The sequence below is a fragment of the Colossoma macropomum genome, unplaced genomic scaffold (assembly GCF_904425465.1).
Source record: "Colossoma macropomum unplaced genomic scaffold, Colossoma_macropomum, whole genome shotgun sequence".
NCBI lineage: Eukaryota > Metazoa > Chordata > Actinopteri > Characiformes > Serrasalmidae > Colossoma > Colossoma macropomum.
The window spans coordinates 1,132,285-1,257,500 of NW_023496043.1; the positions used below are offsets into that span (position 1 = coordinate 1,132,285).

Consider the following 125,216-nt stretch of genomic DNA (forward strand, 5'->3'; position numbering starts at 1 on the left):
AGCGTGTGATTCATCTTCTAACAGAAAACAAGGTGCGAAATAGGTGTGTCCAAAAAAAATAGGCGTTTCTTCTCCTGCCCTTATTTGCCGTCCTTAGTCTTCTCCACACGTCTGTCTCGGTTTACTCTAACAGAGAAAGGGAGGGTAAAGGTGTGTTTCTAAGTTAATTTAATTTAATTTATTTTTTTCCCCTCTCTTTAATGAGGCGGCGCCTCCAGGTTTGTAGGCAGCTCCAGTACGAGTGACGTGTGGAAGCGTAAACCTCTCTCTCCCTCTCTCTCTCTCACAGACACACACTCGCACACAAAGTGATTTACAAGTTGATGCCGGGGAGGAGGGGGGGCCTTGAACCGGATTGTTGCTTTTCTTTTTTTTTCTTTCTTTCTTTCTTTCTTTACATCCTTTATTTTGTTGTTGGTATTTGCTCACGCGAGCACGTTGTCATAGCAGCTAGTGGAAAGTTCGTTCTAACGGTGAAGAGGCTGCCGACCGTTAGACATTTCGGGTTTTTGTCCATTTCACATTTTTACGTTTGTTTATTTTTTTTTCCTCTGTAATCATTTCGTGCCTTGGTGGATCATGAACAAGCTTTACGTTGGGAACTTGAGTCCCTCGGTCACCGTGGAAGACCTGAAACGGCTCTTCGGGGAAAGAGAGCTGCCTGTGACCGACCAAGTCTTACTCAAGTCCGGCTACGCCTTCGTTGATTTCCCCGATCAGAAGTGGGCCATAAAAGCTATAGAGACGCTGTCAGGTAGGAGGGTTTTTTCCGCTAATTGCTCTTCATGTCACTCTTTATGTGTAGGTAACGTTGGGTCGGCGTTGGGACTGACCTGCCTTTTGCTATGAAGGCTAATGCACTAAGCAAAAACTCTGCTCGGATGAAGCAGCAGCAGCCAGTACAGTGAGTAGCAGCTCGAATAAGGTGGACCAGCCTAGCCTTTCTATCAGCGCTGTTATCACTTAGGTAAAAAACATGATGCAACCACCCCATCTCCACCACACAAGGTCCAACTTCATGCCATGTTCTCCTAATGTTTGTGCCCCCCAAGAGCCGAGGAAGAAGCAAAAGCAAGCGCAGTTTAGGATGACTGGGTGGTCCCCCCAGTGCCTCGGGATTGGCATAATTATATTTTTCGCTCATTTTTTGTCGCGAATTTTTTGGAGGGACCTCGCACATGCCCAGGCCAAGACAGTGGCACGAAACCGTAGTCCAAAGGCCAGGCTAGGTTACTACGAGGTGGTCTGCTCGTAGGTGATGTGCAGCTCGAGTAAAGCGAGGAGAAATGGACGGTGGGGGTTTTCAGGGCACAGAGACGAGAGAAGGAAGGTGAGGGTCAAAGTGAAAACGGCGCTGGTGCTGCTGTCTAGGCCCGTGCTGTGAACTCAAGAGTGTGTGGTGGGGAAAAAAGAGGAAAAGAAAAGAAAATACAAGATTTAGTCGCCCACAGTTTACGCTTCACGAGCCACAACAACACCACCCTCCCTCGCCAGCACTTAAAAAGGAGAAAAAACACCTGAGGTCATCACAGATAAAGTCACCTCGTTAGAGCTTTTGGTTTCGCTGTGGACTTCAGGCGTTCCTTCACCCAGTCAGGGAAAATTATATACGGTCGATTATGGACAGAAAATGGCCCAATTTGTCACTTTTACGACACTTTTCTCCTCACACGTTGGCAATCTCGTTTGTTTTGGCGCCTCTTTTTCCCCCCTTCTTCTAGAAACATCAGTCACCTTGGCTAGGAAGGGTCTGCAAAACGCTACCCCTTCACCTGTAGGTTATTAAAGCCTCGTAGAAACCCCAAATGTCAAGTTTAACTCTTTTAAAAATGCGTATACCTTTTAAAGCTAGTCGTCAAATCACTGTAAGAGGCTAAATTTCAAAACAGTGGTCTATACGTTCCTGTATTTGGTCCCTGTGCTTCTGAAAAAGGCGTCATTTTTCCAAATAAAAGTCCCAAACTTGGTCCACACGTTCCTGTACTTTGTCTCCCTCCTTCTAAAAAGGATTCATTTTACAAAAAAAATAAAAATAAATAAATAAACAATAGTCCATACGTTCCTGTGTTTACTCTCCTTCCTTACTCAGAAAAACGTTTTATTTTTCCAAATATAAATAATAATAATAATTAACAGAAGTGAATACGTTCCTATCTTTTGTTTTGTCTCTCCTAAATTGGCTCATTGTTTTTCTTGTAGGGAAAGCCGAGTTACACGGAAAGGTGATCGAGGTTGACTACTCTGTTCCCAAAAAGCTAAGGTAAATAAATATGTCTTGGTCATGTTTTGTCACGCTGAAGTGCATTATTATATGTTGCTGCTGGAAGTTGGGCCTGCTCGGTGTCAGGCACGTTGGGTTTTTTTTTCTTTCTTTCTTTCTTTCTTTCTTGTTTTTTTTTTTGTATGTGTGTCCAAAAGCTCTCATTATGTAACGGAAAATGTTGTTTACGAACAACTTTTTGTTTGATGTTTGGAGGTTAAGAAGGTGCCAGATCGTAAAAAGAGCACTAAGTGACTACCTTGAATAAGGTCTCATGTTTAGGCAACTGGAGTCTTTGTGGGTTAGAAATTCACATACTGTGCTTCATAAGGGTAGTTCAAGTGGCTCGACACTTCCTGTTGCTTTATGTGGCCTGAAGTCCACAGACTAGTGACTTGGTGCTGAGAGGTGGGAGACCCTGTTGGCTTCATGGTGTCTTGGGAGGGCCTTCGTTTGCGCTTCATCCTCAAACCGTGTTTATATGGCTGTTTAGAAACGCGTGAGGATTTCTACGTGTACCATAGACTTATATTATGTGCGGTTTGTCTGTCTGTTTTGACTGGCGAAGACTTCACCTTCACCTTCGCGTAGCTCACAGATACATGTCTGTATACGTGTGAGGGAGAATAAGGAGAGCAACAAATAAATAAGTAAATAAAAAATATAAAAGTATGTGGCTAAAAAAAGTCATAACCCCCTCTTCACGTAGCTCGTAGGGTCGTGCTTGAGACACATTCCAGTAAATAAATAAATAAATAAATAAACAAACAAAGTGTATAGCTAGGTAAGCAAATAGGTAGGCTAGAAAAAAAAAACATGGCCATATTTGCTTGTGAATGTATTTTTTAGTTTGTCTCACTGACGCCTCATTTTGACCTCTCTTCAATTTGGTTGTTATTATTTTTTTTTTTGTTACGCTCTTTCGCTCCGTAGCTTCCCTTTTAAACAAAGTGACCCTTTCCTGTGCTGTCTAAAGTGGATCTGTACGCAGATAAATGTGAGCATTAACACGCACAGACAGGAGGTGGACTGCCATTTTCATAGTGTGGTCAGAGGAAAATCATTAAGGCCCCTAAAGCTCAGAGGCTTCGCTGAAGCTTTGCCAAATCAGCTCTGAGGGAACCTAGCATTGCAAGCTAACGTATGAGGCGGTTGGTTAAGCGCCTTTTCATTAAAACACCACTGTTCAGACTGCATGAACAAGGCGAGCAGTGACCATAATGTGCCACCGTTTCATAACATGGCGTTTCTAGCCTTGTTGAGGGTACTTTAGAGGGGGGCAAACATGGGAAACACGGAGTGAAATGCTGGCCTTGGCAAACGACGACGTGCTTTACGTAGCTATATGGCTCTCCATATGGGGGCTACGCCAAGTGAGTTAAAGGAATACGTGCCTGCGTAAGGTTTGTTGCGGAGCTCTGATCTGTTTAGGTTCTTGTTTATTAGGCTGTCATTAACGTGAAGTTACAACCTGACATATTTAACGTCACCAGGCTTTCAGAGCAAGCATAAATACAAATTTGTCTTTTTATATGGACAGATATGAAACCGTCTGCACGGATTTATGTTCACAGTTTGTTAAGGAAGCAGAAACAAGCTTAAGGGTTCTCAATATTTTTTATTGTTCAAAAAAAAATAGATTGAAATTTATATTGAAAGGTTATTAAATCGTTTTTAGTGCTACTCTGGTCCTTATTATGTTTGATAAAAAGCAGTAGGCCAGTTTCAGTGCTGTGATTCTGTATATTTTTGACTGATATACATAGTAAAACACTTGACAAGGTACACGATTTTATCCTTTAGGTTTTACTTAAAATATAACTTTAAACATTTTAAAAACATTCCCAGGTAATTACTGAAATGTACAGATAGCCAGTATTTGGGGAAAATCACTTTGAGGATGCAGTAGATATTTAGTTTAAAGGCACTGAGAGTGAAATGTCTTATAAATGCCCTTTAAATAGTAACAGAATAAAATTTAAAGTATTAATAAAGATGTATAAAATCTTTTGATTTGCCAAAAGCTCAATCAGCTGATGTTTCTGTGCATGAAACATTTGTTTTACTCCTTAGAGTCCTGCTTACAGTTTTATAGTGAGGCAATATAACGTTGGTCAGTGTTCTCACACATATGATTTCAGTGTTATCCTCTAAAGTACATTTATTTTCACCCCTGTTTAATTACTCAGGCGTTCATAATCATGCTCAAAAAATGGAATAAAATAAAATAATTAAAAAATGAAAGGAAGCGTATATATTATGTCAGTTTCCCTGTAATTAGATGCTGATAAATGATGTATTTTGCATTCTTTTGTCTCTTTTGAAGCATCATGGTTAGTGGGTTCTGCTCTACTTTAATTAAATGATTGGCTTTAAAGCATCTGCCTACATTTGAAAAACAGAGCTTAAACAAAAAGACAGTAATGAAATGGAAAGAAATATTTATCATTCATATTGTTTAGGTGGCATTGACATCAGACAGTGGTCTTTTTGTTTCCATCTCATTTCAAAGGGCGTGCAATAACATTTTTGCTAATAGTTCGTGCAGACATTAGAGATTTTGTTTTTATTGAAATTATAAATTATAAATGGAACAAAACAGTCCTAAATTACCATATTTGGTTTGTGTTATGATCGTTATCAGTAACAGTTGAATCTCATTGTTATAAGCTTATAATCTCATAGAAGAAACTGTTTTGTAATGTTTGGTTTTGTAGGTTTGCTACTGGATTTTATTTAATTCATTTTATAAATTTTATTAATACTATTATATTGACTGCTTTTAATTTACAGAGGTAATATAATCTGTCTACTTAGACACCAGCTATTTTGCTTTAGTAATTTAAATGTGTCTCTGGTTTGTTTGAGCCTTAATTAACAGCATTCATTTAAAACCAGTATCAGTATGAGAAACAGAATCAGTTCATGCAATTATATTCTTCATTATCATCTTTCTTTACAGGATTTCTGAGGCTGTTCTCATCCTAATCTGTATTATTCCTTATAATTTCCCTATTTGTTCTCTGGGATAAATCATTACTTTAAGCATGGAGGTTTGGATGACTCTGCTTCTGTCACAGTCAGTCAAGAAATGAATGTTTTGCACACATTAAAATTAATTGTGTGTTTTCAGGATGTTATGAAAGGGTAAAATTGGCAGCTGAGCAGACGAAATACAACAAGAAAGAGTTGAATTGGTAGAAGGAGAGAAAGACCTTTTATATGATAGTGAGAGAGAGAGAGAGAGAGACTATTTTAATGATAAATAAACTGTTACATGAAACAGTAAAATTCAAGACAAAGAAAGTTGTGTTGTTATAAACTGTAGGCTTATTATTCAGTTATCAATGTTATATATTTCAGTGTTATTCAGTATTTTTCAGTTACCTTGAAACGAACATGTGAATTATGCAGATACACAGTGAGGAACTGACCCGTCGTTAAAGACTGACCAGTCTTTACGGTTTAAGGTTTAGGCGTGGGGTGATATGAAAATTTCCCACCGTGATATCAGCCACCAAAATAATCAGGATTATTGTAGTATTGTTAAAACATACAGCACTAAAATATACAGCACTTCAAAACATACTAATACACAATGATATCATTTCACTACAGGCAATATAGTTTAGGCTTATATTAGATTATTATTAGATTATATTAGATCATATCAGATTTAGGCTTATATATATATGTTATACTGGACTTTTATAGGTTTGATACTACATGTACAGACCTTTCTTTGAGCCCTGTGTATTCCTTTTTAACACCAAAATGTCAGCTATAATTTAAGCAAATCTGACATTTTTCGTCCTCTATAAATAGCAGTGCTCTTGTTCTTTTACATGGGTGAAAAAATCCTATAGTAGAACATGTAGAACACCACCAGTTCTCTCTGCTATGGCTTTCACAGCCTAACAAGTTGCCAAACAGTTATCAATGGGTTGTATTCTACGGTATATCATTGAAAACGGTACCCGTCCCATCTCTACTGAAAGGTTAATGGAACAGTAAGATCGATAGAGAGAGAGAGAAGCTGTTTTTATTTGGGGGCGTTTGGTGCCGCTGCTGTGTTCAGTGGACTCAGTCCAGGCGACTCTACTCCGTCTGAACGTGTGCCGTTTACTCCAGCAGCAGGTTGCCAGATCCACACGTGGTGTGTGGTGCACCTAGAGCCTATCGGTTGCTCTTTTGGCTCTGTGTGTGCGTATCCGTGTTTGTGTGTTTGTTTTTGTGAGTTTTGAGGACATAAAATATCCCAATTTTTGTAGAAAATCCAGAGAAACACAGTACTAACTTGCAGAACCAACAAAATGATCTTGACTTTGTAAACTGCTTTTTATAGAAGCTTTCATTTTGTAAAACTGAAAGAGCAAAACCATTTCTTTTTGGCTACTGAGGTTGAGATTAGAGTCAGCTGTAGGGTCAGGCTTTGAAAATCCTTATTACATATAGACACATAGAGAAGCTGGTGTTTTTAAATGGTGAAAAAAATTGCAAAAGCAAAAACATGGAGTTTTGATGTTTTCTTAAGACAACAGTACATCTTGCCCACATCTTGGCAAGATGTATAAATGTGTGTGTGTGTGTTTTAGTATAAGGTCTAAACACTTGAGCATCCCTATATATGCGCATGAGACTGATACTGTAAGGTATAGTATAGTGCAAAGGCAGAAACTACCATTCGTTTATTTAATTTCCAGTCTAAACAGCCATTAAGTACACGTTCTTCGTTTTTCAAATGAAAAGAAATCAAGCGAAAAGAAAGCAGAAAACATACACTTAACAGAAAATAGCTAAATATACTATCAAATCTGTCAGTATTTAGTGATTCCCCTCTTTGTGTTTATTGCAGCTTCCATTCTTTTCAGGAGACTTGCTTTCAGTTTCTCAGTGAAATCCGCAGGGATATTTTTCCACACTTCCAAAGTTCAGTCTTAGAAGTCGGTTGTATTTTCACAATCCAAGTAATCAAACACATTCAATGATGTTGAGGTCTGGACTCTGGGGTGGTCAGTCTGTTGTCCTGAGAGCACCAGCAGCTTCTTTGTTTGATTCGAAAATGTTTTTTTTGTCTATTTCCTTTTCTCAGTAAGAGCTTCCTGACAGCTACACATCCTTTCAGACTCATAGTGTTGAGTTGTCTTCTCACAGTGGAAGGATGGACAGAAACACCTGTGGATTTATTCAGATCTGAAGCAAGATCTCTCTCAAAGATGAAAGCTTAAAGTGCTGTTTATCTGATGGGGACAGTTTTGGTGGCCTGTCAGTTCTTGCACGGTTGTTAGGAGTTAATTTTCTCTGTATCTTTTAATAATCTTTTTAACCCCAATTTTGGAAACTCCTGTTTTCTTTCACTTATCTTCCTTTGACTTTTATCTTCATTATGCAAGGGAATTATCTTATGTCTACTCCTCAGAAATATCTTCTAAAAAAGGAATGACTTGTACTTCATGGCCATTTTGACTGGAAATTACGTAAATTGAAGGGTGGCTCTTGAGTTTTGCACAGTACTGTGCATAGCAGCAGCTGTCACACTATACTCAAATGATTTCAGACTGGAGAGAGCAGCTAGAGGGGTTATGGAGTGTGTAATAAAGGTGCTCTGTGGTTAAGAGTCAAAAAGTGCAAAAGAATAATAATAGTCCATTAAAGTTCTGGAATTTAAAAAAGCCCATATTAAATTACAGCTATGAACAGAGGGCTAACACTTTGAATTTGGGAGCAATTGCTTTAATCCTGCAATACTATTTATAGTATATTTGTACTGTATTATTTATACTACTTGCTATATGTAATTATGAAACGAGTTACACATAGTTGCTGTGGTACCAAGACCTCATATCTCTGAGATGGAAGCTTTAAAGCAGAAATTTAAAAATGTCCTTAACTTAGAATGCATATGAATGTAACGTGATTTTATTGCAGGTGATTTTGGATCAGTTCTGTTGCTCTGTTGTTTGGTCACACAATGTAAAGTACAGCTGGTGTTAAATTATGTTTAAGAAGTGGTTTGAGATTTGTATGTGACATCAAAGCTATTTAGTTAAGTAGTAAGCTAAACAGTGAGTTTACATTCACACGCTGTAGCCTATAGATAGGTTTGAGTCTGCTGCCTCTTTGTTTTGATCTCAAACAATGACAAACATGACAAAAATGTAAAAGAAGTTTTTTCATGCTGCAAAACAAGACGGTATGCACAACAATAACTTTTCATGAAATCCAAATCATAAAAAAATCTTCTCTTGTACTTAGAAACACTGGCATTGTTAGGATTGATAGTTCAGAGTCTATGCTTTCAGCAGAATTCATCTGCTTGTTTCAGTGAGCTGTGAATGAGTAATAATTCAAATAAATAATAAAATTACAGCCTGCTTTTGTTACACGGTCCATAATTGGTTTAAGTACATGCCAATGTGTTTTTTTGTACTGTCTGCAAGTGTGTTAGCTAACAAATTGAGGAAAAATACGAGCAGGAGAGATACAGGTCATATGTATGTGTGTGTGTGTGTGTGTCTGTGTGTGTGTGTGTGTGATATCAGACGCATGGTGTGAATGAGACTCCAGCTTCGTCATCTCGTGTCACCTGATTCCCTGAAATCCTGTCACTGTGCACATGGTGTATGTAGCACTGCCGATGAGAACAGCAGATGTGTGTTTGTTACACACACACACACACACACACACACACACACACACACACACACACATTCATACACATACTGTCTCTCACATTATGAGCTAAATTGTTAGATGTGCTCTGTACTGAGGCAGCAGAGCCTATTTTTACTCCTTATTAGTTACTTACAGTGATTGCTGTTTTGTGTAACTTTATTCCAGTCAGACTATTGTAAATGAGTATTATAAACTAGACAATTGTAAAAAAATATTGTAAACTAGACTATTATACAAGAGTGTAGTAAGCTATTGTAAATGAGTATTGTAAACTAGATTACTGTTATTAAATATTGTAAATGAATATTGTAAACTACACTACTGTAATTAATCGTTGTAAATGAGTATTATACATTAGATTATAATACATGAGTGTAGTAAACTAAACTGTTATAAATGAGTATAGTAAACTAGATTCGTAAATAAATATTGTTAACTATATTGTAAATGAATATGACAAACTTGACTGTTAAAAATGAGTATTGTAAACTAACCTGTTGTAAATGAGTATTGTAAACTAAATTATAGTATATAAGTATTGCAAACAAAATTATTTTTAATATGTATTATAAACTAGACTATTATGAAATGAGTATAGTTAGCTAGACTGTTATAAATGAGTATTGTAAAATAGACCATAGAAATTGAGTGTTGTAAACTAAACTATTAGAAATGAATAGTGTAAAGTAGACTATACCAAATAAGTATTGTAATTCAAACTATTGTGAATGAATATTATAAACTAGATTATTATGAATGAGTATAGTAAACTAGACTGTTATAAATGAGTATAGTAAACTATATTAGTAAATAAATATTGTTCACTAAACTATTGTAAATTAATATTACAAACTTGACTGTTATAAATGAGTATTGTAAAATAGATTATAGTATATAATTATTGCAAGCAAAACTATTTTTAATACGTATTATAAACTAGACTATTATGAATGAGTATAGTAAGCTAGACTGTTATAAATGGGGATTGTAAAATAGACTACAGAAATTTGAGTATTGTAAACTAAACTACTGTAATTAAGTATTGTAAATGAGTGTTGTAAACAAGACTATAGTAAATAAGTATTGTAAACAAAATTATAAAATTATAGTAAGCTAGACAAGGAAATAAGTAGTTTAAACTGAACTATTGTGAATGAAAATTGTAAACTAGACTGTTATAAATGAGTGTAGTAAACTATTCAGAGTATTGTAAAATAGACTATAGAATTCGAGTGTTGTAAACTAAACTACTGGAAATGAATACTGTAAAGTAGACTATACCAAATAAGTATTGTAAGTTAAACTATTGTGAATGAATATTATAAACCAGATTATTATGAATGAGTATAGTAAACTAGACTGTTATAAATGAGTACAGTACACTGGGCTACTGTAAATGAGTATTGTAAACTAGATTATGTTAAAGGAATATTGTACACCAGACTTTTGTGAATGAGTGTTGTAGACCAGAGTATAGTACATGAGTATAGAACACTAGACTATAGTAAATTCATACTGTCAACCAGATTATTGTTAATGTATGTTGTAAACTAGATTATAAATAACTACAGTCAAGTAGAATATTGTAAATCAGTATTATAAAGACTGGAACACACCAACCTAACAAACACCAACAGTGAAAAATAATTAATGCTCTAGAACAAGATAAATGTGAGAACATTCTAGAACAGTGTAAAAGGAGTAGATGGGGAACATCATCTTTGTGCCACAATGGCAAAGAACGTACTTCCAGGTGAATAGTGCCAGTATTGAGTACACTGGTAAAACAGGGTTTTGTACTAATCCTGTGAGTTATTTAGCTAAGATAATGGAAAAACCAGAAAGCTTTCAGTGGTTTTGAGATGAAATAGCAAAATAAAGAGCTGTTATAGTCCAAGGTGGCCACTGTTCTTACACTTTGATCTTCACAGGTAGATAACTTGACAGATTTGCGTGGTTAATTTTTTGTCATGTAATTCTAAACATGCTGTAGCCACACAATTACATTTTATTGCAGTATTTAATGAAGAAGTTCTCCGTTTATAAGGATGTGTTTACACTGCGCACTGGAAAACAAAAACTGACCCAAACAGAAACCGAAACTTGAGCATAACCGGTTGGCTGATATGAAACGATGCGCTGCACTGTTCTGCATACACACACACAAATGTCTACATAAACACAGAATCGTGCAGAATCAAGCAAAGCTTTTATTATATGAGCAAATACTCTCTTCCTGTGGAGGCTAGCATAAATGCTAATAGTGTTAGTGTTTGCTTCCTAACTAGCTTATATGAACTTACAGCAAACTCTTTCCAAAGTGGTAATCCTAAAATAGCAGTCAACATTACTGTTCTAGGTCACATTTTGGTGCTGATGTGGTGCTTGGTTATTTTATCCTTACCTGAAAGAGTGAATGATTGTTCTTGTTGGATTCAGCTGCCTTTGATAGTTCAGACACAATAAGATTTTACCATTATTGCCAATTTTTGTCTGTTCTGTTTGTATTTATTATTACTTAAACTGAGCTGCTTCCTTTCTGACTGGATGGAGGAGAATACTAGAACAGCATTAATAGGGTAGAACGTTGTAGAACAGTATGAATGGGGAGAGTTTTATAGAACAATGTGAATAGAGGAGAACAGTGTGAATGGGGGGAGTTTTCTAGAACAGTGTGAATAGGGGAGAACAGTGTGAATGGGGAGAGTTTTCTAGAACAGTGTGAATAGGGGAGAACAGTGTAGAACAGTGTGAATGGGGAGAGATTTCTAGAACTGTGTGAATGGGGGGAGTTTTCTAGAACACTGTGAATAGGGGAGAACAGCATAGAACTGTGAATGGGGAGAAGTTTTTAGAACTGTGTGAATAGGAGAGAACAGTATAGAACAGTGTGAATGGAGAGAGCTTTCTAGAACACTGTGAATAGGGGAGAACAGCATAGAACTGTGAATGGGGAGAAGTTTGTAGAACTGTGTGAATAGAGGAGAACAGTGTAGAACAGTGTGAATGGGGAGAACTTTCTAGAACAGTGTGAATGGGGAGAGATTTCTAGAACTGTGTGAATAGAGGAGAACAGTGTAGAACAGTGTGAATGGGGAGAGTTTTCTAGAACAGTGTGAATAGGGGAGAACAGCATAAAACTGTGAATGGAGAGAAGTTTGTAGAACTGTGTGAATAGGGGAGAACAGTGTGAATGGAGAGAGCTTTCTAGAACAGTGTGAATAGGGGAGAACAGTAGAACAGTGTGAATGGAGAGAGCTTTCTAGAACAGTGTGAATAGGGGAGAACAGTGTAGAACAGTGTGAATAGGAGAGAACTTTCTAGAACAGTGTGAATAGGGGAGAACAGTGTAGAACAGTGTGAATAGGAGAGAACTTTCTAGAACAGTGTGAATAGGGGAGAACAGTAGAACAGTGTGAATGGAGAGAGCTTTCTAGAACAGTGTGAATAGGGGAGAACAGTGTAGAACAGTGTGAATAGGAGAGAACTTTCTAGAACAGTGTGAATAGGGTAGAACAGTGTGAATAGGAGAGAACTTTCTAGAACAGTGTGAATGGGGAAGAACATTCTAGAACAGTGTGGATGGGGGACAGCTGAACACAGATATGGCACACCAGACAAACATTAGGGTTTGCTGGTGTTTGTTGGGTCGGTGTGTGTTGTAAATGTGTTTTGACAATGAAGATTGTGAACAAGACTTTTGAGTGTTATGAATTAGACTATCGTATATGAGTATTTTAAATCAGACTGTTGTAAATGACTTCTGTAAGTGTGCTTATAAACTATAGAAAATAAGTATTGTTAACTGGACTATGAGTTGTGTAATCTAGATTATTGTAAATGAGTGTTGTAAAACAGAATATAGTAAAAGAATGTTTTGTAAAATGGACTATTGTAAATAGGTTTTGTAAACTAGACTCTTGTAAATGAATGTTATAAACTAAACTATTCTAAATGAGTTTTGTAAACTAGGTTGTAGTAATGGAGTATTGTGAACAAGACTATTGTAAATGAAAGTTGTGAGCTAGACCATTCTGAAAAAGCGTTTGTCTGTGGTTTGCTTCAAAAGTGAAAGTAACTCTGTGTGTGTGTGTGTGTGTGTGTGTGTGTGTGTGTGTTTGTGTGTGGTGAATAATGAGACAGCTATTCATGTTCATTAATCTGTTTCAAATGTTTTAGTTTTTAAGGAGTTAAACATGCCCGTTATTACAAACATGACATTACACACATCTGAGTGTGTGTGTGAGTGGGTGAGTGTGTTTTAGGATGAATAATGACGCAGCTATTCAAGTTGATTTAAATTTGAAAAGTTTCTGTTTCAAAGGATTTAAACATGCCTGCTGAAGTTACACCCCAGTGTGTGTGTGTGAGTGTATAACTGTGTGTGTGTGTGTGTGTGTGTGTGTGTGTATGAGTGTGTGTGTGTTTGTGTGTGGAAAGTAGAGATATTTAAGTGTGTCTGTTTCAGTACCTTTCTCCAGCAGTTGTGCCATATGCATACACATGTGTGAAAGGAAATCTGTGTGGCACCAGTAGATGGGGTGTTAACACATGCTTGAATATACCCTCTCTCTGTCCCTTTAAACAGGTGGCCAGTCGCTCTCTCTCTCCCTCCCTCTATCTCTCCGTGTGTGCGTGTGCTGTATGAAGTCATACTTAAAGTCTCTCTGCTGTATGTTTAGGCTCTGTTTAGACTAGACTGCCCATCAAAATATGGTACCTTTATAACACTGAATGAATTGCTTCAGTATCTCCAAGTATTAACAACAATTTGTTATTTAATACCACAGTTTCCGTTGTCAGTCTTATTATTGTCAGTGAGCTGGTTAGCATGCTTGGTCCATGACCTGGACTGGTGATTCTGATATACACATATTAAGCATACAAAGTTGTAAAGTATAGCTTCATTTCACCAGAATTGATGCCGATGGACGAATACGGACAAAATACTCATGTACACTGAAGAACTTAAAAAAAAATCTAAATGAATAATCACATCTCGACATCCTCCATCAAATTAGATTAAATCTTGAGGTGACTAGAGATTCCAACTTTTATTGTCATTAATAATATATCATTTGTAATACAGCTTCAAAAGACTTTGAATATATTGACGTATTTGAGTGCATGAGATAAATAAAATGTTTAATTCTTCATTGGTACTATTTTTTTGTTTTTTTTTGAGCTATACAAAACTACTACTACTAATAATAATAATGTAAAAATAAATAAATAAAGACAAGTAGGTGTCAAGTAGTGTTTTGGTAAAACTAACTTGCACTGTGAAGATGTTTTGTATCAGTAAATGTCTTAAAAGGTAGTGATATAATGTATCATACAGGAATCTGTGTTGAGGGACTCGGCTCTGTATTTAGTCCTCCATCAGCATGTGCACTTGTGTGTTCCGTATATAAACACCACATGTCCATTACACTTCACACACGGCCACACCGTTTCACACCACATTAATGTTCACCCACCTGTCAGTGTTTTAAAGACCCCTACACACTGTCATTCTCTCACACACATTTTCATTCACTCATACATACATCGTCACTGTTATAAGAAAACATCACATGAATCATTCACTCAATGTAAAGGGCAGCTGAGGATTACAAAGAGTCTAAATAAAAATGAAAAAACTACAACAGTATCACTGTTGCTTGATTTTTATATATATATGTGTGTGTATATATATATATATATATATATATATATATATATATACACACACACACACACACACACACACATAATCACTGTCGTCCTGTAAATGGTGACTTTACAGAAGAAGGAAAAAACTACTTTACTTTTAATGTAAGTCAACATAACCAAACTTTTGTCCAAATAATTTTGTTCCATGTCTTTTGGTCCATTCATCATGAAATTTACACCCAATGTAAAGGGCAAGAGGCGTTTTCAAATTATGTCAAAAACTGATAAAAGACAAAAATGGAGATACGAGGATTTGTTCTGACAGCAGTGGTACACTCTAACCTTTGTATGAATTAAATAAAGTTTATTTCCACCAGCAGCAGCTGATTTAATTTAATAAAAGATTGATTAAACAAACTAAGTACTGGATGGTAACTATACATACCCCCTCACCGCATGTGTATGTGTGTGTGTGTGTGTGTGTGTAAAAACACCTATTCTGTGGGGGTCCTGACCATTGTTGAGTGAGGGTAAAGAGAGCTAAGAAATTATGCAGAGAAACACTACAGTTTGTAATTGTACAACTGCAAAGTGCACCTGCATGATAAGGGGACTTGACATGTACAATGATTGTAGATACAAGGTAGGTGAAATAAAGGTGTAATAAAGTGTCTGTGTGTGTGTGTGTGTGTGTGTGTGTGTGTGTGTGTAATGTACTTTAATCCTATAGACAACAAAATATATAATTCTATATTCTATTCTATTCTAATTCTGTAATTTTTTCTCTTTGGCTCTCACACACAGACTTATTAATATTCCACACGCATGTTCCTCCTATATGCCGCGTGGCGTACTTCAGCTTTATACCCCAGCGCCGTCGACTCAGGGATGGCTCGTGGTTGCTATGGCAACCCCATAGCGGGCGCTGTGCGTATAGGTGTGTGAACAGCAGGGAGTGTGTGTAAAGGGTGTGTTGACGTGTCGGACAGCGGATCAACAGGTTTTGCCGTACTCCCGAAAAATGTGAGAACAAAAAAAGAGTGAGAACAGAGAGAAAGAGTGAGACAGACTGAGAGAGAACAAGTGGAGGATTCAGCTGAAGCTGAGAGGTATCTGTGTGTGTGTAGATTTGCTTTGTTTTGCTGTATCGGTATGATATCTGTGTGTTTGGATTTGCTGTTGTGAACAGGTGTGTGTGTGTATGTGTGTTTGTGTGTTTGACAGAGAGAGAGAGAGAGAGTGTGCGAGAGATACTAATCCAGGGTGGTGCTCCTCATGCAGCCGTTGTAAACTGAGAATCAAGATTAACAAGTGTGTGTGTGTGTGTGTGTGTGTGTTTATGCCATTCTGAAATGCCAGCTCTCTTCAGACAACTGGGCTAAATGAGTGTCCGATATGTGCCAGCCATTAGCACTGCTTAGAAACAGTACTGTGCAACATTTCAGAGACCACCGTTCATTTAAAACAGAAAAACAAATATTCAAAGGAAAAGTGCACACAAACCTCAGTGACTAAGTGTAATATCAACTTCTTCAGTATTAGGTGTGTCCTTTTAGTACAGCTACTGTTGTTTTTGGGAGACTTTTAGTTCACTTGCTTTCAGTTTTTCAGAGAAATCTGCAGGGATATTTTTCCACACCTCTAAAGTTTAGTCCTAGAGGTTGGTTGCATTTTCTGCTTCTCACAATTCAAGTTATTAGGTCTATTGTTCTGAGAACACCAGAAGCTTCTTTGTTTGATTTGAAAGTGTTGTTCTTTTTTGTCTATTTCAGTTTCTCAGTAAGAGCTTCTTGACAGCTACACATCCTTTCAGTCTCATAGTGTTGAGTGTCGTCTCACAGTGGAAGGATGGACAGAAACTCCTGTGGATTTTTTCAGATCTGAATCAAGAGTGGAGGTTGATTTTTCTCCTCTCTCTCAAAGATGAAAGCTTAAAGTGCTGTTTATCTGATGGGGACGGTTTTGATGGTCTGCCAGGTCTGGCTTCATTGTTAGGGGTACCATTTTTTCTGTATCTTTTGATCATTTTCTGAATTCCAGTTTTGGAACCTCTTTTTCTAAGTGCATTATCATATATCTATCATATCTCCTCAGAAATGTCTCCTGAAAAATGAATAACCTGCACTTAAAGGATATGTTGACTCAAAATTAAATGAATGAAGAGTGGTCTCCGACTTTTGCACAGTACTTGTGTGCATTCATGTACATATGTGAGAGGGAGAACACCTCAAAGAATTCACCTTTCTCTCTTTATCTCTCTCTTACACACACATACACATACACGCACACACACACACACACACACACACACACACACACACACACACACACACACACACACACACAGACTGGTCAGCTCTTTAGATGCTTGAGCCAGATGATGCGGATCAGGCAGGGATGGAGATAATGCTGCTTCAGCTTCTTCAAAGTCACATGACATGCAGTGATCTAACAGAGGAGGCAGGGGGGGATTCAGTTATATAGGAGTGCCTCTGTTACTATGACAATAACAAGCAGGACACTGTACGGTCATCTCAAATTGAGACAACAACTGACCTCTTCATGGTCCACCCACAGTTGTGTAAATATAATGTAGCACTCAGTTCTGTCAAAAGTAAAGAAATTTGAAACACTTATTAATCATTAAATGTTTATTTTGTACACATGAAAATTCATTATCATTTCAAACCTGGCAAGTTTTCATTAGTCCATAGTCCAGCTCAGTAGCATAGCATTGTAAATTTAAAACTGATGTTATGTAGCAACTGTAAATTCCCACCTACTTTCATTAGCCTGAAAGACATTTTTGGCAACTAGGGTTGAAAGATTTGGGGAAAATATCTAATTAAGGTTTTTCTGACTAGTATTGCAGTTGTTATTTAAATGTGATTATTTTTTATTAATTGAACTCCAGGCCATATTTTACAAAGACCACCATATCATTTTTTTTCCGTCTTGCAGCTTAATTCCACCAGTTTTTAGAAAATTCCTGCATGATTAAATTCATTAAATGCATTAAATTCTTCAGACGTTTGGCTCCTATCACCACCACTGTGACCATTTCTGAATTAATAAATTTCTCTACAGTGGAGCGTTTCACATCACACCACTCTGAATGAATTTCAGCATTTTGAAAAATTAATGGAATTTCCCTTTAAACACTGAATAGTGTGCCACACTGCTAGTTCATGAGCTCTGTGGTTTTAGGGTAAATTTCCTTTCTTAAACTTCAGACAGTTTTGTTGTGGGCTATAATGAGGTGCTCACACTGCTGCTACACCTGTATCAAAACAGAGTAGCATAATTAAACGTAACACTAAGTAAACTGCTAAATAGACAGATTAGATGTAGCACTTTTCCTGATTTATGTTATCAAAATAGGCAAATGTTTTTTTGCAAGAAGTGTTATTTATATTGCAGGTACTGGAAATGTGTTTCATAGGTTTATTTGGCCCACACAGTGTGAATTTCAGGCTCATAAAAATTGGCCCAAAAATATGACCATAGGGCCAATTTTTCTGTAAACGAATTCGGAATGGGCCATTAAAATTCATGTGCCATTTGTCAAAATCTGTAAGCCTGTCAAAACAAGCATCTGGCTGGCGATCCGTTCTGAGAATTTGGAGAAGACCAGGGGAGATGCGGTGTGTGCCACAGTTGGCCAAAGTGAAATGTGTAAGCGTGTTGAATCAGGCGTTTCTGTATTCTACTGTGTTTTCTATCACAGTGTAAAAGATGCACAGGGTTGTCTTTTTATTGTTGGATGCACTGTGAATTTTTTCCCCCAGAGTGAGAATGCAAGCTCATTCGAGTTCATGCGAGCACAATTCAGATCAGTACAAGTGTATTATTGATTTACCTAGTAAGAGTAACTATAAAACACAGCTGATGCATGACTGAGGTGGTCGATGTGGCCAAAATTCTTCGAGGTTGTCACTTTGCATGATCACAATATTTATTTTTTCTGACATCTGATCAGTTGGAACAGACAAAGTACATGTAAGAAACAGTGTGGCGTCGCTCTGAAGAAGAGTCAGCTGAGGCCATAATTTCTGCTCAAAAATGCTCTTCATTAAAGTTTGTTCTTGAAAAGCAACTGAAAATGAGAGGCAGGTCACTCCTAGCCCGATTCTTTCTCTTCACACTTACTAACAGAAACCCACTCTAACTAGCCCCCAAACCCGGCATAGATTAACAAATAAACACATGCACACTTTCACCAAGGAACAACGACATGCAATGTGAATCAACAACATAAACAGTCCCTTTTCACTATGTGCACTTGTGTCCCATGAGTCTCTTCAAGCCACACGTGAGGCATTTTGCACAGCAAAGCTTCTGCGCTCATGAGAGGCAGCATCCCCTGTGACAGCTGCCACAATAATAAAAAAACTCTGAATCTATTTGTTTTCAGCAGTTTACTATCCATGCTACACTAAATTGAATAAACAGGACTAATTATGCTCTCTTTTTAAGTATTAACAATATCCATAATATACTTAGAAAATCAGTTTGTGACATTATCACAGTTACAGCAAATAGTCATAATAAATAAATAAATAGTTGCTTGTTTAACCCCTTAAAATCCCAGGCCTATTACATGCTAAGGCTTATTATTCAGTAACTACAGGGCCCTGGCCATTGAAGGGATAAAATAATTGTTGTGAGACAAACTGAATAAAAATGTATGAATTTTCAGCTTTAGAATTTTCTATTCATCAAATATATCATCGCTGTTGGAACCAAACATCATATCTCCAGGATGGTCTGGAAAAAATATTCTTAACTTATAATGGAAATTCATGTGACAAGATTTCAAGTGATTTTAGCCCATTTCTGTTGGTCAGTTCATGAAATTGTAACACAGTGCAAAGCAGGGGTGTAACAGTACGTGTATTAATCCCAGTACATACATTACGGTTCGGTGCTTGCACTCGTACCGAGAATACATGATAGCCTATGTGCGAAGAGTGATGAACATAATGCAGAACCAAATTTCACAAGCGTGAGTTCATAAGCTGTAAACCTTAAGCTGCAAGCTGTTAGCAAGTCAGCCGAAAACATTACTAAAACATTTGGCATTTACATTTCATCGGCTATGTCCCTCTATGCAGTGGTGTCCAACTGGAGCCCAAGGGGCCCAACTACGTATATTAGAGGTGCTCGAGCCTCGTTACAGTGTTCCATCCCATGCGCACATTAGCCAATCCGTGGTCCCTGCCCTTTACACGCGTTCAAAAGCGGTGATCGAGCGCAAGTTGTCCACTGCATCCACTGTTGCGCTAGTTGGCAAAATGCTACGTGGCTGTACCTGCCGTCCCTCTCTACTAGCTGCGGTTCAAATTTTGCTTAAGTGGAGCAAATTGAAGTACTCCATTACTCTTCCTAATAATTAAAATAAAGTATTATTTTTTATTATTCTATTTATTTTGTACTTTTATAACATAAGAAATGCTTTTCAGTGTTGCAGCCGATTGTGACCTGTTACCTTTTTTTTATCAGTCCTACATAAAATACGAGCTATGTGAGAGTTTATGTTCACTGTGTACATTTTACATTTGACTGCTTAATACACTACAGGCTGTATCAAACACTTCAGGGCGACTGTACAACACTAGGTTGAACAAACTGAAACTTGCAGTGCTGTCTGTTCCAAATAGATGAGAAGATACCTAGCCTTATGCGTTTGGGGGTTTTTGTTGCTTTTTTCCTGTTGTACTGAACTTGTGCTGAACTGTAATGTCAAAACTGTGGTGTGAACCAAACCGTGACTTCTGTGTACCATTACGTCTCTAATGCAAAGAGCAACTGGTGTATGCAGAAAAGTAAAAAACAACAAAAATGGAGTGCACACTTTTAAGAGGCATCTAAAACCATATCTCTTTAACTTAGCATTTAATTAACACTCTACATCTCTTGGTATTTATCTTTTAAATATTGATTTGATCTGTGTCTTTCTTATAATTCTCCATTAATATACAAAGTTTCTTTTATTACTGTTAAGCTTTATCACCTGTCTGTAAAGCACTTTGAGCTGCCACCGGCATGAAAAGTGCTATGTAAATAAAAAAATATTATTATTATTATTATTATTATTATTATAATACACATATTTTTGCGAGACAGGATGATACGCAACGCTAATGAGAAATCCCGTCATTAAATGACAGAAGTAGCTACGTTCTTGCATCGACCTTAAAGCGTTAACTATGTCACACCAAGCATTCAGCAGGTTATGTTGCAAGGCTTATAGCAGTTGCATTATAATTACACATATAAACAATGAAATTGCAATATGGCAATTTGTCTGCCCTGAAGCACATGTAGGTATTGCATAATTTTTTGCTAGGAAATTTGTTGGAACATACTTTCCATTTTTGTAATCTTGATGAGAAGTTCTTCCTTGTTTGTGGGCACGTATTGCAGCTTTGCATAGTTTTTTTGTTGTACATAGCAATTGTTGATTGAACTCATTTGACATTAGGGTGGAGGTTGCAGTGCCGTTCGTATGCTGCGTACGTGCAAGAGTAACTCTGATTAACCATGTTGGCATTAGGGTTTGGGCTGGGGAAGTAAGCAGCATGTGTGCAGGTAGGTGTGGAAGTCAAGGGGGGGTTAGCGTAGTGCAAGCGCCACTTAGCGAAGGCCCTGTTTGCTCCTATAATAATCCCAATCCCGTCAGATTAGAGGGATGATGAGGCCGTTGAAGCTTCACATAGTCTTCAGCCACTTGTAGTCTGCTCACCAGCCAAAGCCATTATAACACTGCACAACTTGCACTTTACAGCTGACTACCTACCTGTCTATGAAGCAAGCGTGGAATTTTCCTCTCTCTGGACTGGTTGTGCTGGCAGTTTTGAAGGCGTGGCCGTATCAGCTTGCATTTAGGTTTCTGTGCCTTTAGCACCTGGAGTGAACCCGTTTTTGACAACAGCAACACTGACCTGGCACAGAAGAACCAGTGGGATTTGTGGGTTTGTAGCTATTCACTGCTAACAAGGCCAATTACCTGAGGACATTTCTGACTCTTGATTCTTCTGCTGGGGCTGCATGATCTTCAACTGCCTACACAGCATAAACCAGGTATCTAATGTTCATGTCTTCATGTTAGCACAGTGGGTCAATCCTTTGGAGCATCTGTGGTGACATAGCAAGTGTCTTTATCTTAAATGCATTACTGCACTGTAAAATTATGTACTAACTGAAAATATAGCTAAAATCTGGCTGCTAAATTTTGAGTTCATTGAACCTTAAATAGTAATTTAACAGAACAAAGATCTGTGAATTCATTTGTGACGCTCAGTAAAATCCACATTTTAAAGCACCTTAACTTACTTAAATTTGAAGCAGCCATTTTTTACAGTGTGCAAAAGTATTAGGCCATTTGAGAAAGTGTAAGCAGAATTTCTGAATGAACTAGTGCAGAATGGAATGTATTACTACTAGGGGTGGTCGATATGGCAAAAATATGAATCATGATACTTGCAGACATTTTCATGATACACAATATGTGTCAAAGTAATTAGTTTGAAGTTTTGAAAAATTGAAACAGAAAAAAATACTATCAGAATAATGAATATGATGAATTTCGTTTAGCCTTTTTACGTATAGCACTGCACTACACCCAGTGAAACAGGACCAGTGATGCTCTCTTTATAATAAAGCATGCAGTCAGTCATTTTGCTTTAAGTACTGACGGTTTCCACAATAAGCTTAGAAAAATATTGACATATTGCCCATCCCTAAGTATAACTATGCAACTTGAAGGGCTCATATCCTGTATTTTCCTTGTTTTTTATTTTTTCAACTTTAAAACGTATAGAAATATATTTATACCAAAAGTAGTGATAATTTATTTTTCACATGACAATTTTCCAACTTATTCATATTCATTCATTTTAAACAGGTTGTTTTTGTTACTGTACTTTTATATGTAAATGAGCTCTGTTCAGACTGGCTGACCTCTATTGTGCTTCATTGAAAAAGCAGTCTGGAACTGAAACACTCCTTTATAACTTGATTGTTAATGGATAGAGCTAAACTACTGTAGGCTTTATGGGCAGATGTATGTAAATATACTGTTTTTGTGACATCACAAAAACAATGATTTCAAAGCAGGCTGTTTTGGACCTTAGTTTCCATATATAGACTGTATGGACTGGGGAGCAATTTTTAGAGATTTTGAGACTTGGGTACGTTTTGAGACTTTAACAGTGTTTATATGCTGCATCAAACTATTATTTTGAAAAGAAACGAGGAAAATGTGCTTTTCACTGATATTGGTCCTTTAATGATTGGCTGAAGCAAAAACTGAATGGTGGTTGTAAATACTGGACTTATTCGAGAAGAGGTTTGGAAGTGGTTAAACTAATAAAACAGTTTATTAAAATGATTAAAAATCAGTCATCAATTTATTATTATTTTATAGGAGGCTTCTTCTATTTTTATGAGCTTGACATCACAACAATAGCAGAACCATTTTTGGTGCTATATAGAGGCATTTTGAAAAAGGTCTTATATAGAGCCATATACAACACATTCTACATCAATCTGAAGAACCATGCAAAGAACCATGAATTGGTTCTTTATAGAACACATGGTTCTAAATAGAACCATTGCTTTTACTAAAGAACCCTTGAAGAACATTTTTTTTGAATGTATATACTAACTCTGCTTGGAATGGAAATGTATGTGATAATTTAGTTCAGACAATGAATTATTTTTGAATTATTTTATTAAGTTTGATGGTTTGAGTAAAACAGTATGTTTAAACTGTATTTATTGTTATTGGCGGGTAGCTTTTGTTCAGATGCTTTAAATTCAGTGGTAGAAACAGGTAACTATACTAGCCTAGTATATGGGCTGGCTGCTTCTTACCAAGTTTAAATGAGGTGACTTTTTTGATATTAGCCTGCAGCTATTATTAGAATCATTAGCCTGCTAAGATTTTAGGGGTAAATTTACATTTAGCGGAGAGAACCCTGTCCAGCTTTCTTCAGATAAAGGATGCTGTGAGCTAGCTGTTGCCACTAACATGAGTGTTATTTGATAATTAACAGGTTTTAAAGTAATTTGTTGATTTTTTTTTTTTAAAGTAGGTTTGTACTACCGCAGCTCAAGTAGGCTAATTAGCAAATTAGCTTCACTGACAGTGCTAGCAGTTCTCATCCTTTCAGCTCACATATAGTACACTCAAAATACATTAAATACATTACATTTACTTGATTCAAATATGTACCACTTTTCCACATGAATAAATAAAATCTATTATACCAGCACAGTTATTGGCAAAAATATGTATTATGTATGCATTATACACATTTTATATTCTTCTTTAATGAGCCATACAGTTTCGCAGTGGAGTCATCTTAAAGTAGCTGAATTAAATACTTTTCGTAACATGGTGCAAACTGTAAATATAAATTAGATTGGATTTTGAGAGTTTGGAATTAAGTGTAGGGAATTGTATTGGATATTAAATAAGAATATGACTGGCTTGTGTTGGAAAAACCCTCTTTCCCAGATCCCAGGGTATTGCTATCTGCCCAGGTGGTGTAGTAGCACAGAAATCAAGGCCATGAGGCAAATGAATTGGCACAACATCCTGAAACGTTTGTAGACACCTGCTCATCCAGCGTTTCTTCTGAGAAAGGGTGTTAATAGGGAGTAACAGCCTTTTCTGAGAAGGTTTTACACTAGATGTTGGAACATTGCTGTGAGGATTTGATTGCATTCAGCCACAAGAGTGTTAGTGAGGTCAAGGAACTGATGTTGGATGATTAGTTCTGAATCACTCCAGCTCACCCTAAAGGTACTGGTTAGAGCTTCATCACTCCAGAGAACACATTTCCACTGCTTTACAGCCCAATGCTGGGGGGCTTTATCCCCTCTAACAGACACTTGGCATTGGGCATCATAACCTTAGGCTCATGTGCAGTAGCCCCAGAGGGTCCCATTGAATTGATCAGTTCTTTTCTATGGAGATTATGCAGGCTGTCAAGAGTCAGCAATGGATGCACATTAAAGGAGCTGAATTAAATACTTTTGCACAAATAAAATGTAAATATAAATAAGTTGCTCAAAAGACTGTTGGCATAGAGGAGTGGGAGTGAAAATCAGGGCTTGAGATCTGTGTAGAATTTGGTAGAAATAAATACCTACATGTCATTGATTTTTAATATAGGCTAATATAAGTACTTACATAGAAACTCCTGAGCTACTTTCAGCCTCACAGCAAAGTTCATACTCATAGAGGACATGAGGGGGCAGAATTGACTCCCTTGTTTCTTCATAACCAATCAGTCTCACTCCAGTTCTACAGTGAACTTACAGAATTTACACAACATGGCAGAATTCATAGCAGCTAGCAGTTTTGCTGTCATAATCCTGAGCAGAATTTCACAAAATGTCTGCTCTGGATACACTGCAATGTGTAAACCAGGAATTTCTGCTTTTTCGAGTATAATTGAAGTGACATATTGCTTTAATTTATCTGTCTCTCTGTTTCTTTCTCTCTGTCTCCCTCGTTCTATCTGTCTCTGTGTGCCAGATTGATTGATGTGTCCCCTTGAACATATAGGATTTCAGTTGAATTTGTCAGTGCGTCTGAAGATGTTGCCCTGCACTTCCCACCCTGATCTAAGACCATAATGCTGTCATGATTAATTGATTAAATTCAATGACACAAATATTAGAAATGGACTGATGCTGATATTTCTCATGCACATATCCATAGATGCCGATATATAAACATATAGAAAATGTTCAGATTGGGACTAGAATCACTTGGATTAGCATTAATAGAAAATATGTTTTGTAGAGGGTTAGAAGTGCAGTTAAGTGTAGCTTTATGGCAAGGTCATGCCACAGTAAAGATTTTTTGCTGTTTTTAAGTATAAATGGCAAACAACATGACCTGTTACATTTGCTTTGACATACAACTTCAAATATATTCTAGTTTAACATGAACATTTTTATATATAATTCAAAACACATTATAGTAAGGATGTGTAAAACGCGTTTAGTCAAAAAAGGTGATATTTACTTTGTTTTTTTTGTGAATGCAGGGAGGCCTAGATTAGGTTTCCCACACTTTTGTTAATTTATCTTTACCTAACTTGTGTTTTCTTTGAAAGTAGATTTGTTTGACATTGAAAAAAATCTTATTTTAGGTCAATTGGTCAGTGCTGCAGTAAGGGTGTAAATGTGGGACAGACATATTTATTAAAAAGTGCATAAATGACTGATCAACTATTTAAATATGTTTTGATTTTAGATTTATATTAATTGAAACATGTATTTTTGTAAATCAGTAACTGCATGTTTTACAGTTGAAGACTGAAATCACAGGTGTGGGACATGAATGTATGGTATTTTGACCCAAAATATACATTATAAATTACATTCATGTTTAGCAAAATATATGTTCTACTTATAGGCTGTAGTCTATGTATAGGCTTTGCTAGTGCATGCGTCCAATCAAGTATTTAGCATTAGTGTTTATTATTGTTTGGTTAAGTCCATTTTTATTCTTTTGCCTTTCTTGAAAAGCCAATGAACAAAATAGTTGCTAGATTACTGAGTTACTAACATAATCCATAGTGACAGCCGTAAGGCCATTTATGCTGTTTGTTTTGCAATGAATCAGATTAGGCTTTTTTTTATAAGCAAACTGGTCTCAGATCAGTGTTAAAAGGCAGCTTCTACCCTCAGCTCAGTGAAGCACCTTCCCACTGTTTTATCAAGGCTTGACACGCTCCTCCCTAAGCACAGCATGCTACACAGCAAAAAAGCACATGCATTATGGATGACAGACTCATGCAGTACAGATGAGTCATACCATCCTACAGAGGCTCACACGCAGCAATAGTGTTCATCCGTATACAGAGTGTACAGCTAATGCACATTTTATACAAGGTCTGAGGTTAAGCAAATATCTGTCTTGTCCGTTTTGGTTGTGAATTACACCAACTGATTCAGTTAATATGCTCATGGGGTGAATTTTTATTAAGTGCATTTAATTTTAATTATTCTTTGTGGTACAGTTCCACGAATAGCGGCAGTAATTAGTGAAATAATACAAAGATTATAATGGAGCAAATAGCACGTACATGTTAATTGGTCCACATCAATTTATATTCATTTATATTCATCATATTAATTTATTTTAAAGTTTTGAAAATGGATTGACTTGTGTTCTGTAGGACTAGATGGTATAGCAAAAGAAAAAATTCATGATACATAAACTCTGAGTATGGTCATTTTTATTAAACATTTCACATGCAGTCCTTCAGTAGATTCAGTTAAAAACGAATAATTATGCTCTTGTTTTAATGAAGTGTGCAGTTGGTCAGTGTTCTTTAAGTACAGACGATATTTACAAACTGCTCACAAAAGCATACTTTTATTACAGTAACAAAGTTTATCTCGATAATTAGAAAATATCATCATATTACCCACCTTGAGTTTTTCCTCGCATTTGCTTTGTACCCTTAGGTTTTGCTCTGGGTCCGTTAAAAAAGTCTGCGTCCTGCATTTTTCTTGTGTTTCATTTGTTTGTTTGTGTGGGTTTATCTGCCAAAAACATTTTTGCATGACCATTTTCCAACCTCTCTTTATCCCTCTAGAATTAAACAAGCTATTTTATTACCTTTAAGGCTGATATATGTAAATGATCTCCGTTCTAATTTATGCCTCCCAACCTAAACCTGAAAAACTGTACAAGTTCAGTGTGAACGGGCGTGGCTAAACTGCTGTAGGCTGAATAAGTGGATATATGCAGGTTAGAGTTTTTGTGGCGTCACAGGGACAACAAATTCAAAACAGGCTGTTTTCGCAGTTTAATTTTCAGATATGAACTGGAGAATGAATGGTATATACTGAACCTGTAACAGTTTTACTGCTACATCAAACTCTGATTTCAAAAAAAGCAAGAGAAAATCCCTTCAATAGCAAATGTCAGGCTGTCTTGAGTTGGGGGTTAGTTTTACTGGTGTAAGTTGTCTTGCATGACTAGCCAATGCTAATGGATCTGTATTTAGAAAATGGTAATTCAGGATGCTTTTCTTCCCATGTGTACACTTATGTTCCTTGTATAAGTACTCATTTCATAATCCACCATTTCTGCTTCTGAGGGACGCTTGAAGAAAATGGAAGAGTCACTTGGGTCAAACAGATTCTCGCACACATGATAAACATTGTTAACAAAGCTAATACACAAAAGGCTGAGAGATGCAGAATGCTAATATTTGGAGTCCTGTGGGATGTTGCTCTATAAGCTACAAGATCGCAGAAGCATGTTAATGGGTTAGCTTGTGCTTTCAGAAGAACAGGCAGTCTACAGAAATATGCCAGGGCTTCATAGAAACTCCACACATCTTCCCCGAATGTTTTTTGGTGCAAATGTAATTGGTTAAAGGCGAACTGTTGGGCAATGTTTTTTATTATTTTTTAGTTGTTTGTTGACTTTTCTATGGGCATACACTCTGTATTTCTATATATGATTGCCTTGGCCATGGGAGGAAATCTTGTTCTTATTCCATGGGCGCTAGCGAAAGGTGGTGTTAAAATTCAAGCCCTGTCTATAGTCTTCGTCACACTCCTCCCTCTAACAGTGCATAGTAGATTAGGAGTGAAAAACGGCCTTGTCAGTCATAGAGAGAAATGCAGCGCCGGTTCACTTTCACAGTCAATACAGGATGGCAATACTCAGATGACTGGCTTTACATTCATATATATTAAACCTAAACATATAAATATTTTATGATTGTATTTTATTGCATGTAGTATTACCAATTATTAACCAACAATTAGCTATTAATCATTATTCAGAATGTAAGAAATAAGAATTACTTCTGGATAGAAAGACCTTTCTAATTGTTTTAGATGTGAGTTAGTTGTTGTTGCCTTTGGAAAACAGTCCTAAGGTTAGTGCAGTTTGGCTTGAAAAGAATAGTTTAAATCACATTTACACATTTTTCCACATAGCTATTTAAAGTATTATCTATGTAAACAAACATGAAAGCTAAAAACAGTAGTGGCAGATGTCAGTATGTCATACAGTGTCAGAAAGCACTGCTTGAGTCTGTTTGAGATAACTCAGTGGTTTCAGGCAAGTGTGCGATGCTTTAGGCATGCAGTTTGATAATAATTGGTAAGGTATAAGGTTCTCTTACTTCTGTTACTTAGCTACTTTAGCCTCATAGCAAAACTAGAAGTAAAATTCAGACATCAAACATGTCTTGGCTGATTAATGTGTGGTAAGGAAATTGTCTAAACTTGATTTTTCACTAAACGTTTCAGCTCTGCAGCTCCAGAGTAACTTAGCCAGCAAGAGCATTGCATCTACACTGTTGGGCTGAGCTTTCTCAAGTAATCCTACATTCACCAATCCATGGCCACGTACATTATGGATGCACCAATATGGGAATTGTCAGCCGATACAAAAATCAGTTATGTATGTCTGCGGATACATAAACATTTTAAAAATGTAGAAATTTGGACTGCATCTACCTGGATTGGCACCACGGAGAAATATAACATTTGTAAGGGGTTACAAATGCAGTAAAATTAATAAAGTGCACTTAGACTATGCATCCTGCATAGACTATATCGAATCACTATGTAAATAGTTCCTCTAGTCATATTTGTGTATTCACACTGAAAAAGTGTCGTTTGAATTTGCTTGTTTTAAGTATGAATTTCCACGTTTATGAAATATATGCTCTACATGGCCAAAAGTATGTTGACACTCCTACTTTATATTGAGTTCAGGTGTTTTAGCCACACTCATTGCTAACAGGTGTATGAAATCAAGCCATAGCCTTGCAGTCTCCATAGACAAACACTGGCAGTAGAATGGGTCGTAGTGTAGAGCTCAGGGACTTTAAACTTGGCGCTGTCATAGGATGCCACTTTTTCCACAATTTTGTGAAATTTGTACACTGCTAGATCTGCCCCTGTCAACTGTAAGCGCTATTATTGTGAAATGGAAGCAACCAGGAGAAACAAAGGCTGAGCCACAAAGCAGTACACCAGGCACAGTCACAGAGTGAGGCAACTAAAGAGCATAGTGTGTTAAAATCACCTATCCTCAGTTGGGACTGTGTGTTGGGACACAAAAGGCTAAGATCACTATGTTCAATGCCAACCGTCAGCTGGAGTGCTGCACACCGCCACTGAACTCTGGAGCAGTGGAAACATGTTCTCTGCAGTGATGAATCATTCTTCACTATCTGGCAGTTTGATAGATGAATCTGGATTTGGCAGATGCCAGGAAAACACTACCCACTGAAATTCATAGTGCTAACAGGAAAGTTTGGTGGAAGAGGGATGAGGGTCTCGGGCTGTTTTTTAGGCCCATTGGTTCCAGTGTTCCAAGAATAATGTCAGTATTACAGCATGCAAAGACATTTTAGACAAATCTGTGCTTCCAACTTTGTGGCAACAGTTTTGAGAAGGCCCTGTTCCATCATGGCTGTGCCCCTGTGCACAAAGTGAGGTCCATGAAGACATGGTTTGATGAGTTTGGTGTGGAGGATGTGGTAGTTGAATGTCCACATACTTTTGGCCATATAGTGTATATTACATGTATGGTTGGCTTGTTTGATTGGAGTTAAGCCTAGTCCTGGGCACAGCATTCTGAATGGAGAATCTCCATTGAAGGGAAGATTTAGTCTAGTGCTAGGTTTAATTACTATATAGGAAACCAGTTTTTTTTGCTAAAAAAGTGGAAATTGACAGACAAATTGTGTTCATGTGATATATTTCATATTAGAGAGTCAGGTATGTCAAATGTCTGATCACAGAATTCAGCCACTGCTCATTGGCTTATATTAATCTTTGAATTAAGTACTTTCACTGTGTTACTCACTGTGTGAATATTTTTGAACGTAATTTTGAATCATACCTGAATAGTTGAATTGAAACAACGTGACATTTGAGATATTATGATGCATCATAATTACACTGAATTGTTCTGATGTGACTGTGCTTTGAAAGAAGTTGTCTGCGCTAGCCTTCACTCCTCCCAGACTGGAGCTGCTGAACGGCACCTTGGCCTCGGTCCCTCTGGCAGCCAGTCGCGATTGTTATTGGCTGTGGGACATCACCACCTGTGCCCACTCCAGGGGGTCCACACTCACTTGAACTCGTTACGAGCAAGATTTCCACTTGGCTCGTTTCTTTATCAACATGGCCGCTGTGTTCAGGTGAGGGTTTCAGGTTGACAGTAGAGGCAGCCAAGATAGGCAGACAATTCCCTGCCTATTTTTACTAAGCTGTTTCCTGTAGCCTAAAGCGAAGTTAAAACTGTCGGAATTAGGCGCTTTGAGTTCACCTGTCATGTGTGTCTACGACTGCCAAGTTGATTAAGCAGTGATTTAAGTTGTTACTGAGTAAAGTTGTTATTGTCTGTCAGATGGACAGGCTGGAGTGAGGTCAGTGGAGGTGACGTGGTGAACTCACTGCAAGTTCATTGTTTACCAACAGGATGCATGGACTTCCTAGTGTAACCGTACTTGACCAAGCCAAGGCATGTTTGGTGTTTGAAATTTGCTTTCAGTGGAGAAACAGTCATATGTAAAAGTGTGGGTGCCCCAGCCAAGTACATGTTTTATTGATTTTCTGATAAGTTCATCTACACATCATCTACAGCAGGGGTGTCCTAAATCCAGCCCCAGGGCCAAATTTAGCCAACGGAAAGATTGTAATTGACCTGTGGCTTTTGTTTTAGAGAGTGTTGTAAGTGGCCGGCCAGCCAGTATGTTGCAGTTTTTCCTTTCACCTGATGATGACAGTAGTGCAGTAAAATTAGTGTAATGCTCTGCACTGAGGTGGGGTTGGTGGTTATGTGGCATCACGATGCTATCTCAACATTGTGATGATGGATTGATGGATATTGTTGTAGAGTTTTCAAAATACTTGAATTTTAAACTTCAATACAATACTTTGAGAAGCATCAGTATTCATTACTATCAGTGCCAAACAGCAGAGGGATCTCCAGTAATTGCCAGTGTCATGCTGACCTGTAGGTGGGTGAAAGAAAAGTGTACAGAATTAAATTTTTCTGAAGTTTGAAATGTTAAAAAAGTGTGGAATGAAAATTGTAATTGTAATTACAAACTGATTAAATTGTTTTTTGTTTTTTTTTGACATTTCACATACTGCACTGAAATAAAGATTTATTGTGCTCACTATTTAATGGCACATACAGTTGGTTAGTGTTCTTTAACTACTGACAAAATCCATGGTATGCTCAGAAAAGCACTTGGTGATGTAATTTATCTGACTGGCTACACCAAATGCAATTACTTGAAACAACAACCAACAAGCCAATTGCACACAAGCAACAGGGCTTTGAAAGTGACCAAATTCAAGTTAGCTTAGATTTAGAGCCTTTAGAGAACACCTGTTGGCCCACCAACACAAACTTTTTAATTTCATTTACAATGAGAACCAAATACAGTCTTGTTCTAAATGTGCAAGCTATGTACTGTCTTGAACATAAAAATCTTTTAATTCACTGAATGAAATGGTATGAATAGTATATATGGTAACTGATACTGCGGAAAATATGTATTGGTATCGTTTCTAATTTTGAGGATCGATATGTATTGATACAGTGATATTTTTGACATGAAGCCTGAATTTTGTTATAGATAATATACCTGTAATTGGTCAAGCACAGAAACCATGCTAGTTCAAGCTAGTCCATCACTGTCCTATAAGGCTCTAAACATTGTTTTTATCAAATGTCCAAAGTCAGGAAGTGGCTCTTTGAAGCTCTCCGAGCAGCCAGTCGTTCATTTGTAATTGCAGGGTGTCGACCAGTAGCCTGTTGGGAAAGTCATGAGCAGCCCATCAGTCCATCAGCCCATATCGCCATCAGGATTTGAAGGAATAATCCAGCATTTTTCCACCTAATCTTTATCTGCTCTATTTGCAGCATAGAGTCGATTATCACAAGCATTCATTTTCATGTGTTTGTCTCTACTCAGAAAAAAGAGACTCAAAAACGTTTGTAATAATTACCTCTGTAAACACTTGTATATGTGTATTTTTGTAGAACACTAATGAAGACTTCAATCAAATGTGTTTGTTGGTATGTAGATGTGTAGATTCATTCTAGATCAGTTTTCCAGAGGGAAGAATTGGTGGTATGTTACCAGCGCCATGGTGTGGGCGGAGTATTTGCAGGCTCCACCTAATCGCTCTTGGATGCCAGAAAAGCAAAGTATCCAAAACTTCTTTTTAACTATCTTACTGCAGTGTTTAAAGGTTGAAACTTCATAAGAACAGCTTTGGAAAGACATTCCATCTCGAGTATCGCATTGTTGGAGTGTAATGGTTGTAGTCTTAAATTTGTGTTATATAGACACGTATTTTTATATGTTTATTCACAAATTCAGAAACTGCTCACTGACTTCAGTTATAAGTACACTCTATCCGTTGTACAGTGTACTTCAGTCCCTCGTGGCCGCTGTTTAGATACTTTCTCTCTCTCTATCTCTGCCACTCTCGGCTCTGCTCAGACTTCCAGGTCCCTTATGCGCTTATGGGCTTAAGAGACGAAGCAGGAAACCGGGTTAATTCAGCTTAGAGGTGTCTCTGGAAGCGCGTGGTGGGGGTATGTGGGGGTGTGTCAGCTCCAGTTGAGTCCAGCCACAGCCCGGGAGGACCTCAGGGGCCAAGAGTTGGCCCAGAAATAGATCTGTGTGATGAAAGCTGCCTTAGATACTGAGCCAGCCTTGACAATCTCTCTGAGCAAACTGCCTGAGAAGTAATAAGAGGCATTACCTCAGACAGTCTGTAGCTGGTCAGGTCTTCTGTTTAGGAAATCTCCTCCATGTAGGAAGCTTCCTTTCATGTTGGAGAAGAGCTTTAAAATAGCAGAGAAAATAGACACTTGCTGGGTTTCTATCAGCTTATTTTTATTTGTTTTGGCACATCAAGTGAAAAAAAACATGGCGGAAACAACAAATTAGGGCTGGAAATATGACAATATTTGTTGTTATTGTGATCAGTTATGTCACAATGTGTTACATAATGCTTTTCTGAGCATATCGTGGATATCACCAGTGCTTAAACACTGAGCAACTACGTGTATGATTAGAGCGTCATTAGTCCTGTGTAATTGGAATTAGTGCAGTATAGTATGTTAAATATACATCATTGGATTCATAGTTTTTTGATATTTTTTTTTAAGTACAGCCCTTCTTCAATTCAAACTTATCAGTTGTTGTTGCATATTGTGTCATGAAAATCTCTTGTATTGTGATACTACATTTTTGCCATATTTCCCAGCTTATATATCAACATATATCAAATAAAATTGACAGTCTTTGCATAAAAGTTTGTATGAAGTGGATAAACTTTTTACCCTTAAAAAAGAAATTGGTTAATTACGATGGAAATGCATTCTTCAAAATAAATACTGTACATTCAAATAAAAGACGTTTGTGCCTGGCCATAGCTATAAAACATAATAGAAGGCAGCAGATACCAGTTTACTAATGTGTACATTAAATTAAACAAAACAGTAGGAAGTAGTTCATTTGTGTGTAAACACTCTGTATACTGAGCCTAACTTTATGAAAGTGGAGTAGAGTTTATTCTCTTGTACAGAGTTGATAGAAACAGCATTGTTCGACAGGCGGATGGAAACCAGGCTTTTGTAGTGACAGTTATGCATTCTCCTCCCCTGTGATTTCCATGATGTAGAGAACACGTGTGGAATCATGGAACTGAGACATAAAAACTAATTTCAGATATAAACACTGAAATGTGTGAAACTGGAAGATTTCTGAGCACATCTGGATAATATGTTCACATTTTTGGTTCTTTTAGCGAATGCTGTTCCCTACGTGCACAGCATCCAGGCCCTGTATATCAGTAAAGGCATGTGGGTTGGCCAGTTGGCTAATAATTAGGGAATTAACTGTTGATATTAAAACAAGAACGCTGAAGAGGAACATCACTGGTGCTTTTCTGAGTGTTTATAAAATAAGTAAACTTATGTGCTTCACAAGTTATTAGTCAAAGTCAAGTCAAAGTTTATTTCTATAGCGCTTTTTACAACAGGTGTTGTCACAAAGCAGCTTTACAAAAAAATCTGGGTCCAAGCCCCCATGAGCGTCGACGAGAAACTCCCTAAGAGCAAGAGGAAGAAACCTTGAGGGGAACCAAGACTCAAAAAGGAACCAATCCTCCTCTTAAACTGACTTAAAAAAAACGTGTTCACCAGCTGCTGCTGCTGGTGTGGGTTTCCTCTCTTTCAGTGATGCAGAAAAATTGTTTGTGTGCTAATAGCACAACCACATGGATGATCTTTAGCTTGATGAACGTGAGTAAGGAAATAAGTGAGTGTGCGCACTATAAAAATAAATTCAATCATAGATTTCATTTGTGGCCTGAACTTTTGCTGTCACTAAATATTGCTTTAGCAGTTTCATTAAAAAATGCAAAGTGACATTTCTCTGTTTTTCTTCACTTGTAATATTAAAAATTAGCAAAAATGTGAAAATCAAATTTAAATAAATCAGAAATAAATCAAAACCTGAAAATAGGGGAAAAACTCAAACAGATGTCTGGGGCTTTACATTCGTTTAGTAGAGTAATCTCTCGGTTAATCTATATTGTCTATAAGCTGGCTGTCATTTGAAATCTAAGCAAATTTGCTTCTCAACGGCCCAATTGGATTAGGATTGAAGAGGCCTCGTCAGCCTCGGCTCTCCTTTAGGATGCAGACGTGCATGCTCCATGCGCATGATAAGGTTGGACTTGCTTATGTGGTTTGTATTACATACTGTTACTTATAAATGTGACATACGTTTGCCAGTTTTTCATTTTGTCCTGATCCACCTTCTGTGTTTTTATTCTAATCCAGTAGAGGCATTAAGAAGCAAATTTGCTTAGATTTCAAATGACAGCCAGCTTATAGATGATATAGATTACTGGCTAAACTGTCGCTTTAATTAAGATTTTACCCTTCATGTGAAGCAGATGATTGAAAGAGTCTCAGAGCTCCAGTCTGATAGACACAGTGGTCATGTTTTTAGAGTTCATACTTTATTTAAATAAAACTTTTCATAAATTGTATTTTTAAATAAAATTTTATCCTTAAAGAAAATGCTTGGGCTGTTATCAAATATGAAAAATGGCTGTGTCGAGTTTATTTTTAAAAACAATTCCTTTTTTTTAGCCAGTGTAATCAAATATTACACTACTACTCAAACATGATTATTGTCATAGTCCTACGTTTTTGTTGTTTGTTTATTTAATTATTTATTTAAGCAATAGAACACTCGAGGTCGAGCCGAAGGCGAGTGCCGTAGATCATCACAGCCGTGATGTTATTCGCGATAACACACAACCTTGAGTGTTCTATTGCTTTTAGACAACAGTTAAACAAATAAAGTAAGAAATAAATAAACTGGGCCATGAACGTGGAATTTACTATGTTTTAACGTTTAATAATATGTTTTTCCTTCCGCCAAATTATAGTTCCTTAACAAGCAGCTTGTTGCTACGTCAGAGTAACGCACTCCGCTAACTCGCTGCACAGCCGGCAGTTCGTTCTTCAGCTCCTCACACAGACCAAGAGACAGTTTGGGAATTTAGTGTAGTCTCATCTTCAGAGTCTGACCAAAACAGCTGTCGGTCAAATGTGATCGTAAAAGTATCCATTTTCTGTTTGTGTAAAGTAAGAAGTAAAAATGTTCCAATGACTTGAGCATCTCCTACAGCTGTCAAAGTCTTTGCTTAGCAACAGCGTCTCAGCGGAGTGATACAGTGTGAAAAAACCCGTGATGTTATGGCGAAATAAAAGCACGGTTAGAACGCCTCTCAACCAACTGTGGCCGGACTAACTGTTGCATAATATGAGACAACTTCGATACCTACTTGCTTCAGTTCACTTACGACTAAAAGTCTAATTCTAAGTCTTTGGCTGTTTTAGTTCCAAGTACTGGTAGAAAATTAGGAGTTTTCAACCAAAAAAAGGGTCAAGATTATGCAAACTGCTGTCCGTTGTATGTAAGGAATGTATCTGAATGAAAAACAAATGTATCTATTTGTCTGAACCTTCCAATAAGAAAGTTCTTAAGACTCACATAGTTGCCAGCACCGGATTAACTCACTCCAGCCAACAGAAAGCGGGTTTTGTTTGCAGCAGTAAAAGCGGGTTGCCCCAGGTTTCTCTCTCTGCAGCTTTGCACTGATAGAGGAGCAGTAGCTGGCACGCGTCTGATCTCATTAGTGAAGGTGATGTAGCCCTGTGATCTCGTTACCAAATGATGTAATACGATACAGATGCAGTCTAGTGCTACCCAGGGTCAGCCTGTTTACATACGAACAAATACACTTACATACAAGTGTGAGACCATTTATTTGGCACTTGGTAAAACCAAATGTCCTCAGGGATAACAGAAAAGCGTTGAGCATTTTGAAATGGGGTAAACTGATGCAATTGAGGCCCAGCTCTGATATACAGTATTTTTCATGTGCGTATCTGCCAATGTCGAACTGCAACTGGATCCCCCTGCATTAATCTTACAGAGTAATATAACTTGTATTTGCAGAGGGTTACAAACGCAGTAAAATTAATAAAAAGCTGATATTTTAGCATAGTACCCCAGCATTGCATAAACATTCTGCTCTTCTGGAGTATAATTACTATATCATCAAATATCAGTTTGAAATATGTCAAATCGAAAAAAATGTCTAGTGTGGATATTTTTCCTTATCACTCTGCATCCCTAAATTATGATGTTATGGAGATATTTTGTCCAGTCACTGTAAGAAAAATGAGGAAAGGTTTTTTGTTTGTTTGTTTTTGTATTTCAAAAACACAAAGTTTAAAATGGTTAAAAGAAGAGTTTGTTACAAAATCTAATTTACACACTTTTCCCCTTTCCCAAATGTCGTCTATCAGCCAGGTCATGTTTCATCCTTCTTTAATTTTATGCTGGAGCTGCAAGACTAATGTAGCCAATAACTAACAAATAATGGAAGCTTATAGTCACCAGATATACCCAAAATGTCACGTACTTCAAACGGGGTTGAGCTGTTAAGGAATCTCTAACAGACTTTCTTATGTGGTTTCTGACACTGTATGACACACTGTTATACTAAAATGGTCAAAAGTAAAAGTCAGAGTTTCTCTTTCTTTTTGGCAGCTAATGTAATTATGTTATAACTGAAGTTTGGAGGGCGGGACATGCCTGAAACCCCTCCTTCTTCCAGTCTAACACTCTATAAATTCACATCCTCACCTTCTGTTCCCGTGACGAAGGGTTTGCTATCCCCACCGCCACCCCATCTCCTCCCTGTTCCTCAGTCCAGCATCAGTCCTGCTACAGCTATGAGGGGGTCTGGCCTTCTAGTTACAGGCAGAAGCTTCCCAGAACTCCAGCCCAAGTTATCAGAGTTCTCCTCCCTCAGTCAGTCTTCCCTCATACTACCACCACCATGTTGAAGGCATGGTCTGAACTCAGAAACTGGTTTTAGCTATGTGACATACTTTTACAACCCGAGCACCAAACTTTTCTTTGCTGATAAAAGACATTTTGGGTAAGGGGGGAAACAATAAAAATAGTCTTATTTGTTTCAAAAAATTGAAACAAAAAATAGTCTTTTTTGATCTTGTAACCGATGTATCCTGAAACAGCACTCACTCATACTGCCTGGTGTGATGATGTTAGCTGTGTATTTTTTGTCTCTGGGACAGCAGAGTGTTTGAGTAGTTTCAGCATCGTAGGCTACTTTTAAATGCTCATCTTAAGTGAAGCGCTTCAATTATAAGTAGCTCATTTTAAAGCTAAAACTTACGCTCAAGGGAACGGGCAATACTTAAGGTTTCAATATCAGTGTCAGACAAGACAAGATGGTGTCATGCTATCTCTAGTACAGCACATTGCATCACATTGCATCATTGTATTGTAACTAACATGTTAGCTATGGACTTTTAGCTTTTGGCTAAAGTGATAGATTGCGATCTTATAAAGCTTTCATAACTTTTAAGTGCTTATTATTTTTTCTGTAATGAAAAATGTGTCAAATTGAGACATCATAGCATAGGTGGGCAAAATGATGATACTTTATCGTTATTGTGATAAATCATGTCATAGTACACTTTTCTGAGCATACGGTGGACATTGCCAGTACTTAACACGGACTCAAAGTGAGCAGAATCAGGCCTGTTTAATTGGATTTAGTGCAGTGCAGTTTGTAAAATATTGAATACAAATCATTATATTTGTAAGTTCACTCGTTACACCTCTGGTGTATAACAATCATTGCACCTCTAGTGTGTAACATTATTAATTCTATTACACTAATACAGATGAAAATACCCTGTACCAGCAGGAGTGCTAAGCTGTTTGTATGTACATGTCTTTATCTGTATTTGATCAGACTAATAGGTTGTGTTGCATGTCTGGTGAAGTGAAGTGCAGTTTTTCTCTGGAGTGGTTTTCTGGAATTGCATTAGGAACAGAGGCTGGTGGAGTTATTTACTTTGACAAGGCAGCCGCAATATGTTTTGAAAACTACTATTCTGCCGCTCTTGCATCAAGGGAAAGCATCATGGTTGCTTAGTGCAGTACACTGTAATTTTAAATAAATAAGGAGGTTCCTGCTATATTCTTTTGATAACTAAATCAGCCCAGACTTGCTGACATGAAAAGGAGTTACTGCATGAGCTGTAATAGTAAAGCAAAACATGAAATCTAATCTCTCTCTCTCTCTCTCTCTCTCTCTCTCTCTCTCTCTCTCTCTCTCTCTCTCTCTCTCTCTTTCTCTCTCTCTCTCTCTCTCCCTGCAGAAGTCGTAAGATTCAGATCCGGAACATTCCCCCTCACCTGCAGTGGGAGGTAAGCCCTGCTGCTTCTCATTAGCATATAGGCCTGATTTTAAAACAAACAAACAGAAAAAGTGCAGCAAGACTGATTGCTGTCTATTTATAGTCAACTCATCCTGATCAAAATTGCCCTGTTAATTGTGATTCTCTGCTGAAAGTGAAACATATCATGCATTGTAAGTACAATACATCAACCCTTAGAAGCCACGGTGGTCACAGGTAAAAACAAAAGTGTAGCTCACTGAAACGAACATAGACATTCTGTTGAAAATGCAGATTCTAAACTTACCAATACCACATTTGATATTTTATGATTTTAATTTGATGAAAAGTTATTGATGTGTGCATAGTCTTGCTGTGTAGAACATAGAAAAAAAAGACCTGTCAATACAGATTGTAAATCAGATGTAAATGTAATTCATCTCATAACTATGGAATTAGTTATGGGCTGATGTGATTATTTAAAATATGTAATGTAAACCTCCAACCGTTCCTAATAAGAAATTTCTTCTTCAAACTCACTTCTTCAGTTTTCACGAAGATTCTGACGTTCACCAGGGTTTTCTTATTTAGGATTTGTTCTTAGGTTAGAACAGAATTTACACACACCCAAGAAGGTGCAAACAGTTCTGTGATTTAAGAACACGTCATGAATCTTATGTAGACTATTTCGTAGGACCTTCCTGAAGAACAAATTTAAGAAAAAACTTAGGAAGATATTGGTGAATTAGGCCCAATGACTTTTTTGTTCATCAAATCATATTGATGTCTTATTTTTGGCCCGTATCGGATCATATTGATTAATTATTTCTTAGTCTTTATCGGATCATATTGATGTCTTATTTTTGGCCCGTATCGGATCATATTAATTAATTATTTCTTAGTCTTTATCGGATCATATTGATGTCTTATTTTGTGTTCTTTATATTAATAGATTGTGTTGGTCTTTATTCAATCATATTGATGACTTATTATGGTCTTTATCAGATCATACTGATGGATTTTTTTTGGCCTTTATCAGATAGTAGTGATGGCTTATTTTGGTCTTCATTAGATAGTATTGATGGCCTGTTTTGGTCTTTATCAGATCAGTCGATGGCTTATTTTTATTGGATCTCATTGATGTCTTATTTGTGTTCTTTGTAAGATCATATTGATAGATTGTGTTGGTCTTTATCAGATCATATTATGGTCTTTATCAGATCATATTGATGGCTTATTATGGTCTTTATCAGATCATATTGATGGATTATTTTTTGGCCTTTATCAGATCATATTGATGGATTGTTTTTGGCCTTTGTCAGATCATATTGATGGCTTATTTTGGTCTTCAGTAGATAGTATTGATGGCTTATTTTGGTCTTTATCAGATTGTATTGATGGCTTATTTTGGTCTTTATCAGATTGTATTGATGGCTTATTTTGGTCTTCATTAGATTACGTGAATAGCTTTATGTTCATTTTTATTAGATTGTGATGATGACTTAATTTTTGTTCTTTAATGGACCATATTGACTTTTTTCTATATGCTATTAACAGCATATTTGATCATCAAATTGTGTTCATGGCTTGTTTTTTGGTTTCATCAGATGGTATTAATGGCTTTTTTTTCTTTCCAGATTGTATTGATGGTATATCTTTTTTCTTCATATGGCTCTTTTTTGTATTTTTATTATACAGATGCTCTGCATTCAGTGTTGGGAGCAGTTTAGTCCTCTTTTCCCACCTGTAGAATCTGTCACAGGGATTGGCTGCTTTAGAGCTTGTGTTATCTCCTTGTGGTCTATCTGGACATGAACATTTATTAAGTGATTACAGATTAAGCAGTTATGTATGGAGAGATGGAGGTTGATGGTTGGAATTGGGCTTGTATGTCAGAGCCTTTTTTACTGGCTTTCTCCATCTTTTTTTTCCCTTCTGTATCTCCTGACCTATTTCTGCACTCTATATTCATTTATTCTCTCCCTCTCCATATTTACCATTTTTTCATACTTATACACTTCATGGCTTATGCCTTTGCTTTTGTTATGCTACCGATGTCTGTCTGCATCTTTTTACCTGTCTCTCCCTGCCACTGCCTCGCTCTGTGTCTCACTCTGTGTAGAGGTATCTATCTATCTATCTATCTATCTATCTATCTAACTAGTGTTCCAGCAACACCTCTTAGATGCTCATCTTAGGTGAAGTACTTCAATAAAAATATCTGCTTTTAAGTAGTTTTCAAGGATAAATATTAGATCCGTGTCAGCTGATACCGAAGGTCTTAATATTGTTATTGGTGCTGGAAAAGAAAAAGTGGTATCTCTAGCTTCAGGTGCACCAATTTTAGAATATCAGAACTAATTATTAATGTTTAATAATATACAAATAATATATGCATATATTTTTGCTGAACTATAATTCCCAGACTATTTTACATCATAAAACCCCAGTTCTTCTGGTCACATTTGTGTATTTGGTTTATATTTTTAAAATAATTGTTAATCATAACAAAATAATCAAAATCAATTGTAACCTTATTAGTACAATTTGAGACTCAAGTACTAATATTTTGCTGTTGCAATTTGCAGTTTAATGAAACACAATGTTGAACCTGTGGTGACATGTTTAAAGACTGGCCTACATTATTTTAACTAAAATGATTGCATTTGTTGGATCAGGTAAATACACTATATAGACAAAAGTATTGAGACACTTTCACATCACACCCACAGAAGCTTTTATGTCGTCCCTCTCTAAATCCATAGGCAATAATATAGGGTTGGTCCTCCTTTTGCAGCTATAACAGCTTCCACTCTTCTGGGAAGCTTTCTACAGGATTTTGGAGTGTCTGTAGGCATTTTTGCCCATTCATCCGGAAGAGTATTTGTGAGGTCAGACGCTGCTGTTGGACTAGAGGGTCTGGCTCGCAATCTCTGTTCTGGTTCATCCCAAAGGTGTTCAATGAGGTTGAGGTCAGGGCTCTGTGAGGGCCAGTCAAGTTTTTCCACTCCAAACTCACCCAGCCATGCCTTTATGGACCTTACTTTGTGCACAGGGGCTCAGTCATGCTGAAACAGAAAAGGATCTTCCCCAAACTGTTCACATTATGTTGGAAGCACTGAATTGTCCAAAATGTGTTGGTCTGCTGAAGCATTAAGATTTTCCCTTCACTGGAACTGGGTCCTAGCCCAACCCTTGAAAAACAACCCTATATCATTATCCCTCCTCCACCAAACTTTACACTTGGCACAATGTCAGGCAGGCAGGTAACGTTCTCCTGTCGTTCGCCAAACCCAGACTCGTCCATCAGACTGCCAGAAATAGAAATGTGATTCATCTCTCCACAGAAAGCCTTTCCACTGCTCCAGAGTCCTGTAGTTGCGTGCTTTACACCACTCCTCCCTGTTTGGCATCGTGCGTTTTGATCCTAGTCTTGTATGTAGCTGCTCGGCAATAGAAACCATTTTGTGCACCTGCACTGTTCTTTTGCTGATGTTGCTTCCAGAGGCAATTTGGAACTCTTCAGTGAGTGATTCAACAGTGGATAGACACTGTGCGCTTCAGCACACGCCAGCACCCCCCTCTGTGAATTTGCGTGGTCTACCGCTTCGTGGCTAAGCAGTTGTTGCTCCTAGGTGCTTCCATTTCACAGTAATAGCACTTACAGTTGACAGGGGCAGATCTAGCAGGACAGAAGTTTCACAAACTGACTTGTAGCAGAGGTGGCATCCTATAACAGTGCCACGTTTAAAGTCACTGAGCTCATCAGTACGACCCATTCTACTGCCAGTGTTTGTCTATCGAGACTGCCTGGTTTAATTTTATCCACCTGTTAGCAATGGGTGCGGCTGAAACACCAGAACTCAATAATGAAAGGTGTGTCCCAATACTTTTGTCTATATAGTGTATCTCATTCATCACAAGCTCTCTGTCAGTAAAAATACATATTGTGACTTATATCATGAGAACTTCTGGAAGTATTTTGAATTACATGTGTATTACATTCTTGCCATATTGCTCACCTCTAGTTAGAGGGCTTATTTGTATATTAAAGCCTTCTGTGATACCAAAGGTGCAAGTCTGTATGTATGTATGTATGTATGTCTATGTGTCTATACATATTGGAGTGTATTGTAACCCATATTGCATTGAATCATGGCTAGTGTATTAGCTGTTGGCTAAAATTATCTTGTGGCTAGCATGTTAGATCAGGGCAAGTTAAAAAAACTGTCTGTCTGTCTGTCCTTCTGACCATCTATCCATCAATCTATCTACCTATCTATCTGAACATCTATTTTTGTTTGTCAATCTCCCTCTTTTTCCCTCCCATTTTCTCCCAAACTCTAAATTGAAAGGACGTGTTGTGTACAGAGTAATGTGAGATCTGAAAACATTTTGTCATGCTCTGGACAGATTTAATTCAGCATTAAATACTGAGAGAATGTGGTTCTGCAGTCTATGTGTGCAGATGCGACTGTTTATTTAAGCTGTGAATTTACTGAAACAGAATAGAAGCATTTAGTTACTGTGACAAAATGAGGGCAACAAAGAATGGGCTGTATTTCATGTCTGTGTTGTGTGTGTGTGTGTGTGTAGATGCATTTGATTGCGTGCTTTATTTGAGTTTTTTCTCTTTTTTCCTCCCCTGTAGGTATTAGACAACCTGTTATCACAGTACGGTTCAGTAGAAAACGTGGAGCAAGGTATGATCACCATTATAAAGTGAGTGTGTCTGTGTGTAAATGTATTTGTATGTTTGTTGTGTGTCTGTCTGGGTGTTTGATGTGTGGGTGGTCTGAATTACTCTGTGTGATGTGTGTAAATCATGATAAATGATGATGGCTTTGCTGTCATCCTGTGTGTAAGCAGAGTGTGTGACTCTCTGGTAGTCTTTGATTGTAGTTTTTAAGTAAGATGATGATGTTGGAGTTTTCTAATGAGGCCTTTAAATCATTTTAGCATCGCTGGGTCTGCCGACTGGTTACACACACAGACACACACACACACACAGACACACACTGTATTTGAACAGTGTCAGGATGTGGGGTCATTTTTATATAAATACAAGTACCAGTATGTGTGTTTTATATATATATGTGTATATATATAACATATGGGACATATATATATATATATATGTCCCGTATGTTTTATTTATATATTTATACACAGATCAGCCACTTCATTAAGTACACCTACTTGTTTCTACATTGATTGACCATTTAATCAGCTCCACTTACTATATAGGTGCACAATTGTACAATTACAGACCGTAGTCTATCTGTTTCTCTAAATACTTTGTTAGCCCCCTTTTACGCTCTTCTTCAATGGTCATGACCCTCACAGGACCACCACAGACATCAATCAAAAATAGCCCCCCACACACACACACATACACGTTGTGTATTTTTATATAAGGTTCGTTATAGGCTACAGTTGATTTGTAGCTCAGAACACAGGTAATTCATATTTATTAATTTTTGTTTATTCAAGTTATACTCCAGTGTTTTCTAGTGTTTATTCAAGTTATACTATAGTGATACCTGGGCTCCTTTTATACATGTTGCAAGTTTTGTTCTGTAAGGATTTTGTGTGTGTGTTGTTGTTGTTGTTTAACCACACAGTCATATGCAAAAGGTTTGGGGCCTCTGGACAAATTACATGTTTTTTTATATTTTTAGTGAAAACAAACACATCCTCTACAGAGAACACACTTTTCACTGTTTATTTGCTGAATTTAACATATTGAAAAGAACATAAATAAAACATAAAATGTGGTCATATTTTCTAATTTATTTATTTATTTTCTTTATTTCTAATATGTTAAACTCAGCAAAAAAAATATTTAAACATGTTCTCTGTAGAGTATTTGTTAACTTACTTTCACTTAGAAAATCAAGATAACGTAGTTTAACCAGCAACGTTCAAACTTTTGCATATGATTGCATATTTTATGTTCTGTCTAATGTGCTGTCTCACTCTTGCTGTCTCTCTCTCTCACCCTCAGTCACTCTTGCTCTCTCTCACACACACACTGTGAGAGAACATTACTGCCTGTAGTTGTTCACTGCTAATACTAACAGTGAATCATTATAATCTCAGGGAATCATTGCACTGGCAGTTTGCAGTTTTCAAAGCTGTGTTGTTTAACCATATGTTTACTGCTGTCTCCTATGAGTTATCTCACTCTTGCTCGCTCTCTCTCTTTCACACACACACACACACACACACACACACACACACACACACAAATAGCATCTCTCACACATCCCCAATCTAAATACCGCCTCTTACTCATCTAATGGACCATTTAGCCACTCCACATTTCTCATAGGTCGGCCGTATGCTTGAGCTGCTCTGTTTATCAGACTTGTTTGTATCTGATTCCTCAGAGTTATAGTTCTGATCTGGGATCAGATTTCAATTTCCTTATGACTTCAGGTTTTGTAATAAAACAGAACATTCTGGTTCTAATATCTGTTGAGCTACTATCAAAGCCTTTGTGAAATGCTCAAAACACGCACACAACAGGCACAGCTGAATTCTGTAATAATGTGCTTTGTTGCTTGGCAACCATAGCCTGTTACTTGTGTACTGATGTACTTGTGTACAGCACAAATTATAGCAGAAAAGTTTTTATTTCTATTTCAAAATGACAATTAATAGAAATATTTGGTCAAATAAATAAAATAAGGCATTGACAGTTGGAGGAGGTACTTTGCATTTTGTTGCCATGTGGCAACAGCATGTGACATTAGAGCTGCATCTGGTGGGAATACACTGTAGCCATAATTATTATCCAGCCTAAAAAAACTGTGCATAACAGACAAATATGAATAAATGTGTTAAGAGTATAAAAAAAAAAAAACATACATTTATATGTATATATGAGGAAGCATATGCAGAGCTGATGTTGGAGAGGGTCGTGAATTTATTTTTGACTGAGGTGTGTGTGTGTGTGTGTGTGTGTGTGTGTGTGTGTGTGTGTTTAGCGGAAATGATGTTTAGAAAGCTCGGTTTCTAGTCTCAGGGGGTCGTGTCGAGTGGTCTGTGGTTCTTTGATCTCTGGGAGGTCCATCCACAAGTGTGTGTGTGAGTGTGTGTGTGTGGAGTGTGTGTGTGTGTGTGTGTGTGTGTGTGTGTGTGTGTGTGTGTGTGTGTGTGTGTTGAGAGCTCTGATTTAGGGCTTCCTGTCACTGGGCGACAGGCAGGCGCTTGATAATAGATGCACACGTCTGCATGTAGTAAAGCAGCCGTCACAACCACCCACAGTAGTCTGTATGTGTGTTTGTACTTTTTTAGAACTGTGTAGTAAAGCCAGAGAAAGGCAGGACTAGCCTGCAGATACAGCAGAAGAATCCTGACAAAAAGTACATCATCAGATATCAAATGAAATAAGAGTTGTATCCAAACATCTGTCTAATGCGGATATTTATTTTAACACCTGTATCTGCAAATACTAAAATCAGTCTGATATCATTGTGTATCCTTATATGATACATATGGAACATATCATTTCATATAATTCCATATAATTAATACATTATTATTATTATTATTATTATTAAATTTTATTATATGGGGCATAGTATTACAAATAAGTACTTACTTATATATAATACCTGGGACATATGTACTTTATGTACATATGTGTATGTGTGTGTGAAATCCCATGTCCTGACAAGGTATGAAAACGCGTGTGTGTGTGAATGTGAGTGACTCAGACTTTGTGGCTGAATCTAACTGTGAATGGCATAATCAGAATGTGAAAGTGTACAAAATGTATGAATGTATTTTTGGATTCACCCACCTCTCTCTCTCTCTCTCTCTCTCTCTCTCTCTCTTCAGTTAATGCTGACTCAGACACAGCTGTGGTAAATGTCACATATGCTTCAAAGGAGGAAGCTAAAGAGTAAGAGACTCCACACCCAGCCCTCCATCCCTCCATCCATCTGTTCATACCTCTCTCCATCCTTCCATCCACACCACCGTCCCTCATGCATTGTATGCGGAAGCAATATAATCTGTACTGTCCTTCACATGACTGAGTGATATGCCTTTGTGTTTATGTGAAGTTTGTAAAGATCTTTCCCCTTTTTTCTTGTCATTTGACACTCACCCTCTCTCTCTGATCAATTAATGCTTTGTCTGCAAATGCATTCTTAAGAGTTGTTGCTAGGTTGAAAAAGCTTTACAGTTCATTTTCAAATATTCCAGTCAACTTAATGAGAAAGTAGCAAATAACACAACACAAATAGTTTTTGTCGAAATAAAAAATGTAGATTTTCTTTTCGTATAAAAACATTTTATTTTTTAACTTAAGTAAACCTATTTTTATAGGCTAACTGTGGATTATTATTCCATAACATCCTTTTATTTTTAAAAATAACTAAAGCAGTTTAATAACTAAAGTAGATTCAAAATATTTTTACTGTACAAAATAGAAAAATAGAAACTGAAAAAATTCTAGATAAACATATGTCAGTATTGCTTTCTGACTCTGATCCTACATGTGCACACACAGCAGATTGGTTTCTCAAGTCATTTGTCGTGTGTCCTATATGCTTGTGCTTCTGCAAACATCAGAAACTGCTGGAATTTGATAAATAGGCATGGTAAAAGTCATTCACGCTATCAGTAGTGGAAGAGGAGATGCAGAGCCTCAGCTTGTTGCGAGGACCAGGCCCTGAGGTGGCGGCATTGCCTGATGCAGAAGATGCCGGTGGAGGTGGCATTGCAGGTGGTGCGAGAGGAAGTAGAAGTGCAGTGAGCTGTGTCCATGGGAGGCTTAACCTCAAGAGACCGACCTCAAACACAAACCGGACTACCTTACGCTGCAACTGACTACACAGTGGGAGGAACATGAACTGAAATGTGAACTTGAAATGTGACTGAAACATCCCTGATTCTGTGTTTCAGCTAAAGGGAGTAACATCAGCGTGTTTTGCAGTGTTGGTATGGTGGAGCATGTTGAACGTAGCAGCTGTGTGAAAATTTGGAATGGACTAGTAGATACACTTCAACATCACTTGGAATAAAACCCCTTTACATTGAATTACATTAAGAACAAATTTAAGAATGTTTTTGCTTTGTCCTGTAAAGCTGCTATTTTGGAGATATACATATATGTATGTCTCTCCTCAGGGCCATCGAGAAGTTGACGGGTCACAGTTTGGATAACCACTCCTTCAGTGTGTCCTACATTCTGGACGTGGAGGGGGGCGGAGAGTCTCAGGCCCAGCGGGCGTCATCCCGGGGGGGCAGAGGGGCACGGGAGCCCGACTCCACACACCCCGGGGCCATGGGGGGCCTCCAAGGGCCCCGACACGGCAACCACGAACTCCCACTCAGACTGTTGGTGCCCACACAGTTTGTAGGAGCCATCATTGGCAAAGAGGGACTGACCATCAAAAACATCACCAAGAAGACTCAGTCCAAGTGAGTAGCCCTGTTTAAACTCATATCAGAGCAATAGCTCACTGAAAAATCATATCCTTTTTCCTCTACTACAAAAGTAGCTGATCAGAACAAAACCTTGTCATTTTTGTCGTTTTTTTTCGTTTTTGATATAATTTGAAAATGTCTGTTGCCCTTTACATTGTGTTTAAATTTCACGATGAATGGACCAAAAGAAATGGCCCAAAATTTCTAGGAAAAATGTCTGGTTCCATTGACTTACATTAAAAGTAAAGTGTGTTTTTTACTTCTCCTGTAAAGTTACCATTTTGGAGATACAAGTTTTTGATCCAACAACAGCGATATGCACTGTATAAGCAGTGAAGCAGCCATCTTTAATCCTGATCAAAGCTTTTGAACAAAACTTTAGGCACCAGACATCTTGGCTGATCAGCTAGGGAGAAAATTGTTGGTTCAATGTCTGCTTTAATTAAGATGTTGCTGTCATCATATGTATTATTTGTCATTATTTAGCCTTTTGTGCTTTACAGATGGATTAGGCATCAGATTTAATACATGAATATCCATATATGCACCAGGTGTCAGACATCACTTGAAAGCTTTATTAATAATTGTTTTGCTTTTGGGTTGTTACTGTTGTTGTTGTTGTCGTCCTCATTGCTGCTGAATTACTCTTTTGGTAATATTTGCATTTTTATAATTACATTTTTAATATTTACTTAGTTCTGGGCCCCCACAAAGAATACAGCTGTGGGCACCACACCCTGTAAAAAATTATTAAAAGAAATGTGCACCATCATATACTTATATACATCATCATATACTGATAAAAATCATATACTGTATCATAATTGATTTTATATTATTTAGTAGCTTATGAGACAAGCATGTTCTCTGAATCTGACACTTAACATTAGTGGTAAATGTCATTCCTGGTTTGATAGCAAACTAATTAGAATCTCCCATTTATGCACCTGTTGTGTGAAAAACTGTTGTTCAACATAGGAAGATTCTGAAATGAGCACAGAAGCATTTCTTCATCACTTTTTCACCAAGTAAACAATTACAGTTACAAGCAGTAACTTAGCTAATATCAGCTCCAAAACACTGTCTGATAGACATCCCTTTCCTGACCCTGGAAAGCATATAGATTGAAAGGGGCTAGCAGGGTTACAGGTGGGCTCTCGGTTGGTACATATGTTAAAAGAGTGCTAGTTAAGGTCCAAGTGGACTCTCAGTGGGTTGTTACACAGGTTGATGTGGTCTAGTTGGGTTCCAGGTGGGCTCTGAGAGGGGAGGTACACGAGATGGAAAGTGGGCGAGTTGGGTTCCAGGTGGGCTCGGAGTGGGGAGGTACTCAAGTTAGAAATTGGGCGAGTTGGGTTCTAGGTGGGCTCTCACTGGGTTGGTACGTGAGATGAAAGTAGGCTAGTTGGGTCCCAGGTGGACTCTGAGTGAGGAGGTGTACAAGATGGAAAGTGGGCTAGCTGGATTCCAGGTGGGCTCTGAATGGGTTGTTACACAGGTTGAAAGTGGGCTAGCTGAGTTCCAGGTGGGCTCTGAACGGATAAATACATGAGATGGAAAGTGGGCTAGTTAGGTTCCATGGGGGCTCTCATTGGGTAAGTACACAAACTGGAAAGTGGGCTAGTTGGGTTTCAGGTGGGTACTGAGTGGGTTGTTACACAGGATGAAAGTGAGCTCACCAACTTCCAGGTGGGCTCTGAGTAGGGAGGTACACGAGATGGAAAGTAGGCTAGTTGGGTTCCAGGTGGGCTCTCATACACATTAGTTTCATAGTGGTTGCTGAAAAATATATGATAGTTACTGAATGTAATGCATCAAGATTAATATCTCAATAATAAACCTGGAGTTTACACTGTTAATCATAATCAGTATTTTGTTTAGTATTTGCCTCTACAGTACGACAGTCTCGACAGTCTCAGTTAGAGCTTCATCCTGTTTAGCACTTTACCTACAGCCTCAAAATCAATTGTTCCTGCTAAGAACCACTCAGCGAATGAGCAGTGAAATTTATAGAAGCTTGTGTTAAGTGTGCAGACACTCTGATCAGCTGCAGGTGTTCATGATAATCACCAAGACATCCAAGTCATTCATTAGCTGAGGAACACAATTTGTTCTAATGATGCAGTCCTGCTTATAGTCATGATCAGTGCTGGGTATTGTTGAAACTCATCATCGATGTCAATGCCTCAATACTGATTCATTTTCTATACCTTCTTTTTTGATTACAAACCAAAACGTCGGTGTAGACCAGGAATGAGTGTGAGGTGATGGAAGTGATAATACATACTGACCACAACAGACTGCAGAGTAAAAAAGAAGAGCTGGCTTTAATAACATCCATATGGAATGTAATTTGGACAGCCTGTCACCAGTCTAGATTTTGGAGGAAGCATGCTTATTAGCTCACTTACACTCATAAGACTGACTGCTTAGGTACTGAAATTTGGTATTTAGTGGCACATAGCTTTTCGATGCAATTCTAGTCATGATTCATGTGTGGGGTTAACACAGTTCAAAGGAACATGTTACAGTAATCTGAGAAATTTTTCCTGTAACAAAGTAGTATAACTCCTCACAGTTGCCAAGTCCCTTTACCGTTATTATCATAAGAACTGTGTTACTTGCATTACTCATACAACAAAATATATTAGGTGCAAGGCATTTAAATAATAAATGTCCTCTCTATTATCTGTGCCTGCAGTTTGTGCGTGTGCATGCCACCCTCGTCAGATAACTGCATGACTTTGATTGTGAATGTAAGCAGCGCGAGCACTAAAAGTACTGCAAACTCAGCAAACAATCTGTTGTGCTGAAGAAGTGGGATCCCTAACCTCGCCTAAACAGGCCTACATTTTTATTCAGGAACACATCTGTAAGCTCTACAATTTATTGATTACGATTTTATTTTCTGGCAGCTGTTTTTGGAACTTTTCCTAACTAGTTGCTGGGTTTTCAAATAGCATCAGCCTTTCATAATTTTGAAAAACTGGCTGTGTCTTGGTGAAAGGCAGGGATACAGACGTGTTTTAAATTATGTTTACAGTGATCGAGTTTTTCCTTATGAGTACTGAAAAAAGTATTGGGTAGTGAGATTACGTTTTCCTGTAAGTAATAAACAAAGTATTTTTTAGGTTTGTATCTTAGTAGTAGTGCATTGAAATATAATCTCAAATAATAGAATTGGCCTGTCTATATTCCACCCACAAATGCGTTCATTCATAGCAACTGTTGCTAGATTGGAAGGTTTTACAGTATATTGGCAAATATCCCATTCGACCTAATGAGAAATTAAAGTGCACAACGTGTCAAAATGCAAAAAATAGAGTGCATTATTTATTTCATATTAGATTTACTTTGTATGTCACAGATCACTTATTTTTAGGGACAAACATCTGATTGATGAGCAGAAAGTTCACAGACTTCAGTTGTGCATTGCTTGCTAGCTAAGTTAACGTCAAAGCCTGCCCTACTAGCTACTGTAGCAAGGCTAAAGTTGCTGGAAGGGATTAACTGACTTTTTCCCCATCATACTTAGCATATATACTGATATTACAGCAAAAACAAAATACATGACAAAATTGAATAAAACGTTAGCCTGTTGTCATGATTAAAACCCCTCTCCCTCTCCCCCCCCTCGCTTTCAGGGTGGATATCCATCGTAAGGAGAATGCAGGAGCTGCGGAGAAGCCTATCACCATCCACTCATCTCCAGAGGGCTGCTCTCATGCCTGCAGGATGATCCTGGAAGTCATGGAGAAAGAAGCCACTGACACAAAAACGTCAGTTTAACCTTTCTTTGAATTTTGGATGTGAAAAAAAATGTGTGTAAATGGATTTGTGGCCTGCTGTGGGGATCAGTATTTTAGTGCGCTTTTGATAGTGCATTAGTGTATTATATTCATATATTATATCAGTACATTATGTAATATAACATAGACAATCTCTCTGTTGCTGTGAGACAGTGCTGAGGAGGTTCCTCTGAAAATCTTGGCCCATAACAGTCTGGTGGGTCGTCTGATTGGGAAGGAAGGCAGGAATCTGAAGAAAATTGAGCAGGACACCGGGACCAAGATCACCATTTCCCCGTAAGCACTACACACTCTTTCCAGATCTACTCTGATAACGAAGAGTGCACTCAATGAATTTAACAGTACTAGCTATGATTTATTTATGTCTAACATTTTCCCAATATTAACAATCACTGTTCTGTCTAAGGGCCTTTGCACATTGTAGCTTAGACTACAAATGTTGTGGCTTAAAAATACAGTGAATACTAAATAGAGAAATGAATACCAATATAAATAAACAAGTTTTCACATTTTAATTATTAGAATTACTTTATTTAACCAAGGCAGGACATTAAAAATGAATTGTTATTTACAATAGTGGCCTGACATGCACCAAAAAACACTTGTATGCAGAGGGAATACTCAAGTATTCAAATTATTCAGGCCAGCCCTAATGTTCAGTTTTTTTATAAGCCATTCTAGATGCATAGTTTTATATAAGGTATTCTAGAAGTTTAGTCTTCTTTATTGATTTAATTATTGATTTGCTACATCTTTCTCATCATTTTAGAATAATTTACAGCTCTCATCATTCTGGACACAGCTAACATTTCCTAATTCGTGCAAATTCATTGAAACCGTAGAAATTACACAGGACTGGCACATCTGAATAATTTTATACACAACTGCATTTATATTAAACCTCCAGTTAGCATTATTTATGAAGCACTGAATCCCCCCCCCCATCACTGTTGTTTTTTTTTTCCCCCACTGCAGATTGCAAGACTTGACCATATATAACCTGGAGCGTACCATCACAGTGAGAGGAGGAGTGGAAGAGTGCTGTAATGCAGAGGTGGAGATCATGAAGAAGCTGAGAGAAGCCTACGAGAACGATGTGGCTGCTTTAAACGTAAGCCTATCCCATTCAGGACATTGCAACACTCAAGCCCTGCAGTGCGTCCATTCCTGCGTTTTCAACAGGGGTGACCCCACAGTGATTAATTTGTAATGAGTAAACAGTGAGTAACTTTGGTCTGATTCAGCATTATTTTTGAAAAAAACATTGACTGCACCAATTTGACTGGAACTGTTTACTCAGTAGTGGAACGGAGGCAATAAAAGTAATGCGCCAAACATGTTTATTTATTTTATTATTTAATTTTAGTTGAAAATAGCATGAGAATTTTATTTTACAAAAAAGAGTGTATACTTAATACTAATAGTATTATGATAATTATTTATAATTTATTCTGATATTCCAAAATCAGTTCAGTTGACTGACCACCTTCAGATTGATGCATCCAAACTGAAGTGATGTATTTTTACAACCCTCATTTTTTTTAAAAACAGTTAAGAGAAAGTATCTCAGACGTCAGTTAATTAAGTTCAAGTTTTTAAGGTTTTTTTTAACTAAAGGTAGAGGATTTTCCCTCTGGAAATTCAGAGCTTTAAATAAGTGTTTTAAAGTAAAACACTTATTTAAATAAAGTTCACAAGTAAAACATTCATTGACCAAAAGAGCAGCAATATAAGGCACAAAATGTTTTTGTTTTTTTAATTGATTCTGGCGGTAAAAAGATTGTAGCTGTGGCAAAAGAGGTATTTAAATGTGACACTTTTTAAAAGTTGTTGGTAAATGAGGTATAAGCAAAATGGCCTTTACACATCTCTGATTGTGAAGTTAGATTAGCTTGAACTGAAGTGAATTCGGATGGACTTTTCAGCTCTTAAAAACCAAACAAGCAGTCAGGTTTGTCGAGCGGCTCCCTCTAGTGGCACACAGTAGCTGTTACACAAAATTGGGAAAGAACTGCTAGGTCTCTCAGACTGTGAATACAATAGAAAAAACATTTCTTTTTTAGTGATCTCACTCTCTCTTTCATATTCTAGCTGCAGACTAATCTGATCCCAGGTTTGAATCTGAGTGCATTGGGGATTTTCTCCTCGGCTCTGCCCGTCCTGTCTTCAGCTGCTGGGCCTCGAGGAGTGGCCCCTCTTCCCACCACATACAACCCCTTCATGGTGAGTCCTAATACACCTTTTTATTTATTAAAAAAAAACATAAGACTCGACATAGGATCATAATTTGCGTGTATTTTCTTTTGTATATTGTTTCATATTATTTAAAATGAATAAATTTGCCATGTAAAACATATTTTGACAAAGCAGAGTTGTGCTGAGTGTGCTATGCACCACTAGTGAGAAGTGATTAAAGGTACTGAATAAAACTAAACGCAAGAAGGGGCATTTCAAGGCGTATATGCCATGATCCCACCAGATCAGGAATGCAAACACTACTCAGACTAGATGCACATTGCACTGTTATCTTTTCAAACTCTCTCCATGTAAATTTACACACTGGACCTACACATTTTTGCACACTTTGCACATTTTGTACATATGTACACACACTGTCTATGCACCAGTACACTAATGTGTCTCTTGTTTATTCTATACTTACTGTCTGTTTATTGCATTGTCCAGTATTACACACTTTACACATATTACATGTCATTCCACTGGTACATTAACCAAAAATAACAAATGATAGACGTATCTACCTCAACCAGAAATAACCGATGACAGCAGTATTTAGATTAACCAATGAAAACTGATGACAGAAATATTTGATTAACCCCTTAAATGGCCATTTATTACACACTTCTGTAACCTAAGAATATCTCATCCTATTTTCATTGAAGTCACTGTAGTTACTGAATAATAAGCCTTAGTATGTAATAAGCCTGGGATTTTAAGAGGTTAAACAATGATAATGGACAACATAAGTATTTAGGTTAACCAGTGATAACCTATGACAGAAGTATGTAGGTTAACCAGTGATGACCAGTGATAGAAGTATGTAGGTTAACCAGTGATAACCAGTCATAGAAGTATGTAGCTTAATCAGTGATAACCAGTCATAGAAGTATTAAGGTTAACCAGTGATGACCAGTGATAGAAGTATGTGGGTTAATCAATGATAACCAGTGATAGAAGTATTTAGGTTGACCAGTGACAGAAGTATGTAGGTTAGCCAGTGATAACCAGTGATAGAAGTATGTAGATTAACCAATGATAACCAGTGATAGAAGTATTAAGGTCAACCAGTGATGACCAGTGATAGAAGTATGTAGGTTAACAAACAATAACCAGTGATAAAAGTATGTAGGTTAACCATGATAACCAGTGATAGGAGTATGTAGATCAACCAATGATAACCAGTTATAGAAGCATTTAGGTTAAGCAATGATAACCGATGACAGAAGTATTTATATTGACCTGTTAAATGGCCACGGCCCGTTGGTGGGTTTTATTACACAATTTTGTAACCTAGGAATAGCTCTACTAGTTTGCATTGAAGTCCCTGTAGTTACTAAATAATAAGCCTCAGTATGTAATAAGCCTGGGATTTTTAGTGGTTAACCAACCGGTGACAACTGATGACAGAAGTATTTCAATTACCCAGTGCTAACTCAAGACTGTTGTTAGAGGCCTATCAGAGTAACAGTGATGAATACATATATGAAAATCAGTTACTACTATTAGAAGCCCATCTACCCCAAATAAGCCCCCTAACCCAAAAGCAGGGGTTTGTTAGGCTGTGGTGAAGTCTAGTAGGCGAGCTTGTGGAGTGTCTGCGTGTTTGGTAACACTCTGGTTTGGTAACATTAGTGTCTGAGTCATTGTAAATGCGTGAGTGAAGAGATTGGGCAGAGGAGGTTAGTCATGGCTGAATCATTTGTTATGGTTAAACTTTACAGGAAGATCCACCACATTAATAGCGGGGGGGAGTTTACTGAGGGGCACGTAGGGTCATGCCCTGTGTGTGTGTATTAGCAGGAAACTCAGCTGAAAATCCCCCTGTCTCCCCTTTTTAAGGCGTGACTCATCTTGTTCTAATTCATGCTGCTCTTCAACACACGCTTTGATTTGTGTGTGGAGAGTTTGTTTGTGTATGTGCTGTCAGTGCATTTGCCTTGTTGTGTGTGTGTGTGTGTGTGTGTGTGTGTGTGTGTGTGTTTATGCTACTGCTGATGGATGGACAGTGAGGCCCACAATGACATAACAGTGTTTGGTCATGTGGTTTAGCTCCAGTTGGGGTCTGCTGTTTAGTCTACATATTTGTGTTACACCACATCCTCTGTCTCGCCACAGGGTCACACATCAGCACTGGGGGGTCTGTATGGAGCTCCTCCCGCTTTACCCCTACAACAAACGGTAAGTCTCATGTATTTTCCTTATGATCATCTCTCATCATTAACAACAACTGCAGCCCTTTCCCTTCAGGTGTAAAATTCATAGATGACATGATAGCACATTTTTCATTTTTTGATGGTGAGATAGTGAAAGTCAAATGAAACCATTTTAGAGGCTCGAGTAAACCTGTTTTTGTAGGATACCAGTGTCTCACAATTCTGATATAAGTCCCTTCACCTTTTTATGCAAATGAATCTACGTATTGTTCCATATTGTTTCTGAATGCTGCAGCAATTAAGGTGGAACGCAAATTTCGAATAAAACAACTTCAGCTCCATTGAAATTTCGCACGTTCATGTACACTCATGCCTCTGACCGTCGGACTCTGCTGGAATCTGGAAAATATTACAGGCATTAATGCTTCGGTACCAGCTTATCCACGACTTACTTCGCGCACAAGGCCCCGCAGCGTTGTCAGGTGAAGCTGATGGAGTTAGGCAGCTTCTCAGGCAGTACATGAGAAAGTGTGGCAGTAGGACTTGTGACCATGTTAGGCTAAGGCTAAACCCAAAAGGAAAGCCATTTCTGTTTGTCGGCTGCCTCTAAAACGTACACTCGGCAGCGGCAGGTGATCGAGGGTCTTCTGCGTTTTCATTGTCATTTGAAGCATGACTAAAAAATCCATGATTCGGCCATTTAGCTAAATGCAACACCTGTTTAATTTGTCATCATTGTAACGCATGGCCTGTAGTGCATTACTGCATTGTGATGCATCAGTCTTATGGTGGCGATTCAGCTGCATGAGTTTTAGATCTTTGTAATAGTTTATAATAATATTCATGCTATTTTCAAACAGTGTATTGGGGGGAATTGTTTTCATTGTCTGTATTCCAGTACAGTGTAAGTAGTTCCTCCAGTCACGTTTTGTGCAAACACTTTTTTAAGCAGAGTTGTGAATCATACTGAACAATCTGATCAAATCCAGTTTTAGATTTTATGATGCAGTGAATAATTTTCTAAAGAATTATAATCGGATCATTTCAGTGTTCGCTGTTTACAGCCCTGCTTTTTCACTAAAGTCTAACTACAGTAGGTGGAGGAAGACTGAGGAGGTTGTTTTTTGAGAGGAACACATGGTGAAGGTGAAAAAGTAGCAGGACAGAACAGGTCTGACTGTTTCTCTCTTCCACATGTCAACACCTCCGATCAGCTGCCTTTTTAATTTTTACTTGCCAGGACAAATTACAGGAGGCGCGTCCGCTTATGTCAACACATAAATTGCAGTAATAAATGGGCTGTGTGTGTGTGTGCGTGTGTGTGTGTGTGTGTGTGTGTGTGTGTGTGTGTGTGTGTGTGTTTTCTTCCCCATACATTTTTAAGAATGAAAAGTCCTGACCTTGTAGTAAAAGAAAACAGGGCTCACCTGCTGGACCAACAAAGTGATCTTGACTTAAAACTGGAAAGACAAAACCATTTCTTATAGTTTGAGGTTAAATTTAGAGTTAGGTCTAGATTGAGCCTAAGATATGTCTTATTACATGTAGATACTTTGAATATCAGTGCTGTCAGAGCAAAAACCCTGTATCTTCAAAATGATCACTTTTTCACACAACTTATCCACCTTCCCCCAAATAATACCTGCTCCGTGGTGGCCCTGACCATTGAAGAACAGGGTAAAAGGGAGCAAATAAAGTATGCAGAGAAACAGATTAACTACAATCTGTAGTTGTAGAACTAGAAAGTGCTCCTATATGATAAGCAGAGCTGATCAAATGGACAATGAGTGTAGATAAAAGGAAGTGTACTTGGCTGGTGTAATTGGCTGTTCGTATGTGCAATACATAGCAGATCACATTATAATATGCCTGTGTATTTTATGGTCACATTGTTTCTTTGCACCTCCACCAACGCACCCTGGACTAAGCTTGTTATCAAAGTTACAGTTACCCCTAACTTACCCCATCTGCACTTCAACCCTGCGGTTCCTCGCTCTGATATCCAAACCAATCGCGTACTTTCTTTTCTTCATTTCTTTGCGTATTGGTATCACATACCCCCTTAACCTTAAACTTTTCAGAGATTTTCTCTCCATCTGTCTAGCTAGCCATGACGGTTTAACTTCCTTGATAGTTAGCATTATTCTTTATTGAGGGGACAGCAGCGTTTCCGAAAATTCCAGGACTGAGAATGCAGTGGATCACTAACATGTCCGGGTATGTTCTCTCCAGCATTCACTCAGCAAAGCCTGTTTGTCCTGGGTGCTCTCCATTCATTTTATATAGATCTACATTCTCACTCACAGTGACCCACCAGGAATTCTCTCTAGTGTGCCAGTATCAGTAGCTCCCTCTTGTGGACAGTGTTGATAAACGTGGCTGTGTGAGTGAGTGAGTGAGTGAGTGAGTGAATGACTCACACACAACCCAGGTCAATGAGGATCGCATGTAAAAAAAAAACATGAGATTTTCATCTGATATCAACCATATATAAATATGTAATATAAATGCTTACACATATACAATACATAGAGGTCATATGTCCTGATATCGCATGAAAACAAACCTGTGTGTGCCTGGTGTATTTTTAGTGTGTGAGGGGGCTGGTTATTGGTTATGCTTCGTCATGCTGTAATGGCTTTCATTGCCCCACTCTATGCTGTACAAGTTTGCAGTGCTGACGCAGGCAATGTTCTAACAGCTAACCACATGCACACAGTTGTGGTAATGCTGAGAGATCAAAACCTTCACCCCACACAAGGGATGGGATGGTTACCCGTTTTAATTATACACTGTATGTTCAAAAGTTTGTAGACATCTGCTCATCCAACATTTCCTCTGAAATCAAGGGTGTTAATTAAAGATGTGCACGGGTACTCGAGTACTCAGTTAACCGCTTGTGGTGCTAGTATTCAAATACTGAAATAAGTACTTAGGTATTTGATATGTTTCATTGCGGGAAGACAGAAAATATACAGACCAGCAGTTCAGTGAAATATGATGGTTTTGCTTGTATTTGTGTTTATGTTATACTTTTATTCTGAAACTCAAATGTCTGGGCCTGAGCGCGTTGTTAAGGACACGCTGTTAAGCACATGACTGAGAAGGCAGATGTAGCTTTGTTGCTATCTATTTTAGCGACTGTTGCTGATGTTAGCTGGGTCTAGAAACAGTGAATATATATTTCTCTGACAAATAACATGTTGGCACATCTTCCACTGAGATGAAAATACTTTGCGTAGAAGACAAGTCAACACATATCTTATATGCCACTGGTTAGCTTTGTTAGCTCATTAGCTCATCTGAAGTGGCAGCCTCTGTTACTCGTCCAACACGATAGCCTAGCAATCATCGGCTGCTTTTGAATAAGTGTTTGTCTGCATGCTACTACATTTTTGTGCAATACCAGTGCTGTTACCTAAAACAATCCTGGGGCCGGATTTATGAAAGCTTTCTTAAGAAAAAACTTGCAAAGGTTCTTAAGGCAAAGACTAAGACATTTGTAAGAAAGTTCTTAAATGAAATTCTTGAAAAAAACTTAAGAAGTTCTTAAATATTCTCTTAAGATAATCTTAATTATTTTCTTAAGATTTTCTTAGGAAAATCTTCATTGTTGACTGTGCTGCTTTTTACACTGTACAGTAAATGATGCAAGATACATTTGTATTTGTATTAACTGTTAATTTGGTTTAAATTTTAGTAAACAAGAACTAGAGGTGATGGTGGAACAAACAGCCAACAGGACAAAAAAATCCTCGTTGGAAAATACGCTAATTGTGAGGTGACGAATGAGGATGGGCAGGAGCACCAGAGGCAGCGTGCGTGATAAATTTAGATGCTCACCTTGTCAACTCTTAGGCTACGTTTACACAGCAGGTAAAAGTGGCCCAGATCTGATTTTCTCACCTAATCCGATTTTTTTGTTTGGCTGTTCACATTATCTTTTAAATGTGTCCTGTATGCGACATTAGTCTGAACAGATCAGCTCCTAAACCGACCCGCATGCGCAAAAGAACAATGTTTCACGTGGCGGCTCATCCAAGGGTAAACAGTCATGACGGCCAGCGAACGCCAGTCACTCCCACAGCTTTCAGTTCCGTCTTCCCAGCATCACAGGAGCGAGTATAAAGTTCCAGTCGTTGACAGCTGGACTCATCACCCACAGTGTGTTCAAGTTCGCCGTAAAAAGGGCTCGTTATTCGGCCACGGCCGCTTCTTTGGTTCGTGTCCTCGGATTCTTTAAACTTCTCTGATGCTGCAGCCTCGGGCTCCTCCGGCCGCGTTCGGCCGTTTCGTTCGAAACCTCAAACACGGAGCGGTTCGATGAGTCTCTTCTAATTTTTCTGGCATTGCCGCAGATCGGATATGGATCGGATTTCAGTACCACATATGAAAGCGTCTCAAATCGGAATTGAAATCAGATTCAATGCGTTTTTTGCTGTTCACACTGCCACAGAGATGACACATCTGTGTCACATTTGAGGAAAAGATCGGATTTGGGCCACTTTTACCTGCTGTGTAAACGTAGCCTTAGAGCCTGAAACGAGTGTGAGGTTGTTGCAATGTTAAGAAACCATTTAAGAACAAAATGTTTTCAAGAATACCACTTATTCTTAGGATTATTCTTAAGAAAAGAGTTAAGAAAAGGAAATAAGACAATTCTGAAGAAGTTAATTGAAGAAAAACAATTTCTTGTAAATTATTTCTTAAGAATTAAATTAAGAAAAAAGCACACATTTAAAAAGATTTTCTTTCTTAAGACACTTTCATGAATCCAGCCCTATTGTAAGTCTTTTTTTTTCGTTGATTTTTTCATTCTCTGCAGGAAACCAGATATCTATTTATGAACTCTTATGGTTACTTGAATATCATTAGTTGGAATGCACATCCCTAGTATTAATAGTGAGTTTATCTCCCCTTTGCTGCAGCATCAGCCTCTACTCTTCTGAGAATGCTTACACTAGATGTTGGAACATTGCTCTGAGGATTTGATTGCATTCAGTCACAAGAGCATTAGTGATTTCAAGTACTGATGTTGGATGATTAGTTCTGGATCACTCCAACTCATCCCAACCGTACTAGATGGAGCTCAATCACCCCAGAGAATGCAGTTCCACTGCTCCACAGCCCAATACTCTAGTTGACACTTGGCATTAGGCAAGGTGACCTTAGGCTCATGTGCAGCTGCTCAAGAGCGTCCCATTCTATTAGTCAGTGCTTTTTGAACACCTGAGTCAGCGATGGGTGCACCTTAAAGTAGCTGAATCCACTGGTTAGAAGGAGTGACAATACTTTTATACCTATATATAGTGTACCAATAATGTTGTCTAAAGCCCAGAGTTTACCATACAACTTAGATTTCTTCAGTGTTTTTGTTAATGAAGAGGTGTGACCAGAGTCTGTGTGTGTGTTTGTGTATGTCAGGCTCCGGAGCAGGAGGTGGTGTATCTCTTCATCCCTACTCAGGCAGTAGGAGCTCTAATAGGGAAAAAAGGACAACACATAAAGGAACTGGCACGTTTCGCTGGGGCTTCCATTAAAGTAAGACTTGTCTCTCTGTCTGTCCGTCTGTCTATCTGTCTATCTATCTACCTTTTTTTCTATGTGTTTGTCTACCTGTCTGTCTACCTTTTCTGTCTGTCTCTATCTATCAGTATCTTTAGACATGAACCCTACTTGAAAATCACTCACGTTTTAAAAGCATTTTAAATTTGAAAACTTTGTGTTGTTTATTTTACGGTTTAACTGAAAAAAATCCGGCATTTTATCGTGCTTTAAGACTTTTGGACCCCACTGTATGTTAATAGGAGTTTTGGCCCAGCCCTGCGCTGACGAACAGCAAAGGCTAAATTATACTTCTGCATCTGGGTATCTGTGAACTTTGTGTGGGCATTGTGCACAAACGTTCTCATAGATATCTGCCAGCATATTTGGAAGGAACATTAACGTCAGCACTGAGTGTCCAAACCAGAATGCACAGAAAATGAAGAGGACCTCGCAACTCTGCTGCCAGTCGTTTCTCAAACTATTCCATTTTGCTTTTGTGCTACTTCTGTTTCGGCTCGAGAATTGTTTGACTCTCGTTTGACTCTCTTGGCTGACTCGACAGCCAATCAGCTTTTGCTTGAAGGTGTGCACAGTGCGGCCTCTGTGAGCCTTTGTGATCTGTGCTTACCAATGAACCCCTTCTCTGCGAGCCCTTCACCATGCAGATAAGATTACATGCATCTTTGCAGAGGGACAGATCAATCTAAACACTCTAGAGGAGCTTTTTGCATGTAAGTCAAATGAGTAGCTGCATTTTGAATTCAGTAATGAAGACTTAAAAGTTGTGTATGTGTGCTTGCAGATTGCCCCTTCAGACAGCCCTGATGCTCCTGAGAGAATGGTCATCATCACCGGCCCACCTGAAGCCCAGTTCAAGGTAAAATAAGCGAACTTACTGCGTTTACCTTTCATTTTCCACTCACTTTAGGACGCATTCTTCTCTGAGAGTCTTTAGTCGTAGTCTTGAAGAACCACTGCCCTGCTTTGTCATTTCCCTTTTCCAACACCTATTTAAGCTCAAGAGGGCACCAGTGATTGTCTAATGTTGCATCATGGGTGTTGGATCAGGGAAAACTACGTAGAATAAGTGGACTCCTGAACTGCACAATGTACATTTTGTTGTATCTACTCTAATACAGCCGTTTTAGCCTAAGGAATGTCTCGTTAAAGTAGTTTGGCAAATAAAAATACATTAACTCAGTTTCCCTTTTACCCAAAATGTACATGATCAGCCAAGACATTAGTGTCTGAAGTTTGTGCCTTTAGTTTTGCACTGGAGCTACAAGGGTAAAGTAACAATAAGAAATGGAGCTTATAGCCACTATTTAGCATCGGACTGCATGTTTAAATCATCGCACACATACCTCAGACTGTTTTGAGTGGTAATTTCAAATAGACTTGCCTATGTGGTTTCTGACACTGTATAACACTCTTATGTATAAATATGGACAAAGGTATTTTGCATAGCTGAAAACAGTAGCAGCCGTCTCAAAGACTTAATTTTGTATTTTTGAAATAAAGACACCAAACATTGTCTTGGCAGTTCAGCTACATTTGAAGAAAGGTAGAAAACAGTGTGTATTTAATTTGCTGCACTATTCGCTCTCTGGCTGCAGGCTCAGGGGCGGATATTCGGGAAGCTGAAGGAGGAGAATTTTTTCACTGCTAAGGAGGAGGTGAAGCTAGAGACACATATCAAAGTCCCCGCAGCAGCTGCCGGTCGAGTTATAGGCAAGGGCGGTAAAACGGTGTGTGAAAGTTAATTAACATTTATGTGATTTTTGTTGTTGTTGTCTGTCTCAGGGTTATCATTTTTACTTTTTCTCTAGTGTTTATTTATGTTTTCAACTTTAGTTTCTTTTTTATTTTAAGAGTGCAGTAATATGTTTTTGTTTAGTTTTGTTATTAGTAACACTGAGAATATTTGGTCAGAAACTGTAATAGAACAGTAGACTACAGTCTGAGTTGCAAGCTTTACTTATAGGCATCGCAATCTCCTGACTGTTCAAGGTTTGACACAGAAATATAACTATATAACACAAAAACGAAAGTATTTTTTCTGTAATTCTACTTTGTTTTGGTCTGTTTTGCACTAAACATTATAGTTTTATATTAGTTTAGCATTTTTATTACAGTTAACAAGTAAATCTTTTTACTCGTTAACTTTTTGTTACAGTTTTCATAAACATAATAATATTAATAATTATCCTGTGACAATAATTATCCTTATTTGACATAATAATAATAATAATCCTGATGTGTCTGTCTCTAGTTGACCTGTCACCATGCACCTTATTGTGAATGAGTTAGTATTTATCTCTCTCTTTCTCTCTCTTTCTCTAACACTCTCTCTCTCTCCTCATTTCAGGTGAATGAATTGCAGAACCTTACAAGCGCTGAGGTTATAGTTCCACGGGACCAAACGCCAGACGAGAACGATGAGGTGTTTGTGAAAATTATTGGGCATTTTTTTGCCAGTCAGGTACATACATGACTCTTTTAACCTAAGATTTAGTTTCAGAGTTGTCAGATGTGCATCAGTAAACATAAAGTACAGATTTGGTTTCATTGATAATTTGTCATTTGTGCTATTAGTGCTCATCAGATGTCACAACATTTATAACAGACATCTCTCATTATAACTAACATAGATTGTTGTTTAAAGGTTTGGAACGATAATAATAATAATTAGCTAGTCCTGTGCAACAACACAGCTTTCAAATATGTAGTTGGACAGAAGGAAGATGAATGAAAACTGCATCTTAGATGAGTCCAGAATGAGGAGTGGGACTTTAGGTGATTCTGAAATGACTGAAAAAAACTGTATAACATGATAAGAATGGCATTATTATAAAATTTACATAATACATGTAAATAGGAAATTACAGTGTATTTATTTATCATATTTCTTGTTCACCTTTTTCAAAATATTATATAAAACAGCTAAAAATGTGTTTTGACAATAGTTTTTCTAACATGTAGATATGTAATGTAAATGTAAAGCTATTTGTATATGAACAAAAAATGTCATTATGGCAAGTGACTCCAAACTTTGGTTAGTCATATAAGTTATTATATGATAAATAATATTCTGTACTTGTTCATTTATAGTAATTTCATTAAGTTGTTTGCCCTGAGATTTGATCACCACTTTTAAGATACAAGGCATTCTGGACATTCATTTTTCTTATAACTCCATCTTCAGTGTCATTTAGCTTTCTCAGCTAATACTAAATAATCTGCAGATGATTTAATAAAATTTTTAACTTTTACAGTTTCTTTAAAATGAAGTATAGTGGTATCATATTAGTATGATTTTATGCAACATTGTTTTTAATTTATTTAAAATTGTGACTCCAGGCTTTTAAGTTGTGATTTAATAATTAATCTCATTTATCATATCATGTAAAAAATTCACTGTCTTCAATTCTGTGTCTCATTGGCAGACGGCCCAGCGGAAAATTAGGGAGATCATTCAGCAAGTAAAACAGCAAGAACAGAAGAACCAGCAGGGAGCGGCAACACCATCGCAGCACACCAAGTGACCAGCAGAGGGCGCCAGCAAGCAGCAGCCTATGAATGTAGCTCCTCCGAGCGCAAACCAAATGAGCAAAAAGCGCAAGAGAAAGAAAGAAAGAAAGAGCGGCAAGGAAACAGACGAGAAGGACAAGAAACACGATCAAAACCAAAGAACTTTAACAAAACAAACAAACAAAACATGAAAACACGACAGAGGCTCACAAGAAGAGCAAAAGCTGTGAGTGCTCCAAACTCGACATTGGAACGAACACGTTAGCGGGCGAGGGACGTTAAGAAAGTTTAACGTGTCGAGATGCTGTCTAATGGTACGCAAACGACCACTGTTGGTAGGGGTTGTATCTTTCTTCTGAGAAGCACACATGCAGTAATTATCACTTAACGCAGAAGTCATGCTGCCTATGCGAGTAAGAGAAGATTTTTACCAGCAAACATCGCACTTCTCGTGTTCTCACAGAAGCTACACAGGCGGTTGAGCGTGTGGGCGCACTGCGTAAACGTAGGCCGGACTTAGAATTTGACGATGTTGAAAGCAGATGCATTGATACGAACTACCTAAGGGAGGTTTGAGTAAGACGAGTAGGTCTATTTGTTTTAACAGTGTTAATTTATTAGAAGACCATAATGTGCTTTCTATCTAAAAAACATTTTTTTTCTTTTGCTGAAGCCGTTTGTAGTTTTAAAAATGCTACTTTAGGACACCTAGAGCAGATTTTCCAAATCATTTAGCATGGGTTAAAACGGTTAGCATGTCCAGTTTTGATGACACTTGGATCATTACGGATTCCTTGCCCAAGCGCAGCCGGGGTTTTTTGGCTGTGCACAAGCTAAGTCATTTTGTAATTTTGCACTTACTAGAGTTGGCAGATCAGGCCCTTAATGTGAACAGTCAGGCCTAGTTGTAGGTACTCTGTTTTTTTTACTTGTTTTAAGCTTAGCACAAGCACTTCTTACCAGAAATTGGTAAAACTGGTAGTTTGCTCTTAGTAAAATCAGAAAATTAGCCTTTGTGCCAACATTTTAACGTTTTAATTTCCCATTCTGCTTCTCCCAGCTGCTGTTTCTGGACGTTTCTCTTGACTCGCTTCCTATGTGTCTGTTCAGGCCCCTCCCCTTTCTTCAAGCCAGTATGGGCAAGATAAAAGTCTCTGCCTAAAAAAATATGAGGAAAAAAACTATGAATATGATTGTAAAATCTCAAGTCAGCCTGAATTGCTGTTCAGAATGTCTTGTTTTGGTAAAGCCATGTTCTAAACTACTTTTGCATTGCTCTTGCAAATGATCTAGATTCAACACAAGCACTTAAAAAAAATTGTGAACAGTGAAAAACAGCAAAAGTCTTGTAAAGTGCGAGTGCAATAAGTACAGCGTCTATTGTGGGCTGACGTTTCAGGCTCGTAATCAAGTCCGATAGTCGTGAATGTATACTGTGTAACTGCCTTCTGCCGGCTGACGTGCTGTACAAGGCTGGGCAGCTAATTTGCTAGCGTCCCCCTCTCTTTCTGTCTCTCTTTCTCTTTTTCTCCCCTTTTATTGCTTTTCTCTCATTTTTCTCTGTATCCTTTTGTGTCCTTTGTCCCCGAAATGCGGTTCTTTATGTTTTCTGCTGCAAAACCCAACCCCTTAAGGATATTTTGCCATCATACAGAACACGGTTTGCGAAAGTGTTTATGTTTGTTCTTATGTAGCCTACATAGAAAGAGAGAATATTTATGTTTTTTTTTTCTTTTTTTTCTTTTTCCTATAAGCATACAAGGATGAACAGGCAAATGTGGGGCAATTACGGATTTTTTTAATTAGATTTTCTTTTAACGCCCTTTAGAATTTCAAAAAATTATGTGTTTTAGATTCGATGCTGACTTTTTTATTCAGTCAGACTTCAGTATGACCTCGTTGCCCTAAAATTTGTAAAAAATTTGTACAATTTGTAAACAGAAACGGTCAAATATTAGCAGTTAGAGTAACATATCACTACATTGATCATTGATGGTGGTCAGCGTGAGAGTAGTACACACTGCAGTATTTAAATGTTACCTGTCGAAACATGATCATGAAGCAGAGCAGCGTATATGTCAGCCATTGCTCGGACAAGAAAAAAAAAGCAAGACAAAGCAATGCCAATATGATTGTCTACACAGGTCAAAAAGGCGACCTTTTACGCAAACTCGTACGATAATAACATTCTACCTCAAGAACAGGGTACCTCAGTCCAATGTTTTGATTTCTTTTTACGTATTTTGTATACCTTGTAAAGCTCGAGACTTTGAGCGTTTTTTAATTCATTTTCTAAATAAAAAAAAGAAGAAGAGCGACAAAAAAGAATTAGTAAAGGAAGCGTATAGCACCAACATGCTTTTTCTTGGGAAAAAAGGGGCTCCTGTCTGTCCCTTTGCATCGGAAACTGTGCTGTGCTTATTGGACCTTAAGAGTTCCTTGTTGAGGTTTAATAGAACTACCCCTACTACAACTGACCAGCTGGCTAGACCACATTAGTATAGGCATTACTCGCATTAAGCTAGATTCGTTTTGACGTTCAAATCTGAATTTAAATGGTTAAAATAGGCAATGTGCTGAAAAGAAAACTGAAAAGATAGCTAGCTAAAGACGATTAAGGAAAACTTGAAGAAAAAAAAAACCCTGCTTGCTAGGCACAACTTATGTAAACCGTAAGTCTTCTTTGCAGTGTAATTCAGTAACGGATTTGTCTTTCCACTCCATTGTATGTTTTAGAGAAAAGAATCGGTATCTTGAGATTAGTTTGGACATTAACACATCTGTTCTGACTAGCGCGCTAACACCAGTCTGCGTGGTTTTAGCACATTTAGGGAGATTAGTTGAAAGAGATTTGAGTTTGATCCTGTCGTATGCCATTTGATCTCTGTCTGTAGTAGAACTTTGCTCACTGTTACACTCGGTGGTTGTTGTTTTTTTCAACTTTCAGGCCCGTTTCTTTACAGTTTGGAGGGCACCGACAGTTGCCGCGTAATCAGATGCATGACGATCCAGCTCTAGAACTTCTGCGCTTCTGGAGTTTTTCGTTTCTTTTCTAATTTTTTCAGTTTTTCTCCGTGTCAGGTTGTTGCCACCTGTACTGTGAATGGTTTGTGCTTTTAGGAAAGTCAGACCAGGGAAGGCACTGGCTTATACGAGGTGCCTATTAGCAGAAATGGGTTTTAGAGGAGACACAAGCTTATACTCGCTACAGATTCACTTTTCAGTTTGGAGGGTTTCTTTTTTTCTTTATTTTTATTTTTTGTTTTTCTTCTGGTAAACCACACAGCCCACCAGCTTGGACATGAGCAATAAAGAGACACTTTAAAACAATGTTATAGATGCGTCTTTGTCGTCTGTTCAAAGGAGGTAATGTACACCCTGAATTAACTTGGTTCAAATGTATTCATCATTTAGACATTAAGAAAATGTATTACACAGCACAGTTACTGCAAAAAGTCGGTAAAGTTGAGAGTAGGTTGAGGTGCTGCTTTCTGTCCATAAACCATAACCTTAAGAAGATAACGCTTCAAACCCAATATGAATATAAGTGTGCATTCATCTGTGTATGAGGCAGTAGAGAACTGTTCACTTTAAAGCAGTTTTAAAAGGAATGTAAAGGTGTGGTTTGGCGAAAAATCTAATTCACACAGTCAATAGTCACCTAAATCTCTTTTGTAAATACAAAGTCTACACAAAACTTCTCTCATCAAGCTCAAACTGCATTTAGGTCTCCAGTAGATTGGTTGATGTGGTTTAGAGCTCAGTTTGACTCCCCTCCACATTCACACACATCATGCATGCTAGTTAACATTCGTGATTTATGTTGTTTCAAATTTATAAACATACATCTTCAGTTTGAAGATTCAAGATTACCAGTTATTTATAGAAAAACAAAAGTTATTTATAAAAAGAACCTGTGTAAATAATCTATAGACATCTCTAGTGTACATAATGACTGTGTCTACGTATGTAAATGCGATGCCCACAGCGACTACGCAGTGAGGTTCTGTTCATTTTTATAGTTCACAGTAAGTCATACTGTGTCCTAAACCACATCGACGACTCTGCACGATATTAAGAGCTGGATGTGGTTTGAGCAGGTTGAGATGAGCTTTCGGGGGGGGGCGGTGGGTGATAAGAGGAAAACTGAGTTTATTCAAATTTTCACCAAATTAATCCTTTAACAAATTTTGAAAAAAGACACCACTACATATCCAACATGGTTTTACGATTATTTTTTCAAAATTTATTTTTCTTAGTAAACATGGCTTTGCATCTCCATAAGGAGAACTACGGAAAATAACAGTTATGACCATTTCTTGTTGTAGCATCAGAGCTAAATGCTTTCTGAAATTGAACTGAGAAAATGAATCATTTGAAGAAAAAAAACCCCAATAAAAATACAGTAAAAAATACATCAGCATAGTAAAACATGCACAAAAACTTATGAATTAAATCAAATACATGCACAGTGTGTCAAACTGAGAGCAGGGCACAACCTAACACTGTTTAGGTTTACGTTTTTTTTCTTAATAATTTGGAAAGTATTTGAGGAAGATTAATCATTTTTCTGTATGAGCAACCTACACATTTCTGCTACTAAATAAAATGTAAACTTTGTTTGAAGCACCTGCTGTTTATGAACAGTTCGACTGAAAGCACAGTAAATACAAATGTTACAACTAACCCCACTGGCAGGGTTAACTAACAGACTGAGGCGCTGGTTGTAACAGTCACTTAAAAAAAACAGTCCTCGAGGTGACTCTGGGGATTTCGGATATGAGAAGAGATACTAAGAGCATGTTCTACTAGAACCTGTTTAACTGCATCAGATATCCATGTTACATTTTATCCCACGTTAGTTTGTGCCCCGCTCTCATCTACTACTTAAAAAAAAAATAAAAATCTGACACATTCCCACAGTCTGGGAACAATGAATATTTTATGTGTACAGACTGTAAAACCTCACTAGAGGAGACTGAACCCTGAATATAAACTGCTGTCAAAGGTTTGGAGTTTCAGAATTTTTTGATACAGATGAGCACTATGTCTTCGGCGTTAGTAAAAACTTCACGTTAAAGGCGAGGCAGGTTTATTTTATGGAAAATAAAAGGCCCGCAATAACGAGTAATTATTTGACAATATTGGTACTTGGGCATGAGGCCAACTCCCACCCATTTTACCCCTTGTTGTGATGTCAGCACTCATCAGCACACAGACCTTTAGACCAACAGAGTTCCAATATGTGCGTTTAACAATAGTGTGGAAGACCAAACTGCTCTTCATACAAAGAAAGCCTGCTTGATGAAGCTAAATCAACCTGTTTTGTGTTAATAAAACCTCTGCAGGCTGTTCTTAACTAAAAAGTAATGGCGAGAAGGTTCAAGAGGAGGCAAAGTGTCCCCAAACTTTTGACAGGCAGTGCGTATCTTTAAAAAAGTGCAAAAAAAAAGCTTCCATTAAGGCACATGAGGCTGTCACAGCACAGCTATTCCGAAAGTAAGGAATGCAGCAGATCTTTATAACGTTAAACTGGTGTAGTTACAGTCGAGTGTGAAAGTTTGACTGATTTTCTAAGTGAAGACAAGTTAATTCATCCTCTATGGGGAACACAGTTCTGCACATTTAATGCACATTTACTGAATTTAACCTATTGGAAAAAACAGAACATAAAACATGGCACATTTTATATTTTATGTTTTATTTTTTCCAATATGTCAAACTCAAAACAAAAACTCAAACACAAATAAATAAAAATTATGCACTAAACTTTGCAGAAAAATGTCATATGTAAGTTGGTTCTCTGTTGAGGATGTGAACTAATTTTCACTTAGGAAACCAACAAAGCATGTAATTTGACCAGGGGTGTTAAAACTTAAGCACACGGCTGTACTTTCATAATCTTAGGTGTTATTTCTTAATTTCCGCCCCTTTTAAAATAATACCACACTCCCCAAAAAAGCCAAGTGTAATCAACCTGAATTAATCATAAATACATTCCATGACTTTTTGCAAGTTTATCTCAAGCAGCAGCAAAAGCCACAAATAAATCACATTAAAAAACATCAATAAATACTGCACTATAAAAACATGTAAACACACGTATAAACAAACAACACCTGAGACACACAGTCCACCTCGCTCTTCCATGCACAGGCTTTCAGGCTTAAAGGCACATTCAGGGAAAAGGCACATCAAATCACACAGCACTGAAATACACACACACACAAACGCGCAGCCGCAAAATAACATCATAAAAAGTGTAAATCTGTTTTAAACTAAAACATCTCGATTCTGTCGTCCATACAAATAGGTCACATACTGAAAGTGTGGTATGTTCTATAATCCATATCATGAAATCTATTAATAAGATGTGAGATTTTCTGTGTTGCTGCAGTCAAAGTGTGTGTGCCTGTATGTGTTTAAGACATTGCTAATCTCCTGCTTGGCATACGAGTGTCCAGAACAAGGGCAGCATTACCAATTTGTGGCACTAAGTAAGATTTCCAGTGAAAATGCAGGCTATTTTTTTAAGATATTCATCTTATTCCTCCAAAATCCTCTTCGGAACCAAAACACACTCCCCACTGTTACAATCAAGGCACCAAAACTTCCCCTCGTCCAGTGGTCCGTCTCCTGGCCAGGGGAAGTCTAGAACAGTGCCATCTGCTGGTTGCGTTAACACATTTAGTCCCCTTGGAACTCTAAGGTTCTATCTGCGTTCTCAGCAGTTTTGAGATACTGAGCTTCACAAAATTTGGATTCCAAATAGCAAAACTGGTATGTGGAACACGAGACGTTCTAATAGAACCTCTAATCCTAAGAACTCACTGACTGCATGGAGTTATAAGGTTCTATCTGGCAAAACATCAAAAGAAGCAACGATTTTCAAGGAACACAAACAGTTTATACTCGTAATTTGTTTTAAAACATGAAATTGGTGCTGTAACAGAGTGTCTAAATAATCAGAAAGATAGATTTAATGCTTTTATGGCTTTTTTTATAACATTTGTTTCTTGTTTTAGGACAAATTATCTTTTTCTTCTTCCAAAAAGCAAAAACTGCTAAATATTTTGTCCAGTGCAGAGGTCAGTTTTAGTTAGGAACCATTAGTTTAAGTTTCCTTTAGTTAAACAGAAACCAGCTACTGTAATAAACTGACCCTGCAAATAAGCGTAGCGGGTCAGTCTAAAGGCAGTGTGAGGTTTTGTTTTATATCAGAAATGTGACTGTAATGAGCCGAAATGTCTTATTTTGGGATGAATCAAGAAATTAATCTTTATGTTGTAATTAAGACCCCATCAATTCAAATGTACGCTATTTAATTAATAATAATAATAAAAATAATAATAAGACAAGACTTTTTAAAAAACTGTAAGAAGGCAGGCAGAGTTTCAGCAACATGTTTTCATGTTTCATAAAGTTTTATAAACTTTTTCTGCGGTCACTGAGCCGAGCAGCGACATGCCAAAGAAGCAGAACCTGATTGGTCCTTTTGTGTGTATTCAAAGTACTGATTGGCTCGTAGGTAGAACGTTATAGACCTAAGTTAGAGTTTGACTTTGGAGACAGAACCTTATTGTTTTCTAGATAAAGTGTTCAAAAATGTATACAACTTCAAAACACCTCACATAATATTCAGAAGTCACAGAATAAGAACGTGAATAACTCAATTTTGACAAAAACGTCAGAACCTTATAATTCCAAGGGCACGATATTGATTCACCGTTCATTCATCACACTCCTCCGCACTGACACGATGCCTCATGAAAGTAAGACCACTATTAAACTTCAACACTGTTAAATAATAACACCAGCTACTCAAACTGTAGGCATCTAAGGCCAACGCAACTCAACTACCACACCTGACGAAGCTTACTTGTTTTGTGGGGTATTATGGTGAAGCTGCCAGCGTTATGATGTGTGCAGCAGTTTTGGTGCACAGTAGCTGTATTTTAACTCTTCAACAGACTCCTTAACCACCCTGTAATTCAGAGTATCCAGTGACATTCGGAGGAAAATTGTTTGTACGGTTAAACGGTTTCAGTAAACATTTTAGTTTCCCACAGGGTGTCGTTCATTTTCCCCATAGAGAAAACCAGCTTAGACCCAGAGTTCCTAACAAGGGCATTATGGTCCTACAGAGTGATGCACGACTTCAGAGGCCTGTATGTATTGTTGTATGTAGTGTGCAGGACCTCCAATTCATTGCTGTTCCTTCCGTATAGTGACCTACCACTTCAAAAGTGCTCTAGATTTGCTACAGCGGGGGTCCCAAACTCGAGTCTTTAAGAGCCACTGGAGTGAGGACGACTGATGGACGAAGATGGGCTACTACTGTTTCTACCAATGCGACGTACTTTCTGTCCGTTACTTGTTAGCTACATTAGCCTTGCAGCTCCAGTGCACAAAGAAAGACACCAAGCATGTCTTGGCTGATCTACTACATTTGGGGAGAGAGGGAAACTGTGATGATGTGAAAAACAGCCCACAGTGCTTCTGGGAAGGACTAGCGCTTGAAACCCCTGCCCCGCTCTGTGGTGCCTGCAGGGTCCGGATCATCTACTCTTGCGATCGTTCAGGTCGTTGCGGTGGCCGTTGACCTCCAGGCCGTCCAATTTGAGGTGGGTCTTGCTGTAGCGGCGAATCAGAGCGCCAGGCAGTAAGGCTGCACACGCTATCAGCAGCAGCTGCAGGAGAGTGCCCCAGGAGAAAATATCGTCCAGAGACGTAATCTCGGACAGGATGGCCCCCGTCCTCACACAGATGAAGTTGTAGGGGATCAGACCTGAAGGAAAAAGATTCGTTTCAAATGAATGAGTCTGACAGACGTGTTGACTCACTCCATACAAAGTTATATTTGTGTTAGTAGCTTTTGTTAGCATGCATAACGTGCATAAATCTTTCAGGTTACATGATTGTGATTAATCTGGCCTTTTTGCATGCATACAACTAAAAATGTAGTTTATTTTTCACAAAGTATGATTTAACTAGGGCGGCACGGTGGCGCAGTGGGTAGCGCTGTTGCCTCACAGCGAGAAGGGCCTGGGTTCGATTCCTGGCCGGGTGACCAGGGTCATTTCTGTGTGGAGTTTGCCTGTTCTCCCCGTGTCTGCGTGGGTTTCCTCCGGGTACTCCGGTTTCCTCCCACAGTCCAAAAAACATGCAGTCAGGCTGATTGGACATGCTAAATTGCCCCTAGGTGTGAATGTGTGTGTGATTGTATATGTCTGTCTGTCTGCCCTGCGATGGACTGGCGACCTGTCCAGGGTGTATCCTGCCTTCCGCCCAATGACAGCTGGGATAGGCTCCAGCACCCCACCGCGACCCAGAAGGATAAGCGGTTTAGATGATGTATGTATGTATGATTTAACTAATCTCATTAAAGAAGATATGATGTATGGAGGTCGGGCTCCCCTGCTCAAAAGTTCTGTTAGTGTGAAAAGCTACGCAAGTGAAAGACGATCTGATTTCCAAAAGGCATGAAGTTAAAGATGACACAATTCTTTAATATTTTTACAAAGGGTTTCTTCTGATGACTCTTCCACAAAGGTCATATTTGTGCAGCTGTAGCTGCACAGTAGTACAGAGTCTGCTAAATCTTCCTGAAGGTCTTTTGCAGTCAAACGGGGGTTTTGATTTGCCTTTCTAACAATCCCATGAGCAGTTCTCTTGGAAAGTTTTCTCAGTCTTCCAGGCCTCAGCTTGACCTCCAACATTCCTGTTAACTGCCATTTCTTAATTACGTTCTAAACTGAGCAAACAGCTACCTGAAAACGCTTTGTTAAGCCTCTCCAGCTTTGGGGCATCAATTATTTTAATTTTCAGAGAGCTACGCAGCTGCTTAGAACAGCCCATGGCTGCTGATTGTTGGCACAAGGTTTGAGGAGTCAGAATATTTATAAGCCTCTGAATTTTGCATCAGCTGGCCTTTCCCTAATGATGACCGTGAAGAAGCCACAGCCCTAACAAGCTTATTAAGGTCTGAGACTTTGGTAAAAGTTATCTGAGAGCTCAAATCTCTTTGGTTACCCAAACTTTTGCATAGTGCTCCTTCCCTTTTTTTCCACTCTAAAATGGGACAAACAATAATACACTAATCTTGATTAACATGTTGTAAAGAATGTTTGATCTTTTTTTGGAGATCAGTTCATCTTCTACTCCGTTAAATATTCACAATAACAGAAATTTTGACCTCTGTATGTACAGTCTTACCACTTTTTTGCCACATAACATTGCTAAACGCTACATTATTGGACTATAGAACCACACTTTTATTAAAATAAAAAAAAATAATAATGTATTACATTGGTTGTTAGCAAAACTGGTTCTGATGTTCTTTCATTTACTGAAATATTGTGGGTTTATACATGCAAATACATGCATTCTAAGAAAACATTTGTGCATTTTCATTAGCTTAAAATATGTAGGTCTGCTAGAACAAATGCTAAGGTGAACCTGTATCCACAAATAATGAAAAAGTGGAAAAAAAGATTAAACTTGACAAACTTCATAACCTCACTTTCATACAACTCTAGCTTAAAAGAACAGATTGGCAAAGTAGTCCTTCAGCCGGGACGTGTTTTTGTCTGTAGTTTGCTTCTTTAGTTTTGCTCTGGAGCTACGAGGCTAATGTAGCTAACAAATGGCCAACACTAGAGCAATGCTAATACTAACATTAGCACTGTGCAACCTGCCTGAGTCGTCTCACATGTGCCTTAAACTGTGTTGAGTTGTTCAGTATCTCTTAACAGACCCTCTTATACGGTGTCTGACACTGTATGACACTGTTTTCTTTAAAAATAGACGAAAGGACAAACAAAATTCAAGATGTCTGCCACTGTTTTTAGCCATGTAGAGTACATCTGTCCGTTTTTATAGGTAACAGTTCATTATACAGTGTCAGAAACCACACAAGCAAGTCCATTTGAGGTCGCTTGCAAACTTTTTACTACACCAAACTATTCTTTTATATTCTTTTATATGCTTATATTTCTTTTATATTCTTTTTTCCTGCACTTCTCAGACTCAGCTGATCTGGATGACCTGCTTTCTCATCTACATTCTGAGGGTGCTCACCAATGAGGACGGAAAAGAAGAATATGGGGATGGGAATATTGAGAATCGGAGAGGTTACGTTCAGGAACCAGTTGGGCGTCATTGGGAAGAACCTCAGGAAGAGCAGGAAGAAGAACAAACTACTTCTGTTTTCTTCTGCCTGAGACAGACATTCATAGAGGGGAAGAGAAAAAGAGAGAGGGATGAGAAGAGAGGGAACTCAAACTTGGGTTGGTGTAGATCTACTCAGCCTCTTTAGAAAGACAGTAAAGCATCTGAAAGGCTTGAAAAGGCCCTGAAAGCTGCTGGGAGGGGATCAAAGCACAGGTTCATTATTTCAGCTCATCAGGTCAAACAGCACGAACACACTTATTCTCCTCAGCGCATCTTCACTATCACTCAGCTGAGAAGCTCAGCACAAGTGTAAGGAAACATCGCCACCTACTGGACATACATGGTAATCACACACTCACAGAAGAACAGTCGTACGCGAAAGTTTGGGCACCCCTGATCAAAGGACGTTTTGTTGATTTTCTAAGTGAGAATAAGTTAACATCCCTTACAGAGACACACCTCTGCACATTTAATACACAGTGACTGTTTATGTCCTAAAAAAAAAAAACATTCGTTCTGTGCAAAATTTATGGCACATCATATATTGTTTCTATTTTATCAGCAGAAACATGTCATATTTCTGTGTGTTCTCTGTAGAGGATGTGTTTATTTTTTTAATTAATACAATTATTTTATTATATATGTCTGTATATATTTATTCAGTTGTTTATCTCAATATTTCAGTTTTAATAGCATCACTGAATGACTTAAATTTCAGTAGCATCATTATTAATAACAAACACACACACACACACACATCTTCTAAGCCGCTTATCCTCTGGGTCGCGGGGGAGCTGGAGCAACAAATACATAAATGTAAAAATCGAATTATTACATTCAATTAGACAATACATTTTGGGTCATATTTAATTATATATATTCACTTTTAATGTTATCGTTATTTATTTATTAATGCATTACTCATTTTTTAAACTTACTTATTGATTGATTGATTAATTGATTGATTTGATTCTTATCAGAAAAAATAACAACTCCATAACAGACAGGCAGAAGGACAGGCAGCTAGATCACTTTAGCAGGAAGCCCAACTGAGACCTGAAGCATCTTATGATATAAATGACATAAAACAGTTACTAAAAATACAAACAATGATACAGTTACAACCGCGACCCAGAAGGATAAGCGGTTTAGATGATGGATGGATGGATGATACAGTTACACTGCCAGTCAAACATTCAGGGACTCCCTTCATTTCTAATATACATTTGATTTTCATTGCCAATTTTTTATATTACGTTTATCTTCAGCACTCAGCTTCATGTTCATCAGAGTGTCTCTGTTGGTGTGAAGAGCAGAACCTGCCTAAAGCACAGACTAAAACTCTTTTTGTCCAGAAGTGGTTTAAACTCCAAAAGGTGGAGTTTTATTCTCGCTACAGCAGAGATAAAAGCAGGTGGAGTGTTTAATTATCACTGAATTAATCCTAGTTTGAGTTATTGTCATAAATATTCACAATATGGGTGCAAAAGCTATGTCAAGCAGTGTACAGTCATATGCAAAACTTTGAGCATCCCTGGTCAAATGACACGTTTTTTAGGCACCTAGGAAAATTATGATTGCTATAATTGCTAAAAAGCTATTTATCTTGACAATCTTTGTTTATTTGCTCAGAAAAAAACACTGATAGAACAAATACTAGTAATATGAAAACAGTAAGTAGTGATTTTATGTATGTCAGTGTGATCATTTATCCATTTACAGACCCCTCTCTGTGGAAGCCCAGTAATATGTGTACTCATCATCCAACACCTGGTTCGGCTAATCAGTACTTCATTATGGTAAATCAGCTGTGCTGGTGCTGGACTGTAACAACCCTATGTGATGGCTCGAGGCGCGCACGAGAAACATGGGAACAAACTTAATTCTTCAAACTAGCTCATGAGATATCAACTACTTATATGTTGAAATGTGTTCAGTTCAGTAATTTAACAGTAGTTGTGCATAGAAACGTACAGAAGTGTGTTCTCTATAAAGGATGTGTCAACTTATTTTTTTACTCAGAAAATCATCAAAACATTTTAATCTGACCGGGGTGCTTAAACTTTTGCATATGACATACAGAGCCGGTCTGAGTGGACTGAGAGCATCTCTAACTGGAAACTGACCTTCATCTGTAACATGGCCACCTTCTCGGGGAAGAGGCGTACGATGTGGCGTTTGCCGAAGGTGCGGGACAGGAGGTAGCAGTTTGTGGAGCCCACCGTGGTGAGAACGCAGGCGATGAACAGTCCGTGCCACGGCCCAAACAGCGCCCCCGCCAGCATGTTCTACAAACAGCACGGAGACAAGAATTAACACTGCTTAGACTGAGCACTGGATTTGAACAGTTTTGGCTGTTGACAATAATAACAGGTTCTAATGACCAACAATTATTAATTAGCTAATAGCTTGTTAGTATTTATAATTAACAAGTACATAATTGTTACACATGCATTAATAAATGGTACTATTCAAATTATTAACCAATTATTGATTATTTGTACGTAAATATGTTGAATTGTTAATTCATTAATTATAGTTATCATAATGTATATATGAATCAAACATTATTAAATTTCAAATAATAGTTGTGAATGAACTGTCTAAGTTCATGTTTGAATGGTTAAGTAGTTATTTATTATCTTGCTACTTTGCTATGCATAAACTTTTAATGCCCAGTTAATCATTATATCATCGCTGTCCAAAGAAAACCATGTCCAAATCTCCATTTTTGACGATTTTTATTTTTCTACATCATTTCAACACACCAGCTCTCCTTTACGTTGTGTGAAAATTTCCTGAAGAATGGACCAATAGAAATGCTCTAAAATCACTTGGAATAAAACTTCTTTACATTAACTAACATTGAAAGGTAAGAGTGTTTTTGCCTTCTCCTGTAAAGTTACTATTTCAGAGGTACTTATTTTTGTTTGGACTGCGATGTTCTGTACTTTTTCATTTTGCCTTTTTCCTCTTAAAAAGTTGAACTTATAATGAATTCATAAAGATGTATTTATTCTATTACTTCTTACACGTAAATTTTATACATTTTTTAAAGCCCCCGTCAAAATGGTTACACCACAGATAAAGCAATTACCAGTGCTATATTCAAGAATTAAATATAAATGAATACAATTTAATAGCTGAGCAGATAAATGCTCCAAATATTCTGAGCTGCTGTCTGTTCAGGACTGTGTGGGTGAGTGGTAGTGCTGAGCGCCACCGCCAACCAGTGTGCTTCAGCCCTACATGTTTGATGCCCCCCGCAGAGATATAGACCACTGTTCTCTTCTCAACCGGCCTCTGAATGATGAGTAAAAAGTGCCAAACGGAGAACAAGCTGTCTAATGGCCATTTTAGAGATCTAGTTACATTTTACAACCAATGTTGGAGAACTCAGGCTTTTATTTTATGATGGGCAGATCACTGAGGTCAAACTGAGGTCACACAATCTCCCACTGTGAGTCTGCACGGTCAAATCTGTGGACATGGTGGAGAAATTGCCTGTAAAGTACAACTGTATAAGTGCAAATGTAGAGGGAAACACTGTGAGTCTGGATGTTAGGGGATGTTAGGGGGTACATAACATACAAGCTTTTAATTCCTGCACTTAAGGTGGGCTGCTATCTACCACCCTCTCGTAAATGAAGTTTTCCATTGAATGTAGAATCCAGCAATAAGTTACCAACACTAGTAGGAAACAGCATTTAGCAATGATATAAACAACAGTGTAATAAACCTTAATAACAAGCACCATTAACACATTTAGAAAAGCTTCAATAACCACCTGCTTGCTGGGAGTTTTGGCTGGAACTCAGAGGGACAGCAGTGATCATTTACAGTGCTGTTATTTATTTATATGTTGCTAAGTAAATGATAAATAATTCATCTTGTAGCACATATTAATGACCTGTAACAACTATATAACTATTAACTATCATTTACAAACTGTTAGATAGTGATTAAGTATTTGTGGGGGCCTGTTAGTATGAAGTGGTTTGTTTGGATTCCATGCACAGGAAGCTGGACGATGATGAGGAAACAAAAACGTCTAAACCAAAATCATTTAAATGTTTTCACTATTAGTAGTTTAGCCTTTGAATTAGTTTCTATTTGTTATAGGTTCATTTGAAAGGGCTATTTCACCACATTTTTAAATAGAGCACCAAGGTTAGGGCCCCTTCAGGAAATTATTGGGTAGTATAGGGTCACATATAGGGACTCTCAAAAAAGCACTTCTAAAAACTGTAGAATTTCAATTTTTTGTAAAAAAGATTCATTTTTGAAGCTGAAAGATTTCACAGTCTGATAGAAAAGCTACACCAATAACTGAAGCTGTTGTGAGGATTTATTAAGCAGTTCAATTAAAGTGAAAGATAATTTTTAGCTTTATATTTAAAGCCACTTAATATTTCATTATTTAAAGCCAGTTAATAAGTCCAGCTATTCTGTAAGCAGCTAAACTCAGCATTTAAAACATTAATTAGAGCCTGCTGGGGTTTTAGTTTTTATAACTAAAAAATATTTGGAGCTCAGTTTTAAACGTTCTATGGTTGTGTGATTTAAAGTATTTTTTTTTATCTTTCTTGAAATCCATGATGTGACCTGCCAGGCCTTTGATACAGTCACAAGCAAAAGTTTAGGTGCCCCTGGTCAAACTATGTTTTGTTGATTTTCTAAGTGAAAATAATTTAACACAACATCTACAGAGAGCACACTTCTGCACAGTTTAAGGCACAGATACTTGTTAAATTTACTGAATTTAACAAATTGGAAATAAAAATAAATAAAATGTCTGTGCAAAAGTTATGGCACATTTTATATTTTCTGTTTTATTTTTTTTCCAATATGTGAAACTCAACAAATAAATAGAAACATGTTAGAATTTGCAGAAAATTGTCATATTTACGTCTGTTCTCTGTAGAAAATGTGTTAAATTATTTTCATTTAGAAAATCACAAAAACGTCATATGACCAGGGCTGTTTGAACTTTTGCATACAACTTTAAGTTGATGTGAAATAACTCATTATTATTTGAGCTTTTTAGATGTGAATCACCTCATGGACCTGTTTGTAAGTCACTCACATTTAGCAGGCTGGAGATTCTCCACAAGGGGGAGCTATTAGCACTTAAATAGCTTTTGCTGCTTCATAGTCAGTCACAATTTCACACAATGACACTGTATGTCCTTGTTTTATCAAAAATATCAGTGGGGTGGCCAGAGGTGGCCAGTGCAACTTCAGCATGGAGCCTGACCACCCTTCAGGCATCAGTTATTGGAATCTGGTGGTGCTGCATTTAATAATTCGTGTATCTTGCTGTGAGTGAAGGTGCACTGGGCCCCTTCAGCAGTGCTGCTCTGTGAGCTACGTTGTGAAATAGGCTGTGCGATGGTAAGATGAGTTAACTATCAATAATTAGTCAGCTATAATCGTTTGTCATGCTAATTACTTTTTACAGTTGAACACATGCATGTGTTGTAGCTTACACAGTGCTATCTGGCTAGCTTTCTAATCATTAGATCATGTATAACCTGTAGAGAGCAGCTTAAATGAATACCTCTATAGCCTGTCTGTATGAAATGTTTTTCTTGAAGTTAACACTGTGCACTGTGAATAGTGATGCATTTAATTTACTTGATTCAAATGCATCATTTCATCATGAATGACTAGAATACATTACATCAACACTGCTTATCTTTCAGTTTACTTTCAGCAATAGTTGTGTTGACGTAATATTTATTCATGTGGAAATGATGGACAGATTCAGTTATGTACTAAGGAAAAACCAGCACATTTTAATGCGCTTTGTTAGATTTTTTCTAGAAGTGTTCCAGCCCAATAAAATCTCAGGGCCTCCCTGGTCATCCCATTCTAAAAGTTCTAGCTAAGCCCCCCGTGAATCATCACTGCTGTCAGTCTCAAAAAACATTCTTAACTGTAAATGTATGTTAACTGTTCTACTACTGACCAGGAAGGAGGAGCCGGGGATGGCGAAGGACTGCTTGTAGAGGTAGGCACTGCAGTACAGCAACAACACATAGGCTGTGTGCTGCCGTTTATAGAACTTCAACAGCTCGGCCAGCTCCCGCAGCTCATCCAGATCAGACGGGAAATGCAACCTGTTAGGAAACATTTGGCACAGAGAGGAAGGTTACTGCATGACATGGGTTTGAACAGAAAGCGCAGAAACACTTGCTGGCAACAAATACACTACTGGTCAAAAATCAGAGTCTGGAGTCACTTTATTAACTGCTGTTATTTTACATACAGTACTAACTATTATTACTGTAAATATAAAAAACTAGACATCAAAAGCTACTTTTGGACATTTTGTTGAGTATTTCATTAACAGTATGTTTTGCATGCTGTGTTTTAAAATATGGGGAATTCTGGATATTAATATTATTATAACTGCATTTTCAATGTTCTACAGATTTCTCGGTCTCAGTCTGTTCATCATTCTGCGCACATCATTTTTTTACTGACAGATTTCGACTGATTGTTTGAAAGCAGTGAAGGAGAACAGGACAAGGATATTAGAAACATTTTATACATTTATCTGCAACCTAACTGCTTTGAATTGACAGCTCTGTGCAAAGGGCAGAGACCACCCTTCACTTATTTCATTTACAGTCAAAACAGCCATTAAGTACAAATTGTTCGTTTTCAGGAGAAAGTTCTGAGGAGATTAGATATTACATAATCCACTTGAATAATGAAGAGAAAGGTGAGAGGAAAATAAGAAAAAGAAAGGACAACTGGAGTTCAAAAAATGATAAAAAGATACAGAGAAAATGGGACTCATAACAACTGTGTAAGACCTGGTAGACACCAGAACTGCCCCCCTCAGATAAACAGCACTTTAAGCTTTCATCTTTGAGAGAGAGGAGAAAATCAAGCTCCACCTGTCCATCGTTCCACTGTGAGACACTCAGCACTATGAGTCTGAAAGGATGTGTAGCTGTTACTGAGAAAAGATGCTGGTGTTCTCAGAACAATGTTCTGACCAACCCAGAGTCCAGACCTCAACATCACTGAATGTGTTTGGGATTATTTGGATCGTGAGAAGCAGAAAATGCAACCAACTTCTAAGACTGAACTTTGGAACTTTGGAGGTGTGGAAAAATATCCCTGCAGATTTCTTCTCAGAAAGTCACTTGAATGGAATGGAAGTTTATAAAGCAATAAAGGCACCAAATACATATATATATATATATATATATATATATATAAAACTGGAAATTAAATGAATGAAGGCTGGTCTCAGACTCTGCACAGTAATGTGTATTATTGACAATGATCAGGAAAGTTCTGAAACTTTCAGAAAGATTCTGAAAAACTGAAATAGGAGCTGCTGATCCTGAACAACACTAGTCTCAGAAACCCGGCGTGGTAGTAATGCCCTAGCGCAGAGGAAGGGAAGGGTCTGAAAGCAAGGGTGTCACTTGACGGTACAATGATCTTAAATAGATTGTTTTAGATAGTGTTCTCTACACAGTTCTGTTCATAGATCATACTTCATAACCTCACTCATCATCAGCCCAGCTCGGTCACCCCGCTCTGCTGCCGTCTCCATTACACTGTTCTAAAGAAGTGCTGAAACCTATTTGACACAGGAAAGATGGATCTGAAACTGGCTTTATGGTCTGAGAAAAGCAAAAGAACAGCCTGAACTTACATATTTATAAAAAAGGTTATCACTGTCGTGTCTAAGCCTTGTAACTCTATTTATTCTTTATATTTTTATATATTTTTTTAAAAAATCAGCTGCTCTTTACATTGTATGAACATTTTTAGACAAATGGACATTTAGAATAACTGATCTACAATCAAACTGTTTATATATTATTGAAATCACTGAATGGTGTTTGCACATGTTTCAACCCAGAGTTTATTTCACGTACATTAATATCCTCTCATTACATTAAAGCCAACCTGAAATCAAAATGGTCCTTTTTACCTTGTTATGTTCATGGCTCTCGTCATATTAAAAGGGATTCCACTGATTTTTTAATAACGTCTGCTTAATTAAATGATGAAGATACAAACAAGTCATTCAGAGTGATTTGGAGTGAAATGCTCCATTTTAGTGAAACCTGCCAAAACTTGCAGAAACTTCATAGTGTTGGTGATAGGAACCAGACATCCCCCTCTATAAGCTCCCTCACTGAAAGTTATCACATGAAATGATTATGAATTCCTGATAAGTTGAGACATTTGGCTTAAAACATACTGTTAAAAGGTACATGCAGGGTGTTGTGAGGTAAAACAGTCCCAAAGAAAATGTATCATCTAGAAATCATTACACATATCATCTATATTTGTGCTGTAAACACTCATTCTTATCAGCAGCACTTTTGCGCCCTCATTGCTCACTAGCAGCTCAACATAGAGTCACAACATCTCACATACAGAGCAACGGTGTCCTAGTTAATCTGATAACAGAATTACGGGAAAAAAAGTATTTTATTTGATTATGTTAATTAAAAATATCCTAGTTGATTTCAGTTCCACCAGCAGAATGGCCACTAGTGGGCCTGCAGGAAGAGGCTACAGCTATGAACATTGTTTCCTTCTCCTATAAAGTTATACCACAGCAAGAAAGTGGTAAACAGAAGTGCTTGAGTACTAGGTGAAGTCAGCATGAGAGAGAGAGAGAGAGAGAGAGACATGTCTTAAACAAAAATGAAACATGACACAACTGTGAGACGGAAATAGCCTGGTGCCCTCTCAGCCTGTCTCCTAGTGACCCCCCTCCACTGCCTCTAACAAACTGCCCCCGAAACTTAAGACACTGCCAGACTGAGGCTGTATGAAGCCAGTTTTTTTTCATGTCATGCAGTGTCCACAGTGCAGTGCACCTCTTCACACTCTCATTGGCTAATGAATGGTATCCCGTGCTGCTATTGGTAACATGAACTGCATGGGGAAGTCCCATTGGCCAGACAGGCATGTGACCAAAGCCCTAATAAGCGTTCCGTAAGCTAAAAAACCAGGGCTTTAATTTCGCTTACGCTCTACTGAGGGTGACAAACATGACACACGGCAAAGCAGCATATGTGCAGTGACTGCAGCCAGCAGCTAAAGTCTGACCGCAACTGCAATATATGTAATAATATAATTAATATAATGTAATATATATATATATATATATATATATATATATATATATATATATATATATATACTATGCTTATTTTAAACAGACGTAGTGCTGTAGATACTGAAGTTTGATGCTACTACACTACTCGCTACTGTCACTCACTCAACACCCACATCAACCCACGCAAGTCGTCTCCACTTTCTCATGGGAAATTCCCTACGCACTACATATAGGAGTTTATAGTACTGCAGGTGCTGAAAACAAACCTAAGCTGTATATAGATAACTGTGCACATCTTAAGGGTCCAGCCAGAGACTAGGAAACACACACCCCGACCTACCCACCCTTTAAATGGCTAACAGGTGGTACTTTAGTCATATTCCAGGACTTTCCAAAAACACTTTCTATTCATTCACCACAGTGCAACACTTATACATTTCACAAGAGCCAAATTAAAGATGACTTCAGAAAGAGTAACTACAGTCGTGGGTAAAAGTTTGGGGACCCCTGGTCAAACAACACGTTTTATTGATTTTCTAAGTCAAAACAAGTAAACACATCCTCTACAGAGAACAGACTTCAGTGCATTTTAATAAACAATGACTGTTTATTTACTGAATTTGATATATTGGAGAAAAAATAACATATATAATGTGGGCTGTGCAACAGTTCTGGCATATTTTATGTTTTATTTTTTCCAGCAAAAATTGTGCTCTGAGGTTTGCAGAAAAATGCCACAGTTTAACTTTGTGTTAATTTACTTTCATTTAGAAAGTCACCAAAACATGTAAAGTTCTACATATGAATGTATATTGGCAAATATTGTACACTTACAGACTAATTTATGACTTTTTAAACATACATATAATCCTGCCCATCACTCAACTAATGTAAATGCAGGTCTACTGGCCACAGTGGCCCCTAATCAGGGCTTGATTTCCCTGGTCAAAAAAATGATGAATCTGAATCTCTGAATTACGTAACTCGTGTTACTCAGGCACAGCAGCCTCTCTCTGTCTGTCTGGAAGTCCTACTTCTATTTACTTATTTATTACACACTTAATTTTAGTAACATCTGACAAAGTAACTCTGCCTCAGTCCTGCCAAGGACATCTGCTGCTTTCTGTACTTGAGAACATTCACTCCTCAAGAAGATTCTCTCTCTTTCTCAGCACATTCAGAAGCCCCGGGGTGCTCCAGAGGGAATCGTGTGATCTTTTAACGGTCTCTGTCTGTCCTCTCTCTGGCCCGGGGCCCAGCGCCATCATTATAGAAAGGAACGACATTCATTTGCTCCCTCTAACTCCGCAACACTCTAACATACAGGCAAGTGTAGATTACATGAATAAACAGTTACATGCTTGAAACAGTAAATACTGGATCCTCCATTAACCTCTGTATCAAGGTTTATCACCAAACTTTCAACTTAGTTTAGTCATTATTAGGGTTTTATTTAAACCATCATTGTAATCCTGGTTTTATTTTACAGTAAATGCAAATTAAATTTAATCCTTATTTAATATATATATATATATATATGTGTGTGTGTGTGTGTGTGTATTTTTTTCTCCAATGTGTTAAATTCAGCAAATAAAGGGTTATAAAATGTGCAGAACTGTGTTCTCTGTAGACGACATGTCATTTGACCAGAGGCACACAAACATTTGCATACAACTGTATGTATCAGTTTCATTTTATATGCGTAGACTCTCAGGGCTTGTAACTCACTCACTCACATTGAGCAGTCTAAAGATTCTCCACAAGGGTAACTTAAATTAGCTCTCAAATAGCAGCATTTGTGTGTGTCATTGAAAGAGAGGAAACCCACAGCAGCACGATCTCACAAAAGCATGTATGTTTGCACTTGTAAGTTTTGTGTATTTGAAGGAAACAGCTGAAAACACACTAAACATTCTCCAGGTAAGACATATTTCTATGTTACCCTCTTGAATGGGTGGGGCACACCGATGGGCTCAGAGTTTTATTACACACTTCTATAACCTAAGAATAGCTTAGCTAGTTTACACCGAAGTCCCTGTAGTTACTGAACAATAAGCCTTAGTTTGTAATAAACCTATTTTAAAGGGTTAATCCAGGTTTCAATACTCTGGCTGTGATTAATCCTTATGTGTGCGCATGAAAGCATGACATTTATGAAAAACAGGAGGAGTCGTCAAGGGGCTTATTTTGAAGTAAAAAGAAATATATGCAGGAAAGTAAAGTGCTTGCAATGGCAAACAATCAATGCTGTAGCCTCCGTGTTACCACTGACTGGAGTAATAATTAATATTTTAAATCTTTTTTTTAATCTATGTAGTATGATTAGCTTCCTATGTTAAAAAAGCGATATCCTTAATGAGATTAATGGCACAAATGTCATGAAAAAAAGGAACCAGAGAGGTCCACCTCTATCAGTGGACAGTCAGAGGCTCAGTCCTGATAGGTCAGAGGCTCTGTCCTGAGTGGTCAGAAGCTCTGCCCTGATAGGTCAGAAGCTATGTCCTGATAGGTCAGAAGCTCTGCCCAGAAGCTGTCCTGATTTTTCCAAGCTCTGTTTATGATCTGCAATCCTGAACTCAGCCTGCCCTGGACCAAATTAGGCAGGCTGAGTTTAGCATAAATTCCCATTGTGATGTATCATCATAAAAAAGGGCTCCTCCAGTAATATTCTTGTTTTCAAAGCTAGTTAGGCTTCAGGTGTGAGTATGCATTCTCTAGGATTCACTGTATTGCGGCATACAATGATGCAGCCCTATTCTAGTTTTCTCTCAGAAGGAGGAAAAAAAAGTAGTGATAATGATTAGTCTGTAGAGTTATTTACTAACACTGGGTCTCATTCATCAACCATTCTTACGAAGAAATTTCTTCTCAAAACCCACTTATGCAGTTTTCACAAGATTCTGACATTCACCACCGTTTTCTTATTCTTATTCCACTTACTATATAGGTGCACTTTGTAGTTCTACAATTACAGACTGTAGTCCATCTGTTTCTCTGCATACTTTGTTAGCCCCCTTTTACCCTGTTCTTCAGTGACCAGGACCCTCATGTACCCTCACAGACCAGGTACTCTGAGGTACCCTCTTATTCTCAGCACTGCAGTAACACTGATGTGGTGGTGGTGTGTTGCGCTGGTACGAGTGCTGTGAAACAGATGGACTACAGTCTGTAACTGCAGAACTACAAAGTGCACCTATATAGTAAGTGGAACTGATAAAATGGATAATGAGCATAGAAACAAGGAGGTGGTCATAATGTTATGCCTGATCAGTGTAAACAGTGGACAATCAAAATGAAAGGCAGGTCATGGTTTTAATCACATGAAACATAGGTTCAAAATAAAACCCATGATTAATAAATCCTTGACCCCAAACTCTGCTGAATTCAATCTTTGTTGGCGCAGCAGTTTTTAATCTTAAGAAGTATTTAGTGCATTCAGTAAATACACTATTAAACACTCAGGTTCTGAAATGTTTTTGGGCTTGGACATGCAGTTCCATAGCACCTTTATTTATCAGTGTAGTATGAATTATTCAGCAGCTACAGTGAAACTAATATGCATGTTATGCAGTTATGAGAGTGAGGAACTGAAGTCTGGTCCTAACAACATGAATGTAATGGGTTAGCGTGGTCTCCTAGAAGAAGTTCAGAGGCTGAGGACAGGTGCTGGGCGTGTCGTGGGCCCCAGAGGCCGTCTAGTCTTTCTGCTGGCCAGGGGAGAATCTGAGGAGCTGGCCACTTGCTGAGGGAAATTCGTGGGTTGTCTTACACCGTGAGACATGACAGCATGACCCGGTGACTCTGAGGACTGAGAGTCCAAAATGCAGCGAGAGTCATCGAGGATAAAATAACGGACATGATGAGTGGAATGAAGAGCAGAATGTTCCTCAGGGTTTTAACTGAGCATCATCACCACCAGCATGACAACATCCTTCTTTCCACTCTATCCATCTATCTGCACATCTTTCTCTCCACAGCTACAATGAAATTAAGGCCCATATCATGGAAAACCATATTTTGTTCAATTATTTGTAAAATAAATAGGTTAAATAAGTTCTGTGAAAAGCAATAATCCCCCCCCAGTCCATACAATCCATATATGCAAACTGCAAAAAGAGCCTGTTGTGAATTCATCATGGTTCTGATGTCACAACCATGAACCCATTTTCATATGATCCCCCTTTCAGCCACCAGCTCGTCCATTCACACTGAAGTGATGACAAGTGTTGTTACTGCAGACCAGGGGCATTTAATTAAAATTCAGGAAGGTCCAGTTAGAAAAAATTTCCTCAAGCAAAGGTCCAGAACATCATAATGTCTAACTTGCATTACGATTCAGTGCCATATACTGTTTACTGAAGTAGCCTAGTAGTTACATCAACATCTTATGCAGTCAACAACTGAATGTCAAATCAAATAAAGTACAATTCAGTAATATTTCAAGAACATTTATTGTCAGTTTTAGAGCACGGCATGAGAAATAATTTCCCTCACCTCATCCCTATGTGTGTGCGTCACTCATTTGAGTCTCAGTGCTCATCGTAATGCACAGATCTGATTGGCTCAGCATGTGATTGGTCTGTGAGTTTCCCCGGCAGCTAAAGCGGTACAGTAAAGGCTAAAAAAGTTACGCCGATTAAAATAGGACCACCCCATCGAAATTTAATAATTGTCCATAGTTTATCGGTTATAGATCCGGGCCCACATAGGACAGAGCGGGGTCCGGACTCAGACCACGGTCCGCCTATTAGTGGCCTCTGCTGCAGACAGTAGCTGTTCCTGGCTGTCAGGAAGCAAACTGATCATTATGGCCTTCTTTATGGCTGAAGTTTTGTTTTTTCCCATCCTGATGACTTCAGTTTGAAGTTAACAGTTAGTTCTGTACATTTCAGCCTAAACTGCTATTTGAATGAGGTATAATACGGAGCAGCCGGTCAGAACATAGCTCATACATATATCATGTCATTAGAAAATGGTAGCTTTACAAATGAATTCGGACTGTTTATGCCACATAAAACAGTACAAACATACAAACTAAAAGTAAAACATAAGTACAACATACAGTATAGAATATGGGCCCCTGAAAGCCACAGAGTACTCTAAGCAGTACAAGTGAAGGCCTACACTCACTGTAAGGACTGTGTTTTTATCCTCAAAGGAAGTGTTGTGATTTTTATAGCGATGATCTAGAGATTCGCTGGCAGAGTTCCAAACTTCCAACCCTGCGTTCGTACACTTAACCTTTACTCTCAGCTTACCTCACCCTCAGCCTTAACCTTTATCCATCGTCCACCGTCCACCAGCCACATATGCATGCCACTATGAGCTGTAATGAGCACCTTCATCAGTCTACAGTAGTGTGAAAAAGTCTTAGGCCACATGAAAGCATTATATTTCAATCTCAGCAGTAAGAAAAACACATTAACACAGAAGAACAGAATAAATAACAAAATAAAAACAAATATACATTAATACAGTACATTGTGATTTGATGTGTATGAGTGTGTTAGCTTAACCATTAAAAATCCTCTCCATAAGAAAACCCAGTATTTACAGTCACCATCCAATACCTGCTTCAGCTAATCAATATTTGCAGTCATATGCAAAAGTTTGAGCACCAGTCATGAAATGGCATCCTCTACAGAGGACATACTTCTGCACATCTTAATGCAAATTACTGTTTATTTGCTAAATTTAACATATTGGGGGAAAAACCTAAAAGGTGACCTGCACAGAATATATGGCACATTTTATATTATATATGTCTTATATATGTTTTTTCCCAACATGTCAAACTTAGCAAATAAATAGAGATGTGCTCTAAAATATGCAAACATTTGCATACGACTCTAGGTTTTACATACTAATTCACCAGAAAGAGCATTTATAAATGAAATATATCCAGACATATTAAAGGAAAAACCATCAAAAAGTGTCTTAATAAAAAGTAAGGCCACCAGAACAGCTTCAGTGAGCCTTGGCATAGATTTGAGGACTGTACCGGTGGGATGTAACACCATTCTTCCTAAGGAAATTCCCTCAGTTGGTGTTTTGATGATGGTGGTGGAGACCACCTGTCTAACACGTTGGTCCAAAATCTCCCTTAGGTGTTCAACTGGCATATGATCTAGTGACCGCAAAGGGCATAGCATTCAATTCATATCATTTTCATACTTATCAAACCATTCAGTGACCACTGGTGCCCTGTCTCCCATCCTGGGAGAGACCACTCCCATCAGGAAATGAAACGTCAGAATAATCAGAATAGCTAGGCAGAACTGCTGTCTGTGACTCTCACATAAAACAAAACAGCAAGTAAAAGATAAATCCGAGCTTGAAGCTTCTCCATGGTCGCTACTGTTGTTTGTGTCTGCTGGTAACACTAATGTTAATGATTCAGTTAAACAAAACAAGCTCCGCCTACTTTCACATGTCTGACGTGCGATGGGAAACATGCTGTACTCTACTGCCCGGTGGAAAAACGCCAGCATAACAGCATAAAAGAGCCACTGGGCTCCTTTACTGCAGGGGTCAAGCATTCAGACCTGTACTGTTCACTTGGTGTACATCACACATGCACTCAGCCACTTGTGAAGAATGACTCATCTGAACATTTCACTTTTTTACTTGTTCAATCATGACAGTCATATTTTATTCTAATGTCTAATTCACAGTATCGACAACTCAAAAATGTGAATGTGTCAACAATGTATGAAAATGTACACTTTCCTGTATTTCATAGAAATAACTGTCAGTGATAAAAAATAGGCGTCTGTGTGTGTCCTACCAGAGTGGGCGGGGCTTATGCTATCCTTACACCAACAAATGATTGGGCTTTTTTTTTCTTTTGTCACTTTAGCTGAAGCTCAATAAGCTATCCCACCCCTTACTTAACTCTAATACAGCGTTCGGCAAAGTGCAGCTCTTTTACTGCCCTGTTGCAGTAATTAAGCTCTGCTGGTCATTCTAACACAGTTTTAACTGAAAAGTCACAAAGCTGAAGTCAGCGTCTCGTTCGAACTTTCCCGTTCCACCTTAAATGTTGCGGCAATTACATTCTGCCGCTTCAGGCACCATTTAAGGTGGAACAGGAAAATGTGCACAAGAATTGGGCAAATGAAAAGCTGAATTCGGCCTCGTAAAAAGTAGAACGTTAAGAGACATTTTGCAATAAACTGTCCAACTTTTGCTTTTACTTTAAAGTTTTGTGCCAGAAATGTGAAAAAAGCTGAGCTAAAGCTTAAAGCAGAGCAAAGTAAGTCTGCATTTTGGTTTATATTTTTTAGCCTGTACTACTACATTAGTACATACTGAGACACATTTACAGCCAAGATGGTAAAGTGGACATAAAATGTTGTGGCTCCCAAGGTGGTTTGGTTTTTGTTGAAAAGAAAAACCGGCTCTTCTTAACATTTGGGTTGCCGACCCCTGCCCTAATACATCAGGGGCACATTCAGTCTCTTAATGTTGCGCACTGTTTTGCTACGGTTTTCAGGTTGAACAGCATGTTTCATCGAAACGGTGTGAAACAGAGTGCAACAGGTGCTGAGGCACGTTTGGTCCTGTTTGATGGGCGTGTCAGAGGTGTTACAATCAGCAGCATAAACCCTTAGGCTCTGCAGGAAGGTAGTTGCTGCTCTAGGGGTTGTGATTTTTGGGATTTAGTTTGCTAGAGAGAGTCGAATCAGGCATCAGTAAGGTTCAGTTTGAGGACTATTATTGATCAGAGCCAAAAAGATGTGTGTGGTATAGAATTATATGTCGGCAGACACAAGATGTATTAATACATGGTTTGTGGGTTGCATTTCAATATGAGTCATGACATGTGACAACATGTGACCCAGTGACTGCAAGACTGAGAGTCCAAAAGTGAGTGAGAGCCATTGAGGATAAAGTGACAGAGATGACGAGTGGATTGAGGAGCAGAATGTTCCTCAGGATTTGAGCTGAGCATCATCACCACTAGAATAACATTCTAGAATATCCTTCTTTTCATTCTGTCCATCTATACATACACACATATCTGCACCTCCTTCTCTCTACAGCCACATTTTCCTCATTATTTAAATAAAAAAAAATGATGTAGTTTGTAAACAGATGTCAAAAAAACAAATCGAGTTTTGACCTAAGAAAAGGAAACCTGAAAATGTGCATTGTTACACCTCCTATCACCACTTACTGTCCAAACAGATAGTGTTAAACGGTTTATGTACTACAAGTCTGATAAACATCTCACTGAATCTCCCTGTCCGTCCACACACAGTCCACTCTATAAGCAGGTGATGAATTTCTGCAGGAACACACCACTAAACGCCTCGATGGCAGATCAGCTGACAGAGAAATAGAGACAGTTATGATGCCAGACGTAATAATGAACGACCACAGATGTTGTCATTGCCGTTTACTGGATATGTTCACGGCTATCTATTACTACTGACAACTGACCGCGGAAAATAAGTAAAGAAAAAAGAAAGACAGAGTGATAGAATGGAGTAGAGAGGCAGGAAGAAAATGACTGAAGAAAAGGTGAGAGAGAAAAAGAGAACAAGAGAGTGAGAGAAAGGGGGGAGAGAGAGAGAGGTAGAGAGAGAAAGAAAGGAAGAAAATGAGAGAGTGAAAAACAGAGTGAGAGTGAAAAAAGAGCAAAAAGAGAGGAATGAGAGAGAGAGACGGAAGCAACGGAGAAATAAAGAGAAAAAGAGAGGAAGAAAGAGATACAGAGAGGTAGAGAGGGACAGAGGGAGAGAGTGAAATAGAAAGAGAGAGGAAGAGAATGAGAGAGAGAGGGAGAAAGAGAGGAAGAAAATGAGAGAGAGAATGAAAAACAGAGTGAGAGTGAAAAAAGAGTGAAAAAAGAGGAATGAGAGAGAGAGAGAGAGAAAGGAAGCAAGAAGGGAAGGGAGAGATAGAGAGAAAAAGAGAGAAAGACAGACACAGCAAGAGATACAGAGAGGTAGAGAGAGACAGAGGGAGAAATAGTGAAACAGAATGAGAGAGAGAAGAAAAGAATGAGAGAGAGAGGGAGAGAGTGAAAAGGAGTGAAAAAGAGAGGAATGAGAGAGAGCGTGAAAGAGAGAGAAAGACAGTACAGTAAGAAGTAACACAGTGCTGACTCTACAGCAGGGTAACCTGGCCGGGTCCCTGCAGTCCTGGTGTTCAGTTAAGGCTTAAACAGACAGTCTTTCTCTGTCCTGCTTCATCTTGGTGTTTTCTCTAATCCAACACTTCTGACTCAGCTCATCAGCTCATTATGAAGACCTTTAGAGGGTTTTAACCTCTTAAACTCTGTGCTGTGTTTACATTATGAGGACAGACAGTCAACAGCAAACTCCTTGCTATTCAATGGAGCAGTGATGGAAAATTCACCGTACAGCAGTAATCAGCAGACGTCCTGTCAAGAGCTCAATTTTCCCAACCTTTGCTGTCGGCCGTAGAGGTGGAATAAACCAGATGTGGAAAATTCTGAAACCTGATGATAAATGTTTATAGTAGGACGTTGCAAATTCAGTCATGCTCATTCACGTATACCAAAGTACAAACTTCATCAAAAACACACTATTAGAGACATTAGCATGTGCTCAAAGATTAACCAGTGGCTAAAACCAGTATTCAATTATACTATCACTATAGCAACATATACTTTGCTGGATGACGTTGTTGGTCGCCAATTCTGCTGTGAGACACGGAGTAACGTAAACGCAGCACAAGGATCTTAATTTCCTCACTCTCATAACTACATAACTTACACATTAGGTTCACAGTATTAATGTATAATTTATACGAGTGTAATGTAGAATTGTTGAATTAATAGTAGTAACTGAATAATTCTTAGTAGTGACTCAATATATACACACTATATGGCCAAAAGTATGTGGACACGTGGCCATCACACCTATATGAGTTTGTTGGACATCCTATTCCAAAACTAAAACTGGTCCAAAACTATAGGCAGTAATATGCAGTTGCCCCTTTCTTTGCAGCTACAACAGCCTCCACTCTTCTGGGAAGCTTTCCGCAAGATTTTGGACTGAGTATGTGGGAATTTGTGCCCATTCAGTCAAGAGAGCACTTGTGAGGTCAGACACTGATGCTGAATGTGAAGACCTGGCTCACAAAAAGCGATCCAATTCATCCCAAAGGTGTTGGGTGGGGTTGAGGTCAGGGCTCTGTGCAGGCCACTGGAGTTCCTCCACAGCAAACTCATCAAACTATGGACCTCGCTTTGTGCACAGGGACGAAGTCATGCAAAAACAGGAAAGGACCCTCCTCAAACTGCTGCCACAAAGTTAAAAGCATATAATTGTCTAAATTGTCCCTTTGTGTGCTGCAGCATTAACAATACCCTTCACTGGAACCAAAGGGCCCAAACCCTGAAAAACAGCCCAGACCATTATCCCTCCTCCACCAAACTTTACTGGTGGCACTATGCATTTACCGGTAGGTGGCGTTCTCTTGGCATCCGCCAACCCAGATTCTTCCATCAGACATCCAGACAGTGAACGATGACTCATCACACTGGAGAACATGTTTAGACTGCTCCAGAGTCCAGTGGTGGTGTGCTTTACACTACTCCAGCTGACGCCTGGCACTGCGCATAGTGATCTTAAAAACTCCAGCAGCACTGCTGTGTCTGATCTACTTGTACCAGCACAACACACACTAACACACCACCACCAGGTCAGTGTCACTGCAATGCTGAGAATGACCAACCACTCAAATAATACCTGCTCTGTGGTGGTCCTGTGGGGGTCCTGACCATTGAAGAACAGGGTAAAAGGGGGCTAAAAAACTATGCAGAGAAACAGATGGACTACAGTCAGTAATTGTAGAACTACAAAGTGCATATATACCTTAATGGAAGCTGATAAAAAGAATAAGACCGTAGATTAGTATATATACATAATAATGTGCTTAGGTTCCTAAGACCTTTGCACAGAACTGTAAGCTGGTTTGATGAACAAAGTTTGGCTCCAGATTTCTTCTGGACGCCTCCAGAGCACGTAAATTTGTGAGGTCCTCATCAGCACACCAATACAACTAATTAATGATGGGCTTCCATGACTAAAGTTTTGCACATCACTACTAAAAAATCACTACTTACTGTATTAATATTAGTTGTATTTACTGTAATAGAGGTAAATAAAGGTAAATAAATGCTTACTGACCAGAACTTTCAGCTTTTGGACATACATATACACACACATGTATGTGTGTATATGCGTGTGTAACTGTTTTTCAGTTTTTGACCTAATTTGAAAGTACCTATTGTCCTTTACATTATGTGTAAATTTCATGAGGAATGGACCAAAAGAAACAGATCAAAATTACTTGGAAAAAAAGTCGGGTTCCATTGACTTACTTTAAAAGTAAAGTAGGTTTTTCCTTCTCCTGTAAAGTTATACAAGGTTTTGTTCTGACAACAGCGAGATATATATATATATATATATATATATATATATATATATATATATATATATATACATACACACACACACACACACACACACACATATATGTATATATATACATATATATATATATATATATATATACACACACAGAGAACGCACTTTAATGCACAAGTACTTTTAAACTTACTAAACTAATTTACAAAGTATAACTGAAGAAAAGAATGAAGGAATAATAAGTAAACTGTAGTGGAAATGAGTGATAATAAGCGGAATTTTGTCTAATACTCTGTTTAACCACCAGCGGGCCGCCAGCTTTGCCATCTCCAACAACTCTGTACTCCACACTGCCAGTAAGAACCGAGGCTTTCTTCTGCGACCCAAACGGAGCAGTGACCCCTCACTATAAACGCTCCTATCATCTCCTGAGCGCGCGCGGCCGCTGTGAGTAGCTCACCTGCGCTCCTCGAGCTCCTCGCGCTCCTGTCCCTCTGCTCCGGGCTGCAGGGCTCGAGGCGGAGCGGCCGGCAGAAAGGCGGACAGCAGGTAGAGGTAGAAGGTGGCGGCGGCCACCACGGCCACTAAACCCCACACAGAGCGCATGGTCCCCGGCTACAGCTCCCTGCAGAGAGCCGCGAGCTCAGTCACTCCACCGGCAAGGGTTCAAACATACGGGGAATTACAGCGGGGGGGCGGGTCAGGGAACAGCCCCCCTCGACTCATCCTTAAACAGCCTACAACGGGAATATGTGTAGCCTGCTCTTCTTCTCCACGTGTCTGTTTGTGCCTCACAAAAATCCCAATGGACAGTGTTTTTTTAATGTTTCTGAAAGATTTTTCTACATTGTACACTGAGATTTTTTGTGAACAGCTGTTTTTTCATTTATGTGGATGAAGCTGACACTGGGACGAGCTAGCATTAACAAATAAAATAAAATAAAATAACAGTCTTGTAAGGATATACATGACAATATCAAGAGAGAAGATATAATGAATGCAGTCATGATTATAATAAGAATAATTGCTGCCACAATGAATATCGTCTACAGTAACACTAACTGTTATAATAATGCAGTGTGTGTCAATTTCATGTATCATTATCAACGATAATGATCCAAAAAACAATATAGCTCTCAGATGAAACGAATAACAGACCATACATCCACAGTTTTGCCTGTATCTCTCTGAATCTCGGTGTATGAGCTCTCATGTTTTGTATTTAGGGTTGTTACAATAATGAAATGTTGAATGACGATTAACTGTCTGTTCAATAATTGTGTTTAATGATTCAATTGTCATCAATCTTTTGCAACTATTTCAATACAAGCCTAAAGAAGCCAAACTGCCCGATTGGCCACCTCACTTGTTAGCTATGTTCACTGACACAGTGGCTAAGACTGGTTGTACTGTCGACTCAATAGACTCAGACAAATGTCTACAGTTACACAAAAGTATGTGTGGAGTCAAACAGAGCTACATGTTCATCACCACAGAGGAAATATAAGCAGAAAAACTCTCATTCTGCTGGCATACATGCTAAAAACATTAGAATTAGCTACATAGCTAACAAATTGCTCAGTGCCCCAGACAGCGAGCATACATCGGTTCACCGGTTTGAAAAGGCTGGCACCCCACTCACTGTTTGCCACTGCTGGTCCACCCTCGGACCACCCAGATTACTGTCCTGCATACAAGCTCTAACTAGTTTTAATCTCTCCAAACAGATTTTAAGTGCACAGAGACTTTTATTTTGTAAAATAAAAGACAAATATTACAGATAACTGAGAGGAGAAAAAAACTAATTTACAAAGTATAACTAAATAAAGGAGGAAGGAAAAATAAGAAAATTGGACTGCGAGTGGAAAATGAGCAACAATAAGTGGAATTTTGTCTAATACTCTGCTTCACCACTGGTGGGCCACCCAGAAAACGCTGAGCAGAGCGCCAGTGGACCACCAGCTTATAGAACAGTTTTTTAGCAGCTGTGAGTCAGGAAAAAATCTGCAGTGTAGAAGGGAGTCATCAGTTAAGAGAAACAAAGAGGGTGAAGCCCTTATACTGAGACCCAGTGCATTATATAAAACTGAGGCTGCTCTAGACTGGAGCTTAGAGGTGGCAGAGGAGCACCAAAACATATGCAGTAATGCGCCACCTACTTTGTAACTGCATAGATGGCAGTAAGGGCAGATTATCAGTATGTTTCGCTGGATAGCGCTTCAAAGGGGTGACAGAAAGCTTGAACTGAATCAACTGATGAGCGACGTGTCTTGATGTCTGAGTGTGTTATCTTTCCTAACCTCTCATTCAAGAAGTTCAGTATTTACAGTAACCATCCAGTGCCCTGATCAGTCCTTCATTATATTAAATTAGGTGCTGTTGATGGAATTTGACAAATCTTTGCAATAGCTGGAGTTCACAGAGAAGTCAGGAGCCAAACCCGTGTTCTTCTAATCAATGTGTTCATAACTTGTTTAAAAACAACAACAAAACATTGGTGTCTTGTTTTACTGTATTTACTCAAATAAAACACACACAGCTAAGATAAATAGCTTTAAACAATATTCCTTGGGTGTCTGTGTGTATATTTCACAGTATGCTTTGTAAAATAAGCTAACACAACCTCTACAGGGAAAAAATATGGCATTTTTCTGCACATTTTAGAGCACCTTTTTAATTTTTTTTTGGGGGGGGATTTTTTATTTACTGAATTTAACATATTCAAAAATCATAAAATATAAAATGGCTAATTTCACGTTTTACGATTCGTTTCCAGTATGTTAAATTCAGTATATAAACAGTAATTGTGCATTAAAATGTGCTTAAGTGATATGTTAACTTATTTTCACTTAGAAAATCAACAAAACATCATTTGACCAGGGGTGCCCAAACTTTTGCACAAGACAATATTCTTCAGTGATTCTCTAGTAAAAAAAAATGGTAATATATGGAAACATAATAACTAAAATATATATATTTGAATGCTTACCTGGTTCTTTGTGTCCTTGAATGGTTCTTCTTCATGCTGGAGTTGTACATGGTTGTTTATAATGCCTTTTAACAAAATGGTTTTATATAGCATCCAAACAGCACTGCTACTGTTACACTTCTTTAACACTATATGACACCCTATTGACTAAAAGTGTAGTTCATTTTACACTGAAGTGAATAAAAAAAGAAAATGTGCAGGAACTCTAAAATGTTCAAAATTATTGAGATTTGTTATGAATACTTTGAAGATCTAACACTCTAGTACAGCACATATCTTTGAAAATACTACTTAACTACAATAACAAAGCACAGTTACTTCAGTAATTTCCCCCTCCGTCACTGACTACAGCTTTGATATAGAAATCTTCCTCCCAAATCACGCTTTTTGTGCTTTATTCTGGGTGCACAGATTGATTGTAAGCATGTGTTGCCATTTTCTACAACTAGATGGCGATATTGTCTCAAGCACTACTAATATCACCTGCTTGCTGAGAGTGATGCACTTTGACAGCTCAACTGTAATTTAATTAAAATATCATTATGTATCAGTACTCAAGCAGACTCAGAAAGACATGTATACTGTATGGTTTTAACAATTATTAGTCATCTTACTGTAATATATAAGTTATTAAATAGTTGTAAATGTATATCACAGTATGTCCAAAAGTATCCAGACACCCCACTAATTGGTGAATTCAGCTACTTTACGATGCATTATGCAGGTGTCAATTGTGCACTCACAGCTTGTGTAATCTCCATAGAAAAGGATAATTAAAAGGAATGGACGCTCTGGAGCAGCTGCACATGAGCGTAAGGACACCATGTCCAACGCCAGCTGAGTGTCAGCTAAAGGGGTATATAGCTCTCCAGGAGTGTAGCAGTGGAACTGTTTCCTCTCGAGAGATGGGGCTCCATCCAATACCTTTGGGATGAGCTGATGTGATCCAGAACTAATCATACAACATCAGTACCTGACCTCACTAATGCTCTTGTGGCTGAACGCAATCAAATCCTCACAGCAATGTTCCAAAATCTAGCGTAAAGCCTTACAAGAAGAGTAGAGGCTGTTACTGCAGCAAAAGGGGACACACACTCTGTTAATGCTCTCGATCTTTGATAAGCAGGTATCTACAAACTTTTGGACACATAGTGCAGCTCGAGTTAAGGCCAGACGTTTGTATAATACATGAGCTAAAGTGTCCCTATAGTTGTTTTCAGGATGTTGTCATTGGGTAAACTTTGGAAGCACAGTGTCCTCCATGGTCCCTTGGCTCTATGCACATTCATTAAAATCTAATTTTATTTTCTTCAGTTTATTGCAATTCTAATACTTTGTCAAAGCATAAATAAGATATTTGGACTCTATTTACAGAGGTAGAAGACTTGGTCATGTTTGATTAAAACACTTAACAATGTTACAGTCCACTGGATATATTTGGTTCATTGATTCTAAAGGCTACAGTATGTTTGCTGAATGTATCAATCATTTGGACTGTGTTTTTTGGGAGGAGAATCATACTGAACTGCTTTCATTTACATTTAAAATAAAGCCTAAAAGGGGGCTGCCCCCCATTACTCAGCATACTCAGCCATACACTTTAACCATTTTCAAATTCCAAGACTTGCGTAGTACCAAAAAACTCCAAAGTACTCCAGTATGGAATATCCAGAGCAAAATTGATTTAAATCTAATATAAACTGTTATACAGTGATTTTTAATTACTGACTGCTTGCAAAGACCACCAGAGAAATATGTACTGTCAACATGAGGCTACAAAGGGCTTCTAGAAGAAGGTAGCTGCTTAACATTTATTAACATGTATTAACATGTAGTAACGTCATGTATGAAGACATTGATGCCAGTGCTGAAATGCCAGTGCTGAAATGCTAGCAGTATCTCTGAGAAAACATGAGCTCTCGCTGCCCATAGCGCTAGGCTACTCCCCGTGGCTAATCCACTGGCTCTTGAATCCACTGCTCGCTGTCATGGTCATGAGCTGCTGTTTTCCTGGAAACAGTCAATAAAAATTCTATTGGCTTTTTTGCTTTTCTTCATGTTTGCCTCCTTTCGCTTGGCTTTTCAGTGCAGACTCACCCATATTTCCAAGGTCAAATTTCTTCATGCAGTAACAGCATCCCACCTTTTGCTTATTGGCTTCGTCTTGTTGAAGACTTGTGTTTCCAGCCCTCACAGGTTGAACACACACTTTCTAGACATTGTGACAATTTTTGAAGTTAAGTGCTAAAGCCATAGATATACATACCTAGATGCTGCGTTGGGTCCAGCCAGGCACGTCAATGGCGCCGCCATTTTGGGGCGGTCAACATCGCTGTTGGACTGCATTCAGTACCATTACAGAGCGGCAGTTTAACAAAGATACTGTCCAAAATTATACTATTTCAATAATACTGCTCTCAGAAAGCGGGATAGGATTATATAACGGAGGGAACGCAGTGATCCACACTCATGTTTGTGTGATGCATATTGTTTGTGTGATGTTTATGTAGATATGGCTGTGTGGTCGGTGAGGCACAGAGAACCTGTTGATGTAATTGTTTTTGGCTCTGGTTTTATATTAAGCTTATTTCACTTCATAGTCTATTCAGGGGATCTGAACTTTATGTAGTAGTTATTTATTTACAATGATGGTTAAAGCTTTGTAGCTAGGTAAGTTACAGCATTCCTTAATATGTGTGTAGATATTCATAATAGATTAACGTTAGCACCTTCTTACACAAACACGAAGTTAGCATCTCATTTGTCAGCCTTTTGTTCGAGTTTTCCTGTTCCACCTTAAATGGTGCATAAGCCAGCTTCTTTTTCAAATGTTCCCATTCCACCTTAAATGGTGCAGCTTCAGGCACCAGAAAGTGACTGCTACCCGTTTAAGATGGAACAGGAAAACTCGAACAAGAAGCTGGCTGATACACCATTTAAGGTGGGAGGGGAAAATTCAAACAAGATGCTGCCTGATTCACCATTTAAGGTGGAACAGGAAAACTTGAACAAGAAGCTGGTGAACAGGAAGCCAACTTTGGCTTTGTCCATCTTACTGTGTTTGGGGGGGTTTATTTTATTTTTTATGTGTATCAAGATTAGAAGTGATTCACACATTGATGGATTTGCTGATGTGTGTGTGATTATGTTTCTTGCGCTAAATTCGGTTTTAACATCAGGTGCAGACTGAACTTTTCTGCTGGTCCAGATGGCTAATTAACACGACCAGTTATTAAAAAAATAAAAGCTACAGAGAGCAGTTTTGACCACTTCAGCATGGTGGACGCGCAGGCGTATCGCCTCAGATAAAGAACAACAGACAATGTTGCATCTAGGTATATATATATATCTATGGCTAAAGCACATGCCAATTGAAGTCATAAAATAGTGAAATATATGGGTGGAGTCATGAAAACAGCAAAATATCAAGTTTACATCATAAAATGAAAATGGTTTTCTGACCCATAAGACCCCTGGCTAGCTGACATAACAGAATTAGCACTTAGCACTTGACTCCAAGTGCATTGAGCTATCCAATGCAGTGGCTTGACATGTTGCTAGCCTTCACCCTCTCAGGCTGGTAGCTTCATGTCATCAGGAGGAGATCTAGCAAATGAATTAGTCATAATCAAAAACAACAACAAAAAAATTGCCAAAAATATGGAGTCATTGCTTAACAAATAGAAAACATATTGTATCGTGGGGAAGCCCAAGGCTTGCACTCTACTACGCTTCTAATCCTATTATCCAACCATGCTTGAAGGGAGTATTTAAATTTTAATCAGCAGAGCTCTCCTGAGAAAGTGGGCTTCGTCATCACAGCTGAAAATAGCCCGAGCCTTCGTGGTGTGTCACGGAAGCAGACTAACATCTGGTCATTTCTGTATCTTTTAGACACTTCAGGAAATGTGCTGCCCACTGTGGTGTTTGTACATTACACGACTGGATGAGGATCCCATCGATTCTTGGGAAAAGCCACTGTGCGGAACATTTCCGACTGGATTGGCATTTATTGACCGATGGTAGTGATTTGAATGTGCCTGCTGATCACAGTGGTGCTGGAAGTGTGAAGGATTTCGATTGCACCCGAAGGGGGTCACCAATCATGGGCATTTTCAGAGATTTCACCCTCCAGAAATGTAAGAATGGCGCCCAGAAGCAGTCCTACCATTTCTTGTCAGCTCAGCAGGTCCCATTTCCTTCGTGAAAGGTTTTGCAATTACCTTTAGAGCTGAACCAGATGCGGTAGAGCATTGGTAGCAGGCGGTGGTTGGAAAAAAAATCAAGAGGGATGGTGGATTTAAATAGCACATCAATGTCTGTAATACACTGTGGCTATAAAGCCTTTTTAGAGCAGGGAAACAAAGAAAAATCAGCCTTTTTAATACCATGATATTGGAATCCAGTTCAGACGCTTTCAACTATGAAGATTAACAGCAGGCCTCTGACTGTCTAGAGGGTATGGATGGGGGGATGGCAGTATTACAAGGGGGATAAAGTTGATCTTTTTTCTACTTTTGGGGGTTGTGTTGATTTTATTAACTTACATTAATACATTATATAATTAATTAACAAAAAATATGTTAAAATTTTAGCATCGGTGCAGAAGAAGAACCAGAGAATGCCATATTTCTGCTTGTGGAAAAGCTCTGTACATTGAGAAAAGCAGAAAAGGACACTAAAACCACACTAATTAACCTACAGCAGAACTCCATAAAACACAACCCACACACAAACACATTTCAACTTATAAAACAACAACAACACCAACACAACCACAACAAACTGTCTTTTTTAGCGAGGGGAGGAGGAGGGGGTGGTGCATACAAGCTTCGCGCTGCTTTAAGCTCCCCCTGAACTGCAGAGGCCGTGGCCGTCATTACAATATCTCAAATGAAAACAGATGATGTAACCCTAAGTGTAATAGGTCTTGTTATGACAACATGACATGCAACTTTATGCACAGTGTCCTTGAAAACATCGAGGCTGAAGCTCTCGCATTAGCAAGAGCACAGTCATTAAATTGGCGTCATTAGCTGTAGTTGCTAAGTTAGCCTAGTTGATGGTACTGAGCACTGATGGCAACGTCTAACTTTTTTTGTGGTCATTTTTTTTTTTTATTTTCAAGACGAAGCTCCAAAATATAAATATCAAATACAGTAGTCAAAGAACAAGTAGCAAAATGGAGCACCCAGCCCCCACCATCCCCCACTCACATCAAAATGTAAGTACTTTCTAAGGAAAGCCTCAGTTTACTAGAGGTTGTTGCGATATCCAATGACAGCATAGGTTGAACAACTTCGCTTACTGTAATGATTTAATTATGCAAAACAGAACATAAACAAAGTCATTTGACCTGTGTTGTCATTGGATGCCATAGTTATTCCAAATAAATTGAGGATTTTCTTAGAAAGTACTTGTTGCTGAACTGGCGGCAGCAGCATGTTTCATTATATAGCAGTATTTCCATAAGTAGTCTTTATCTGATTACCACTGCTATGATAATGCTAATTTCTGCAAGTGCCTCTATGGGATTTGCTGTGCTATGTAAAACTAATGGTGGAGTACATTCCCTCCTAATTCAGGGTTTAACATTACTTTTAGCAGCACTAGCTCAAACACTGACATTTAAAAGTTGTAAGAAATGCATGTAATGTGATCTTTAGTTTGCAGTTTTTCTGTGAGTTCTTAAATATTTCAACGTAAAGTCTAATATTACTGTGCGTTAGCCTGTTAGCAATCTGTTACGCCAGCTTTTGAGCAAAGCATTCAAATGTGTGACACACGTACACAATTTATATTGTATACTTGAAATTTGTGCGTACTCTGCACCGTAACCGAAAAACAAAATCTTGCTTCAGCTACGCATTGTGAAAATGTTTAAGCTCTTTAACGTTAAAGGTTTATGTTGGTGGAATATATTTCAGTGGAATGTGTATATTTACAAAACCTGAAACAAACTGGATTTTAGTCTTTGTAGGTGAGCAAGTCAACATTTATAAAAGTGTATTTATTGTGTTTATACTGTAATTTTTTAAATGAAGAAAGCTGCAGTTCTGCTGTCCATTTTACCTCCACACAGCTGTCATGTAGAGATTTAAATGGTGTTAGCAGTGCAGAGTTATGGGAAAATATTTTATTTGATTATATTGATTACAAATATACAATTCCGATATTGTTTTCCATTCTGCTGATGGAATGGCCACAAAGGGGCCTACAGAAAGAGGCTACAGTTCAGGAAAAAGTTGCATAGTCTTTAAAGCAGGGGTCTGTAACACGCGGCTCCGGAGCTGCATGGGGCTCTTTTACTGCTCTGTTGCGGCTCCACAGCAGAATTAGATTGTAGGTAAAAATAAATAATCCTCCTTTGCAGTAAAATAAAGCTCGATCAAGAAGCTGGCGAGTGAGAAGCTGACTTTCAGAGACGTTTTCAACAAACTATTGCACTTTTGAGGAAAGGTTTCCTGCCAGAGATGTGAGAACAGCTAAAGCTTAAAGCAAAGCAAAGTAATCAGTGTTTCATTACATGTTTAGCCAATACTAGCACATTAGCACATACTGAGACATATTTACAGCCAAGATGGTAAAATGGACATAAAATGTTGTGGCTCTCAAGGTGCTTTGATTTTTATTGAAAGGACAAAATGGCTCTTCTTAACATTTTGGTTGCCAACCCCTGCTTTAAACAATGGAAACTAGTGCCAGGTTATGCTTTGAAAGAAAGCTTCTGATGTCACAGACCAAGTGTTTTTAGGGAAAATTAACCAAGCAAAGATACAAAGTGTAGTGTGTTGGTTTTTTGACGCATGCTACAAATAGGCGTGGTGCCAGAACTAAATTATGAGCGGGTCATCTGGAAACCACAGGGGATCTGAAGAGCATCCATAAAGCAAAAAAAAGGGTAAGGAAAATATGGGGTGAGAAATCTATGGTAGATTTGTCCCAAGGAGCCAGACATTCAGAGGAGAGTCAGCAGGAGAGCTACATTTATAGCAAATCACCAAAGGCCTACTTATTTAGCGAATCTGTCTGCTGATGTATCTTCCTACAACATATTGCAGATCCCTAGAGCCACTACAAAGTGACACGTTCAAGCCCTCTTGTTTTAATTGATGTAGCCTTTTATATTGGACACATGCAGAAAATAATGTAACCACACTTACAAAGTTTTGATCTGTTTTTTGTTCCTTGCTTCAACAGAATTAGGTACAAAATGGTGGGTGTAATGGGTCATGATGATTGATGGGGCAGCGCCCCACAAAATGACCCCCTCAGGAAAGGCCTGGCTCTGAAGCTTTAGTATCAAAGGTAACATAACTAGTCCTAGGTTAAAGCAACATGCCGATAGCCCAGTGGAGAGGTTTAGTTTTCAAGCCATATTTTTTTTTTTCTTGTTGTCATTAATGATGTAGGCTGATAACCATTTGCAATGTAGGCTAATAAAACACTATGTTCAGTAATCATGTCTGAAGAAGCCAGGCAAAAATTCTAGATCAATACAAACATTTAAATGTAATGTTAGATGGAGCCAATAGATTATAGGCAATTAAAAACAACATCAAATAGCAATAAAAGCCATTTGTGTGCAAGACAAGAGCCCTGTTAGGGTTGTTGACCACTGTGCTAGAGCATGAAAAACAGCTGTGGAGAGTGAGTGCACACTGCGGATATGAACAGAAGTGGTTTCCTGTATATCTGGGATCAATTTACAGTGTGTGCATAGTTTCATATTCTCAGCTGCACTTTTGTTTCTCATGTTGGTAGAAAGGGTAAAATTTAGAGGCTTTCTCCAGCCTCCCCTTTATCTCCACTGAACAAAAACCGTTTTGGAAAGAGCTTGTTGATGTAGTAAGAAAAGCATTTATACCGACTCCTACATTACATCATACGCCGCTCGGCCCTGAGGGGACGTGACATAAGGACTTAACAGAGCAGCCAAATCCCCAAAGCACTCTGGGAGATTTTCTGGGTGTTTTCGAGAGAGCGGGAAAGGGAGAGAGGGGTGGGAGAGAGAGGAAGTAAGAAAGAGAGAGAGTGGGCGAGGTAGTGAGTTGAGAGAGAGAGAGAGAGAGAGAGAGAGATATTGAGGGAAAGAGAGGGAGAGAGAGAGAGAGAGAGGGAGAGAGAGATGGTCTGAGGGATAAAGGAGCTTATGTCTGATTAGATGGAGTGAGATGTACTCTAAACTCATCCCGACAGGCACAAATCCAAACCATTTTGGGGATGGCTGAGCTGAGGGCCGAGGGGAGTATGTGTGTGCGTAAGGCCCCTACATCAAGTCATGGACCACTGAGAGATTGGAATGTAAGAGGCAGGAAGACATTAATGCAATAATATTAACTCATTAATGTCCATATCTGAAATCCATATGTATATACAACCCCATTTCCAAAAAAGTGGGACGCTGTTGAAACTGAGAAATTTTGTTGTTAAATATATGCCCACTTTGAATTTGATGCCAACAACACGTTCCAAAAAAGTTGGGATGGGGTCATGTTTACCACTGTGTTGCATCACCTCTTCTTTTAACAACACTCTGTAAGCATTTGGGAACTGAGGAGACCGACTGCTGTAGAAATTGAAATGTTTTCCTGTTCTTGCTTAACATAGGATTTCAGCTGCTCATCAGTTTGGGGTCTCCTTTGTCATATTTTTCATTTCATAATGTGCCAAATGTTTTCAGTGGTGGCAGGTCAGTTTAACTCCTGGACCCTTTTAATAAGGAGCAATGCTGCTGTAATACATTCAGAATGTGGTTTGACATTGTCTTGCTGAAATAATCTTCTTTGCGTTTTAGACTTTAAACTTGCATTTGTGGATGCAGTGACAAACTGTTTTCACAGACCGTGGTTTTCAGAAGTGTGTCCGAGCCCATGCTGTGATTTCCACCACAGAATCATGTCTGTTTTTTTAATGCAATGCTGCCTGAGGGCGCAAAGATCACTGCCAGCATGTACTGGTTTTTGGCCTTGTCCCTCTGAATCTTTTAATGATATTATGTACCGTAGATGATAAAAAGCAGAAGTTTTTTGCTATTTTACATTAAGAAACGTTATTCTTGAATTGCTGCACTACTTGCCCACACATTCTTTCACAGAGTGGTGGACCCCTTCCCATCTTCACTTCTGAAAGACTCTCTGGGATGCTTTTTTATACCCAATCATGTTACTGACCTGTTGCCAATCAACAACCAGGTGTTTTTTAGTGTTACACAACTTTACCAGCCTTTTGTTGTTCCTGTCCCATCTTTTTTGGAACGTGTTGTTGGCATCAAATTGAAAATGGTCATATATTTTTCAAATATAGGGTTTAAATGATTTACACATCATTGCATTTAATTTTTCTGTACATTTTGCACAGCGTTCTAACTTTTTTGGAAATGGGGTTGTGTGTGTATATATATATATATGTAATGTAATGACATTGTGTAAGCAGCAGTTAAAAATATACAGTAATGCTTCATATGTCTTGATATAAGCTCGTGCTAACCTTCACCCTCCCAGCTTATAGTGTCAGGTGATAGTAGATTTTGGAAGTGAACTTGATTGAGATCTTTTGTTCAGAGTATGAAAGCTGAAGATCTATGTTTAGTGACACTAAATTAACAGCTGTACTCAGACTGATTTTCAAAGAGTTGAAATGTGTTGAAGACTTAAAGTCAACAAAACAGTCAATCTAAAGTTCTTGCAACTGTGCATTCACACTCCCAGTGATTTATCTCAGCTCACCCGGTGACTGAAACATCTGGATCTTGCATCTGCCAGCCCCCTCCCCCATTTCCCTCCACAAACACATGCTTTAACCAGTCGCACGATGAATTTGCTTGGTTCATCAGAACTGGGATGACTTGGCAGATGCTGGCCATATCAAATGAAAGCACATAAAAGCAATACACACTATAGATCCAAAAGTATTCAGACACTCCTAATGAGTGAATTTAGCTACTTTAACGGCACATACATTCCATTGTGCATCTGGCAGCTCCCTCCCCCATTTCCCTCCACAAACATGCTTTAACCAGTCAGACACTGAATTTGTTTGGTTTATCAGAACTGCAGATGACGTGGTAGTTGCTGGCCATCAAGTAGAGGCACAGTAGAGGCACATAAATGCAATATATACTGTCCAAAAGTATTTAGACACTCCTTCTGATTAGTGAATTCAGCTACTTTGAGGACACATACGTTCAATTGTGCTCACAGAACTTGTATTATTTCCACAGAAATCCACTCCTAATAGAATGGACACATGAGCGTGAGATCACCATGCCCAATGCCAAGCATCAGCTAGAAGAATATAAAGTCCCCAGCATTGGGTTGTGGAGCAGTGGAACTGTGTTCTCTGGAGTGATGGAACTCCATCCAGTACCTTTGGGATGAGCAGGAGTGATTCTGACCTAATCATCCAACATCAGTACCTGACCTCACTAATGCTCCTGTGGCTGAATGCAATCCAATCTTAACAGCAATGTTCCAAAATCTAGTGTAAAGCCTTCCAGCTGTCTCTTGTAATAGTGGTGAACGCTAAATAACTTCATAAAAACTGATTTTTTGGTATTTCTACCAGCATTGTAGGTGAGGATTACGGTCACTATATATTATACCTTGAGAATTTGGAGTACATGGGCTCCTGTGTGGAAGTGTCTCTGGCCCTTTAAGACATACGAGACTGACCCAGTTTCCTAGTGAAGGCCTTTGCCCACTGATGGATCTAACTCAGCTGAAGGTTTCCTGAGCCGCCCTAGCACCATCTCAGCCTGCACGGCACACTTTAACACTATGTGTATGTGTGTTGACGCGCTGATGAGATGAGGAGTAATATGGTATTTAAAATGTCATTTAAATCTCCATAAACATCTGGATGGCTCTACAGAGGAGTTTCCAAGTGCTTAATGAAAAACACCATATGCAGGTACATACTTTCCATCTATGCTTCAGGCACTGATCTGTCCACAGTGCATAGACAAAGGAAGCCACAGTCATGCAGAGCCTTTATATGAGACATACAATACTGCATGTGTGTGTATGCATATTATCCTCCCACATACCTTAGGGAGATTCATGTCATATCTTTGATCTTTATCACAAAGCACTGGATTCCATACATTCCAACAATAGACCTCCGATGCTGTGGGTTATTTTGTAGTTGGTGATATGCCCAAATAAACAACTCCAGTTCTGAGCTGTTTTTCTCTGTGGTAAAAATCAAACTTTTCATCACCTGATGCATGTATGGTACATGTTTGGTCCTGTGTACGTTTTCCCTTAAATGTCACCAGATTCTGGAGTTATGAAAGGTCTTTACATGCATGCTAAAAGCAAGCTAACATGCGCACTAAATTGACTTAAAAGGACATTTCTGTATATATATATGTATATATATATATATATATATATATATATATATATTATATATATATATATATATGCACCTCCCGCTACAGACTTACATGAGATTGATGTGTTGATGGACAGCCAACACACATAGTGAGTGAAAATTATGCTCCGCTGTCGATAAAAATGTTCCCCCAGTGTTGAATTTTTGACAGAGCATACTCTGATGTAACTATCAGTCAGTCAGTAGAAGATAAGGTGTAAGGTGGGGCCTCAGTCAGTTGATTTTACACAAAATGGAGAAAAATAAATGCTGTAGTCAACTCACATCCAAAGCATTCAATTGTGCTCAGCTTATATAATGTCCACAGGAAAGCATTGCCAATAGAATAAGATGCTCTGAAGCAGCTGTACATGATCCTAAGGTCACCATGCCCAATGCCAAGCATCAACTAGAGGGGTATAAAGCCCCCCCAGCATTGGGCTGCGGAACAGTGGAACTGTGTTCTCTGGAGTGATGGAGCTCCATCCAATACCTCTAGAATGAGTTGGAGTGATCCAGAACTGACCATCCAACATCAGTACCTGACCTCACTAATGCTCTTGTGGCTGAATGCAATCAACTCACAGCAACACAGCTCCCTACTAATGCCCCTGATTTCAGAAGAAACATAATGAGCAAGTAGGCTATAAATATTAGCAATGTAGGCTAAGTTCAATGATAAGTTCATGTGAGAAAATGTCCGCTGAATACTAATGGCAGACCTGCAAACATTCAACATCTGATGTAGATAAAATGAGCAGATTCTAGACAATTAACAACCATATTCACTAACGACTGTGTCTGTGTGTGTGTGTGTGTGTGTGTGTGTGTGTGTGTGTGTGTGTGTCCTCTGTCACAGAGCATCACTTTTCTAGTCAGCAGAAAACCACAGCAGCACACAGCAGGCTGTCACTGTCAGGGAGGAGGAGTGTGTGTGTGTGTGTGTGTGTGTGTGTGTGTGTGTGTGTGTGTGTGTGTGTGTGAGGGAAAGAGAGAAAGATAGAGAGAATGTCGGGTTTGACAGCAGTGGGCTGTGTTTGGTGCTGTTGGTGGGCAGATTGACTCTGGCAGGAGCATATGCAGGACGGCACAGCAAAAACAGCAGGCCGCACACTCACATATCTCCTCTCTTTTAATCTTCTCTCTCCCTCTCGCCTGCTCTCTACCTCTCTCTCGCTTCCTTCTCTTCACCTCTCCACCCCTACACTCCTCTCTCCATCACTCTCCGCATTCAGATTCAGCAGTTCAGCATCCCTCACTGAGTACATTTAAATGTCAGTACATTTTTGACATCATACTGCGGGACACTGAACTAACTTGTGGACTGATTTGTAGGCCAAAGGCTGAGGGTGAAGTACAATATCAGTTTTACAGCATCAATCTGATGTTTGGACAGATTTACTCATATATGGTCCTTACTTTGTTTTTTAATAAAGACATCACACAACATGTCTAATAAAATATATGGAATCATGCAGTGGGTGATAAACAAGTCAACATCACCATATATTGGATTCTTCAAAGTAGCCCCTTTTATTTTGATGTAGTTGTGCACACTGTTGGCATTCTCTCAGACAGCTTCAAGAGGAGCCACTTGGGATTTTGCAAAATAGCTTGAAGACTTCAGAAGGTAAAGATAGGACATTTTCAATACATTACATTGGAGGGGACTTCAGGCATGGCCTCCCCCCAACAGTTTAGTTATTCCAACTCCCTTTAGTCAGTTAAAAGGCAATGCTATCCTACAGCAGTGGTCCCCAAGGTACATGCATGCAAGCCTTTTGGGGCCTGTGACATCTGCCTGTCATTCTCACAGAAAAACAGTAGTATCCAACTACAGCCACATAGACAAAGACCAAGTCTGGGCTAAGCTTCAGCTTGGATGGAAAAAGCCCCATTGTGAGCAAAATGTTAGCCTACTAGCTGTTTATTTAACTCACATTAAGGCTGGTGATGTAAATCACATTAAAGCGAGGTTAGAGATTATAGTTTAGGGTTTAGGATTAGGGATGAAGTTAGCTATATTTACCTAGCTAACACAAACTGAAAGAGTGTAAAGTTCTCCAACTATATGGCACTACATGTCACTACAAATATATATTTATAAATGCAACCAGGTCAATTGAATCATGAGTTTAAATAGTTGAAATAGGAATAACAGTATCACATCCAAGCTATGCACATTGAATTGACATCATTTGACTGGCAAACTGCAAGCTTTGTCCAGTGTTAGCTAAGTGATTTTGTAAGTGAGTACAATTTGCAACAACTACAATTTGAGTAGCAAGTATCTTTGGAACAATTGTGTTTACCACAGGGTGTGATACAGGCAATTTTTAAAGCTGCTCTATGTAAGTTTTGGGGATTTGGAGACCTCTCTGGTGGAAATGTGGAAATGCACACAATGTGCAGAAGAACACTTCATGACATTGCTTGTCCCTCGGACCCCCTCCCCAAGCAGATGAATCTGATGAGTGCTAGCTTGTAAAGAGTATTCAAAGAGAACTTAGTCAAAACCTGGTGAAGGATGTGTCTTCTGAGGCTGTGAAGGAAGTGAATTATCTACTCTCGTCATTATATCTTCATCAGTATAATTGTATTTAGTATTTGAGACCTAAATGTTGAGCTGCATCGAAACATGTGACAAGGTCTGAAAAACTCCTGTGAAATCCACCCCAATGACTCTGGCTTATAAACTTTCAACTTTCAATTTTAACAAAAGACATTATCTAGTGTAGCTTTTGAAAAACGGTGGTCATTTCGGATCTAAATAAGCTTTGACCCAGAGTCCTTTTTGGACACATCGGCAACTATAAAATGCCGCATGACCTCAGATATCTATTGCCCTCAGATATCTACTTCCCCAAACTTGGGATTCCTATATGTTGTTGCGAATAGGCATCTGGTAACTACCACATTGGCTTTGAGCTGTGGAAGACCTCACTCTGTAGCCTTAGTGGAGTCATTCCCTGCATGTACCCACCCCTGCACCTGCTTGAATAAAAAGTACCTGCTTCAAACATCTTCTCGTCTGAAGTGGCTCTCCTTCCACAGAGCAAATCTCCTCTCATGGAGAGAGGGAGGAATTTTAACAAGTAAGAGCGACTTTGTTGGACTTCATATGGAACAAAGTTGTAATAAAAGCTACACCTCCTGAACCTGCCCCTTTCCTAACCTTGAATTTTATACAAGATGAGTCTGTGCACATTCCTATGAATTTCTGATTATGAGGTCCTGCTGGGCCAACACCTGCTGCTGAGTGGATAAAGAGTAAGCGAGACACCGAAGCCTTGAGCAATGCCCTCACCCTGTGCTCTGACCCTTCTCTCTGCGTGAGCGCTAGTTGTAAAGGAATAGTTTGGCCAAAAATCAACTTTGTACAAATTGCTACTTACCAAAAATGAAGTGGATCAGCCAAGAAAGGTTTGGTTTCTGAAGTTTGTTTCTTTAGTTTTGCACTGGAACTACATGGCTAAGGTAGCTAACAAATAATAGAAGCTTATAAGTGCCAATTAGTATCAAATTGCATGTCTAAATCATTGCACATTTGCTTCAAGTAGCCTTGTTATGGTTTTTGACACTGTATGTAGACATTAAAAAACAAGTGCACTGAAAAAGGTAACAGAAAACCAACCCCTGAAGCAAGGTCTGGCAGCATCATTACTCAGAGAAAAAAAACTGAATTTAACATGAAATTCTGGTGCACTCTTAGATTTGTTTTACACATTTTACCTCTGCATGACATGAGCAATGTGGCAGCAGGACAGCTACAACTCATACATGCTGGCCATTCATACATACACTGGTTGGGCTGCAGGAAATTTCTACAGACATGCTTTTTCCAAATGGATAAACAGTCAAATCAGTCACTGAGCTCAATACAAATATGATTCATAAAAGAGCATGGTACATTTGTTTAGCCTCGACAGCTTTCTGACTTGTGATTGGGCAAGCCTGGTAGACCTACTGGGAAACGTGTATAAAGACATGGAATGTTTAATTAGCATTTTGTATGAAGAAGGCCATGAATACAAGATTTCACCCTTTTAAAGTTTTTATTCATTTTTCTATCTCATTTTAATTGATTTTCATTGTTTTTTCAGTGTATTTTGTTAAGATAAATGGGCTTTTCACCTATTCTTTGAATACCATGCTGCTACAGTGCCATGTGTGAGACACTCTACTACTAATCTGCTCGTGGAGCCTGTGGGAAACAGATAACCTGTTAACATGAGAGCCGACATGAAAGACAAGTCACACCACACAGAGATAGTATGTGTGAAACAGACCTTAGACTAAAATTCAGGGATAATTGCTGCAGAATTATTTATTTCATTCAAATTCAACATCTATGCAAATATGGGCCATGTTGAAAATTTGTAGTTTTCTGAGTACTTTGACTTACTTGCTACCATTGAAAAGTATATGAGTATGAAACATGTTTCTTTGTGTCCCCTCACATAGATACACATCATTTTGCCCATCATTTGCTTTCAACTGGTATGTTGTGCTTGGACCCTGATGATCACTATTTACAGTGTAATTTGTAGATGGCTGCTTTGCTCTCAAAGCAGGTATGACAGTCTACAGAAATCAACAAAATCAATGTCAGACCAAAACTGAATGGAAGCTGGTTGTCCTAAAAGCTAACAATGAATCTGTCCAATACTAAAGGCTAGTAAAAACAAAATTCAAACTAAACCAACTTCACTGCTCACAAAACCTGCCTCTCCTAGGTCTGCCTGACCCATGAAAATGAAAGACTATATCTTTGGGTTGGGCGAATGATGACCGCGAACTGTTGCTGTGCTGCGTTTAGGGGGTGGAAGGGATTCACTCTCAGAATAATCTGGTGGCAAAAGCCCCACCCCCTCAAAAAGGTAAATCCTCTTCAAATCTACACAGTTCACCTAAATGGCATACTTATAATTCAAAATTCAGAATTTCGCCAAAAGTGACGAGTTTGCATGCACATGAATGACATACAGTCATCAATAAAAATGGACAAAACAACGGACAAAATCCATAATTCAAAATTCATAATTCAAGATGGCTACTACTATGCAGAATAGTCCATTTTCATAGACAACAGTATGTCATACAGTGTCAGAAACCACATAATAAAGTCTATTAGACATTATTAAACAACTCAACAGAGGCAAGTGTGCAATGATTTAGTCATGCCTTCAGCACAATGCTAATTAGCACAGTATAAGCTCCCATTATTTGTTAGCTACATTAGCCTTGCAGCTCCAGTGCAAAACTAAAAAAGCAAACTTCAGACAACAAACATGTCTTGACTGATCGACTACATTTGCAGGATTATTCCTACAGTATTAGAGGCAGTTGGAACCAAACAGACTAAGACCTCCTTCAGCTGAAAAAAAGAAGAAATCTGAAGTGTTAAGCAAAATCAGAAGCGACCACAGGAGCTCAAAACAGAAACACGGCAAGAAACACTACTGTAACTGAAATCGCAAACCAGGATTTTTTTGCAATGGAGTATCAGGCAGAGGTTTCATTGTGACCTTATGGAGGCCCTGGTCTGTCTGTTTCTATCTCACTGCCTCAGGATTCGCTCACATAGGGCTGTGTCCTGCGGCCTAGTGTGCTGTCCACACGAATCAGAGGCAATATCTCTTCTTACGTCCTCCGGCAGAGGCTTTCTTTAGCAAAGAGCACAGGCAGAGGAAGACACGCATCAGCCTGGAGATATGCAGGAGAGAGAGAGAGAGAGAGAGAGAGAGAGAGAGAGAGAGAGAGAGTATGCCATTTCAGAGAGACCAGATGCACACCTGAGCCCCATTTATCATAGCCAGAGACTACACTGGTCTCAGTCTGTACATAAAGATCTCTACAAAAAAAAACATTAGAGCTGCTCCATATATTTATACATGGATACATATCATCTTAAAGACCAGTAGTTTTAGCAACACAGACAGTCTTGCAGTGATATGAAATGGTCATCTATTTTTTATCATTATAGAGGAATGTTAAATGTCAAATTGAAACAATTTTCCACTCCAAACAAATAGCCCATCAGCCAAGACCTGTTTGGTTTCTTAACTTGTCTTTAATTCTGCACTGGAGCTACTAGACTGATGTAGCTAGCAATTAGCATCATGTAAACTGCATGCGTAAATCATCTCTAACTTGCCTCAAACTGTGTTAAGTTGTTCAGTAATCTCTAATAGACTTACTTCTGTGTTTTCTGAGACCGCATGACACACTGTTATCTATAAGCATGGACAAAATTACAGACAATCTTCACAACTTGAGGATGGCTACTACTGTATTTAGCTACACACTGTACTTTTGTCCATGTTTATAGATGTTTATAGACAGATACGCCATACAGTGTGTATTTGAGCATTTATTTGCAGATTCCACAGTCGCTGTTAATGGTATAAGCTGAAAAAAACCCACTCGGCCTTTCTCCAACCCCCGCGTCACTAACGTACCAAACATAATCCCATATTTCTCCTTCACCTCCTCCTGTGAGACAGAAGGGGTCAACGAGCACAAAACCCTCCAAAAAAAAAAAACAGTCCCAGAGGAACGCTTGAGTGTCCTCTAACCCCCAAACGCTGCTCTTTTTAACTACACCCTCTCTGTGACACATATATTCAGCTTATTCTCTATTAAATGCCTATTAAAGACTCTCTGCACATAAAATATTTATATATATATAAAATATATATATATATATAAATAAGTTGGAAGCATGTAATTATCTAAAATATCTTTTTGTGTTGTAGTATTAACATAACCATTCACTGCAAACAAGGGGCTGAACTCAAACCCTGAAACACAGCCCAGACCATTATCCCACCTCCACCAAACATTACGGTTGGCACTATGCATTCCGGTAGGTAGTGTTGTCCGCCAAACCCAGATTCTTCCCACAGACTGCCAGATAGTGAAGTATGATTCATCACTCTAGTAAACATTTCCACTGCTCCAGAGTCCAGGCTCCAGGCTTGTGTGCAGCTGTTAAGACACAAAACTCATTTAATAATAAAACTGTCCAGTTGTAGCCTGTGTGTGCCTATTCATTGACCCATTATTATAAAACTACTTGAAATAATGAATTGTTTGAAGAATTTTGAGCACAAAATGTTTAAAATACCCTAATATTGGACTTATCACTATACACAAGAATATAGCCTGTGAGTGTGTATACTGCAACGTTTGCTAAAATCATTTTCACTTTTTTAAGTTTCATAAAAATAGAAAGTTAACAGAACAGAAACACTTTATTTGGATAGCCCACTGTAGCTGCTTTTAGATGCTTCCCTCACCTTGATTCTCAAAAGGAAACTTCAGCGACTGCCCATGTTTATGCCACAGGCTTCTGGTTCTGCAACAGCTGCTGAGTTGGTTAGATGTCAGCAGTTAAATGGAACAGCAAGTACACGTGTGTGCTTTCCTAACTCACCACTTGTAAAAGGATCAGTCAAGGCAATAAAAGCTAAATTAAACACAGAAGCGAACGTACATCACTGATCTTTACTAATGTGATGGAGGTCGCTCACTGACAGGACAATAAAACCAAATGAAAACGGCCAGCGCACAACCTTCAGATGACCAATCACTCCCTAGTTGACCGGGAGATGCTATTGGCATTTCAGTTGAAAGGTGAGATTGAATAAAAAAGTAATTAGACTACAGGCGTCAGCAAGAAAGGTCGTACATGATGTCCTGTGAACCAGAGTGAAGCATTGATTTTATTCTGGGCTTCTGTCATCATGGCAGTGCGTGTTACTCACAGTTAGCTGAAGTGCTGCACTCAAAGTTGAAAGGCTCTCTCTTTCTGTCACTCTCTCTCTTTCTCTCTTTTATCTGTACGGAGAGGCCTGCAGTAGCCCTATCACCGACATGACTGACAAGTAAAGCCAACAACAGACTGCCCTTCAAGGAAAGCCACATTTTTCTTGCTTTTTTAGCCAATCAGAACAGAGCTCATTTACAAGTATCAGTCACAGTAACAAAATCACTCTGCTTAATGCTAAGCGATAAAGAGAGGTTGGAAAATGGGCATAGAAACATTTATTCTGGCTGTTTTTGGTACATGAAACAGTACAAACTCTGTCAGTGGATTAAAATACAAGAAAAATGTACAATATTGGCCCTTTAAATATGCAGTGATGTATATAAAGATGATTTGTCAACCATATTGTACAAAGAATAACTACATAATTAGAGAAGTTGCTCTTTAAACGGGCCACATCCTGCATTTTTCTTGTATTTTATTGTTTGTCTTCTGAGATCTTTGTGTTTTTATAGATAATACAGCCACTCAAATTAGAAAAGGTACACTAGGCTGCCATTTAATACTACAGTTAAATCACTTCATTTTTATTATGTGAATAATGTGATACTCTGGACTGATGTATATGTTTGACCTACTTTTTATGACCATTTCAGAGAATGTTTAATATTGACTGATGATCCAATTCGAGTGGCCGATGTTTCATCTCACAGAGCAAAATTTGGATTTCCATGAGTCCTTTAACACTGATGTAGAATCAGCTGTCTCTTCCCACATCCTGACCGTTTTGACCAGTTTGACTGTAGGTGTAAATCTCTAGTGCTGAATTAACACCTACAGTGTTTATATAAGTCTAGCTTGACATAAATTGGCGCCATTCAAAACTATAGGTGTTATTTTAACACTAAAGATTTTGCTGCCTACATACCAGGAGTGTAGTTCAGGCACCCCCATAGCTATACCAAAAGGAAATCCAATGAAAACCCGCCCTCCTCCCAGATTTCTGATCCTTTTGTTTAAAATCAATAACGCCAATGAATTACAAAATGTGTAAAATGTAGTTCTTGCATGCTTGTGCCTTTTTTCACCTTAGATAAATAAAAGGGGCTGACAAAGATATTTTTAAATGATCACAAACTTTCAGTCGATGCTATTGCCATGGCAATGTTGGCAATGCTATCGCCATGGCATTTCAGCGAACCTGCTATAAAAAACCTGGTCACCAAAACCAGCATATATTGTGTTTTAGATGCTGGTATGCTGATCAACCAGCATGAGCATGTTGGGTGACCAGCTAAACCAGCTCCAGACCAGCTGCAGACCAGCTCCAGGTCTGTGCTGCTTCTTTAAACAGGTTTTGAAATTTGAGCATCTTTAAGGACTAATGAGCAGATAGGTAAGGAAAAAAACAAGAAAACCGACTTTGGCCAGAATTAAAGGGGAACTCCAACATTTTTTTTTAAAGTTCTGCTTAATTAAATGGTTGAGATGTAAACAAAGTCATTCACAATTGTTTGGTGTGAAATGCTCTGTTCTAGAGGAACTTGCAGAGTCAGAATTGTTCACAGTGGTGGTGATTTGAACCAGATGTCTGAAGAGTTTAATGCCTCTGAAAGCTCCCTCACAGTAAGACACATGATGATATGGGCCCTAAAGTGTTAGATATCTGCTGTCTGATATCTGACACATTGTTTTATGATAGTTTTGTGATAAGATTTTGGCTTAAACTGTGTTTGTATTTTAATCCATTCATGGCAGAGGGGTACATGCAGGACATTGTAAGACAAAATAGTCCCCAAAGGAAAACTTTTTTTTTAGATTTACCACTATTTTACCCTCTGAACATTACATATAAAAACTCAGGAGGCATGAACGTTCGCTGGTGGTTTTAAAAAGGAAATTACATGTCTATATTTGTGTTGTACTCATCAGGAGCCCTATCACCACCACTGTAAAGAAATCTGAGTCAGTACGTTTCTCTACAATGGACCATTTCACGTCAAACCATCTGAATGACCGTGTTTACATCTCAAAGACTGAATTCTTCAGAAATTTTGAAAAATTGGTGGAATTTCCCTTTAATGTCAGACTGTGACAGCACTGGTCACCAAAAACATCTGAGGGAAATCACTAGGTTTTCCATGTTGGGTGAGTAACAGGGGACAAACCCTTCAGATGAGCTAATGAGCTAACAGAGCTAACTGGTACAGCACTGGATGGTGAGGGGACTTGTTGTCTTCTTACAGAACTATGAATTTGCTGACACGTTAGTTTGACAGAGAAATATATTACTACTGTTTCCCTCTCTAGCTAACATAAGCTAGAGTAAGTTAGTTAGCCTAGCCAAAAAACTGTCTGTGATAGCAAGAGGATAGTGGGCCACTGTTGGTCCACTGATGGCAAAGCTGGAGGTCCAAATGTAGTAAATAATTTTAATCTAGTTCAGTTCAGGCAAGTTATTTCTAATGTTTGTCTTAGTTTATTTTCCAAAATAAAAGTCTCTGTGCGTTTAATATCTGTAGCTTGTATGCAGGACAGTATTCTGGGTGGTCCGAGGGTGGACCAGCAGATGCAGAACAGTCAACGGGGTGCCGACCTTATCAAGCCAACGAACCAATATATGCTCGCTATATGGGGTGCCATGCTCAGCTGCACTCACATCCTTAACAACATGTCCTTAGCAACTGGCTCATATTAAGGTACTCATAGTAGCAGAGTGTAATATACTTAATCGCAAATATGAGAGAACCTGCCACATTTTACAGTCCTGTTAAAACATACAATAAGTGCTGAACTGTCTAGATAAATGAGAAATCATAATGAATACCATCCATCCATCCATCCATCCATCATCTAAACCGCTTATCCTTCTGGGTCGCGGTGGGGTGCTGGAGCCTATCCCAGCTGTCATTGGGCGGAAGGCAGGATACACCCTGGAGTCCAGCCAGTCCATCTCAGGGCAGCCTAATGAATGTCAAATATAATGAATACCAAACAGTGATTTCAGTATTCGAATACTGGCACCTCAAATGGTTAACCAAGTTCCCATACACATCCCAAAAAACATTCCCTGTATTAGTTTGCTCCTCTGTTTCTTTTGATGGTGAGAACTTAGCTGAGCTGTGCTTAGCTTCGAGTAGTAGTAGTAGTAGTAGTAGTAGCAATTGACTGTGGTAAGAAAAAGGAAGTTCAACAATGTGAAAAGGTGATGTGAATATCACCATCTTCGACCATTCGCCCTAGACATCTACTTCTAGCGCTGTAAAAGACAGGACTATGGCATTATGTCAGTTCTTATTATTATTAGTTATAGTAAGTTGCTAGCCAGTAAAATCTGAGGTAAACAATCACATTTTTTGTAAAATTCAAACATATTTAAGCTATAATGAAGTTGGCTGGTCTCTGGGCCTTAATGCTTGCTAGCTAGCTCCCTCAACCTATAAGCCAGGCCCCCCAAAACAAAATTCTACACTGCTACATACAGTGTTAAAGTTTCTCCCATCAAGGTAAAGGCTTAAATTTCACAGCAACACCGGGGAATACACCGTCTGATCAATGACAACATGCTTCGAGTTACGATAGAGGTTACAGAATGTGACACTGATCATTTTCAACAGCATGACGCTAAATGTTTTTTCCTGTCCTTCAGCTAACACCAGCCCACTGAAAGGAACAGGATGAGGAAGGGGAAACCCCATGTGGACAGAGCAATAGGTTTCAACTGTGTCATGAGTGCGCTGCATGAAAAATAAGGTGCTTTTTTGTCTGTTCTTCCGTACGACTGGCTAAATGCTGCTTTGCTACAGTTAACCCAGCCCAAGGGAAATTTGGGCCTAAAACTGGAGTTAACCTGTATATTTGTCATGTTATACAGTGTTCTGTAGCACAGCACTCTATCCCTCAGCCTCATCCGTTTGACAGAATCCATAACTTTATATCATTTTCATGTTTCTGTTCACTTACGTTCTCTCACTACAATACCCAACATGCATTACACAAATGCATCATAAAACCTGTGGGAATCACTGTGGTGTCAAGCGATCCTGACTTCTAGGCACTGATATATAGGCTAATTAATACAACCAAGCTAGCATTAATGTAACTCTTGTCTCACTGTCAAAAAACTTTTTTTCAGAACAAAATGGATGTCAGAGACTTGTTTTTTACCCTTTTAGACAGAAAAAAGACAAACCAAACTGAAGTAAAGTGTCCAGCTAGCCAGGCAGCTTTAGCGTTTACCCTGCTGTCCCAAAAGACAGGCTACACTAAATGTCCATATGTCTGTTACCACCTTCTCATCCAACGAGTCTTCTGAAATCAAGAGTATTAATAAGGAGTTTGCCCCCCTTTGCTGAAGTAACAGCCTCTACTCTTCTGGGAAGGCCCTATACCAGATGTGGGAACATTGCTGTGAGGATTTGATTGCATTCAGCCACAAGAGCATTAGCGTCAGGTACTGATATTGGATGATTAGGTCTGAATCACTCAAGCCCATCCCAAGTGTGGATGGAGCTTCATCACTCCAGAGCACACAGTTCTACTACTCCACAGCCCAGTGCTGGGGGGTTTATACCCCTCTAGCTGATGCTTGGCATTGGGCATGGTGATCTCATGTGCAGTGCTTTTCAGTGGTGCGAATTTGAACACCCGTGTCAGCAATGAACGAACCTTAAAGTCGCTGAATTGACTAATTAGAAGGGTGGGGACTCCTTATTAATACTTGAGTTCAGAAGAAACATTAGATGAGCAGGTGTCAGCAAATATTTGGACATCTAGTGCAGTCGTGATCAACTGGATTAAATTCAAAGTCCTTTTTTTGAAGCTGTGAATATGAACACATCGCTGGAGATCCTTTGATGATTAGTTCTGTGTGGTTTTCGCCTTTCATGTGCCCTACGTTCTCGAGATGAGAAATCTCAACCTTTCTTTCTCTTCATCGTTCATGAACAGATTGCCCCTGGCTGCTCTGGAGTTCAAGCTCCATCTCCTTCATGGCCATTAGTAGAGAGGCTTTCTCCTACTCTATAATCCAGCGCAAAAACTCAGAAAACATAAGCGCACGCACTCTGCCTGCCGGCTGCCAATTCACCATTCGGTCAGAACGTCTGAGCATGAATAGGAGACAGAGGATGAAGTGACCTCATCCTGAACTTGTCCAAGTTGAACAACCATGAAAGCAGGGAATAGCTAATGAGAACAGCCGGTGGAGCCAATCCCACAGGGCAAACGTATGATTTTCCACTA

At 38.5% G+C, this 125,216-nt stretch overlaps 2 protein-coding genes across 3 annotated transcripts; one reads left to right on the forward strand and one right to left on the reverse strand.

Moving 5' to 3' along the window:
* Window positions 1–281: 281 nt before the first annotated feature.
* igf2bp2b (insulin-like growth factor 2 mRNA binding protein 2b) lies at window positions 282–66,376 on the forward strand. Its single transcript, XM_036564901.1, has 16 exons — window positions 282–754; window positions 2,200–2,260; window positions 39,411–39,459; window positions 44,080–44,131; window positions 47,277–47,340; window positions 48,573–48,866; window positions 52,517–52,651; window positions 52,835–52,957; window positions 53,657–53,792; window positions 54,773–54,904; window positions 57,038–57,100; window positions 62,500–62,616; window positions 63,425–63,499; window positions 64,239–64,370; window positions 64,991–65,104; window positions 66,069–66,376. Exons 1-16 carry the CDS (start codon window positions 580–582, stop codon window positions 66,165–66,167), a joined length of 1,821 nt encoding a protein of 606 aa, XP_036420794.1. The 5' UTR covers window positions 282–579; the 3' UTR covers window positions 66,168–66,376.
* Window positions 66,377–71,981: 5,605 nt separating this feature from the next.
* On the reverse strand, window positions 71,982–98,543 carry tmem41ab (transmembrane protein 41ab). Of its 2 annotated transcripts, none has more exons than XM_036564862.1 (5): window positions 98,297–98,543; window positions 83,297–83,447; window positions 79,452–79,613; window positions 77,233–77,371; window positions 71,982–74,941 (listed from the first exon to the last, which is right to left on the reverse strand). In XM_036564862.1, exons 1-5 carry the CDS (start codon window positions 98,440–98,442, stop codon window positions 74,712–74,714), a joined length of 828 nt encoding a protein of 275 aa, XP_036420755.1. In that variant the 5' UTR covers window positions 98,443–98,543; the 3' UTR covers window positions 71,982–74,711. The 2 variants fall into 2 exon arrangements, with proteins under 2 accessions (XP_036420755.1, XP_036420756.1); XM_036564863.1 differs by lacking the exon at window positions 98,297–98,543 and adding an exon at window positions 96,867–96,939.
* Between the last annotated feature and the right edge of the window lie 26,673 nt (window positions 98,544–125,216).

Coding starts and splice junctions, on each gene's coding strand:
- igf2bp2b (XM_036564901.1), top strand. CDS start 580: ATGAACAAGCTTTACGTTGGGAACTTGAGTCCCTCGGTCACCGTGGAA. Junction 755..2,199: donor AGCTATAGAGACGCTGTCAG/GTAGGAGGGTTT, acceptor TTTTTCTTGTAG/GGAAAGCCGAGTTACACGGA. Junction 65,105..66,068: donor GGCATTTTTTTGCCAGTCAG/GTACATACATGA, acceptor TCTCATTGGCAG/ACGGCCCAGCGGAAAATTAG.
- tmem41ab (XM_036564862.1), bottom strand. CDS start 98,442: ATGCGCTCTGTGTGGGGTTTAGTGGCCGTGGTGGCCGCCGCCACCTTC. Junction 83,448..98,296: donor GAGGAGCTCGAGGAGCGCAG/GTGAGCTACTCA, acceptor GTTTCCTAACAG/GTTGCATTTCCCGTCTGATC. Junction 74,942..77,232: donor CTTCTTTTCCGTCCTCATTG/GTGAGCACCCTC, acceptor TTTTTCCTTCAG/GTCTGATCCCCTACAACTTC.